The sequence below is a fragment of the Rattus norvegicus genome, chromosome 16 (genome assembly GCF_021556685.1).
Source record: "Rattus norvegicus strain SHRSP/BbbUtx chromosome 16, alternate assembly SHRSP_T2T, whole genome shotgun sequence".
Taxonomy (NCBI): Eukaryota; Metazoa; Chordata; class Mammalia; order Rodentia; family Muridae; genus Rattus; species Rattus norvegicus.
This window is the reverse complement of record NC_141549.1, coordinates 9,373,880-9,512,855: the sequence shown is the minus strand read 5'-3', so window position 1 is coordinate 9,512,855 and position 138,976 is coordinate 9,373,880. Positions and strand designations below refer to the sequence as shown.

At 48.5% G+C, this 138,976-nt stretch overlaps 5 protein-coding genes across 14 annotated transcripts; 2 read left to right on the top strand and 3 right to left on the bottom strand.

The window, feature by feature from the left end:
* Window positions 1-4,362: 4,362 nt before the first annotated feature.
* Anxa8 (annexin A8) lies at window positions 4,363-19,364 on the bottom strand. 3 transcript variants are annotated; one of them, XM_087588228.1, is made up of 13 exons: window positions 19,266-19,364; window positions 18,340-18,832; window positions 15,580-15,670; window positions 14,480-14,574; window positions 13,271-13,384; window positions 12,590-12,680; window positions 11,755-11,834; window positions 11,284-11,343; window positions 10,729-10,822; window positions 10,402-10,497; window positions 8,788-8,846; window positions 7,429-7,551; window positions 4,502-5,256 (listed from the first exon to the last, which is right to left on the bottom strand). In XM_087588228.1, the coding sequence occupies exons 3-13, from the start codon at window positions 15,590-15,592 to the stop codon at window positions 5,197-5,199; spliced, it is 885 nt and encodes a 294-aa protein (XP_087444354.1). In that variant the 5' UTR covers window positions 15,593-15,670; window positions 18,340-18,832; window positions 19,266-19,364; the 3' UTR covers window positions 4,502-5,196.
* Window positions 19,365-29,132: 9,768 nt separating this feature from the next.
* Antxrl1 (ANTXR like 1) lies at window positions 29,133-52,768 on the bottom strand. Of its 2 annotated transcripts, none has more exon segments than NM_001432827.1 (17): window positions 29,133-29,936; window positions 32,504-32,584; window positions 33,935-34,090; window positions 35,039-35,080; window positions 36,278-36,463; window positions 37,452-37,542; window positions 38,072-38,141; window positions 39,551-39,649; window positions 45,839-45,899; window positions 46,017-46,097; window positions 46,414-46,482; window positions 46,559-46,638; window positions 47,991-48,024; window positions 48,158-48,239; window positions 49,711-49,782; window positions 51,339-51,410; window positions 52,333-52,768. In NM_001432827.1, coding segments are annotated over 17 exon segments (1,917 nt in total). In that variant the 5' UTR covers window positions 52,551-52,768; the 3' UTR covers window positions 29,133-29,513.
* Window positions 52,769-58,156: 5,388 nt separating this feature from the next.
* On the bottom strand, window positions 58,157-84,634 carry Antxrl3 (ANTXR like 3). 6 transcript variants are annotated; one of them, NM_001416978.1, is given in 16 exon segments: window positions 58,157-61,593; window positions 63,383-63,541; window positions 64,504-64,542; window positions 65,140-65,448; window positions 66,176-66,254; window positions 66,766-66,835; window positions 68,219-68,317; window positions 71,145-71,199; window positions 71,293-71,373; window positions 71,656-71,724; window positions 71,795-71,874; window positions 72,751-72,784; window positions 72,891-72,972; window positions 75,148-75,219; window positions 76,176-76,244; window positions 83,456-83,918. In NM_001416978.1, coding segments are annotated over 16 exon segments (1,785 nt in total). In that variant the 5' UTR covers window positions 83,698-83,918; the 3' UTR covers window positions 58,157-61,347.
* Window positions 84,055-116,427, top strand: Antxrl2 (ANTXR like 2). 2 transcript variants are annotated; one of them, XM_087589292.1, is made up of 19 exons: window positions 84,055-84,163; window positions 86,004-86,174; window positions 97,578-97,649; window positions 98,797-98,864; window positions 100,715-100,796; window positions 100,877-100,910; window positions 101,713-101,792; window positions 101,925-101,993; window positions 102,259-102,336; window positions 102,428-102,488; window positions 104,320-104,421; window positions 105,681-105,750; window positions 106,281-106,359; window positions 107,545-107,775; window positions 108,265-108,303; window positions 109,030-109,068; window positions 109,987-110,112; window positions 111,735-111,812; window positions 116,124-116,427. In XM_087589292.1, exons 5-19 carry the CDS (start codon window positions 100,743-100,745, stop codon window positions 116,325-116,327), a joined length of 1,344 nt encoding a protein of 447 aa, XP_087445418.1. In that variant the 5' UTR covers window positions 84,055-84,163; window positions 86,004-86,174; window positions 97,578-97,649; window positions 98,797-98,864; window positions 100,715-100,742; the 3' UTR covers window positions 116,328-116,427. The 2 variants fall into 2 exon arrangements, with proteins under 2 accessions (XP_087445418.1, XP_087445417.1); XM_087589291.1 differs by lacking the exon at window positions 84,055-84,163 and having other exon boundaries at window positions 85,721-86,174; window positions 98,793-98,864.
* A 6,390-nt stretch (window positions 116,428-122,817) lies between these two features.
* Zfp488 (zinc finger protein 488) lies at window positions 122,818-133,477 on the top strand. Its single transcript, NM_001399139.1, is given in 2 exon segments — window positions 122,818-122,878; window positions 130,836-133,477. A coding segment is annotated over 1 exon segment (1,017 nt). The 5' UTR covers window positions 122,818-122,878; window positions 130,836-130,946; the 3' UTR covers window positions 131,964-133,477.
* The last annotated feature ends 5,499 nt before the right edge of the window (window positions 133,478-138,976 follow it).

The window sequence follows — 138,976 nt, the reverse complement described above, 5'->3', positions numbered from 1 at the left end:
TTCCGGTCAAAGGAAGCCACTAGAGGGCACTGTGACAGCAGGTTTCCAGGCCAGCAGGCTGTGGCTTTGCTCAGACTTGTAGCTAGCTAGCAGCAGGCCCTTGCTTGCTGTGGACAAAGCGAGACTTGATGGTTATTTCAGTCACATCAGAAGACAGGGGGAGGGTGACCTCAGTGTTTGCAAGGGGCCCTCTCCTTGTTCTCTTAGGACCAACTTATGGTAGAGGATAGGAAAACGTTCAGGATGAGAAGCTTAGTGGCCAGAAGCCAAAGATAGCAGAGCCAAGGGGAACTGTGGGAGGTGACAATTCACTATAGACAAGTAATGCATTCCAGCAGCAAGGAATTCTGGAAGCAGAGGAGGTACTGAATTTTGGAGAGGAAGATGTGGCTGGAAAGTGAGGGCCCTAGGGAGTATTGAAGGGTCTAGGCAGACTGAGTGGGCTGTGTCCACTCAATACTGGGTATCAGAGACCCCAGGCATTCAGGACTGAGAGACAGTGACAGGAGCCACAGCATATCACACAGATGGGCAAGTCCTAAAACCAAGTTGGTGGTCTCGGTATTCCATCAGATGGTAGCTTAGGGTCAGGCCCAGAGCCAGAAATGGTCTGGCAGAGAGGAAAGGGCAAACACAGCCTATTGAGGTATCAGACAGGGCCCACTTTGACCTCACATCGTGAAGAAGCCATGAAAGTGCCTGGAGCCTCAGGCTAGTCTTGGGGCTCACAGATGAATTGCAGATACTTAAGGTCTTGGTAGGAGCATGGCCGTCAGGGCCTGCTCTTCACTAAGGGGACAGAAGTGCACAGGGTTGGGGCACCATAACACATTCTAAACACTTTCTACGATGACAGTGATTAAGACCAGCCCCCTGTGTAATTGACTTGGGTCCCCAAAGTGTTAGGCTGCATGTATGGCTTGTGCTTTAACCGTTCTGCTGCAGGGTTGCCATAAACGTTGCCCATATCTCTCCCAAGCCAGCGTGAAGGTACTCTCTTGAGTATCCTTGCAAGGGTACCCCAACATCCATGAGAGCGCTCTATGCTTCTCAGCCCATAGCGGCTTGAACCTCCGCTAACTTGCTTCTGACACCTCTGTCTTTATCGTTGACTCTCATCTCTCTGGGCTCTAACACATCATTCCTGTAGCCACGGACAAACACCCTTCTGCTGTTTGCATTCCTTTTTCCCAGAATGGAATGTTCTTTCCTGCCCTGTCTACCTGACAAGTACTGAGTCAGCCTTTACTTGTTCAAACTTCATCTTGACACTTTACCTGACCAGCCTCAACCTGGATCCATGTAAAGGTAACCACAGTTCAGGTAACATTGAATTGCTGACCACACAGTCATTTCCCCTCTGTATTTATTGCCAAGATGATCCTGATATTACCCAAGTATTCAATGTCCGGGAAGACGATCCTTCTGTGGCTAAAGAATAAATACCAGATAGGCCAAGCCCAACACTCCAGCCTTACACTTTCCACAGCATGACGCCACTGCCAAGCTCTTGCTCTGGTCGCTGCCCTTATGCCTCCCCTGACATGTGGTACGGTCTTCTCAATCAGTTCCAACAGTGGCAGACTCAGAAATGGTCTGTGGTCAAATGAGTCTTCCCTTAGATCTGCCTCTGAACTACGTTTACTAGGGTTGGCTAAGGACCCACAGAGATGCCTCAGAATCTGAGACCATTAAAAATTGCCCCCTCCTTTTAAATGCCAGTGAATGTGAATGTTCTGTCCTCTAATTCTTTACCCTTACTGGCCTTTCTTTAGAGACCACTCACTGAGTGCCAAATGCATGTTAGACATAGTTGGCTTTGAGTCTAAACTACCCACGAAGGCTCAAGTGCTGAAAGGCTGGTCCTAAACTGGTAGTGAATTTTGGGAGATTCTTGAAAGTTTAGGAGATGGGGTGGAGCTGAAGGACGTAGGTCACAGGGAGAGGGTTCTTTGGTGAGATCTGGACCCTTCTTCTCTCACTCTGCTTGCTACAATGCTAGAACTTCTCTGACATCATGCTTCTGTCACTATGAAAGAAGCCCAAGTTCATGTGGACCAAATAGCCGCGGACTCAACCCTTTGAAACTGTCGACCTAAACACATCTTTCTTGTTTTAAAGTTGCTCCTGTCATGTATTTGGTCATAGCAAATAGAAAGTAACTAATTCAGATACTTGACATTCAAAAACGAATAGGGCAAAGTTCTTACCTGCACAGCACTCAGTTTTTCTGAGAAGGAAGTGGTAGAACAGTGATACTGTGTAGCACGGCAGCCATAGTTGTCTGCTGTGGTTTGCTTAGGCAGAGGAAAATTCCTAAAAGGTTCATGGAAGCCCTCAGAAGCTCTTACAGGAAGAAAACTATGATTCATATCACTGCCATAGAACGAATCGGGGCTCAGTTTCCTGGAACTTGCTCAGCCCTTGTCTGTCAGCTCATGTTGCAAAAGAAGGAAATGAATTATCTCCAAGAGAGTCACACACCTTGATAGGAGGTTAGAGCCTCTGGGATGAGTTATGTCTCTGACAAAGCTAAGGAGCAAGAGAACCAGGACAAACCCTTCTCAGTACCGAGTCCTGGCTAGACCAGAAACAGAGAGTAACCATGGGCACAGAGTAACAGGGCCTGGCAACAACCAAAGTTATAAAACTCTCTTCAGGCTTGCATGATGGAGGAAGAGACCTCACATGTATTCAACTTAGTTCTGTGGCGATAAAGGGGACCTGGAATCAAGGGTCAGAGGAGATACAGAGGCAAAGGGAAATCTGACCAAAGCCACCAAACAGGATTCTTGCTAAAGACAGGCCAGAGTGAGCGGATGGTGCCAGGGTGATGCTGGGAGAGAGGGAGGCTTTCTGCTATAGCTGGAATTGGAGAAGAAGTACGTGGATGGGCCTCAGAGGAGATACAGGAGGCTGACTGTGGGCTTCCCTTCTCCTCATGGACACTGGTCCATGAGCACAGGAGGAGCAGAAGCTGTAAGCAGGGTTTGTACAGCCGAGAGTATGCCTGAAGGATTTCTGGAGACAGTTTCAGGGAGACAGCTCTGCTTCATGCTTCAGAGGTGGGGTGAAGGGTTTGGGGGGTGATGGGTGGAAGAACTGTTTGGCCACGACACAGTACCTACTGGTCGTCTGGTGGGAAGGGCTGAGCAGGACTTACGTGCTGAACCACGCAGCACTTGCAGGAAACTTAGAGCAGGGTCATCCTCTAGATAAGGTCAGGCGTCTGTGCTCAGTGACATTCTCCAGGTAAGATCAGTGTCAAGGAGGAAGCCCTGATGAGAAAGGGAGTCCTCCATTTTGTGCCAAGCTTGGAGAGCTATCTGGACATGGTGGACTGCTACCTTAGTAGCAGGGTCTTCCAACAGACTTTGGCTTAGTTGGAAAGGGACTCTACAGATACAGTGACAGGAAAGAGACGGGAACATCCAAGAAACAAATAAATTCTCATCTTTGGACACTTCCAAGTGTGCCCTACATATCCCAACTTCAGCAAGTGTCACCCCCGCATGCATGAATACCATAGAGGACAGAAAAATTGCAGGTTGCTATTGGACCAGCTAACTTTAATGCCCCATCTATCCCTGAAATATTAGAATTTGGGTCACAAACTAGGAGGGGGATGGAAATAATCATTATTTAGAAGCTCTGACCCCAGGGCAATATTGACACATGTCATTCCAAGTATCCCCTTAGGGAAATGCCCACAGGTTTGCTCCCTAAAAACTCTGTTTCTCAGATAACTGCTAAGAACCCATGGACCAAGCTGGGGCATTGGTTCTGGGGAAGCTCACTGTGCAAGCATGAGGACTTGAGTTGGGATCCCCAGCACCCACATAAGATTTGGGCATGGAGTTCTATGTCCCTCTCCTCATCACTGAGGAATGGGGACAAACATGTCCAAGGCGCTCACCTGTCAGTAAGCCTCAGGGAAATAAACATCCACTGAGAGACGCTGCCTTGAAAATTAGGGTGGAGAGGCAGGCGTGGTGGTTCACCCCCTTAACCCCAGGAGTCAAATCTCTGCTCTTCACAGCTAGTTGCAGGGCAACCAGGACTACACAGAGGAACCATGACTCAAAAAAACAAAGTAAGACAACAAAATTAAGGTTGAGAAGAAATAGAAGACAACCGAATGTCAACGTCTGACCTCCCAGTCAATAAACATGTCCTCCACCCCGGTGCATACACAACTTCACAGGGCACACCCCCAAGTGCACCCCTCCTAGTGCATAAACACCCGCTAGTGCGCGCGCACACACACACACACACACACACACACACACACACACACACACACACCAGTGCCCATACCCCAGTGCACACACATGTACCCCCCCCCCATAAATCCACAGACACTTTTTTTGAAAGTACAAACGTTTATGATTCTGAAAGCCCAATGAATATTAGGGAGAGTTCTGTCATGTTCTTCAGGCTTGGAGACCACGATCGGAGGTTAGGATTCATGCTCAGGGTTGGGGGGCTTCCTAGTCTGCAAGCTTCAGCATGGAGGGAACGAACATCTGATTTGGCCAATGGCTGGACAAGCCTGACGCTCTCGGGCCATGGTGTACTTGGGTCAGGACAGGGATTTGCAATCCAATCTAATTCTTGCTATTAGGATGGCGTAAGAATCTTCCTCCACCTACAGCCTAACAATTTCTGTTAAATGAGTGTCACAGACATCCCACTTGGCACAGCTCTGTGACCCTTTCTCAGTTCCCACGGCTGTGTTCTCTCATAGCCGTGCTCTCCCACTTGCTCACTGGCTGCCTGATAATGATGCTTATCAGCTAAGACGACTGCTAGAAATCCATGGTTGGTTCCTCCTCCAAAGACCCTGATTCAGTGGATGACTCAGAGCCAAGGCAGAGTGTGACCTGTACCCAGGAGCTTTTGTGCAGGGAAGGAATGGCCCACAGGTTCCTGCAAGCTTCTTCATGTTGTTTCTGTTTGCTCAGAGGTAATGCTAGGGTGGGCATTAGAAATGACTCAGGGGAGAGGTGGAAGGGAAACCCAGGCTGGTCTCACCTTCTGGGTCAGAAGCATTGGATGAGAAGCATCAGAAACCGGGAGACAGAAGATTAAAAGCCACATGAGGTGTCCCTTACCCCCACCTCACCCATGGGGTCAGGGCTGAAGCCACAGGGGCTGTGCTGACCCTTCTTGCCCTTGTTTGATTTTTTGACATTTTCAGAGGTCAGTACCCACAAGGTTCAGCAGGGCAGTCTTGTAGTAACCGCTGGTGTCGCCCTGGAGGAAGGAGGCACAAGGGAGGTTAGAAGAGGGTTTGTGATGTTGGCCTCTCTCTTCTGTTTCCGTTACTAGGGGTTGTGCTCCTTGGGTGGGGCCTGACCCTTCAAGGGTTTCTATGCCACAGTTCTATGTGATGCCATCATTCTTTCCTCCTCGTTTCAGACTATTCTTTTGATTCTATTTTGAATTCTCTGTCCAGCTCGATGGAGGATGGTTGTGAAAAATGAGTCATTGACACAGATCCACTCTTTTTTCTTTTTTTTTTTTTTTCAGAGCTGGGGACCGAACCCAGGGCCTTGGCAAGCGCTCTACCACTGAGCTAAATCCCCAACCCCTACAGATCCACTCTTAAGCCCTTAGACAAGGAAGGCTTGTGGGTGGTTTTCTTATGCAGTCAACTGCCCCAGGGTCCTTCCTCATGCATCTCCCAGGGCCCAGGAGTACAGAACCATTCACTTATTCAACACTATCTATCTATCTATCTATCTATCTATCTATCTATCTATCTATCTATCTATCTATCTATCTATCTATCTATTCATCACCAGCTACTGCACTTCAGGGAGCCAAGGCTGACAGTAAGGAGCCCAGAGTCACATCTAGACAAAGAGCAAGGGGCAGGCAGGTCTGGACCATAGCTCTGTCAACATACACAGACTCTCCTTTCACCTCTGCGAGACATGTTCTCTCATCTATAAAATGCTATTGTGATGAGGTCAACCTTGCAGGTGACCTAGTGGCAGCCCAGATTGGTTTGTGCTTAATCTCCCATCCCCTGACCAAGTTGGTTGTGAAATCTAAAACACAACAAACAATTCCAACTCCTCTGTCTTACTGCCTGGCTCCTTGATGCCACCCACCCTGCCTGAACTTTTTTTTTTTGGTAGCTTCCTGTGTGATTTTTTTTTCATCTTTATTAACTTGGGTATTTACATTTTGATTGTTATTCCCTTTCCCGGTTTCTGGGCCAACATCCCCCTAACCCCTCCCCCTCCCCTTCTCTATGGGTGTTCCCCTCCCCATCCTCCCCCCATTACCACCCTCCCCCCAACAATCACGTTCACTGAGGGTTCAGCCTTGGCAGGACCCAGGGCTTCCCCTTCCACTGGTGCTCTTACTAGGCTATTCACTGCTACCTATGAGGTCAGAGTCCAGGGTCAGTCCATGTATAGTCTTTGGGCAGTCTGCCTGAACTTTCTTAAAGTCGTGTTTTAAAGATATATAGTCATCCCTCAGTGCCTATGGGAGAATGGTTCCAAGGCCCTACCGATAGGACACGCTGTTGGTCTGGGATATATCCTATGTACGGCCTCTTAGACTTTAAACAATTGTTAGATTGTTTATAATATAATATTTAATGCAATGCAGATATCAAGTAAATACTCATACCATATTATTCAGGGAATAAATGTGTGTGTGTGTGTGTGTGTGTGTGTGTGTGTGTGTGTGTGTGTTTATTACAGATGCATTTTTCCCCTGAATGTTTTTGGTCTTTGGTTGTCTGAACCAGCAAATGCAGAGGCCCATTGTAAACTCTGAGTTGCCTGTCTAATGCAGTCAACAATCCACTCTGGTGGAAGATCTAGCCTCTTGGCTGAATAGCTAAGGGATATTCTTGCTCTGATTTGACTTCTGGCAATAAAATTGCTAATGAAATGAAATTTTAGACTATTTAGAAATTTAGGCTGTTTGTCTCAGTCCTAGCAGGGTTCCATCCCTCTGCCCTTAATACCCTGGGACTTTCACTAATTGGAATGTAGGTAGGCATTCTGAATGTCCGTTTACAATGGAGCCTAAAATTTCCCTACTTGAACTACTTAGATCTAGGATGGAAAGGCAGTCGTGATTTCTATGATACGACTTTCTCTCTTTGTCCCTTCAGAAATGGTTTCTTTTGTAAGGCATTGGTGTATTCCACGGTTCAAATGCACAGCCACTTTCTGGGACAAGGGCAGCCCTGTGTGCTTCATTAGTCTCTGCTGCTCGCCTGATACACCCATAGTTACACATCTCTCCTTCCTGGTCTCTGTGTGTGCCATTTGCTAACTGGTGTAAGTGTGAGAGGCCCACTGGGAAGGGGTGGTCCCCGGTGACATCAGTCATAGCCTCTTACATCCCAGGAATGTCTGCGTCCGCCGCCGGCCGTAAAGTTGGGACCCCGTGTCTTACCATGATCATGCTGCTGAGAGTCTTGCCGTACATCTTCTGAAACTGACTCTTGATAAGGTTTAAGTCAATCTCACTCCTGGAAACAATGTTCCTGATCAGCGTCCCATCAAGTGTCCCTGCTCCCTGGAGAAGACAGTGGCAGTCAGCCATCCTGTTTCACATTGTCTACCTCTGTAAGGATGGACCAACCTGTAGGGGTTTGTAAAGAACTAGAAGTGCAGGGATGGGCTTCTGATTCAGTGTGGGACTTTGGTGACACAGTTTTTTTTTTCAAAATTCTATTCTTTGGTGGCATTAGGATTGAAACCAAGGGCTTGTGTACACTAGGCAAGTGCTCTAGAAGGGAGTTTGCTCATGACAAAGAACTCCTCTCGTAGTCTCCTCATTTACTGGCTGTGCCTTTTCCTATTAGAAGCCCAATGCCTTGAGTTACGGTATGCATTTGATTTACTGCATCAGACTCTAGTCACAAAACATTGCTCCAGGAAGGCTTCTTCCTTGAGCAGCATCTCCATAATGTTACTCAGGTGGCCATTTCACAAGCAAGACCTTCCAGCTTTCTGTCAGCCCTGCCTGGTCTCGAGTCAGATAGAGCTTCATGACCGAGGAAATAGCACCCTCTCTCCTTCATGGGGCAGATATGTCCAGTGGCCTTGGGGTTCATGGTATGACTCTCACTTGGATGGTGCCAGCATCGTGTACTAGAGAAGCTGGCCACTAGCATTAGTCCCCGAGAATTACTTTAAATGCCTTTCTTCAGTTTAGTTCCAGATACAAACAGTTCTACTTGGCAAGAGCAATATGACCATCTTTTTCTGAGGCCAGGGCAGCCTTGTAGGCAACAGGAAATCTGAAGTTAGCACCTGATCGTGGGTAGGAAAATTGACATGCCAAATGTGACAATGTCCCCAGAGCCTGTCCATGTCTAGGGGGTTGGGGATCCGGCCATGCCTACCTATTGTTCTCGATGAGGAGGTATAGTGTAATAAAATGCACAAGCGGAGGGGCCCGAGATCAATGCATGGATTTAACAAAAGTAGGGGTGTAACCTTGCACAAGCCTTGGTCTCATCACATTCAGATGGCAATGGTGATATGGACCACACAGAGTAGATGTCAAGGTTTCATGAGCCTGCAATAAACACCTGTCAATGCCCCTGCTCAAATGTACCTTCAGGGGGTGTGGTTTCCCTTCCCTAGGCTTAGTTTGTCCTCTAAAGAAAGCAAATCTTCCTGACACACGAGAGATTAGACCAAGAGAGACCCCAGTGTTCAGACGGCAGGGCCTCTGAGTATTCCTGTCGTACATCTGACATTGTATGGGGCTGACTACGAAGGAGGCAGCAGCCGGGACAGTTACCTTCATGGCGTAGTACAGTCTCTCTGCAAAGTAGCTGTGGACGTTCCGGGTGCATTTCACTGGCAAACAGGAAAACTCTATTAGTAGTGGGAGGGAGTAGGCGACATGGAATACACTTGTGTTTGTTTACGTGTTCCTGTGGGTGTCAAGGGTTAGCATTGTGTAAGAGTCGGCATGTTTCTTTGTGTGGCTTCAAAATGAAGGCTTTGTGTGAGGCAGACAGGGCGGGGCACGGAGCGCAGCCTGGGGGAATGGGCATAACTCCAAAAGTCCAGAAGGGTCAGGGAAAAGGGTGAGATGTGAAATGCACTGGGCACCTGTGGGGCTCATCTGATGTCACCAAGTCGGGCCTGCTAGACGACATCTGTAAGCTGTCGCAAGCAGGAAGCATGTCTGTTAACAATTTGGTTACTCAGCTGCATATAGGCTACCACAGGACGGCGGCTATGGGTCTCAGAGTGCCCTGTGAGTGGGAACCCATGTTTTGAATTTTCATGTAACAAAAGAAGCTTAGTTTTGAGGACTAAGGCACCAGGAAGTCCGGTCTGGAGCATGGCCCCACATTTTCTTCTCCATGGATGTATCTTTCATGGACTGCGCTATCTGTGTCGGGAGATGGTATTTTGACCTAAGGCTGCCAGTGTGGGCTTTGTGGGAGGTAGGAATGTGTATAAGGTCTGTCTTTATGATACTGTATGATTTTGTTACTCAACCTTCCGACACACCTTGGACATGAGGGTGACAGAAGCTTTAAGAAGGAAATAAAGAGGAACTGCCCGTCAGAGTGGGGTCCGGCCTGCCTTTGCTGCATTATTGTTTAGGGCTGAGGGCTAGAATTCTAGGTGACAACAGAGGATGTACCTAGCTCTTGCAACATAGAATAAACTTTACCACAGTCATCAAAGTTGGCCTGGAACCCTGAGATGTTGTAGGGATAAAGGGGGAAGGCCTTGGCTACTGGCCTCCACACAGAGGCAAGCCTGGGGTAGAGGTCAGTGCCTGGCCTTGAAGCCCTCGTCTCTGCTTCTTTATGTAATGTGGTATAGGGGTAGTCCTTCTGCCTGGATCAGGTCTCTGCTCGACCATGACTCCTCCCATATGGTTTCAGCTTTCGACCTAAGATGTGCTACGAACAGGATTCAGTCTTCTGTTGCAGGAAAAGTGTTCTATGTTCTTCCTGTTTGGGACTCAAATCACACACTTTCATTTCTTCAGAGAGCAACTAAGGTGGGGGCTTGGTACCTGGATAAGGTCCAGAAAGGTGGCTTTGAGCAGGTCTACAGAAGCAGAAGTGGAATGCTCTCTGAGTAGTATCTGGGGGTAGACCTGGGCCCTGGGCCTGGAGTCATTGAGGCAACACTCACGTGTACACAGACACTCACACACAAACACACACTCATGCCACTTGGGGGATTGGATAGACAGCACAAAGAATAGTTCCTGGCAGGCGACACCAAGACATTTGAGGTGTTGTTGGCCTAGAGATCTAGACCGAAATGTATGGGTTTAGAGCACTGGGAGTGGGGGGACGCTCTTTGAACAGAGATCCAGTCATTTGCTATCACTTTGGTGGGCTGTGGATGTAAATGTGCGGAGAGCCAGGCCCCTTCTTACCCACAGTGAGCATGGCCTCCTCCAGTGAACCATGGGTCTCACTCTTGATGCTATCCTCAATGCTCTTGTTGGCAATCTTTTCATATTCCTCGAACACTACGGCGAGAAGGAGCCACGTAAGGGACACATAGATTACATACCCCAGCTGATTGCCATATGAGCACATCTCTGCCTCTGTCTTGGCACAGGGGGAAGAATCAAGGTCTCCGTGGCTCTCTTCCCAAGTCTAAGCCACATGAGACTACACATCGGACCTTCCACACAAAGGAAGAGGCCACGTGGCCAGGGCAGTCACACAGCCTTGAGCCTCCCATCTCTGCGCCGAACCTCTCATCAGATGAGTGGCACTGCGTGTACACAGGATGGTGATGAACTTCATCTCATCAGTCCCCAGAATCTTCTCACCTGCTGCATGCAGGTCCTGTAGAGTTGGGACATGAAGAGGTGGAGGTGAGGGAGAATTCTAGCACCGCAGAGCTGGGGCTGCAAGTCAGCGTCCATCCACTTGGACAGCCCAACATGGCGGCTCACTGTCCTGAGCCCCTGTTCCTCCAATAGTGTTGGCTTAAGACTCTCTGTCCTGGGCCATCAGCTACTTTAGAAAATTCTCCTTCCCCCATTGCCTCTGGGAGCACTGAGTAACAGGCACTCTGTGCACCAATAGGTACACAGAGGTGTGCACATGAGCGAACTCTTCCTGACAACCTTAGCTCCTCCCTTCCCAGCTTCTCCATTTTCCTTTCTTCTGCTGAATTTCCCAGATATCCTGCTTTCCTCCTTAGTCACCCCATGGTGGAGCCTATAGAGTCGGGTCTATATTAAAGAAAGCTCTCCTTTGCAAAGGGGATCAGAAAGCTCAGAGCTCAGGTGGTCCAGTTTTACCTGTGCATCTTGAAGGGCCAGTCCTGGGTCCACAAAACCACTCACGTCATCTCTGCAGCCCTAGGATCAGAGAGAATCACTCTGTAAGGCAGGCCAGGATGCAGAACACTGGGCCGAGGGGACAGTGGGGCTCAGAGGGCAGGTAGGGAAAGACTTCTTGTTCATGAGACTTGCAAGCCAGTCTTCCTCGCCAAGCCTCCCTGTTGGCATTTATACCATGAAAGTAGATGAGCTACTTCATCAGATTGGTAGATTCAGTGAGCCAAGCTAGTGAGCATAGCCTGGCGTGGGGCCACTCAAAGGCTAAGGAAAGAGAGGCATGAGGCACTTGGGGAGGACCCTTCTATATGCTGAGACATAGACAGTGTCCCCAGACTACTGGGTTTCCCCATAGCCCAGAGTCATGACTATGCTGGGATGGATCTTTTTGTATCTCTAAGCCACAGAGTCCTGGAGCCCTGGTTGTGTTACCTGCAGAAGACACACCAGAATCCGCTCCAGATAGCCACTCGTGTCTCCTTGGATGTCTTCTTCCAGGGTAGATCCGTAGTCTGCAGGAAGACAGAACCAGAGGGAATGGACCATGAGTGACCCGGGGCTTGTTGGGGCCACTCTCCTCCTCCAGATCTGCTTCCCACTCTTCTTCCCATGGGAGGACACATTCTTGGCACAGAAGGTGTGTACACACCATTTAGATGTCCAAATGGCAGAGATCTAGGTAACACTCAGATGTTGACATAAATGTGAAACCGAGCTAGAGGGAGAAATAGACCAGGCCAGAAAGCCAGACCAGAGACTGCAGATTGAGACCATTTTATTGCCAGGTTGAGCAAATCTAGAGCCTTTAGACTCCCCTGGCCAGAAGCACAAAATGGAGGACTGGCTGGCCTTTGCTTGCCTGGCAAGCTATGCATTGTACGGGAGAGCTGGCCAGTGGGGCTCCCTTAGCGTAATGAGGGCCTAGCAGATGACCCTCTCTAGTGCTCTGGGTCAACGCATGTACTAACCAACAATTATTCTCCTGTCCACGGCTGCCTCTGTTCTACAGCACTGCCACAGCATTTAGGACATGATCTCAGCTGGGCATACATCTCTCTCCCCATACCTGAGTCATGCTCAATCACTGTTGGGCACAGGACTTGGCACACATGGGCACTTGTTGAACTCATCTCAAAAGACCTTCCAAAGGAGCTTTTCCACTCTGGCTGAGTTCCCTTGAGAACTGCCTGACTCCTTTTCTCTATCGGGCTGCCAAGATGTAGGTCATTCCTAGGTTTCCACGCCACCATCTTTGCAACCCCCTTACCTTCCTCATAGGCCTTCATTATCTCTCTCAGTTGGTTCTTGGTCCGAGAAGCCAGGATCTCAATGATGACTCCTTCTTTGGTTCCTAAGCCCTGGGGACAGAAACCTCTATGTGCTGGAATGCTCTGCCCTTGGTCTCCTGCTCTGCCTGCACCGTCTTCTCAGAAACCTTGGTCACTGCCTCTTCTGCCCTCTTCTGTTGGAGGGTGATGTTGAATCCCCACCATTGTTTCTTGGGACAGCTGCTGGGGGGATGCTACCTCAGCTCTCCTTCTTCAGCTGGGTGGCTCCACCTTCCTACCGGTAAGCACACTCATGTGCCAATGAGGCAACCCTATCCTGAAGGTGACCTTAGCGGTCGCAGCCGTAAAAGGCATAGATTGCACTGAGAATCCCTTCACTGGAAATGCTTGTGGCATCTGGCTCTCCAGTACCACGGAACCTGTGAAAGTGACAGGAGTGGGTGAAGCAAAGGACCACTGGGGGGCAGTACTTGGACTGCAGAGATGAGCTTCTGATTCTCCTGCACTCCTCCAGCACAACCCTATTCTATGAAGTACTGATCTAGACCTTCCTTGTGACTGGGCAGCCCCACTGCTGGGTGGCTGTTGGAGCAGGCTGCAAGCTCATTAGGTCGGGTGGGGCCCGGGAGGGCATTCTAGTTTATGACAAAGTGGAGTACCTTCATAGCGTCGTGCAGCTCCTTGGCCTCATATCTGTATGGCGGGTACATGAGGGCCACGATGAGCCTCTCGAATTTGCCACTCAGCTCTGACTTTAGGGTCTCAGTGAGGTCCTAAGATGGGCGAAAAGAGAGGTTGAGATGACTTATCCCCTAAGCCCACTGGAGTGCAGGCAGCAGGTGAGGTCTGGCCTGGGGACTCTTCCTTCCTTCCCACATGGACTCTCTGTCACACCTGTTGGTGTGGTGACACAGATGTGTGACAGCTCGGCACACAGTCCAATACTGGGCACATTCTAAACTCGAGAAAACAGGATTGCCACCGCTTTCAGACTGCAAGATCAGAGGGTGACAGCATCATGCTTAACGTATTAAGTGATTTAGTGAGGAGAGGAAAAGAGGGGAGGGGGGAGAGGCGGGGAAAGGAAAGAAGGAAAGAAAGATCCCAAGATTCTGTCTCACACTTGTTTCTTCCTAAGGGCACACTTGTCTACAAGAAGCCACTAGGGCACACCCAGCTGATTGGTATAGGCTGTCAGACCTGTCACTTGAGGGCTCTGGAACCTTAGGAAATTACTTTCTGATGTTGAACACAAAGGATAGTGTGTAGCTTGGAGGGGGAGGGGAAAGGAGTTACATGTGGTCTCACTTGGGGACCCTTAAACTCCATCATTGATGTTTTTCTGTTAAATCTGCGAGCAGAGGGGAGAGACTCCAGGCACCCACATGTCTACACACAAACTTCTGGCATTCGGGGTGTGCCTCCAAATTCCTGGTTCTGTGCTAAGTAAGCACTGTGAGCAGTCAGAGTGCCCCTAGGGTATCCAGAGGCAGGAGAGGAACATGCAAGTAACTGGAGAAGCGTGTGCATGCGCTGTGAAACAGAAGGGAGCCAGGCATGCATTACCAGGGAGCAGGGAAGAGGGAGGTCAGTTCAGGCTGTGGGACAGACCAAGCGGAGAGAGCTTTGGATCCTGAGGGATAACCAAGACTGCAGTGAGAGAGAACAGGGAAGAAATGGGGCTAGACCACACAAGGCCAGTGCCAGGCTAGGGCTTGGGAGCTATAAATGGGTCTTCCAGAAAAACCAGAACAGCCAGGGAAACTTGACCACAGATGAATGGAAGGATTGTTTTAATGCGATGTCCCCTGTGCACACGTTTCCATCCTGGGAGGAGCGGCCCAGGCTTCGTCACCCACCCTGCTTACCTTTCCAAATTGAGCCTTGAAGGACTTGGCAATCTGCTGCCTCTGCACATTGCTCCTCTTGGTGAGCACGTCTATGATGGCCTGCTCGTTGGTTCCTGCAGGGGTGTACAGTGTGAGAAACCCCTCTACCTCTGAGGGCATCAGAAAAGACTGCAGAGGGGACACCTGATGAGCTGCAAAGGCCCAGTTTCCATGGTGTAAACATCCAGAAAGCTCGCCTCATGGTTCCCCATCTCTGACTTACACAGTGTTGGGTGTGGCTCAGGCTTGACTTCATAGCATAGCAACTGAGGGCAGGGGGCTTTTGACACCAGTTGCGGGCCTTTGAGGCATGCCCAAGGGAGATATCCTAAGCCTTTCCCTTGTGTTGGTCACATTGGAGGAATATCACAGAAAGGTCCAGACCTTTGGGTCTGAGATTCTGCTCACAGGTCGTGGACAAATAGGTTCATCTCCTGCAGCCCGTGTTTGCTCATATTGGAAATGGGGGATAATAGTAAAGTTTTCACAGGAAGCAGTGGGTGTGAGAATGCAGTCCAGCCCCCTCTGGGAACAGCAGTGCTCCTTAGTATCTCTACTCACTGGGCAGAGCCAACTGAGAGGTGACTCCTACCTGGAGTGAGACCAAATCCTAGCATAAACCAGACCTTTCCCGCTCACAGTCATGTGATGTGCTGGAAGCAGTTGGCTGTCTGGTCAGCCAGCATGGGGCGGAGGACAAGCTGCAGGATCCAGGTAGCCTATAGCCCTGGCCTCAGCGCCACACCTCAACTCCCATCCCATGCCCACAGCAGGGCCAGTGCCAATCCATCTTCTGATGGTTGGGAAGCGTACGCCTATGCTGTGAGGCAGGAGGGAACTAGCAAGTCCAGAGTCCTGGCAGCCATTCAACAAGTGAGAAATCTCAGACTGATGGCCTTCCCGGTCATTGTCACTTGGGAAGGGACAGCCACCCACCTCAGAGCCAGTGTGATGCTGTAAGTAACCAAGTCACTCAGAGTAAAACGGGGGCACCGTCTATGCCTGACTGTCCCTGGCATCCACTTTCTGAGGGTGTGAACATGTGTGGCCTGATGACCAGGCCTTGGTTAATGACTCACCGATCCCCTTCATGGCTTTGTAGAGGGTCTCTGCATCAGGGTCTGGGTTGAAATGAGAACTACCCTTCACACTGACGCCCTCTTGTTCAACCTGCAAGACAAACAGGCCTGCTCATCATGGAAAATACAGGAAAGGTAGGGGAACCTCCTGGCTTACCATGCAATCCACCCTGTTAGGCTAAGGAATTCCTTGGCCTCTGAGACCAGATGGAGCCTTGCAGACCAATGGCTGAGCACTCCATCCCCCTTTCTAATAGACTGGTGCAGCTGGGACCAGAGCTTGTAAAATGAAACTACCTGTTGGCTGAGAGCAGACAGCAGCGTGCTCTCTTCAGCACCGTGTACAGCAGGATGGGTGGAAATGAATTCATCAGGAATGGCTGTGTCTGGAAATGGCATCTGGACATGGTTTTCTGCTTGTGAGGAAGACTTTAAGCCTATTCTGGCCTTCCCTGTGGTGATGTGGGTATTTCAGAGGTCCAGGGGACAAACTGAGCATCTCCAAATCTCAGGTGGTTTGCAAGACCATGGGATCATATTGGGCAGAGGGTCGAGTTTAGAAAGACCTGCAGCATGTTCTATGGATTATGGAATAAACTTAACAATCAGAGTACTCAGATCCTTGTCTTACAGGCCTCCAATCCAGGGCACGTGCAAGGGCCACTTATATGTGTGTTCTGCACCCTTCTTATGTGCGTGTTTTAGGTGGGGAAGAGTGGAGAGAATTGGGGATAGGAATTGAATAAGGGAGACCTGGGTCCTTTAAATGGAAAGTTTAGCCAAACCCACTCTGGTCGTTAACTTACCTATTCACACAGCTCTTCCGTTGTTCCCCATCTACCCGCCTACTTTCAACTGTTTGAATTCTCCACCCAAGCTACACACCCATCTGCCTGCCCGTCCCCTTCATGCCTGTTTCCTTCTTCTTTCCTTTCCTCTCCTTCCCCCATTCCCTTCCTTCTCTCTTAGTTTCCTTTCAAGTATCTTCCACATATCTTTCCTTTTCTCCCTACATTGATTGTCTATCCATTCTTCCACTCAAGCCTCAGGTTAGATCCTGACCAATACAGAACAGGTCGCCACCAATGGTTTAGCCTTAAGGGTCCTGCTTCTGAGAAAGGAACAAGACATCTTTCTGTATCCTTTGGTTGATTTTCACGGGACCAGGACTAGAGCTTCCCGTCCCATTTATTGCACAATGTCTTATAATAGGAACTGTTAGAAATAATTCCTGGGGAAAGCTTCTTCAGTGGGCCAGATGCTGCCCCACTGTAGACACACACACACACACACACACACACACACACACACACACACACACACACACACACACACACGTTCCTTGCTTCTGAGGTCACATGCTGCTACTACTAGAGGACTATTTGAGCATTCTGTGCAAAGCGCATCAAACACGTTGCTGAGCTTGTCACCTTCTCCAGCAGTTGTATTAGGTGCTGATGCTCCATTCACAGGCTAGGAGCCTGGGCTTGGTGGCATAGCCTGGGCTTGGTGGCATAGCCTGGGTTTGGTGGCACAGTCTGGGCTTGGTGGCACAGCTAGTCATCTGGCACTTCAGCCACAGCCTGACTCAGAACCTAAACGCTGTCTACCTCCTCCACTCTACAGATGATTTACACTTTCCCAGACTCTGGGTTTTATTGGAATGTTTCACTGCAGACAGCCTCGCCCATAGACATGTGGGTCTTCTGGGAGTGTGGGGTAGGAAGCACTTAAGTTCTCCATTCCTAGCTTTGCTGCCTGATCCAAATTGGCCGCAGAAATCTAGTCATTGAGGAGTGTCTCCCATACCATTCAGGAACCCGTACTTGTGAGGAGCTCCAGAGGTGGCTCAGATAGCACCACGTTGAGAAGCCTGTCTCTCTTCCCTTGTAAGCTTCTATAGAAAGAGAGCAACGTTCTGGGTGCTGAAGATGGGATAGTGCCCAGAGTGGAGGTTAGGAGGTGTCCATTCCAGACCTGTACGTCATCCTCAGGCTTCTGATGGAGCTACCCCGAGGCTGGCGAGTCAAGACAGACACGTTCCCAAGCCAAAGGAAGTTCAGGCAGTCCTGGATGCTATTAATCGAACACTTTCTGTTGTGGACATGCAGGAACTGGCATACATGATCCCTTCACTGGCTACCTTCTCAGGAGGACCACAAAGGGAGAAGCTGTTTTGAAGACAGGTACTCTCTGTCGCTCTTCTGCTCTCTCCAGTCCTGTACCCAATCCAGCTTTGTGCTCGGGGGACATTTGTTTCTCAGTGGCAGCCTGGATAGACACAGAGGCTTTGCTGCCCAGAATCAGCTCTCCCAAGGGTCAACGATCCTGGACGACTGAGCGTGTCTGGACTCAGGCTACCCAGACCCTTATAAGCACTTAACAGTGTGGCAACTGTGGTGCCTGTCTAGTGTACTCCAGTCGAGCTTCCTCCTTTGTGTGTAAAGCCACCCATCTTACAGACTTGCCGTGAGGCTCCAGTGACACAAATGAGAGATGCCTGTAGGAGTGTCCCTATACAGGTTCTGAGAGTATCAGCATCGTCTTGCCAATCTAATCAGGTCCCCAAGAGGATGGCCCTTATCCCTGTCCTATGGAGTGCAGGGCCTAGAATCGGGATATTTTGACCTGACTTTAGGACCCGCCCAGCTCCCTGCTGTGCGCACCTGCACAAGGCATCCTGCCAGCAGCCGCTGTGAGACTGTACATGGCCACCGCTCTGGCTGCTTTCTCTGAGGGTCAGGATGATAGATAGCTCACCTCTCCCTGACTTCTAGTCCGTCACATCTGTCCAGAGTCCCCGGGGCGTCTTCCCTACGGCTTCTCTCTGGGTGATGTCACAGCAACAAACATTTTCCTGAAACTAGATCAATTTGAATCTTCTGCCTTCAAAGAGCCTGGGGGCTACTCCAGAGACTTTGGGCTTTCTCTTGTCTAACTCGTCCAAGGGACTGAGCGAGCTACCTGGTGTCCCAGAACCTCAGCTTTCACTCTGGAAGCACCCCAGCTTGAGACGAGGAAGGTGCCCAGCACGCGTTTGCGCTCGGTGCTCTACTGGTATGAGTCTATTCCCTTCCGCACTCGGAGCTGTTGGTATTGCTGGGCTCCTTCAGTGGCTGTGTTCCCCCAGAGTATTCTCTAGTGTAGAGGAAGCTCCCTATGGTTCAAAAGTCGAACTTCAACCCTTTAGTCTGTTATTCCAGTCTCTTGAGGCCCCTTTCATCCTGGTTCCTTCTCCAGATCTCCATCCGACCTGCTTAGAACATTGAAATGCTCAAACAGAGTGATTTTTTTTTCCAAAACCAACCTCCTAGGCTCTCAAACACCTTTCACATACCTGTGCAAGGAGCGGCCTGCTGGAGTCCCTGTAAGCACAGACTCACACACCGCACACATCTACAGACGCACGTAAGTGGCTCCTTCCCTACAGAAATCTCCCTCAGGGTTCTAGAATCTTTTAGCTTTCTCTTTGCACTAAAAAAAAATTAAGTGTTTTTGTTCTGTTTTATTTTCAACTGTCTTACTTTTCAAACCTTAACTTTTCTAAGCATGGGCAGGTTTTATTTTCCCTCCCAGCTTCCTCACCCTGACTTGACCTAGCAGGTTCAGTCCTGCCCCCACCAAATCCCGGACCCAACATGTAGTAGAAAACCGTCTCCCCATCTCCTCAGATCATTCCAACTCACCCAGGCTTTCCACCAGGCCATCCTGTGTGCCTCACAGATGCTTTTCCCAGAGAGACGAAGAAACACTCAGTGGCCTCTACTCAGTGACTGGACACATCTACTCCCGGCTAGTAGGTGTGGTTGTGTACACAGGTCCAGCCCCACCCAGCATTCCCTCCCTGCCACCCCAGGCTTCACTTGGCTCTGGGCCCCTCCTGTGGCTCCCAGGCCCCACCCAGGCACTGCCCAGGCCTGCCCTGAGGATCACACCACTAGCTGCAAATGTTTGGGCTGTGGCTGTCACACGGCTTGGAAACTCTGAGGTAGAGTTTGAAAGTAAGCACAGCTGTGGCTTCTTACAGGTTGGCTAGACCTCAGTCACACAAAGAAGGAGCCCGCCACACAGCCCTTCTGCTTACTGTCATCTTTAATTAGAGGAGGAATGAGCTCAGCAAAGGACATGGGAGTAGCCACCCCCCCCCCATTCCCTGGGGTGCACTGTGCCTCAGTCTCTCTTTAACCACCTTGGAACACTGGGCCCTTGGGTCACCGTCACAGTCCCGGGAGGCATGTATGAGTTCCCTGTGCTAGAGGGAAACGTTCCAGCCACCTAGATAATTTGCTTAAATGACGGTTGTGATAACAGAGTGACTGGCTACCAACTCTCATGGGGTGAGAGGCTACTGTCTCCCATGAGGTGGGTGGGGTAGGGGATGCTAGTTGCCAAGGGGCAGGGGGACTATTCCCAACCAGCTTCCAAGAATTGGGAATTTCCTACTCTTCTTCAAATGTCCCTCGGCACAGCACCTCTTACATTACCTTTAACTGAGATAGCTCCTAGCTCCCTTTCAGTGTGAGGCTATTGCCTCTGGGAGCACCACCCAGTTCCAGGAAGGCTCCTATCGCTCTCAGCCCTCATGAAAACAGTTCCTCGGTGACACTCCAAATCCAAGGAAACCTTGCGTAATGTTTCTTTTTTTCTTTCTGAAGGGACAGGTTTTAATGTCCCAGTCTTCAGGCCCAGCCAGTCCCGACAGCCCTCCTTCATCTGGGCCTTCTGTCCTGGCTGCCTCATCGTCCTCACGCACCAATTCCGTGTCCAGTTCCAACTGGTCCTTGTAGAGGCCTTCAGTTCAAGGCCAGAGCAAACTGGCAGCCAATTCTGCCCACACACCAGTGCCAGGACCTGCAAGCCACAGTTGCCTGGGTCCCTGGCAGTCTGCATAGGAGGTCCGCCCCACACCATGCACAGGCCACCCAGCAAGGAGAAGCCATAGGCAGCTTCCCAGTCTATGTCACTCTGCATGAAGGAGGTGACCCCAGTGCCTGATGCCAGAAGTCCGTTTCAGGACGAGGAGAGGAAAGCTGTCTCATGTGCCTTGCAGAGGAGCTAAACGTCCTCGTGATCCAGCTCAGAGTGCCGTGGGGCCACTGAGGTCACAGGATGGCCTTTACAGAATAGTTCCATGATGTGAAATGTTCAAAGTTCCCACCCCTGGCTACAGTGTTCTTTGTTCTCCCAACAGAGCGGTCATCTCTCTTTCTTGTGGCATGGGCAGGGATGGGTCTGGGCTGGCAAGCAAAGAGGAGGAAGGTAGCCTGGGAAGCAGCCGCTGGGAGGACTGGAGAATCATTGAGCAGCAGTGCTGTGGAAAGGAAGGAGGCCCAGCGGCCTCTGCACACAGTGGTGAGGGCACATTCCAGGCCTCTGGAAGCTTGGGGTCCCCGAATTTCTAGGTTGGTGTATACCCATGCTCGTTTGCACTGAGACGTTTCCATACAGGGACAGGTATGTGAGTTTCTAGAGCCAGTGATTCTGGAACCAGAAGGCTCTAGCCCAAGACTGGCAGTACAGGTGACTGAGATGGGTCTCCTGAAGGAGCAGCAGTGTTGAGGGTCCATGGACAACCCAGGAAAAGTGCCGGCCTCCGTAGGGATTTCTGGGTTCAACCGTTCCATCCATGGCACCGTGTGCCCCTGGCGTGACATAGCACCCCCTTATCTACCCGATGTGTGTCCGCATTCTTCCTTCACTGAGCAGTGGAGTTGCACAGAGCTTGGGGTATTACGTGCACTGAGTGGGGTTCCTCAGAGGAATTCACTGTGTCCTGTGTTTCCCACCATTTAGCTGATGACCCTGGGAGGGTCAGACAAGAAAATGAGGATGGCAGAAATTTGCTTAGGATTTGGGGGTGCTCGACAACCAGACCTTAATCCAGCGGAGTGCTGTGGGTCCTCAGATCCTACTGTGCGTGCCCTCCACATCTCAACGTTCAGGGTGACGCTTTGGGTTACATTCTAGACCCTGAGCAGAGCACGTGGTCCGTCACTTAGCAACAGATAGAGCCGAGCATTAGAAAGCACAGGATTTAGTCTGAATGGAGGGCAGGAAGTCTGTTCCTGGGATCCGAGGTACGAGGCTGTTCAGAAAAAGGGATTTTTCCATCACCTCATGCAGTGTCACAAGAGCTAGTTAAGTGGAAGGGGGCCAAAGGAGGCCTTGGCGTGGTATCTTTATACAGACGAAGCTTGCGTGAGATGGGTCAGAACATGTGTGAGTCAAGAGACGGAGCCTGTGCCTGGCGGCTCGTTGTCACTCACACAAACGTTACACGGAGGAGGGAGAGGCATGCACAAGCCCGTAGTTATAAAGGGAGTGGCCCGATGAGGTTGAAGATGACTGGAGAGTTGGGAGGAAACAGGCAGGTGGCGTTTGGGACTGGGTGAGGCTCACAGACTATCAGAGGATATCCGGGATGCTGGGCACACAGGGGACGGTACAACAAGGGTTCCACCCAGCTCTCCTCGCAGGTCCCACCCGACCGTTGGGAAGTGCTGGGTTCTGCTAGGAAGCATGGTGCAGTGTGTTCTCCAGTGAGGGTCTGGTAAGGGCTCAGGGCGCTTGGATGGGAAGAGGTAGGAAGATCAGGTCAAAGAGAGGTAGATGTCAGAGGTTAGAATAGTCACGTGGTGACAATGAAACTGACCAGCCCTGGTGTTAGCCAGAAATAAGTGACCCAGCATATTAGATTTGAGGGAACACCGATGTGGTCCCAGAGCGTAGACCCACATAGAGGCCCAGCAGCGGCATCTGCCTCCTGAGTCGGGTGATTCTCTCTGCCTCTGCCTTTCAGTATCCACCGCCCCGCAGGCCTTCTGGGGTCTAAACCCTCTGGGTCTCCCCATCACAGCAGGCTCCACCGTGGTCTTTCCCACTGTTTGCTCTGCCCGGAAAGGCAGTGCTCCCAGCTCGTGGGTTTGTGTGCTTTGCTCTGTCATCTTCCTGTCACCTTTGACCACTGAGAGTGGAGACCAGCCACGCACTGACGCTTCTCCTCTGGTCCTCAGATGCCGCTGCCTTCCACAGCCAAAGTCAGTTTTCTGGGCCGCGCCCTGGAAAGTCAGTTCTTTTTAGCTCCATCTGGCCATGCTAAGTTTTGAAGTCCGTTTGCTCTCAAAGCATCGCTTTCGCTCTTTTCAAACTCTGCTGTTGGCAGACTGTTCTACTTCTAACTCCATTCTTGGCTTCTGGTCTCACCATTTAAAAAAATCATCTTAAATTTTGCTTATTGGAGCAAGCATACTTCTGTAATCAGTGTACGTAGCTGTAAATTGAACACCACACTAACGTTTGCCGGGCACGAGATTTGAATCTCTCTGTTTCTTGTATCTTTTCTGGACTCTCCTTTTTTAGACGCTGAGGATTTCCCTCCTCCTGGAACCTCTGCAAAAAAAAAAAAGTTTCCCAGAGGGCCCAAGTACTATGGGTGGGAAAGGGGACTCTAGGAAGGGCTTTGTTGAAACCTGTCAAACTCTATCAGCTGCAATGGACTGTCGTGTTTTCTTTAAAATCCCTCTTCAGGCTCAGAATAGTGATTTCCCACAGTGTCCACAATAGGAGGTCCTCTGAGGTATGTCCTGGGTGCAGATGAGTGTTTTGGTTCTGTTTTAGGAAGTTGGGACTGGGGTAGGGTCAGCCCTCCCTAGCTCTGGCTTGTAGGGGTGCAGGTTCCAATTCTAAAGTCTGGCATTTTATCCCTTTAGGCAAAATCCATGTCCTTATTTATTTTTATTTTGTGAGACGGTGTCTCTCTACAGCCCTGGCTGGCCAGGAACTCACTCACCCTGCAGGCTAGGCTGGCCTGGAACTCACAGAGAGCCTGATGCCCCTGCCTCCTGAGTTCCTAGGATCAAAGGCGTCTATCACCACTCCTGGTCTGGCCCGAGTTCTCTAAGCAATCATCCAATAATTTGGCTTCAAGTTTCTTTGACTATGATATTCCTTACAGATTTTCTGACACTTGGACAATGGATCACTCGATTTTAGCTGGATTCGGCATTGATGAGTTATACTCAGCATGGGGTGGGGTGGGGGGAGTTTGACCAAGTTGGCAAGTGTCAGCCTGTGTGAGCGGTTGGTAGACAAGCAACTGTGGTGTGGTAGCCTTCAGTAGTCTTGGTCAGGCATGGGAAAGGCCAACACTTGCCTCCGTCCATCCAGATCTGAAGTTTTGACCTGATCATGAACACAAGCAAAGGAGACGAAGACAGGCGTGGTGCCTCAGACCTATAAACTCCTGGGAAGCTGAGACACTAGGGTTATCGTGGGATTGAGGTAGCTTGGGCTATAGAGTGAGTTCTAGGTCAACCTAGGCTACAGAGTGAGACTCTTTTAAAATAAGACGAGGAAGGGATTTTGGGGAGGGAGGAGGGCAGAGACACTTAGCTCTTGGAATACGAGTAGGCCGCAAGCCTGGCTCAGGGGTGGTACTTGAGAGAGAATGAATGTGGTTGAACTGAAGGTTAAAATAAGAAATTATGGGATGGGAATATCATTTACACATTGTATAACTTGGAAGGTTTCGAGGAGTGGATCAAAGGATATCTGAGTTGTACGTTTAGCAGATGGCCAGGTTCAAGATCTGGCTATGGGTCGGGGAGGAAGATAACTCAAGGGATAGTTCAAAATCACCACACCTGATGGAATATCAGCGGTGTCGTGGTACTGAAAGAGTGTAAACGGGGAGCCGCGTCTCTCACTCCAATCGTGGGATGGGGTGCCCCCAGGAATCACGAGTAGCCATCTTGATGTAACAGCAGGAGGTAGCTTTTATTAACAAGATCCCGGGTCTTAGCGGGATCCCGGGTCGACATGTATCCCACACAGGAGACAGAGGAATCGACCCCGAGCTTCCAAACTTGGGGGTTTATATAGGGGCATTCGCGCGGTTACACATGATTGGTCAATTCAAATGGTGCAAAGTTACTTTCGGCGCGAAATTACATCAGCAAGGTATACGTGCTCTCTAGCAGCTCGGCAGGCAGGTAGGGTGGCTCATCTCACTCAGGGGGGTAAAGGAAAGGGAGGGGGTGGCTACAGATGGTCAATGTCCTTGGGGCTGATAGCTGGTTTGGCAAGTCCTATCTCTAACACCCTCTCAGGCACGTCCGGCCCTGCACATCCGGACTCTGACAATGAGTAACCTTTTTAAAACTCTAGTTCTACAGTACCCTGAATGCCACCCATCCTTGGGATGCAGCGTGTGTGAGCCAAGTCTCCAAGCCTCCTGGAATGAGAACGGGATGGGGGTATTGGGAGAAAGGGAGGATCAGGCCTCTTTGATGGGCGCTTAATGTGAAGAATCTAGAACTCCAATTTGTGAACCCTTTACGGTGGATGGAGCTGCTCAGGGCTGGGGGTTCCTGGCACCTCTCCTCTCTGCTGTTCAGGACAGGAAGTGGCTCTCTGTTTGGGGGCTGTGTGGTTTTGGGGACTTAGGGTGATGCAGGGTGCTGCTTCCAGGCATTGCCAGACTCTTGACACTTTAAAATATCATCTTCAGAAACGGAAACGTATTTCTAGCCATTAGGAATGGACAGACTTGGCTGAAAGATGAGGCAAAGGTCTGCGTTGTATTTGGCTTATCCAGGGGAACTTGGAGTGGTTTAGTGGACAAATGTAAGCTCTGGGCGCCACCTTGTGGAAGAGTGCAGCATTAACACCAACTTCCTCACCCTCATTCCCCACATCTCAGGATGACAGCCTAGGCGGAGAATGCAGAAGGCAGGAGGTTACCAAGGCAGAATGGCCTAAGCAGGGGTGTGGGGCATACAGGACATCCTCTCAGTCCCCTCTATCCCCAGGGCACAGCTCCTACAGATGTTTTGCAGGTGTGACTTGTGACCACCGCATAAACTGAGCCCTGGCCTCCTTACCTGTCTAGTCCCATTAAGTCCATAGCTCTCTGGGTTCCGTTCCTGAGAGGCTCAACCCACCCCAGAAAACAGGGAAGAAAGTTGCAGGAATTTTGGTCACAGGGAATTTCATCTCTGGATTTGAGACTCCTGAGTTAAATCCAGGCTCCTGAGCTGAACCTTGCTTACTTGGCCTCTACCCATGGTGTGGCTGTCATGCCCAAACTGCCATAGGGATCCTGAGCCAAGATCCCTGCCCAGGATCCCTACTCCTTCACTTGTCCAAGGAGATGGTATGTCTTCTCTCACAACCTTGCAGCCTGGTCTGAGGTGCTCGATCAAGGCGGCTCGGGACAGCCAATGTGACAACGCACACCCATCATCCATCTTTTTATTTTTTTTTAAATTGAAAACATGTCATACAATATATTTTATCATATTTTCTCCTCTGTGTTCTTACCAGACCTTCCCCTTCTCCACATTTCCCCCACCTGTCCAACTTCATGCTTTTCTCTCTCCCTTTAAACAGACAAATAAGCAAAGAAAACCAAAACAAAACCCCGAGAGACACACCACCAGAGGTAAAAGTGAACAAGCAAAAGGCCAGTAAGATAAGAAAAAATCCCAAACAAAGCAAAACGAGATAAAATATCTACAAAAACATCACTGAGTTTGTTTTGTGCTTGCCAAGCACTCCCATGTGTGGCTTGCCATGTGTCAATACATCTAGTGAAACTCCGTTGGAGAAACGTGATTTCCGCATTGCCAGTGGGTATCACTCACAGTTAGCTTCTCAGAAGTGGGAGCCTGTGTCTACTTCCCCCTTGCGATGCTGGCACCCATCTGGCTTGGACTCGTCACTGTATGTACTACTGCGGTCTCTGTGAGGTGAGTCCACACACAAGCCCCTGGTTCTTGAACGTGGGAATGTCTCCCCACTGCCTGGGCTCAGCCCTAGCACGTGTATGAGACCCTGTTTGTAGGACAGAGGCCTGAGGCCGGTCTGCCATGGGGGTGCTATGCGTGGCGAGTACATGGTGATGGCCTCTTTTCTGCCGGTACAGTTCTCAGCTTCCTAGGGATGTCCTGAAAGGTGGGTAGGAGAGGACAGGAAAGAAGGATGTGTCATGGCAGTCACCCATGGGGACCCTGCTGGGTCCCATTCCTCACCATGATGAAGAGTGCTTTGGGGACACCAGTTGACAAGGGGGATATGCCCTGCGGCCTGGGGGGTGCACCCCTGTGGGCTGGGGGTTGCATTCTGATGTGGCCTGGGGAGTGACAGCAAGCTTTCAGTTTTACCTAAGAGATTCAAGAAAGGATTAGAGTTCTTTACAGTTGGGGATGCTTTTCATCCAGGGACCCTCCTCCTCCAGAGGGCTGTAAAAAAGTCTTAGGGGTAAGAAGGCACCAGCCAGCCATCCCATGGCTGCTGTCATGTCACCCAGTGTCCAACCTGTGTGGATATTTCAGTTCGGGTAGCTATAGCGGGGCTGGGTGTCTGGGCCTGGTCATATTTAGCTACCCCATGGTATTTGTTGAAATGTTAGTGACTTCTCTATAACCCCCAACATCCGCCTGCCTTCCCTCCCCCTTACGACCCCATTATTCAGAGGCACAGTCACCTTTTAGAAGCACCAGTGCTGCAAGATGGAGGGAGGTCACCCCAGGTCCATGGCTTTCACTGGGTCTGGTCAACCCAGCCACGAAAACAAACTACCATACACGGTATAGCTTACGAATAATAGGAATGCACGGCTCAGAGCTCTGGAGCTCTCGACAGGGTACCTACACTCAAGTATTCTAGGGGCATCGGACACAGGAAACTGGCTGGGCTTGCTGTTTTCTCTCTCCTCCCCAGGACACGCAGGACTTCCCTCTCTTACTAACTTTATGAGCCGGGTGTATTAGCGCGAGTGCTTTCTTCTACACCGCACGCCGATCCATTTCTGCTTCTCTGGGGAATCCCATCCAATAAACGTGAGCAACAGATCGTTTCTCACAGGCGTGGGATGTGAACGGCAGAGCAGAATGAGGGGTGGGACTAAAGGGACGGAGGGAAATAGGAATGAAGGAGGCAGAGAGAGAGGGAGAGAGGGAGGGAGGAGGGGAGAGGGGGCTTTTGAGGGATTGGCTTATTTGCCACCCAGACTTCTACATCCTGGGCCAGTCCTGGTGCAGAGACAAAGAGATGGGGCAAGGGCACCACGGCCTCTGCTTTGTGTGAACAAGAGTTCCTGTGGACTGTGAGGGTTTGCTTGCTGTGCGTGTGAGCCTGTAGAGGGACACCACACGGTCACTGCTAGAGGTGTGAGGGACTCTCCCAGCTTCAAGGAGCCCAAACAGGGTCTAGGATGAGAGATTATGAAAAGAAGAAGGAAGTTCTGAACAATACAGCCCAGGAAGAATCCTCTACCCTGGGGACAAGAAGAAGCCTTGAGGAAGGGCATCCTATAAATCAAAGCCACGTATCCCCTGTGGATGTTCTAGCTGTCTCACCAGAAGTGACCAGCCTTAGGCTGAAGAGATGGCTGAGAGACTGAGAGGCCTGGCTGCTCTTCCACTGTTCAATTCTCAGCAACCACGTGATGGCTCATAATCATCTATAATGAAATTTGGTGCCCTCTTCTGGCATGTGTGCAGAATACTTTATACATAATCAATCAACCAATCTTTAAAAAAAAAGTAACCAGCCTCTGATTGCTAAGGGCAAGGCCCCACAGGATAGTAATAGAGTCCTGGACTGCAGTCAGAAGGTCTGGTCACTAAGACCTAAGCCAGATTGATGTGCTCTGACCGTACCTGTCACGGTCTTGCTGCAGTGCATGTCTTTGGCAATAGGAGATGGGTAGGGTATCCGAGTTCATACCTTGCCATCAGTAACCTCTGTTCCAATTTGCCCTTGCTCCTCCCATAGGAGATGTTTGATGGACAGTAGAAAACAGCTGCCAGAAACAGGAAGGGACTGGTAGGGTGAGAGAGGCTTAGATCCCATCCAGGTAAAAGCTATGTAGCCCAAGCTGGGACAGTTAAGGGCAGGACAAGATAGGGAGGTTGGGGTAGAGATAAGGAACAGAAACCCCTTGAGTGGACGCTTTGAAGGTCAAAGTTTTACAATGAAGAGAAAAAGCCCACGTAAAACCCCTGACACAGCATCAGGTATCCAGCGTAGCTTTCATTTTGGAAGCATGGGGTGATGGTGGTGGTGGTGGTGGTGGTGGTGGTGGTGGTGGTGGTGGTGGTGATGGTGGTGGTGTTGTTGTTGTTGTTGGTGGTGATACACACATAATTATCCACAGATTCAATCCATACCACTTACAAGTCAGGGTGTGGCATACTTCTGCCTGTATTTGCCTTAGAGAAATTCAAGTACACTGTCTGGGTATAATGGGGAGTGTAGAAGGCTGCCATTTAATTAACTATCAAGATTTGGTACAACTGATAACCTGTGTCATGACCTTTCTGCAGAGTCTTCAGAAGATCCTGTGGCCCCTTGTTATGCCCTCACCCTGGTGTATCTGGTCCCTGTGAGATCACACAGCCATGGTGTACGCGTGCTGTTTGCCTGAACACTGTGGCCTGTGGAAGCCTGATTTAAAGGACACACAGGTGAGGTTTGCCTGATCCAGTCAAGTTCAGAGGCTCTCACGGGCATGGGGAAGCACATGACATATCTAGAAAGAGGAGTCTTGCTTCCAGAAGAGGTTTTATTTCCTCCCAGAAAACATTCAAAATTCAAGAATCTAAGAAACGGAAAGCAGGAGTGTGCAATCCAGATGAAAACTTGAACTCTTCTTGTCTTTGAAAGAACTTAGGGAGAGGGATTCAGGAGAGTCTTTAGAGAGCAGGAAGGGCTGTGCCACAAGGACCTTTGTGAAAGATCAGGCTTGTCTCAGCCTTTGCAGAGAGATGAAAACACACTGGCAGGAAGTGGGACCAGGGAGCTTACCTCAGATTGTGAGCATCTCCCTAGGCGTGGGACTCTCTGATCAGCAACACACCAGAGCTTTCTCACTAAGATCTAAGTAAGACCTGATACGTGTGTCCAATGCAATAGACAAAAGCCTCTTAAACTTAGAATTTTGGTCCTTTAGAGATTGGGGGGTAAGGATAGGTGTGACTAAAGGAGTCTACAGATTGTCGGGTATAGGGAGAGAGCAGAGGTAACATCCTGGAGAGAGACTTGGTATACCTGGTTGGGCGTGGGGGCTGTGGGGACTTGAAAGCGTAGCCCTCCTGTTTGGGAGGTGGGCACATCTTTGAGTACATAGACTGTGTAGCCGGGGGACTTTCTTGGTTGGTTTGAAAGCGGATCTTTGAGCTGTAGCGTGCCCGTGGGCCATTGAAATACTCCTCTTTGGGTTGAAGGACAATCCTTGTAGGGTAAGATGGTTCTTCGAGGTGAAAACAATCCCTACTGGAGCAAAGGCAGAACTTTTGACTGCAGGAGGCCTGTGAGCAGTTGGGTTTCATGACAGTGAAGCTGGGATAGCCTCCCTGGAGGAAGGACAAAAAAAAAAAAAAAAAGAAAGAAAAAATAAAAACACAGAGATGTCACTGGAATTGGGCCAGAAGGCTGAAGTTACCTGACTTAAGGCAGTGAAGTCAGGACCCATCAAGACCCGACTGACAGGGCCAGCCTTGTGGATGCTCCTTTGAATCAAATCAAATCATAATCAACATGGAGTTGCTTACGTCAAGTCTTAGTATGAACCAAAGTTATAAGAGGGAGATCTGAGTGTTTACGAAGGTGGAAGTTTCATTCAGGTGGAAAAGCTACCACAAAACACTGCTAGGGCCACAAGGACCAATGACCACCACAGAGACACCATCAATGGCTGTACATTCACAGCAACTCCGTGGCAACCCAGAGGCCTAAAGGTACATTGCTTTTTAAATTCCTTTCACAAAAGTATGTCTTCAAGGACACCTACCGATTAATAGTCTGTTCAAAGGTGAGCTGGTGCCATTGCTGACTGTCCTCTAGACCCTTTAATATTCTTTTATGATTCCTTGGGACCAAAGTTTACTGCCCCAAAGTAATTTGTGTGAACCTTCTGATCTCGCCTCTAAAGTTTCCCCTTTTTCTTTATATGTACACAGCTTGCTAGGGGACGTGGGATCCTCATTACAGGGGCCCGGAACTCACGAGTAAATCAGGATTTTCAGAGAATTTCTCTGACTGTTGATTAAGCTGGAAGCAGTCAAGTCCCCTTTGACATGAGTGTTTAAAGAATCTGGCATCTGGGGGCTGGGGATTTAGCTCAGTGGTAAAGCGCTTGCCTAGGAAGCGCAAGGCCCTGGGTTCGGTCCCCAGCTCCGAAAAAAAGAACCAAAAAAAAAAAAAAAAAAAGAATCTGGCATCTGCCTTAGGACTATGAAAGATTTTCTACAAGCTATTTTTAGTATCATCCCAACTGTCTTTCTGTGAACTTACGACATGTCGACAAAGACCTCAAAGGACCCCATGATTGCTTGTTTGTGATGGATTCACTCTTGGCTGTACAGGCCTAATTATTTCGTTTCTCTTCCATGGTTAAGAAATTCTTATTTCCACTTGGTTTGTTTACATAGGTCTGTAATAATTGGACTCTCTCCTATTTCCGAACTTCAAAAACAAAGAACATCCTAAATGTTGGGCATTAAGTGATTACTTTAAGGCCCGCACAATATGAATATTAATAAATACTTTGCATATATCAATGGTTTGTACTATAAGGTGCAGTGTCCAAATGTTTCTGTTCATCATTCTGACACTACGAGACCTGGGACAGGGTCTGTAATGGCTGTACCCCTCAGTGACCTTGCCACGCTGAGCCCCAAACTAAATACCAGTGCCTCAGTTTCCCCAACTGTGAAGAGAGCAGGACAGAGAAGGTGGCACACACACAATAAGAATCCTGGAGCCATGCAGGAGGGTGCTGGCCTGGTTGGTTCCTGACCGTGACTGTGGAAAAGTTTCTTGATTCTGCAGGGTCTCTAGTTTTCTTCCAACAACACAATTGTTGGTTCAGTTAATCATTAGCTTGTGGGAAGTCCTTAGAACAGGTCTATCTAACTGGAAGTTATAGTTTCTCTGAGGCATTTGCGAGGATGAAATGAGGTCCAGGCTCCAAGCAGCTCCAGCAGGGGTGAACAAAACTACTTATGTCTTCTATAAAAATGCCCAGACTTGCGCTAAACTTAAAACTTCTAAAGAGTTTCTTAGGTTAACGATTTGTTGAGATACAAAGAGCATGCGAATTAACCAGAACAAAGAAGCAACTAGATGACGTTCTAGGAAGCGGTCTCTCTAAATTCAAGGTCAGGTTCTCACTGTGCAGGTTTAGTAACTTCCTGAGACCCTGTCAAGTCTTCACGTGTGTGTGCCAGTCCCAGCCAGGAAGAGGAGCTTAGATACAGCCTTCCCCTGAGGGAAGGAGAGGCACCCTCAGTCCCACCAGGGACTTATCCCTATTGCTTTTGTTGCCTGACAGAAAGAGGGTCTGGGTGAGGCTCTGCCTGGAGGGGCCTTCAGGAAGAGTGGCATGCCCTGTAGCGGAACCCTGGGTGCCGCTCCAACTCCTTGCTGCTCGGCTGGGCTCAAGGCTGTTCTTATGTGGGTTCCCACTTAGGTGGTTCTCCCTTGCATAGGCAGAAAACCAGCCAGGTGAAACTTCCCAGACTGTCTTCACTCAGGGAGCTGGCTGAGCTTGCCAAAAGCTGGGCTAGTGGTCTACATGTGTAAGCCTGGTGCTATGGGCTGCCTGTCCTGCAGGAAGCTTTAGGTCCCGATGCCTTGGTGAGTCCTTGCCCTAACAGTCCCCAGCTGACACCTTTATTTGTCCTAGTCATGAGTACAGCAGGTGACAGCTTCCATCGTGCTTTGAAGAACTACAGGTCCCAGCTGACACTTAACTTTGTACTCTACAGGGAACTTCAGGTTCCACTTATGTCACACTGCCTCCCTGAAGGGACCTAGAAATCCCGGCTAACACCCAACACACAGCTCACATTAAACTGCAAAACCATAAAACTTAAAAGTGGTCATTCTGTGCCTTAGGGCTTCCCTCTGTCTGGCTTACCTGTGCTTTGGGATGACACCATACCAATGGCATCTGGTGGCAGCTTGGGTGGAAGTAGTTACAGCATGTGTCCAGGTTTTCCTGAGAAGCAGATGTGACCATGAGAGCAGGGTGTCATGGGAGATGCCCCCAAGGGACATTGGATCCAATTACCTAGAACTCTGTCAACATAGTCCCAAGAACACAAAACACATCCTCTCCCAAGAGAGACTTGGGTGTCTGGAGTGGTCGCGGTAGAACACAGAGAATTCAGGACAAATGGGGACAAGACAGTGTTTGGAGTGGTAAGATGTGTCAGATGCTGGCTTTGGAGAAGTTCAGAAGCTCCAGGGGTGTGTGGTGGCAAGCAGAGGGAGCTATGTGTTTCGTGAAGGCTTGGGAAAAGGAAACAAGTCGTAACTTGTGCCATATTAGTCAAGTAGGCCAGAGGCCCATGTCTCAATAAGGATCAGGAACCATGTGCCAGGCCCTGTATGGAAGGGGGAGAGGCCAGAACAACTCAGGCCTAACTGTAGAGAACCTCAGGGCTTCAGCCTTGTAGGCCCCTTGGGCACTATAGAGAAAGTAGGGCAAGTCACTGGCAGTGGCCATTTTCCTCTGAGGAGACCCACATTGGTTTCTCTGTTGCTCACAGGCAGGGGTGGGCAGATAGGGCTCTCAGGAGAAATCCATGGGCTTACCACAGACAGAGACAGAGAAAATAGAAAGACTACAAGGCCAGGAGGGAAGCAGGGCTCTTTCTCCTTTCTCTCGATCCTTGTAGGGGCTACATATTGGGGTATGGGACTGCTATGTGCCTTCCCTCTTTCTTGGGGTGGCCTGGACCTCCTAGGAGGGAGGCTTCCTATAAATGGTTGTTTGACTCCTTGGGCTCAACTACATACAAGAAGCTCGTGATGCCCTTTAAGACCTCCATGTCAACTTCCTTCATCCTGTTACTCAGTGGGCATCAGGACCACTACATAAACTCTTTTACTTGCAGATGAGAAGCCTTGATCTAGGCTGGCCAGGGCCACTGACCTTTGACCAGTTTTCACGGATAGAGGGTAGCTCAGGACTGGTCTTTTCTGCTTTTATTGTACCTGACCTTGCACGATATACCCAATCCATCTAGACTCATTCATTCTCAGACTAAGGGTAGCATCAACGACATTGTTGGGGCCGAATCAATGACATGGGAACTAGAGACTGGCAAGATGTGGCACAGTGGCCATGTCTAGAACTAGACACTGCAAAAGAGGGGGACACGTGATTGTGGAGCACTCTGTGTGTGCTCTCCTCTAGTTACTGGAGAGAAACAGGGATACAGGTCCTATAAAGCAATACATGTCCTATATCCCTCCCACACTCAGACATTTGTTGTGAAGATTGGCTGTGCCTGCCCTCCCCAGCCAAGCCTAGACGGTCACAGCCTGTCCACCCCCCAGTCACCTGCACCCCTCTGTTTCCACAGCCACAGCAGGCCACGATCACAGTAGGGTTTGTGTTGACAGGCAACGGGACTGGAGAAGGAGCAGAAGTAGAAGGAGCAGGAACAGGATCAGGAGCAGGAGGTGATGTAGGAGGAGGGCTCTCTTCTTCTGGCTCCTAGAATTGAAAAGAACTGGTCTGTGTCTTATTGCAGAACATCTGCAGGGTGGGGTCAGTCAGCTAAGGTTGTGCAGTGAATGGAAGGCCTCCCTGCTGGGGAGATCCATCATGAGATGAATAATCAAAGCCCTTATGGTTTGTAGACATTAAGTTTCCCGAAGTGCCAACATCCACTTCAGTGTTCTTGGTTCTCCTGAGGCCACTCTTGCTGGCAGAAGCCTAGGCTGGAGGTTGTGCAGAGGGTAGGTGATGTCCAGTGACCATCTCCTCGCCCTGGCTCTGGCCTTCCTAGGCTACCCTGCAGCTAACACTGTCTCACATAGACGGAGAATCTGTTCCAACCCCAGCAAGGCTCAGGAGTAGGTTCTGTCTGCCCCACCTTTCATTACCTCTTCTGGCCCTCACCCCGAAGAAGGCACAGCATATGGTCCCTGTGTTCAAAGGGGACATCCCTCACAGCTCCAGGTCAGTTAGGATATCCCTATCTTCCCCAGCCCTGGATCATCTAGGCTGCTCTTAGGGAAGCCCTTGGCCCTCCAGCAGATGACGAAGACAAGTATAAAAGAAGTGAAGGGCCTCTGAGCCTGGAGATGGAGACCTGGATCTGACACATGCCTTCCCTGTACTAAGAACCCATTCTTGACCTCTGTCTTCTACATAGAGTCCTACGGGATCCACTGAAAGATAACAGTTTAGTAACAGATGACTGCATATGCTGGAGCGGTTTGCCAATGTGATGATTGTGCTACCAAAACCCTGGGAAAATGTTGAGCCTGGCAGTGGTGTTGTCTGGGTAACATTATTTTGAATCCCATAGCTTTCCCATATAATCTTTGATCTGCGTCCCCCCTATTTACCCCCAAAGTAGTGAGATAGCCTGGGCTCAGCCTTCATGACACCTCTTGAAAGTCAGGATACAGTGTCACCCCCTGCCCCCTAACTCACCTTCTCTGACTGTTGGGGAGGTAATGGTGGCTTCTCCTTAGGCTGGAACATGAAACAGACAGAGGTGAGCTGGAGTGGACTCTGCCTTGGCCCTGAAGACAGAGGAGCTCCTCCCTGGCTTGGAGCAGGGACATGGGCTGGGAGTGCATGCCTGGGTGGGTGCCCAGTGCCTGTGGTGCTACATCCTTTAGGCTCTACCTGATCCAAGGCAACCACATCCATGTCTGGTACAAGGGATCTGAACCAAGGTGTGGTCCCTGGAGAGGCCGATGGCTGAAATGCTGTACACCTGTGCCAGCCCCAACTGAGGCAGGGCTCATCTCATCCTTTTCCTTGGTGGAAGCTCAGTCTTTCCACCTCCCCATCCCTCCTGCAACCTCCTCACCTTCTCTCTAGCTTAGTCCTCAGTTTCTCTGTTCACTGTGACCCTGGGAGGAGATGGGTCCTGACAGCTCTGTGCTGCACACTGTCTCCAGGGCCACTATCCTGTCCCTTCTCTGGCTCTCTGGAGGGCTCCTTCCATCCTAGGTCACCATCTCCTCTGTCTTTCCTCACCCCGTCCTCAGGATGCTAGAGTGTCACCCTTGGATCCTGTTCTGCTTTAGCCAAGCCCTGGTCCCATCTCTTGGTGACTGGCACCAATCAATCAATCCTGAACACTGAAGTCCCTGGTGGGTGATAGTGGCTTTGCTTTGTCTCCCTACTCCTGCAGTCCAGTGTGGAGGTCTTCATGATATATGGGGGTCAGGAATGGAGCTGGCATTAAGGGTAGGTCTGCCCCAGGAGTTCCTAATATTGCCTGATAGGTATCACTCTGCACATGGGGTCACTGGCCCTGCGTGAGGGGTCCTGTCCTGACACACACAGGCACCTTGACACACACAGGCACCTATGAGATTTGGTCCACACCCTGTGGATGTGTAGCTGATCCTTGATTGTCCTGGTCTAAGGGTGCTGGGATGGCCTCTTTCTGGAGCCAACCTTAGCTTCCAGGCCAAGCATCCCAGACTGAATTTCTGTGTCAGCTAAGCCGGAGGCTTCTGAGAATGCAGGCTGGTCTAGAGTTTGGGTATTTAATATTAAGAGTTTGTGCCTCCCCTGGATGATGTGGGGACGGTGGAACAGATGGGAGCTTGCCAGCAGGTTGAATCATAGTATGGCATATGGCACTGTTCCTTGGAGGGAGGGCATGCGTGTACGTGCCAGGACAGGGGGTAGGTTGGGGCGGCAGAGGCTTACCTTTATGCAAAGCTTCCAGGTGCAGCACAGTAAGAGCAGGGTCACCAGCAAGGCTGGCAGGAATAGCAGCCAGGACCATTTGAACGCAGGGCGGCTTTGTGCTTTCTGCTTGGAAGTAGTGCTGACTTGGTCTGGGTCTTTTATCCGTGGCTCGATGATTGTATCTTTGGTTGTACCTCCCTGTGGCTGATAGCACCAGTGACTTCTTTCCCTGTGCCCACCCCTTGCTTCCTATTTGTACACATGCTCTCTTCACCTAGCTTGCCTAGAATAAGAGGGGGGGGGCAGTCTTCCTTTCCTCTGTCTCCAGCTCAGAATCTGAGAGATCTGAACCCGAGATCTTTATGGCCTGAGGATGGTGGTTCTCGCTGTGGCCTTGGCCACAGTATACTAGGCTATAGGTGATCAGATCTCTGGGAAAGGGCCAGGCGGTTGAGCTAATAAAGAGGTAGGGCCAGGAGATGTGGGTCCACCTTCCAAGGCATCGAGATCTCTGTGTCTCCCAGCTCTGCACGAGAAGCTAACATCTCCCCATGAAACTTGAGAGGAACTCAAGAATAGTCACAAGTGGACACAAAGCTCCTTCTCCTGGGCATACTCCTCCCTCCTCCCTCCTCCCTTCTCCTTCCTCCCTCCTCCCACCACACAGAGCTGGACTCAGGCGCTTGGAAGACAGACGTGGAACTAGAGAGGTAGTACTTGAAGGACAGCATTTTCCTCTTCAGGGACCCTGGCTGAACTGACATCACCCTCCCTCCCCCCACAGTGGGAGAGGATGCCCTGCTGGTGGTAGTAAGCCCAGGGAGGGGCAGCCAGGGAGAGGGGATACAGGGAGTGAGGACACTGTAAATGACAGGGGTCATGGAGAAGGTTGGGGTGGAGGTGAGGCCTGAGTGGATTTGCTGGGGATCTGATCCCCTGACTTATCTTCGGCTATTGCTGGTGGAAACATTGCATTCTTGGGCCTGGAACATCTGTGTGCAGGTGCTGTGTACCCTACACGTCCTACACAGTCTCTGGCAGAGAGACGTATACTTGTTCCAGGTGGCTCTTCTAGAAACTGCAGCAGACTGCATCGCACAGTCGTCGCTGCTGCTTTTGGGTCCCCCCCCCCCACTCCTTTTAGATTATCTTTTAATCTCCACGTGGACCTGCATCATCTTTGGGAGCTTACCCTAGGGCTCCAGCAGTTGGTATTGGTTATAATGATTTTTTTCCCAATGAAGGAGGTGCCACCGTTCAGACTGACTTGAAGAGAAATGTCCCTAATGCACAGAAAAGAGATTGGATGATGGGAAGGGCCCCAGAGATTCAGTTTGTTCAAACCGTTGCACCTATCATTCCTCTGTAATGACACCGAAATTCTAGTGCGGGGGGGGGGGCTCCTCAAGAGAGGGAGAAACTGTTCCCCAAAGCATAAAGAGTCAACCTCTGCCGTGATGGCGACAGTTGCATACTGGGCCATCATAAGAGGTCTGCATGTCGTATAGCCATAGTGGCCAGGAGCTAAAGAATCAGGGAGATATTCAGATGCAGGTTTGAACCCTCCAACACACTGTGCTCTGCATCCTGCCCTCAGCAGAGCCTGAATACTACCAGAGTCACTAACGGGGCATATGGAACCCACGTATGGAAGGCAGGTGTTCTACAGCAGAGGGGACACCGCAGACTCTCCACAAGCTCGCAAACACAAACCACTAAACTCCCCACTAAGGTCTCCAGCAAAGGACACTTCCTTACTCTGATAAACGCTGGCCACTGGACTCCCTTAAGGCCTCAGCCAGGGGCACTTACTCTCCCTCGTGTTGTATGCTTGGTCCGGGACAGGTTATACTGTTTTCACTCACATCGCTGGGAGTTTCATCTAAGTGAAAATAACACAGGAGTATCAATATGACTGTCCTTTCTCCACCATCAGCCCTGCCTGAGAGCTGACCCTGGCTGAGGACTGCCTACCCCCCCCTGGCACTTTTTTGTTCAAGGAAACCTGTTGAGCCCCAAGTCAGCACTCCCACGTGTAGCTAGGGTTCTTGGACCCTGTTGGGGATTGAGAGGAGGAGAGCAAAACTAGAAATGCGGGACCACATAAAAGGCAGAGTGCTTTGAGCAGAGAGAGTGGTGGGCGGGGCATGCTGTGGACGCTCAGGTGACTTGCCCCTTCTTTTAGAAAGATGACATCTTATTTAAAGAAACAGAAGTATTTACACACGAAATGATGCCTTGCCTGGAATTTAATTAAAGATGCCCAGTGATGAGAGTGTTAGGGGGCTAGCCTCTGCAGGTTGTGAACTACTAAGATGGGTGCCTCAAGAGCAAGGCAGGAGACACGGTGCTTGTGTTTGGTGTACCACATCGACTGAAACTGATTCTGACTGAGCTGCTGCTATTTGGGCTAGGAGTGGCAGGCTATGATCTGAGGGTGGGAGAAGTGAAAGGCAAATGGTGAGGTCCCAAGGCCGGAATACTGGGCTGCGGAAGGGAGTGAGTGAGGGGTTGTGGGCCCTGGGGAGAAACCTGGGCTTTAACTGCCAGTGCGATAGGTCTGCCAGGGGCTAGGAAGGCTCCAGATACAGCTTGGACACGGAGGTAACAGTGACCTGCTGGCAAGCTGGGTCCAGGGAGAGGATGAAAACATCAAAAGTGACATCCGAGGTTAGACCCAGGAAGTCGGTGGATACTTGTTTACTGAGCTGGAGAAGGCTCAAATGGGAATAGATATTTTTCTTTCACCACTTTGGAAGCCTGAGAGGCATTTTTAACTGTGACAGAAGACTCACTCTTTGAGACACATTAACTTCCTGGTCCACTGAGCTGGGGGGAAAAAGCCAAGAGCCGAGCTGTATACCCCACTGGCTAGGCTTCCAATTTCTCAATCCCTTGTTTCCTCTCTGTGATGTAATTCTGGCCTTCTTAGAAAGGCCTTTTCAGCACCTTCTAGACAGTCAGGGGCTGCTGCTCTGTTCTACCTGTGGACTCTAGGTTCTGGTATTCGACTCTCAAGAAGGCAGGCTAAATGGATGCTGTAGGGGGGATAGGCCAGTGTCATGCCAGCCTCCCGATGCCTTTGGGAGCTGAAGGGTTTCTTTTTTCCCATGTTTGAATAAAGGGAGACAATGGCCAGGCAAGGTGATTAGTCCTCGTCCATCAGCGCATGCTGCCTTTAGCTCTCCAGCGTCCACTGGGCGTGGTCAGGAAAGCAGAAAGCTTGGCTGACTTAGAGAAATGGTGCCGTGTGGGAACAGTGTACCCCAGGGGTACCAAGGGGCGACTTACCGACGACTTTGGAGTCACTGAACGTGAATCTACACGTAACCTGCTTCACATTGCTTATGCTGTCAAACTCATGTCCGCTAATGTTTACTTGATAAGCGTCTGCAAGAACAACACATACTCGTTGGGGCAAGGAAGAGCACACGCCATGCTCTCTCTGGTCTCACCTTTCATGGAGGGCTACCCTGAAGATGGAACTCTCAGGTGTCCTTAGGAGACAGCATCTGTGTCTGAACCATCATCTTGTGGGGGAGGTAAATCCTCATCTGACGTCACTGAGCCTCCGTGCTAACGTAGCCGGGGGCAGGAAAGGATGCTTGCTGTGATCCCTGACCCAACGAGTTCAAAGTCCATGAGAGAGTCCCAGCGTGTCCCAAGCTAGACCCACTCAGCCGAAACCTCCCTCCCTGCTCTGAGACCTCATGCACTCCTTAATCAACATGGGCACTGTAGCGCAGCTAGGGCCTTCTTTGCACTGGGGAGGGGCTAGCTCCCTACCTGATACCTGTGGTACCACTGAGAAGGAAGAATATCAGTTCTTTCCCAAGATTCCTCAGGAGCAAGGACAGGGACATAGAGAATAGATCCAGTCCCTGACCCACCTGAGAGTCCCTCACAGGAGCTGGGCCACCTCAGATACAGGGCCAGAGGCCAGCACCTCCTTCTTCATCCTCACTCCCTCGTCTTCCCTGTTACTCTGGGGCTTAGCAAGATCTTCTGACATCAGAGGAGCAGCTCCCTGACACTGACTCCAATATAGAAAGGACACAGAGAGGACAGTTGGGCAGGATCCCTCTACCTTTTTCTCATTTGCTTGCATAGCTGTCTAGGGGCCCTGGTCTCACTCATTCCTGTTCGCCATGCATTTCAGATGCCTCAGGGTAGTTGATCAAGGCTCCTCCTCAAGCTCCATAGCACACAGGTTGACTTTGATGTCATTTCAAGCAAACAGCAAATTCTGCTTCATTTGGGGTACAGGCAGCCTTGGGCTTCCCTGGAAGGAAGTGACAGGCCACCTCCTCCTCCTCCTCTTCCTTCCCTCCTCCTCCTCCTCCTCTTCCTCCTCCCCTCCTTCTCCTTCTCTTCCTCCTCCTCCTCCCCTCCTCTTTCTCTTCTTCTTCTCCTTCTTCTTCTTCTCCTTCTTCTTCTTCTTCTTCTTCTTCTTCTTCTTCTTCTTCTTCTTCTTCTTCTTCTTCTTCTTCTTCTTCTTCTTCCTCCTCCTCCTCCTCCTCCTCCTCCTCCTCCTCCTCCTCCTCCTCCTTCCACAGTAGGTACAATTTAAAAGTTTGATTTTGTGATTGTTTTTAACTAATTAATTAAACTCCCAACTGCATTTTCCTATCCTTCCTCTCCTCTCAGTCCTTCCCCCTGCCCCATCTATTCCTTCTCCATTTCTCTTCAGAAGAAGGGAGGCCTCCCATGGATATCAAGCAGCCTTGGCATATCAAGTTGCAGTAAGACCTGGCTCACCTTCTCCTATTGTAGCTAAGGCAGTCCAGTTAAGGGAAAGGGATCCAAAGGCAGGCAGCAGAGTCACCGACAGCCCCTGCTCCTGCTTTAGGAGTACCTAAAGATCCAGCTGCCCAATGTAAGATGTGTGTGGGAGGCCTAGGTTTGTCCCACGCATGCGTCCTGGTTGGCAGTTCAGTCTCTGTGAGTCCCTCTGAGCCCAGGTTAGTTGATTCTGTAGGTTTTCTTGTGAGTGACAGGCCTGGTTAGTACTTGGATGGGTGATAGGTATTCTTACGTGGCAGTTTTGCACAAGACGGCCCACAGTTTAACAGGTCAGTGGCTAAGCTGATGCCTGGAGGCACTTGTCACCTTGGTTCAGCCGCAGCAAGGGAAGAGTGACAATTGATGTTTTTCCCTGGGATTTGTCACAGTTGTCCAGACACCAAGGCCTGTGTGCTCCAAGACAGAGAGAAGCAGGTGGGCTGCACAACTGGGTGTTTTTGCTTTTGTTTTTAATGCAGAAGCACTCCTCCCTTCATCCCTCAGCACAGCCGTCCTCAGACTCTTCTACAACTTGGGGAGAAGCAAGAGTAGCCCAAACCAATGACTAGGACGCAAATATCAGGACAAATTTCTGCCTGCAACGTCTTTAAGCCTCTAGATGCTATGCCTGCTACCACACTACCCCTGCTTATTTCTGTGCACCGGAGAATACACTGCTGCTACCACGTACATGGTGGCACTTTGCCTCACATAGGTGCTGAGGGGAGCACAGCTCAGTGTGAGCACAGTCCTGTCTTCTCAAGCCTGGAGCCGTGGGCTCCCACTGAAGACTATGGAGGTCAGGACGTTGCTGCCAGAGCTGGCAGGCAGAGGAAGACCTAGCTGTTCACAGTGGGAGAAAGAGGCTCAAGGCTTCCTCTGTCTCCTTCTTCTGCAGGGTACAGGTTCCAGCTACCTGTACGGGACAAGTCTACGTGCAGGTGCTGACAAAGAAAGATATCTTTCCTTCAGAAACTCACTAACCAATGCCACAGTATGATGGAGACTCTAAGGAAAGTGTCACAGTGATGCAGGGACCTTGTGATGGACAGAGGCCATCCTTGTCAGTTCTGGTCCTGGCGGTCAGGTGTTAGCCGTGACAATGCTGGGTGAAATAAGCACGGCTGTCTTTGTGGCTATCTTGGCGAGGCATGGATGTTTCCAGGAGCCACACGGATGCCTGCTATGCTCAATGGTTCATTGTCACCTGCAGACACGACCCCCCACTTTTCCACAGATATTTCTACCTCTGCTGCTCTCTTGTTCTTTCTAGCAAAGTCAAGGTGAGCTGGATGTACTGGTGGCTCAATACCACTTTGTAGGGGTTCCTTGAGAGTTTTAAAAATACCTTCTTCCCAGCCTTATAATGACACCTTTAGTTTTGAGATAAATAGGTGGGAACTGCACATGCATCCCAGTGCTATCTCAGCATGTTCCTTCCATGTGCACATGATACTATACCTAAAGCCTAGTCACTCCATACGTGCTCATTCCCCACATACACACACACACCTTCATACACACACATAGATAATGCAATACTGTATGTACTGTGTACCACACACATACTAACTATAATACATATTATAAACTACACATGCATGCATGCTGCCTATGGAATATGTATCCATAAAATATAAACACACAAACACCATGCTTCATCATATATATCATGTGTAGCACACACACACACACACACACACACAAACACGCACACACACCAAGTTTTTTACTCCCACACATATACTCACACATGGACACATTCTATGCCCTACACAAAGCAACACACTTGATTTACTCCATACTCACAGTTGTAAAAATACCACAGATATCACATAGGCTGCTCCGATATATCAGACAACATAAATGCGTACCATTAATCCCATACATATATACTAGATGCCACATGCCACATTAAAACTCACACATGTAGCACATGTCATATAAACACACCATGTGGTACATATGCATTATCTACCCTCCACACCATAACACATCGCACCTCAGAACTCCACACCAACATACAAAGCACAATTACATATCAGGTTTTCTCCTCCCATGCCTATTGGAGCCGTTCCCTCTACAGCCTTCCCAGAGTCCTATCATATCACATATGTTACACATTTACACACTGCTCACATAATACACAAAAGCTCACTTACCACACACAAGACATCTCTGTCAGGCAGTCCGCAAACATCGCCTATAGCACAGATACTCACTTCCCCACATTAAACCACACATGTATCCCCCTTCCCATAATACTCTCCCAAGACACATTGCACACATATAAGCCTTACCACAAAGTATTGCATTTAGATTTTCTACCTACTGTCAGGTCTCAAACCCAGGACAAAAGGCTGAGGTGCCTATGTAACGTCAAAGTGGATCTGACCTCAGGGTTCTCCCAGCATCCCTCAGACGGGATATGGCCCACACACTCTGCCCCTTACCCTAAACCTCTCCAGCCCAGAGGCTAGCTGCCCTCCCCCCAGATGCCCTTCCCTATATAATCCAGCCATTTGGGTTACATGGCCCTTTCTCTACTCCTTTACCTTTCCTGGCCTCTTGGTCCATCCCTCTCCTCTTCCCTCACATAGCTCAGCTCAGTCTGGGCATGTTTGCTTTGGGCTCTCCCAGATGTCCCTGCCTCTGACTATGGTCTCCCTTTTATCTACAATAAACGTTCTCCTCCATCATACCTAGGAACAGTCATCTCCTTTCTTTATCCACTTACAAGACATACACAGCACACACAGGGCATATACTTAACACAGATGACTCCAACTCAACTTCCCATATTTACACTGTATAAAAAATACCACCCATATACATCTATCCATCATATACATGCATACCATCCCTGTCACCAACACATCACATACACACACAATCCAAATTTCCTACGCACACACATTTCCACATAGAAAGAGCATGTGCACAGCCCACCCTCAAGTATAAATGTATCGATTACTTTCTCATTACTGTAATAAAGTATCTCAAACAAGCAACTTAGGAAAGAAGGGGTTCCTTTGACTCACAGTTCAAGGGTATAAGCCATCATGGAAATCCAGCATGTGTCAGCTCCTACTGGAACCATAAGGTGCAAAGGGCTTGGGTAGCCCTGCCTTTCAGCAGGCAGCCTCTGACTCCCTCAGCACACACAGCATCTCTTTGGCCAGCTCCACAATATTCCTGCAGCATTCTTCGATGGTTCTAGCATCTCTAACGTGCTGGGGTCTCCATTGCAACTTTGCACAGCTTTCAACAATGGTCTGTTAGGGTCTCTTCTCTCTGGTACTCTGATCTTGCTACAAGTTGGGTAGCCTAGGGAGCTCTCAAAAGACTCCATTATCTCCTCAATCTTGCATCTTGTGTGTCCACAAGACCAGTACCACATAAATGATACTGTCTAGTCCTGCTGTCAGCTCGGGATGAAGTTGGGCCTCTTTGGGACAAAGCTGTAGTGGCATCTCCATATCTTGGTTGCTGAATCTGAGAAAATATTTTCCTAGAAAGTTCTTTTTGAACTGGTAACCCTTCTGAGTTCAGGCTTTTTTTAATTTTATTTTATTTTTATAAAAATTTCATTTCAAAAGGTAGACTGGGGGCTGGGGATTTAGCTCAGTGGTAGAGCGCTTACCTAGGAAGCGCAAGGCCCTGGGTTCGGTCCCCAGCTCCGGAAAAAAAAGAACCAAAAAAAAAAAAAAAGGTAGACCAGTGTATAGGTGGTGTTGGTGTTGGGGTCCTCTTGCCCTCAGGGTCCTTTCCTATTGTCCTAGTTCTGATTGGATTTCTCTTTAACATCACTAAGGACTTTAAACAATTACAGGTGCTTTCTCAGTACTAGCATTTTTACAACCTTAAAATTCCTTCCTTTCTCTTGTCAAATAGCACATTTTTCCATATCCCTTTTGCTCTATTCTTCATCTAGACCCAGAGAGAAATTACCGTGACACACCCTGTGTGCTATTTTACATCTTGAGATTTCTTCTGTAATAAATTGGTCCGTGAAGTTTGAACACAGCTCACTCAAGCGCTCAGGACATATATAGCCACATTTCTTACTCTACCCAGGTTCCTGATAGGCTCCTTAAAGGCTTCCAACTGTCAGTGTTTCCCTTGGCATACTGATTTTCCAAACTTCTGTTAGAACAACCTATTAAGCTTTGCTTAGAGCATTTTCGGGCTTTTCTGTCTCAAAGTTCCAAACCTTTGTGCGTTTTTTCTTTCCTGCCAACTATTTTCAAAGGCTTAAGAATGACACAATTTTGTAACAATCTTACTCCTGAAACCAGTGTTCTCTATTACTTTTCTTGTTGCCAGACAAAATAAACGCAAAGGAAGGGCTTATTTTAGTTCGCAGTTTTAAGAGTTCAGTTCATCATGTTCGGGAAGAAGTCATGTTGACAGGAACTTGAGGCATTTGGTTATTTTACTCCATAGTCATGAGGAACAGAGAGATGGATGTTGGTGCACAGCTCGCTTTTTTTTTTTTTTTAAATTACTCAGCTGTTGAATTAGGCTGCCTCTATTTAGAGAGGCTTTTCCCACTTCAGAGAACACAGTCTAGAAACTTGCTCGTGATCACTCTAAGAGGTTTGCTTTCTAGGTAATTTTAGACTTTGTCAAGTTGATGATCGATATTCATTGTCAAAACACACAGGCCATGTCTGCCACACACATCATGAAAGTGTCGCACACAAGTTGTGCACCCCATGCAAACCTTGTACATGTATGTGGTTGTGCACAAAGCTTTTCAGGGATTCCATCTGCCCACCACCTCTCCGCCCTTACCTTTCGCACACATGTAGGTAGGCTGCCTGGCTACTACTTCAGCACAGGACTTGGACACAAGCTGAGAGAGGGAGGGAGGGAGGGAGGGAGGGAGGGAGAGAAGCGGGGGTGAGCTGGATAGTAGACCTCAGGGAATGCAGACAGTATTTCCACAGTCTTCCACATGCCACATACTCACTGGGTCAATGACACTATCCAGGGCAGCAAAGCCTCCGTCGACCCCAAAATTATTATTTGGGTTGTTTGCAATATTCACCAACTAGGATAGGAAAAATAATTTCTTTGAACCTCAGAGCCAGGAATGAGAAGCATGATGTAACAGGTTCCCAGAACCCGTGACAGGAACTGGGGCCATGGTGATGTGAGGGCACTCAGTGGCTTTCATTTAAAGCCCCGAGTTAAGGAATGGGAAAGTCTCCTCCGGCCCACTCGGCATAAGGGTTTGGCTTACTTAATTCTGGCCCTTGGGTGGGTGAACAGTCCACCCTCTTGGTATTGTGAGAACAGATGCCTTTGCAATCTTGCTCAGATAGGCTATTCAGGGGCACTGCCCTTGGTCACTTGGTCTGAAGTACCTGCTGTTTGCTGTACATAAAAACACCCACGGTATAGATGATCGCTCCCAATTTCCGGGCTTTTTTGGCCTAAAAAAGAAGGAAGGTGCTGAAAATAAATCCCCAAATAGCAGAGGCAGAGCCGGTACCTGTGGACTGGACTCACCTCTTCCATAGTGTCAAGATATGGCTTTAGCAGCAATAGCCCATCAGTTAGAGCAACAATCACGCTGACTGCCCTGTGGCCTACAGAAGAAACCAGAAGTAAGTACATGGGGCTGGGTGGGAAAGCCTCTAGGGAGTGCTTAGGGGGCGAGGCTGCAGATTCAGCACGTCCTCTGCGGTAACCTCTGCCCTTGGTCTCGCAGTGAAGGGAAGGCTTTCTTTACTACCTGGTCTACAGATTAGGAGCCAGAAGAGTTTGGAACCCTACCAGCAGACCTGGCCTCTCCTCCCCTTGCTATGGAACCTCTGTCCTAAGGGCAGTCTGGTTATTGAGCCTTAAGCCTAGCCTCTCTCCAGGCAGGTAGGGGAGCAAAGAAGGCCTTCCTTGCTAAGAATGCCCTAGTAAGACAGGTGGAGTCTGGGGCCAGCTTTAGGCACATCCTTGGGAACAACTTATTAGGAGCAGGAAGCCCAGCGAGTCAGGACCTGTAGTGAGTACAGTAAAAACAATGCCTTTTAGTCACATACAAACTACCTGAGTCAGGATCCTACCACACCCTGCACAGCTGCAGCTGATAACCAGAATGCAGCGACATCACTCATCCAAGACAGTCAGACACAGTCCTAGAGCCCCATGACACCCATTGGAGAGTAGATAATCAGGGACCAAGAGCAACGCACATCGGCACATCTGGAGAGATATGCCACCTTGGTCTGCCCTGTGACTGGAGAGTCTCCTCCAGGATCCTAACCCTCAGATCAGAGACTTCTGTTAGAGACTGGACCTGACCTTCAGCTAAGATATAACCACACAGGTGAGCAGCCGTGGGGAGATAGGCATAGGACCGATGTTAGGAATTCAGTGTGTGGACCTTATGTGATGACCCTCAGCATAATAACATATGACTTCCGCTATATTAACGATGCATATCTTCTTCCTCACCGCAAGACCACAAGTCAGAAAGCCTTAGGCAAGGGACTCAATGGCATCTCACCAATTTCCCCACTGGACTCTACACATTCCAGACATGTACTAAGGCCTGTGGTCCACAGGGACATAGGTCTTGACTGGGCATCTTTGATTCACGGGCTTAGGAAATTGACAAAGTAAGAGGTAGAAGAGAAGACTTGAGAGCCAGAGAGAAACCAAGCCCTGGCTTCTATGCACAGGGTCCTCAGTCTGCTCGTCCCTTGTGCTTTCTTGTTTCTATTCACCGGCATCTGTAGGCCAAGGACCAGGGAGAACCCCATGCAGCTTCCGGTCATCTCAGAAGCATCCCAAGTAGGGTGCTGTGTTCAGAGGGGTCTGCTGTGCAGGGAGAGGAGCACTGGCTTCAAGAGTCAGACTTGAAGAGGTCCAAGATCTGCACACAGACCACAGTAGGGGGCTCAGCTCTGTGGGCTCTGCTTCGCTGAAGGTGCAGACTGCTCACCTCTTGCGGCGGATTTTTGGATCTGTTCGTTTGCCTGGCAAAAAATGGAAACAAACAAACAAACAAACAAACGAACACAAAAGACAAAACAACAAGAGAAACCAGTGGTGACATAGCGAAATGACCCCAGTGGTACTCTATCCTGAGGCAGCTGTAGGTGTCTGTACCTTTATAAGTCCTTTCTGCATGTGTGTGAGTCCTTGAGGCTCTATGTTCTTAAGCAGGAGAAGGCTCTTGTGGATTTCATTTCTAGAGAGAATAGAAAGGAAAGGTGGTGTGGGGGCGATTGACAGTGGCAAGAGGTCTGAGGTTCAGGAAAATCCAGGGTGAGAAGGCTAAGCAGGCATAGCAAGGTGATCCACAATAGACTCAAAGGTGGCTTCCCTTGGGGAACAGAGAAGACTTATTACGGGTTGAGGTCTGAGAGCCCCATGCCTGGCTCAGGCATACCCCACTATGAAAGAAGATGATAACGTTCAGCATGCCCAATGGTGGTCAAACCAGGGGTTTCCAACTCCAGTTCTGTCCTCCTCTGTTTGCCAGAACAGCCTAGCCCAGTTCTCCCCCTTGTACAGCCTGGCCCAGCTCCTTCTCTCTGCCCTACCCCTGCCTTCTCTCATCTCAGCACCTACCCCTCTGCCTGGCCCTAGAGTCTATCCTTCTGCCTGGTCTAGTCAACTGTCTTACAATGCCTATCCCAACCCTCCACCCAGCCCAGACTCAATTCCTCCCCTCAGCCCAGCACAACCCTTTGCCCTGCCCAGCCTCTCCCAGGCCCCACTGGCACTCTGTGCTCCCTGCCAGAGTCACCCTCAGGAATTCTTTCTGCCACTCGATTCTAATCAAGTCTTCCTAAAACCAAGCCACAAGAGTACACTATACCAGGCCTTGCCTGGACCCTTGAGAGCCAGTCTCTTCCTGCCCCGCCTCCCAGATGGACCTGGGGCAATATGTCCATAAATTTAGAGACTCTTGTCTTTTCTCTGTGGCTGGCTGGTCTACCTCACTCCCTGCTCCTGTATTTTCTCTAGGACGGAGGACAGAGGTTTTTCACACGCCCAGACACCCCAATCCTAAATGTACCATACCTCTTTCCATTTCTCTAACCCTGGATGAGGTCTCTGGAAGAGCACCCAAAGTTGACCTTCCCTCCCAGTCAGTCAAAAGCCCCAGCTTCATGCCTCCGGGATTCCAAGCCCAGCTGAACACACCTCTCTTTGTGGCTACCCACTCTCATACCTTCCTGTATGGTGATTCAGCACAGGCGACTCATGACCCATCGTGAGGCTTCCTTACGTATGATCACAGGGGCCCAATGCGTCCTCCCCGTACTCCACTGCTTCCCTCAGGATTTTCCAGCTGTTTCCCTGCTCCACTTTTCTAAGCAGAGAACTGCTTGTTCCCAGCAGGCTGCACACAGGCTGTTGTTTCTAAAGGCACTAACATACATACCTCACCAGCACCCTGGGTCCCATCTGTTATTATAGGCAGGGCGTAGGTAAGATTCAGAAGTGGAGAACTTCTAGAAGCATCAGGTCCATTCTGCTTAAGTACAGGCTCAAGGGTGCTAGTAAACTAAGGCTGGAAGTCATTAGGGCACATAAGCCTCCTAGCAAGGCCAATGCTAGGAGACCCCAGAGGTCTCTACAAACCTTCAGTTTCCTCAAGATCCCTGTATCCTGGCCACTAGACTAGCCTCAGGATTCAGAGCAGCACCTACCTGTCTGAGGTGAGTGGCAGGACAACGTCAGCCTCTGTTGAGTAGGTAATGATGGAGAGTCGCATGTTAGGGCTGGGGACAAAAGCATAAACCACTGAGAAGCCAACACAAGATCACCAACCTGTCAGCGAGCAGACAGGCACCAAGTCCCTGCTCCCACCCCATCTCGTTTGCACTGAGGACATTAAGGTAAAATTGGCAAAGGATCCTATGGAGATATACAGGTCCACAGAAGAGTGTCAGGATAACCTGATCCATCCCATGCTCTCTCTCTCTCTCTCTCTCTCTCTCTCTCTCTCTCTCTCTCTCTCTCTCTCTCTCTCTCTCTCCCTTCTACCCCTTTCTCTTTCACATGTACATACACTTACATCTGAATAGGCAAAGAGGTTCCCACACTCGCCAGTGGGGGGTATTCTCGTCCCTGAACCCTGATATCAAATTCTTTGCATTTGTAGCCACTGTCTTTGCTGGGGTTTTACTGCTGTGAACAGACACCGTGACCAAGGCAACTCTTAGAAGGACAACATTTAATTGGGGCTGGCTTACAGGTTTAGAGGTTCAGTCCACTATCATCAAGGTGAGAGCATGGCAGCATCCAGGCAGGCAGAGCTGAGAGTTTTACATCTTCATCTGAAGGCTGCTAGTGGGAAGACTGACTTCCAGACAGTTAGGGCAAGGGTCTTAAGCCCACGCCCACAGCTCCACACCTACTCCAACAAGACACACCTCTTAATAGTGCCATTCTCTGGGTCAAGCATATTCAAACTACCACAGACACCTTTCTTCACCCTCCAACTCAAGATCTCTCTCTCTCTCTCTCTCTCTCTCTCTCTCTCTCTCTCTCTGAGAAACCCTTCACATATACACCGCCCCTCCCCTTCCTCTCTCTCACTGTGGCTCATATCTCCTTGGCTTAGCAGGAGGTCTACTATGGCTTTGTCTCCAAGCTACCCACAGTCCTCTTCTCCTAGCCTTTTCTGAATTACCTTGACTCCCTAGCCTAAGGGATCACCCACTTATTGAAGCTAACTATAGTTTGAATTGGAAACATCCCTTACAGTCTCATGCTTTGCGCATTTGTTCTCCATCTGGTGACACTGTTTCAGGTGTCTGTAGCCTACTTAGATGGTTTCTAGCTGCTTGAAGAAGGTCATCAAGTGTAGACCATTAATAGTTGCAGCCTGGTCCCTGTACCTGCCGCTTACTTTCTTCGTGGTGTGCCATGGTGGGAATAGCCTTGGCCACATGCTTCTCTTGCCATGCCTGTTGCCTGTGAAGGATGGACTGAAACCCTCTGAACCTGTGAGCCTGGGCACCTCTCTTAAGTTGTGTCTGATAAGACTCGTGGTCAGTAATGTTACGCCCGGCCCTGTTCACTTTCCAGCCTTGAGGACTCAGTTCACAGCACGGTTTCTCAAAGACCCTGAACCTTTTTTCTGAGAGTGTCTCCCCTTTCCTTTGTCTTTCCCTGGCAAGCTCCCCAATCCACTCCTCTGACTCTGTTAGCACACCATCCTGGATCTATGCTCTATGAGGGAATCTCATGTCCATCAAATCTGAGATAGGCTCTCTGTCAGAGAGACACTCCCTTGAAGCCCAGAGGAGACTACAGTCAGAAGAAGCCATACTTCGTGAATTTCTTCACCAAACCCTCTGCGAATGAATAAATGTAGATCCAGTTCTTGGCCACACTGCCTGATCTGAAGACAAAGGAGACATATGTCAAGGTGTGACACAGCTTTGTCAGGTAGGGAGGTAGTGTCAGCCAGCCCCCTCCCCTAGTCTTTCAGTCTTTTGTCAGGTTTTTTTTTTTAAGCAACTTGCCCCCTTGTCCTTGCTGCAGACCATGTTGGACCATCAGCGAAGGTGACTCTCCTCAGGGCCAGTAGTGAACAGCAGATAGCTAAATAGTTTCATTTGCTGTGACTATGAGGTCCCGAGGAGGACTCACTGGGTCATTAGGAAACAAACACACAGACGTGAACGTGGAAAGGGAGATTAGCTGAGAAGGGAATTGATAGGGGTGGAAGCTAGCAAGCAATGACATGATAAGAAAAATGCACATCACACGAGCATAAAAATGAGAGAAAAATACAGACGGGTCAAATGGCTAAAGTCAGGGGCAGTGACAGAAGCTCTGAGGCCCTCTGAGGTTCAGGTCTAGTCCCCATTCCCTCCCTTGACAGCTAGGAAGGGTCTAAAGACCAGCCAAGTTTGTCTACCACACTGAGGAAAAGGAGGATCACCCTAGGGTTCTTCTAGAGTTAGGAGTAAGACGCTGAACCCTCATGGCCATAAACAAAGCCCACTCAGGACAGCAAAGCTGGGAGAGTGACCCAGTGTCAGGGGTGACCTCTGTAAAGTCACTCTGAGGGTGGTTCACAGGAGCGAAAAGGTACTTCCCAGTAGCCCCTGGGCCCGAGGGGCTACTGATCAGAGCCAAAGCAGTGGGGACAGAGCCATCCGAAAGGACTGCTGGTCTCCCTGCATTCAGGAAGTAAGTCATTGACAGAAGCCTACTTCCTGAGGTCTGATCACAATGACCTTGTCTGTCTGCTGTCTGCAGAGTATGATCTACTACTGATGCCCAGGGGGCTACCTAGGGACAGTAAGGCAACTCACTTGTCCAGGATAAGGTAGAGGTCGAAAGAACTCTGACAATCATCTCCCAATTGGTCCTGGGGCAAGTTTTGCCTCATATGTTCTTGGTAAGGATTTCTAAAGCCCTTGCCCAGGCGGTGCAATAGTTTCCAGCCAGGACCATGGTATCGGAGGCTCCCAGTTTTAAAAGTGGGAGGAAGCGACAGGAGCAGGAGCAGAATGAGTGCGAAGCAAGCCATGCAGGGACTGTGGCTCCTCACGATCTTGACTGGCCCTGGGACTTTGCTAGCTCTTGGGATGCTGTGGAAGGTCACGTGGAATCTTTCTCCACCACCTCTGCCTGAACTTAGGGGCAAGGATTACTGCCTCTAACCTACCACCAGGTAGTACTCAATCTGGCGTACTCAGGGCACAGGGACCGGGGAGGCAGCTGCTGTGGGGTGTCCTTCCCTCAACTACCTGAGAAGTCCTTCCCCCACCTTGGGACAAAACACTGTAGGGTTATGATGGGACAGGAAGGTTGACATGGTGACTTTGTGACCTGCCCCTGTGCTCAGTGCCTTCATGGTGACAGTGCCAAGAGACAGTCACAGGACCTCTGCAGAAGTTTTAGATGAGGACTCCTTTTCCACATTGCGGCCCTTCATAGGGCACCCTTAGGGACCACCTCAAGGAACCAATATATTTGCTAACTTAGGTAACTGAGCTCACCAGTCTGTGGGTGAAGAGGCCAAAGCCCCAAGGGGTGGGTGTGTGGAAGGTGGGGGGCTAAATGTGGGTCCTGAAAGCAACAGGCAATGTCTGACTTCAGAAAGACATGAAGGTTGTGTATGACGGTCAGGGTCCCCTGTGGGTGGGAGTAGTCCATTCATCCACTGTCAGTGACAGGCTGCCCAACCTTGATGACTTAACACAACCATTTTATTGTGATCTCAGGTTAAGTGAGTCAGATCCTCAGTTAAGGTGGAGTGGGGAGGTCCCCCCCTGGAAAGGGAAACCTGGAAAACCCCAGGACTAGGAAAGAGTAGAATCGTTTGGAAGCTTCTCCGTCCGCTGTGGCACCAGAGCTGAGGAACGTCAGCGTGGCTCAACTGGAATGGTCATAAAGTCCTAACCGGTGGTCTCTCCCTGTGACTTGGGCCTCTTCACAGCACTAGTGGCATGGGCTTCCTTCGTAGAGGCCCAGAGCTTGAGGAGACAGTGTCTGCAGTGAGGAGCTTGAGGCTGTGGAACCCTTTGTGACATCACTCACCGGATGTCATTTATGCCGTTCTCTGGCCAGAGCTTTGCCAGCGTGTCAAGGTTCAGAGAGAAGTGTGGGTGGGCTCTTCCTGTGCCTTCACCCTTCTTCATCAACTACCTAGAGTGGCAGAGGGGGGCACGGGGTGGAGAGACAGTGCCACACGACTGCATTCAAAAGGAATTCAAGCCACCCAAACTGTAAGGGAGACCACTTTCCTTTTTATGTCTGTATGCCCATAAAAGTCATTTAGAATCACAACCTCCCCTCTTATTAATGTTAGAATAGAGCTACAAGATAAATTTTAAAAGGGATAGCACTGAGTCTCCAGAAATCTTATTTTTTATTGTTTTTAAAATGACAGTCTCAAATAAGGAATTGAAATTGATCAAATGTAGGGTACTGGCTTTTCAACATTAGATTCCTTATCCCATCTTTCATGATAGTTCTTATTGTCATAGTTTTGTGGGTTTTCCCACGGAATAGATAGCTTAGACAGTGGTCTTTTTTTTTTTAATTAACTTGAGTATTTCTTATATACATTTTGAGTGTTATTCCCTTTCCCGGTATCCGGGCAAACATCCCCCTCCCCCCTCCCCTTCCTTATGGGTGTTCCCCTCCCAACCCTCCCCCCATTGCCGCCCTCCCCCCACCAGTCTAGTTCACTGGGGGTTCAGTCTTAGCAGGACCCAGGGCTTCTCCTTCCACTGGTGATCTTACTAGGATATTCATTGCTACCTATGAGGTCAGAGTCCAGGGTCAGTCCATGTATAGTCTTTAGGTAGTGGCTTAATCCCTGGAAGCTCTGGTTGCTTGGCATTATTGTACATATGGGGTTTCGAGCCCCTTCAAGCTCTTCCAGTTCTTTCTCTGATTCCTTCAACGGGGGTCCTATTCTCAGTTCAGTGGTTTGCTGCTGGCATTCGCCTCTGTATTTGCTGTATTCTGGCTGTGTCTCTCAGGAGCGATCTACATCCGGCTCCTGTCGGTCTGCACTTCTTTGCTTCATCCATCTTGTCTAATTGGGTGGCTATATATGTATGGGCCACATGTGGGGCAGACTCTGAATGGGTGTTCCTTCAGTCTCTGTTTTAATCTTTGCCTCTCTCTTCCCTGCCAAGGGTATTCTTGTTCCCCTTTTAAAGAAGGAGTGAAGCATTCACATTTTGATCATCCGTCTTGAGTTTCATTTGTTCTAGGCATCTAGGGTAATTCAAGCATTTGGGCTAATAGCCACTTATCAATGAGTGCATACCATGTATGTCTTTCTGTGATTGGGTTAGCTCACTCAGGATGATGTTTTCCAGTTCCAACCATTTGCCTACGAATTTCATAAAGTCGTTGTTTTTGATAGCTGAGTAATATTCCATTGTGTAGATGTACCACATTTTCTGTATCCATTCCTCTGTTGAAGGGCATCTGGGTTCTTTCCAGCTTCTGGCTATTATAAATACGGCTGCAATGAACATAGTGGAGCACGTGTCTTTTTTATATGTTGGGGCATCTTTTGGGTATATGCCCAAGAGAGGTATAGCTGGATCCTCAGGCAGTTCAATGTCCAATTTTCTGAGGATTCTCCAGACTGATTTCCAGAATGGTTGTACCAGTTTGCAATCCCACCAACAATGGAGGAGTGTTCCTCTTCCTCCACATCCTCGCCAGCATCTGTTGTCCCCTGAGTTTTTGATCTTAGCCATTCTCACTGGTGTGAGGTGAAATCTCAGGGTTGTTTTGATTTGCATTTCCCTTATGACTAAAGATGTTGAACATTTCTTTAGGTGTTTCTCAGCCATTCGGCATTCCTCAGCTGTGAATTCTTTGTTTAGCTAGAACCCCATTTTTTAATAGGGTTATTTGTTTCCCTGCGGTCTAACTTCTTGAGTTCTTTGTATATTTTGGATATAAGGCCTCTATCTGTTGTAGGATTGGTAAAGATCTTTTCCCAATCTGTTGGTTGCCGTTTTGTCCTAACCACAGTGTCCTTTGCCTTACAGAAGCTTTGCAGTTTTATGAGATCCCATTTGTCGATTCTTGATCTTAGAGCGTAAGCCATTGGTGTTTTGTTTAGGAAATTTTTTTCCAGTGCCCATGTGTTCCAGATGCTTCCCTAGTTTTTCTTCTATTAGTTTGAGTGTGTCTGGTTTGATGTGGAGGTCCTTGATCTACTTGGACTTAAGCTTTGTACAGGGTGATAAGCATGGATCGATCTGCATTCTTCTACATGTTGACCTCCAGTTGAACCAGCACCATTTGCTGAAAATGCTATCTTTTTTCCATTTGATGGTTTTGGCTCGTTTGTCAAAAATCAAGTGACCATAGGTGTGTGGGTTCATTTCTGGGTCTTCAATTCTATTCCATTGGTCTATCTGTCTGTCTCTGTACCAATACCATGCAGTTTTTATCACTATTGCTCTGTAATACTGCTTGAGTTCAGGGATAGTGATTCTCCCTGAAGTCCTTTTATTGTTGAGGATAGCTTTAGCTATCCTGGGTTTTTTGTTATTCCAGATGATTTTGCAAATTGCTCTGTCTAACTCTTTGAAGAATTGGATTGGTATTTTGATGGGGATTGCATTGAATCTGTAGATTGGTTTTGGTAAAATGGCCATTTTTACTATATTAATCCTGCCAATCCATGAGCATGGGAGATCTTTCCATCTTCTGAGGTCTTCTTCAATTTCCTTCTTCAGTGTCTTGAAGTTCTTATTGTACAGATCTTTTACTTGCTTGGTTAAATAGACAGTGGTCTTAATCTGCCTTTTATTCGCTCCTAAGTGGACTGGCCATCTGGTCACATGACCTGGGCTTTTGTCTCCTCCTCTGAGGAGCCTGTGTGTGTGTGTTTGTTCGTCACCAGGGCTGTTGATCTTTTCGTATTTGCTCAGTTTGAACACCAGGCTTCTACCAGGTGTGGCAATACCATCCAGTGTGTGGCTTGGTTTTTCACTTAATTTTGAAGAAAAGAAAAAAAAAAAAAAACCACCAGCGCCCATGTTCTTAGATGTTATGCAGATTGTCGTGGGTTATATGAAAGGCAGCTAGGTACTATAACCGAATGGAAAATCTGTAACCCCTGGGACAGATCCTTCCAGGGCAGGTGAGACCTCCATTTCTTCTACTAGCTCCTAGGTACCCCATCCACACCAGATGCTGACCCGAAGTATGGTCTTTCCAAAGTCCCAAAGAAGCAGGACCGCCTGATCTTTGACAGGACTCTTCAGAACTGTAGCCAAATCTTGGACTGGGCAAATGCTGAAGAAGCCCTGCTCCCACTGAGTACTATCGGCAGCTGCAGGCGGCTGGAGGGAGGAATGTTTTCTTGAGAGCTGCCCACACTTGGGTGCTGGCCCTACACCAATGCTCGTACCTGAAGCTCTATTTAGACTCAATGGGTTAAAAAGGAAAAAAAAAATCTTAATTACAGTTTGAAAATTTTATATTTAGTTTTAGTGATCAAAAATTTTTATTGGATTTTTTTATTTACATTTCAAATGCTATTCCCTGTCCCTGTTTCCTGTCCATAAGTCCCCTCCCCCCCTTCTTCTATAAGGGTGCTCCCCTCCCCATCTACCCCTCTTCCTGACATTCCCTTACACTGGGGGATCCAACGTTGACAGGACCAAGTGCTTTCCCTTCCTCTGGTGCCCCAAAGCTATTCTCTGCTACATATGCTGTTGGAGCCCAGGGTCAGTCCATGTATAGTCTTTGGGTAGTGGATTAGTTCCTGAGAGCTCTGGTTGGTTGGCATCATTGTTCTTATGGGGTCTCGAGCCCCTTCAGCTCTTTCAATCCTTCCTCTAATTCCCCCAAAGGGGGTCCTGTTCTCAGTTCAGTGGTTTGCTGCTACAAATTTTTTAAAAAAAATGTGATTTAAATCATTATAACTATGTGAATATGTAATATTTTTATCTATATTACTTGTTTACAGCAGAACGATTATGTTCTAAAACGAAATAAACCCATCTTTTAAAATAGCTAACTGCTTCACGTGTTGTGCTGTGGCGCCTCAAGGCTAACACACAAATTAACCGTCGTTTCCGTCCTTTTATTACTCTCAAGGCATCTGTGTCCTGGACACCTCCAGACTCTCCAGTGTCTCCTAACCTGGGACAAGACTGCCATTCTACAAATGGGGACTGTGGTAGGGGTGGGGGCTCCCAGACAGGCAGAGAGGCAATGGGAAGCCTCACTTCCCAGGAGAGGTTCTAGGCCCTGAGAAGAGACAGATTTGGGTGGCTGCTCTGCTGAGTCCATCCATGAGGGTCTTGAACAGGAGGGATTTCAGAGAGTCTTGGGTAGAACAGGCAGGAAACCAGGAAAGCAGAGGTCAGAGCGGCAGTAAGGGAGGGGACGGTGTGATTGCCCTGGGGTGTTGGGTGGGAGTTAAGGTGGGATGGAATGGAGGGGTGGAGAGTGGAGGGTGGTGAGCGACAGCTACAATGAACCAGACAAGAACCCCACCCTTACACAGGCACCGAGCCTGACTTTCAGATAGAGGCAGCTGGCTTTATTTTTTTAGTGTTTATGACATGTATATCTTATTACATATGCCCATGTGCTGAAACACAAAATACCAAAGTCGTTTAATGGCTAATTAAAATCATAGTTTATTAACAGCTTTCAGTCAGCTGAGGCTTTCATCTGATGCTGCCCAGAAAACGCACACAAACATGGACAGCAACCAAGTCTGATGGAGGGAATTGCAGTGTGTTCAGTGAAATAATTTGCCATGTCATATCGAAGAATGCTGGGTAGCTTCTGGGTGTGTACAGGGTTTCAATTTGAGAGGCTATAGGCAAGGGTTTCGTAAGCTGCAAAGGCAGATTACTTATAAAAGCTACTCTTATGTGTAAAATTATAACTTCATATTATATTCCCATAATCTTAACACTATGGGTGAGAGACCAGCCCAAAGCACAAAGTGAGACCTTATCTCAAAACAAAAATAATATGCCACAGATTAATGTTATAAAAATTTTAAGGAAAGTACTTTATTTAAAACGGCATAATGCCCAGGTAATGGTGGCTCACGCCTTTAATCCCAGCACTCGGGAAGCAGAGGCAGAGGCAGGCAGATCTGAGCTTTGAGGCCACCCTGGTCTGCAGAGTGAGTTCTAAGAGAGCCAGGGCTATACAGAGAAATCCTGTCTCAAAAACCAAAACTGAAACAAAATACGAATAAAACAAAAAGACACGCTGTAGAAAGGAAATAAAGGAATAAAACTATCTGTAGTAGTAGATAGAGGGATGTGCTCTAGCGGTCTCAAATAAACCATGATACATTCGAATTAACTGCAACAGGATGGGGAACGATGCTCAAGTGGGATGAAGAAACATAGTATAACGTACACGACCCCATATTAGGATGCGTTCGTTCCTTTCTGCAGCCCAGACATAGAAAGGGCACACCAGAGACACTGGTGAGGAAGGAATATGACTGACCACTTTGCTAATACTGATTTATGGGTCCTACAATCCAAGTGTCTGGTCAGCTATACCTGTGACCCTTGTCTTGTGAAAAATCACAGAGCATTTGAAATAAATGGGGAAACTGCTGTCCTCAGCGTTATAGAGAACCTGGTACCCAGTTCTGCACCAGAGAGATGTCTTCTGGGAGTATCTCTGGCACAATAGGCATGTTCTCTGCTGGAGAGGGCAGAGCCTCCTCCTTGTCTTCTGACTTGGCTGAGGTCACAAGTGCTCAAAGTCACCCTTGACCAGGGACAGAGTTGCACTTCTGGCCTCTGGGAAGGGGAATTGGAGACTGTCAGGTTTTCTTCCTTACAGTACATACAGCAAGACCCCTGGGTCCTCTCATTCTATGTCAGAGAGGTGGCCCGGGACCAGGGAAGCACCTGGTAGCACCAGGGAAGCTGGGCCCAGACAGACAGAAGGCTGAGGGTCTTGTAACTGGGAATACAGCTGTGCTTCTGTCTCTCGCTCACTAGGCTCGCTAGACTAGGCTCGCAGACATCTTTACCAGCCAGGCTGCTGTCAGTAGGTGTCAATGAAAACCTTCCATCCCTACTGAATCCCTGAGGGACCTCGCACATTTGAGAGGATCCCCGGAAGGCTCAGCCCGTCAGCTGTTTTTGATGCTGCTTGGCATGCAAGCTGTCCCCAGAGAGATCGGTATGGAAGGTGGCACAAGCTACTGTCCATCCGGTCATGTGCCACCATTTGTAGGAAGAATGCCGGGCAGTTTGTCAGGGCCACTCATCACTTCGGCCATCTTGACTCATTTTGACTCTTCTAAGAGGTCACCACAGGCTTTGAATGATGTTCACTCATGGAGTCTCTACCACCGTGGTCTAGGCTAAGCATCAATTCTATTTCAGCTTGGTGATGCTCCAAAGTGAGACTTACCTGAAAATATCCTGCTTCTCCCTAAGACACAGGGGCTGAGGCTCAACGGGTAGTGGAGCTAAACACACTCTCTTTGCGAGTCAGGTAAGTGGGGGCCATACCCCATCTTCCTTTTCATGAGGGACTGAAAGTGACGAGGGGGACTTGGTGATGTTGCTCTTTCCCTCTTGCTGTCTCTGACACTGATCACTGCAGAGAGTCTGGTGAGGGTCCCTGTGGATGGCCAGAGTGGAGGAAGCTTTTCCCCCTAAGTCCTATGGCTCCTAAGCAGGGGCAAGACTCTAATTCATGAAGGCCAGGGCACAAAGGCTCCCACTGTGTTCATGAACTGGCCTTTCACGGTCAGTGAATCAGCAAACTGGATCGGCACATGCTAGGTGGGGTCCCAGATTAGAGAAGGGTAGGATACGTATGAAATGCACATAGAGAGCCCAGGGCAGGGAAATGTGGACTGAGCCTTATTCCCCAAACCAGGTAGAGACAGCCGTAAAACATATTGCTTCTAGGGAATAGATGCCATTTCTCTTGCATGCCTACATTTTTCTTGGCTACATTTATTCTCTGGGTTTCCAGGGATCTAGTGTCCTGATACCCTTTGAGAGCTTGCCTGCCATGGCTGGTCTGGACACATCTACAAGTCATCTTGGGTGATGTGCTCAGGGTAAATACACTCCAGGGATATCTGTGTCCCTTCTCTCTGGACCCTGCCCCACGCCATGGACTGTACGTGGGTCCTGCCATCTGATGCCTTTGTCCGATATACTTCTTCCTGACAGTGGAGTAGTAACACTCGGACTTTAGTTAAAAAATCTCTGTATATGCATGACTTGAAACTTCTTTGCAAAACAAAACCCATAACAAAGAAAAAGGTTGACCAAGGCACTAGAACGGGGCCGTAGAGCTTCTCTCCTAATGCTGAGACCCTTTAATACAGTTCCTCATGTTGTGGTGACCCCCAAACATCAAGTATAAAGCATCATGTTGCTACTTTATAATTGTAATTTTGCCACTTTTATGAATCATAATGTAAATAAATGTCTGATATGCCAGATACCTGATATGCGACCCCCAAATTGGTCATGCCCCATAGGTTGAGAACCACTGGACTAAAAGGTGGCTCAGGTAGTTAAGTATTTGACATGCAATGGTATACGCCTGTAGCCCCAGGCATGCTTCCACGGCTGTGAAGTTTACTCTCAGGATGAATTTGGGACTGCTCTTCATATAGAGCTTGACTTAAGAACCTGTGGCCGTAGAACTCATTGGTGCCCAGCCATGTGACACCACTAAGTTTTGTCGTTTTGGGTGCCCCAGAAACACATCTGCGGCTTACCTTTGGATGACAAACTTCCTAATAAAAAAAAATCCAACTCTTTTAACATTGAAATCCAAGAACAGATACATGGGTCCCAATTAGCAGCCAAGTACTCTCAATCTTGTCTTTGTGGCTTCTGAGAGGTCTGCTGCGCGGGAAGGAGCGACAATGGGGCTTTGGGAGACACCCGGGCAGGGGGAGGGAGCAAAGGAAATAGCCTGGGACAACGGTGTGGGAGATGGTGGCACTTGGAACAGGAGGCCAGGGACAGGTACTCCTCCAATGAGAGGAAGCCGGCCTTCGAGGTGCTGGGAGCTTGAGAACAGAGGTCCGCCAGGAGGTCAAGGTTGATGTACGGCCCCTGCAGGGAGAGAGAAAAGATGAAGGCACAGAAATGTGGTTGAAACTTGCTCAGGAGCCTGCAGTGCCAGCTCGAGGGGGCGGGGTCAGCACCAGCATCCTCACAGGGTAGTCCTGGATAAATCGTCTTCTCCTCCCTCGGAGCTGTCTCCAGGCTCCACTCCCCTGCTAGACTCAGTGCTAGAGGGCCTCTGTGGCTCAGCTGAAGACTGGGGGATGGAAAGACATGTTGGAGACTGGGTGAGGGACCCTATGCAACCCAAGGGGCTACATGAGAGGAACACAAGGAGAAGAAGCCAAGAGCTTCCCTGCGAGGATTCAGGCTGAATGGCTCTGTCCTGCTCACTTTGTAGGAAGAGGAGGAGTTGTATACCGAAAAGGGCTTAGGCTTCAGTTCTAGAAACCTAAGTGATTTCTACTCCAGACTTCCAAATGTGAAATCTCAGGACAGGCTCAGCGGTTGAAGGCTGCATATACTCTGAGACAAGAACTGGGGGTAAGTGCAAAGTTAAGCCATAGCTGAGGTTTTCTATGATAATAATCTCTATTATCTGGCAAGCATATCAGGGATGGCAGTCCAGCACCATTAATCATGCCTGCCAGCCAATCCTCCTGGGCCAGTGATCAACCCTGGCTTGCACAAGGACTACATCCAAACACCACCTGGGAGGCTCTTTAGTATCAGGCCTTGCATTTTTGGGCTTTTCTCAGCTTATGAAGGGCAGAGAGAAGAGGATGGCAGAGGCCTGAAGATCCATGGTTGTTATGGTTGTTACTGTATGGCCTAGCTTCTACAGCTAGATGCCCTGAGTGGGCCCTGAGTGGGTAGGTCCAGGCCCTTCAGGCTAGGGCATGTAACCGGCAAGGCATCCTTCCTCTCTGTGTCTAGCCTTAAGCATGGGAAAGACAAGGCAGGATCTTGGCTGGCCTGGAAGACTATGGGGAACCCATGGTTCTCAAAATGGAATGATAGGTCCCTTGCAGACAGTGAACAGTGAGAGAGAGAACAAAGCCTGAACAAAAGCTGGGGATCCTTCTTCCTAAGTGCTGACCTCATGGGTCCTCTCTGCCTATGGCCCAGGATTGCTGTTCCGCTGGTTTCCCCTTTCCCAAGATGGACTTAGATCTTCTGGGAAAGAAAGGGACCTCAGGGTAAATGACAGGTTTCCAGGGCTTGACTGTACACATAGAGTTTACAATGCCTTTGTCAGGTCTCTGTGTCGGCTCCCTTCTACTCTTTCTGGCTGGCCCATCTCAGCAGAAAGCACAATTGTGCCTGCCAGTTCTTTCTCTCCTTGTGTATAAAGAGGTCTGAGGCACAGGGTCACTGGCTTTTTACCAATTTTCAGTGGGCTGGGGTTTTTGCAAGGCTGGTCCTTTCTTTTTTTTATTGTCTCTGGAATGAGCCTCTGTCGTTCAGTGTGTCTTGACCTACCCACACTTACCTATGCCAGAGACACTTACTTATGAATAGAACATTGTCCAAAGACATAGGCTGGAACAGTGGCTCTGAGGACCAGGGGCTGGCCAGTTAGAGCACTCAGTGGCTACTGCCCTAACACCTAAATAGTGCCAAAGGGAGACTCAATTATCTGGAGAGTTCAGGTAGTGTGTGGGAGGCCTGTGTATCTTTTCCACAGGCATTGGATGTTCCTTGTGAACACATCAATCCAGACCTGACCCAAGAAAGAGGCCATATTCTCTCCTACACCCAGACCTCTGCTGTCAGACCTAGGTGTGCTTGGGCCCCTGAACCCAGCCTGGAGTCCCAGCCCTCACAGGGCTCTTACCTCTTCACCTCTTCTCACACATACATCGTAGCAGGTACTGCAGCAAATGATCACGATGGGGGGTGCTTTCACTGGTGGTGGTGGTGGTGGTGGTGGTGGTGGTGGTGGTGGTGGTGGTGGTGGAGTTGGGGGAGGCACTGGAGGAGGGGGCTTTTCTTTCTTTTTGGGATGATAAAAGGGAGAAAAACCTGTCTGAGCTTTGTCTGCCACTTCTGGAACAGGGGCACTGTGTGCCCTGCACAACACCTGGCACTGTGAGGCCTTTTGGTTTGGAGGTGAAAGGAAGGATGCATCACACACCATGGGGAGGTCTTCCACAGGAAGAAAAGCAGAGAGCACCCCTCGCCTCCAGTTTTCAGATATGGGGCTTCACGAACTAGCAACAGCCCTTCTGAGAGCCCTGGGCCCTCTCACATCAGCCCTGCTGGCAGAAGTCTGGCCTGGTTGCTGCACGGTGGGCCAGCACTAGCAGGTAACTGTCCCTTCCACCTGTCTCTGGCTTTTGCATGGACATCCTCACCCAGGCCACTCTGCAACCAGCACAGTCCAAACAAGACAGCGAGGCTGCTCCTATCTGAGTCCAAATCGAGGCTCCACCTGCCCCAGCCTCTCTACATCTGGTCCTTACATGATGGGAGCTGCAGATGCGAACCCACCTTGTCCTTGTGTTTCCCTGGGGACATCCTTCGCAGAGCAGGGTCCCGAGACTTTCACCCTCCTTATCCCTCAGTCCCTAGGCTGATCCCAGCCAACCCTTCTACCCTGACAGGAGACGGAGATAAAGACATGCATAGGAGCCAGAAGATCCCTATCTAGAGATGAGAATCAGGACTCCTTTCAGAAGGCTCTGTTCTCAGCGGCCTCAGCATCAATCGGAGTTCACAGGAATCCCCTCAAAGCCTCCAAAGCGGTAAGCGCAGCTGTTCATACTGGTTGTTTGACCAAGGTCTAGATCGGAAGGTTCTGGGAATGTTCCTTATCTGGTGATATTGAGAGCCCCCAGTCTTTGCTGACCCTTCACCTCACTGTATTTGCTGAAGTAGCGGTAGGCTCTGGGTACAGGATGAACAATGGCCTATTTCGTGACATGTGACCTTCTCAGGATACAGAGAATGACTCACCTTTGGTTGTGGTGCAGGTGCTGGCCGTGCCTTGACAGGCTAGAGGGTGAAACAGACAGAATGAGACGTACTGTTATGGTTTGGACAACTGTTCTCGAGATGCTTTGTGTTAAAGTCTTGATCCCAGCCTATGGAGGAGTTGCAGCCTAGGGTAGATACCAGAGGGTCCTCTGGAGGAAGGTAATCCTTAGCAGTGTGTCTTAGAATAGTTCTTCCACTTTCAGAACTGGAGATGAGGTGTGGCTTTCCTTGTCCCCCAGTCTCATCACAATATGCTGCTCTCCCATAGTCTCAGAGGAATGGGACGCTACCAACTAAAACCTCCAAAATCTGTGAGTTGGGAATAGAACTTTCTTCTTTCGAAGTTGATTATTTCATGCGTTTCGTTGTAGTACATGAGGCCGACTAATACCATTCTATTGTAACTGTGTTATAACACATGGCCCTCATCTGTGGGAGAGGACAGATAGTGGTCCCTGGGGAACATGTGTGAGCACGACACACCCTGCTGCTATGCTGGAGTGCTCCACCTGACCCCAAGGCAGCGCCTCGAGAATCCAACATCTGCATCAGCAGGCTGTACGTGTCACGGTGCTGTCCCAGATTCGTGCCCTTGGGTGGGCAGAGAGTACTCACCGACCTGCAGCACAGCCACCAGACCCACCACAGCAACACGGGGACCAGCATCAGGAGCAGGACCACTGTGCTGAGCAAAACTTCCTTGCTTGGCTCAGCTGGTGGACGAACAATGGCTGGAGGTGGAGGTGGCCGCGGCGGCGGCGGCGGAGGAGGAGGAGGAGGAGGAGGTGCAGGAGGTGGGACAGGACGGGGTGGAGGAGGAGGGAGTGGAGGGGGAGGAGGAGGGAGTGGAGTTGTTGGGACAGGGCTTGTTGAAGTTGTGAGAGTTGTTGGGAGGGTAGAGGTGGTAGTCACTGGCGGAGGTACCTGTGGGAAAGACGATCGCCACCCTTAGCAGATGGCCTAGCCTTAATGTGGAATGCCAAGAAGCCCCCTTCCTGGATACCCCAGTGCTTGCCATCTCTCTGCCTCTTCTCCATTCTCCTGAGTTACCTGGTGTCAAGGTGCCACAGAAGGGCTGGAGAGTAGGCCTCTGGCCTAGCTCTCGCTTTGCTCGAAGGCTATGCTCTGAAGCCAGGCGAGGACAGCCCTGGCTCCTCAGCACTCTTTGAATCTCAGCTGTCACTGTGGTCTCCGCTTACAATATGCTGGACTACAGGTGATCAGATCTCTGAGAGAAGGCCAGGCTGGTCCTTGCCCCCAAGATATAGGACCCTTGTTCCCTCCACCTCTACAGCGTGAAACTTGCCTCAGCTTATGTGGCCCTTCCTTAAAGGGCCACAGTTTAACTTAGAGCAAGGACTGCAGATAGCACTGGTGTGAGGTCCCTGTGACTTAGAAATACCTCGGCTGAAAACAGAGGTCACATGGAGTGTTGGCAGTGTTAGTGACAGCTGTTACCAGGGGTGGCGCCTGCCCACCCCCCTATCCCTGTCCTTCTAGAAACTAGGATGGGCCACCCAAAGTGCCTATGTTGCATAAGCTACTCCTGGGTCTCACCTAGCCCCCTTCTCATCTTTGATTTTCCAGGAGAATCTGTATCCTCCAAGGGCCTTTACCTAGCCAGGGCTATCAAACCCACTGGGATACTCACACAGTTAGAAGTATTCACAGGGATGGTGTGGGCAAGGAACTCTCTTCCTCTGTTCAGGCTTACTTCAACTAAGATGGTTCTAATGCACAAAAAGGCAGACCTCAAGAAGCAGCCTAGAGATCAGTGCCTGCATAGGGGCTTTCTTCGTGGTAACAACCCTGGACTTCTAGCACTTGGGCTTCTCAGAGTGGACAGGTGAGCTATGAAAGATTATTGCCCAAAGTACAAGGAGTCAACTTGACAAGTTCAGGACATGAGGGGCCCTCATGGCCTTTGGTGTCATTATAACAGTAGGCTATAAACAAGGGAGTGTTGCTTCATGCCCTGTAAAATTCTGGACTTATAAAGTTTGCTGTCTTAGCTTGGGAAGGTGGCCTGAAACACCAGGTATTGATGACACTCCCAGCTCTGATCAGAACCTGGGCACTGGGCAATCCCATGAGCATCACCAAAAAGGCCAGGTGGTAGAGCATCCAGAGCTCACCTGTAGACAAACATATGCTCTACAACAGAGGGGAAACCAAATGCTGTATACTATGAGGACTACACTGTCTCTTGATTTATAGGGTCAAGAGTTAATGGGCACTTACTGTCCAGGTTGCTTCAGTTTTGGTGCAGGACAAAATATGACAGTGGAGTTCTTATCGATCGGACTTTCATCTAAAGAAAGTGACATGAGAGGAATGTCAATTGTCTGGTTCATCTTAACTATGTCACCTCAAGCTATGCATGACAAAAAGAGCTAACATCTTAGCATTTCGGTAATGAATGAAAATAGATTGGCTGGTGCTTCAAAGTCATATACAGTTCTTGGTACTTTTGCGTACTGTGGACCATGGCCATCCTCTCTGAGTTGGTGTTTAAAGTGAGACCAATGAGGAGAGGCCAAGGACTGAAATGAGTTTTAGCAGATCTGCCAAGGTTGGGGAGGAGGAAGGGACAAGCGTGGGTGGGTGGGCTGAGCTGTGGGAAGTGATCTCGCATTGTTTCAAGTTTTCTGACTCTCTTTGAGCTACACAGGTACAGGGATGGTGTGGGTAAAGAACTCTCATAGAGGCCACAGAGCTTGCTGGTGGGTCTGGGGGGTTGGATTAAGAGAAGACAAGGATGACACTGGGATTAATGACCGGTGAGATTGTATAAATGCCACCTACTAAGCTAGGGAAGCCATTGGAGAAGTTTTTGATGACTATTTCTGTGGGAACCTGGGAAGGGCACTGTAACTGTGACATTCTCAGCCCGCCTTCTAAGCTTGGTCCAGAGGAGAGGGCTGAGTGGAATCTCTGCTGGCCAGGAGTCCAGCTTTCCCGTCTGTCTGGCCCCACCTTCCTAGGTGGTTGTTTTCTCCTCTGTGCACTGGACTGCATGGTTCAGAGAGCCCTGGTGGTCCTGCTATCTGTGTTTCATGGAGGACAGTCTCTTCCATGTCATGACCTCCATTTCCCGAAACCCTTTGGAGTTTTTCCTTCCCCAAGATCAGAACCACAGTCTGTACCTGCTGACCTCTGATCACCAACCGAGACAGGAAAGTTCCTCGATGACCTCCGCCCTAAGACTAGGTCAGAGGGTCGAGAGACCACTCTGCTATCTCTAGTAATGGTCATGCCTATCTTCCAGAGACACCAGCAAACATTTCCCTATCGTTAGAACTAAGTTTCTAGGTCATTCTTAAATGTTGGTACAGACTCCTCACCTGTTTCGAATGTTCTGTGACAGTTATAGATGTGGCTGCTTGGATGTGTTAATTGTGAAGTCTATGTACTGATCAGTGATCTTAACAGAAAGACACCAGCTATGTCCCAGACCTCTCAGTAACTGCTGGGGGGAGCACATCTCTCACACCATCAATTTCACTGTCTCACCGGAGTTGTTTTAACTACATGGACACTCTTTGTACGGCTTCACAGTACCCCCTGGAAATGGGTTAGCAAGAGTGGGAAGTTTGCCTGGCCAGGGTTAGCAAGAGTGGGACGCTTGCCTGGCCAAGAGGAAGGGTTTGTGCAGACGATATGTGTCTCTGAGGCTCCGAGAGGGTTTGCTTACCGATGATCGTGGAGTTGGTGAACTTGAATCTGCAAATGACTTCACTGGAATTCTTTGGGTTGTGGAAGCCGTATCCTCTTAAGATCACTGGGCGATTTTCTGCAGGCAAAACATGAGGTAGCGGTGGTGTGGCCCCAGACAGGATTTTCACAGCCCCATGAGAGGCAACAGCTATGTCTGGGCCAACATCTATGGTTTCTGCAGCCCAACTCCTTCTATGTCACCCAGGGTCCATGCCAATGTAGCATAGTGGAGCCTTGTACATGCTGATTACCCTTCTCTACCATTCCCCGTTTAATAAGCCTGCAAAACCTACCAAGCACACAGAGACCAATCCTAAACTCCCACGGCTCCAGACGGGAGACCCTAGAAATAAAGCTAAAACACGGAGTGCAGGGGAGGCCCCTGACCCCTCCAAGAGGTTTTCTTATAGGAGACATTTTGTTTCAGCTACAAAGCCAGAAACCAACATATCTGTTCTCAACTTAGTCCTTCTTCCTTACCCACTGAAGACCGCGCTTCATGAGCAAGTTCATAAACAGCAGAGGGTCTGCTCCCTGGCTTTGAGTTCAATACACAGGGGGCACAAAGAGGGTATCTTGGCAACTCTTCCCACAAGAGGCAAGCAGGTTTCTCTACCATTTATCTGGACAGATGCCATGGGATAGTCTTGGCTCATTCCTGGCCTCCATGAACTTCAGATGCTCCATGTACTTGACCCTCCTGAGTCTCTGTGGCATACAGGTTGACCCAGAAACAGCTCAAAGAAGCAGTCCATACTGCTTCATTTGGGGTACAGGCCTTTGGATTTTCCCCAAAGTGAAAAATTCCCTGTATGTACCAGCTTTGCACAAGATAACCAGTGGCTGAGCTGCTGTTGGGAGGCACCTGTCACTGTGATTCAGTTGCAAGGAGGAGAAGGACAACCTGAATTTTCACTGGGAATTTGTCACAGCTACCCAGACGCCACGCCCCATGTGTTTAGGGATAGTCAGAGAGACTGCAGCAGTTGGGCAGGGTTGCGAGGCTGCGCTTCTTTACCCAGAAGCAGGAGGGAGCTTGTAGGAGACGGCTCCTCTCCGCCTTCACTGCTCAGTCAGCAAACGCCCTACTCCGTAGGGGGAAGATTAGTGGCAGCCAGAGCCAAGGACTCAAATGACCTTGGCATGTATCAAGCTCTCGAACCTGGAGTCTAAGATGCTCATCTGTTGTCAGACTATCTACTGTTTCACATCTCCCAACCGTCCTGGCACAGTGTTCCCATCCTTTGGGGGGAAACACTTCAGCCTCCCCGACATGTGACCCTTTACCCCAGCATGGGGACTATGGGTAGCAGAACTTAGATGCGTGCTTAGTCCTATCTTCTCAAACCTGGAACCAGAGCTCCTACAGAGGAACACAAAGGCCAGGACCTAGCTCTCTGGGTTGGAAGCAGCCCAGCAGCCAAGCCGTCTCCACAGAAGGAGATATGGGGTTTCCTCTCTCTCTTTTTTTTATCAGTATCTAAGTATATTCTGTCCACATGAAGCCCAACCCTGTGTACACAAAGCACCTGACAAAGAGAGGTGGCCTTCTAAGACTACACACTGACAGGGCCACCCTAGGCTGGAGAGAGGTACCTTTGTCAGGTTCTGTGAGTGTGGCTGTCTTGGTGGATATTCCTGCCAAGCATGCAGGCTTCCCCCTGCTCCCTGTAGTCCAGTGGATGTCCATGCGGGGCCTGATTTCTTATTTTCATCAATTGTTGTGACCGCATGGCTGCTGTCCCTGTTTTATGGATGTGGAAACCTTCTCTGTCCACTCCTGGCTGCACCTCAGCTTTCTCAGAGGGGCCAACTGACCTTGGCACAGTTTAAACGTCCTTCGTCTGAGCACGTGGAGTGAGAACTGCTCCACAGTCTAAAACTGGAAAACTGTTTTAAGGCTCCACAGGTCTCTACGAGTGGAAATACTCTTAGAATTTACATTTAACCTCCTGGTGAGTCAGAGTTGAAATGCGGTTGCACCAGAAATAATGTTCGATGTCACCTTCAAGCTGTATGAGCCCAATATATGACGGAACTTGAGTCCCATAGCCAAGATATCCTATTATGTTTGTGTATTACAAAACTGGAAATTTGCACAGCATCTAAAGTGTCTGTAACAGCGAGGGCTGTGGCTATGGCTGTTTAGCACGTGGTGGCTTTCTGACTGTGCTCTTCCTACTTTAAAACTGAAATATTTGTTCTGAGACAGAAAACGTGACAATTGCACACACACATGGCCACCACTGACACATACTACTTAACACTTGCCATAAAGATAACACGTCTGCCTGCCCCCTTTAAACCATAAACCCACCACACACTCAGCTCATATGAGTACACACCACACATGCACTGGGTGTCCTATGTGTAGTGGCTTCAATACTGTTTAGAAACATCACACATCATATTTCTTAAAGGTACACATCTAACACACCACAAACACACATACAACAATCACCACGTACCCCGTGTACTCACCATATACACCCACCACACATGGCATACCCAAATTACACAAAACGCTCACATGCAACCTGCGGGCAACTCACAGAGCTTATGTATGTAGAATAACACAGCACGCATCCCACAGACAGAGTACACACATAATGTACATGTACAAATGCATGTAACACAAACGCCAAACACCAATGTGCTACACAAGGCACACATGCCACGTAGACGGGTTGCACAAAAGTACACATCACATATCCTCCACCCCTCTCCCCCTGCACACATTCTCATATCACAAGTAGGGACATAGGAAACAAATACGGACCATGCAAGCATGCTCTGCCACCCAGCCATATGTCACATAGATCCCCTGCACCACATCCACCCATATCTGCACTCACACATCTATCACTAACACACATGACAAGCAGCTGCTCCTCAGATCTCACCTCCTATGCATGGAAACTCAACAGTTCGGAGTTCAAGGCAGGCCATTGTGCCAATCTGATGGAGAAAGGGAAGAATGCATAAGCAGGGAGGACCCTGGGGGCCCAGGGAGATGCTATCATTCACACTGTTTGTGTTAAGCCTGCTCACCTCGTCTACTATGGAATGGAACCGATTCGACTGGCCATCCAAAATGAACACATTTTCCTCATTGTCTGTGATCTCATTCAACTACAAAAGAGAGGGTATCTTGAAACCCAAGCCAGGGACAGGGGACACAGGGAGGGGGTGTCCCTAGATGTGAGCCATAGCCACTTGCTCTCAGGTGATGATGACTATGAAGTGTTGAGGTCAGAGATCAGCTTACTCAACCATTAAGTCTGTTTCTGCAGTGGAACCTGTTGTTTGTGTCCCCTGGGACAGATACAGACCATCCCCTGGGAGGTCTGGTCTATACTAGAGAATTTTCACTAGTAGGCTTCAGAGGGCCCCTGCTTACCTGGGCCAAGTTACCTTTTGTCTCTCAGAGGAGTTTAGACCGACACAGTAAACATAGGCTCCCATGCTCCGAGCTTTATCAGCCTAGGAGAAAGAGGGCATTGGTTAAAGAGGAGAAACGTACAAAATGTTTAGGAGGATGGGTCAGACTCACCTCGTCCTTAGACTCCTTCAATACTTGTGGTGTCAATTCCCCCCAAACGGCAGCAATGATCAGACTAGACCTCTTAGTGGCTGACAAAGAAATGGAGAGTGGTTTGTTGGAGGGTGCTGCAGGCCCAGGATTGTTTGCAACAGGCAGATTGGGTGAGGCTCACTCTTCAGGCTCCTGAGACAGGAGGCCGGACACAGAGAGAGCATCCACTATCAAACAGAAGCCCTGGACAGTCAGGGTCTTCTGCCAGGTGGTTGGGGCTCTCCGTGCTCTTGCCTTACAGAATCTGTGCCTCAAGGGTGGGCTAAAAACACAGCACAAGTCCAGCTTGTCCCCAGATAGCAGGGGAAAGCATAGCTCTTGTGCGGGTCGTGCCCAGTGAGGTTTGTTTGTGCCAACTCTAGGATCGTTCCCAGGGCTGTCCTTCTGGCAATGGTGGGCTCAGTGAGTCAGAATCACAAATCAGTGTCTTGGACAAAAGGTCCCCAATCCCCTTAGCATCTTTTTCTACATGGTCCACCTATTCCAGACAAGTACCTCAGACCTACACTCTGGAGGGACATGGGCCCTTACTTTGTGTGGCAGTTGTGCTGAGTCTATGATGAGGCAGGGCAAACAAAGGAAGAGGTGGAAGACACCCGATAGCCTATGAGCAAATTAAGCCCCGGTTTCTACCCACAGGGCCCTCAGTTTGCTCGCCCATTTGTGCTTTCTTGTTTCCATTCACCAGCATCTGTAGGCCAAGGACCAGGGAGAACAAAGTCTACACGTGACCCCATGCAGCTTCCGGTCATCTCAGAAGCACCCGGAGTGTGTGCTGTGCCCAAGGAGGCCTGCTGTGCAGGGAAGGGGAACACTGCCTTTAAGAGACTCTAAGAGATCCAGGATCTGCAGACAGGTTCCGTAGGGAGCTCAGCTCTGTGGGTCCCACTCCACTGAAGGGGTGGGCAGCTCACCTCCCGAGTTGACATTTTGGATCTGTTCGTTAGCCTGGCAAGAAATGAAAAAACTTGGTGACTCTGGAGTAAGATGCCCCCTCCCCCCCATGGTAGTCTACATGGAGCCAGTACCCGTATGTGGTTCTAGCCTTCCGAACCTTTTCCAGTCCTTTCTGTAGATTTGTCGCTCCTTCTAACACCTGGCTGTCAAGTTTGGTGAGCTCTTGGCGGATCTTCCACCTGAAGTGGAAGGAGCGTGAGGTGAGGCACGTTGAAAGTGACAAACTAACTTCAAGTTCTTGCACAGATTTTTGTCCACTGTGTAGACTGCGAGTGTGGGGAGGGCACCAGGTCCCGGTACCCGCATTCTGTCCCGAGTCTTTCTCTGGCCCTGATCCCATTAGCACTGAGAAAGTTCAGAAGGTAACAGTGCGTTCGTTGCTCAGTGAGCCCCATAGGAATGTCTGAGTTTCTCTGAGATTCTAGCTGCCCTGAAGCATTCAGACTTTGGGTACCTTGATAGAGACTCTGTGCACCCCCGAGGCATATGGCGGCATCCTGGGGCATATGTGTGTCTCAGCCAGGGTCTCTCAGAGGTACTGCACTCCTAATGGGGAACTAAGGCTGTGGTTATTCTTCTTTTGAACAGCCTATTCTTCATTGGGTGGGGCTGAGAGGACAATGCCATTCTGCCGAGCTTCTATCTCACTGTCACAGAGCCCTGTCTGCTTCTCCTCCTTCTGCCCTGCTAACGGCAGCATTCGATGTACTTAGACCTGGGCCCTGACGCAGACTCCATATCCAAACACTTGAGTCTGGAAGTCAGATCTAGGGGCTGTCTGAGAGGGTTGTGTTCCCAAGGCTAGGGAGGAACACGGCCTGTCAGGTGCTATTAAAGTGGCAAGACACATGGGTAGGCAGAATGAGCTCTTGTGACTGTTCTAGGACAGGAAGGATATGTGTGTGCGGGATTTAGAATAATCCAACATGACAAGGCTGAGCAGGCTCAGCAAGTGACCTAGAATGAACTGAGTGGCTTTGTGCTGGGACAGTGGGAGCCTGCTGTGGACTAAGCTCTAAGGATCCCATGCCTGGCCCAGCTAAACTCTGCCTAGAAATAGAGGACATCATCCCACAATCCCCAGTGAGTGTCAAACCAGAGGCTTGCCCATCCCACCTCAGTCCTCATCCAGCCCAGCCCCTTCTCTCAAGTCCACCTTAGCCCATTTCCCTGTCCAGCCTAGTCTTATATCCTCTCCCTAGGTTAACTGCCTCCCTTCTGCTCAGGTTAGCCTTTTTCTCTGTCTAGCCCAGCCCCTGATGGCCCTCTAGGTTTCTTGCAAGACTCTACTGTAAATGTCCTTACCGCTCTCTCAAACCCAGCCAGGTCTTTCCAATCCCAAGCCATTTGGATGCATCAGGCTAGGCCTTCCTTGGACCTTGGAGATAACCCTTACCTCTCCTTCTGAAGAACCATCTCCATAAGCCTGGGGCTTGTCTCACTTTTCCTTTTGCTTCTGGTTTTTTTTTTCCAGGGCCTTGGACAGAGAGACCAGGGCCTAGGACTCCAGACACGTTTAGTCCTAAATATTATTCCTCCTTCTCTGCTTCCCTTGCTCTGTAGGAGTCCCAGACAGGGCATCCAAAATTCTCCCTCACAGACAGACTTGCCTCCCTCACGGTTTCTTGCCTCTGGGACTATGGGCACAGAAGAGCCCCGAGTTGCTCACTGTATGCCTGGGCCAGTAGGGTGTGTGTGTGTGTGTGTGTGTGTGTGTGTGTGTGTGTACTTGTGAATATATATATATATATACACACACACACACATATATATACATATATATAATGGCTGTATGCATGTATACGGTTATGCACATATATGTATATATGAATGTATAGGTATGTGTAGGTATAGATGTGGATGTGTATATATATATGTGATATATATATGTGATATATATATGTGATATATATGTGATATATATATGTGATACATATATGTGTGTGTATGTATATGTATGTATGTATGTATATATATATATATATATATATATATATATATATATATATATATATGCCCTGCTGGCCTGGGCAGACAGTGAGAAACTCTCAGAATGTGACACACACAGGTAAGACTTTGAAGGGCTACATATCTGCCCAGCCATCTCCTTAGTTCCTAAGTGTTTTCACAGCCAGGACCAAGGGAAGATCCAGAAGTGATAGAGGAAATTGCTGGGTCTGTGAGCTTGAGTGAAGCGGGTTCTTAAGGTGATCTGAGGCTGGAAGCCAGTGTGAGTACTGGTCAGCTATCGTGGAGGGGGGGGACAATGGAAGCCACGTGGGAAGTCTTCCAGAAGCTAGAAACTCCGTGTGTCCAGCCCACCAGGCAAGCCTAGGTGTTTAGACGGTACCTACCTTTCTGAGATGAGTGGCGTTTTGATTGAAGCTCTGGTATCAAACAGAATGAAGCTCATATGCTGTTTGGGGCTGAGGACAAAGCACAGCCCATGAGAACCGGATGCAACAGCCCCGTAGCCTGATAGGCAGCATCCAGAAAGGGGACATCTGCCAAATCTCTGCTCCCACCCCATCTCTTGTGCACTTGAGACATTTCATAGATGGGGTCTTCAGACAAACTTGACGAAAGATTCTGAAGCCTATGGAGATATAAGGTTCCTGGGAAGAAAGATTACTAAAATGACCACTGATCCCTTCCTGTGCTACAAACCCAACACATACACACACACACACACACACACACACGTGTGTACAAGTACATACGTGGGATCCTAGTTTCTGTTCTGTTGCTGTGACAGAATGCCCTGATAGAAGGCAAGTTAGGATGTGAAAGGGCACCTTTGACTTACACCTTGGGTTATAGATCATAATATCAGAAAAGTCACACGTGCTTGAGGCAGCTGCTCAAAGTGTTCCCACAGTCAAGAGCAAAGAGAATTGAACGTACTCATGCTTAAACGGTTCAGGACACTACGAGCTGGATCTTCTTCACCTTCAATTAATGATCAGACCAAACCCCCAGAGACATGACCACAGATCAATTTGGCTAGATAATTCCTCAATTGAGACTCTTTTCAAGTGATTCTAGGTGGCGGTAGTTGACATCTAAAACCAACCAGCACCATGCTGAACAGGCGAGTCCTCAATGACACTCCTTTATGGGGTCCGCCCTCCACCTCACACTTCTTCTACTGTCATGGTTTTTCCCTTGTTCAACTCCCCTCTTTTCTGACTCTAATTCCTCATTTCTGAGTCAGGATTAGCCAATGCTGAAAAGATCCATGAGTCCAGTATATCCTGTTCCCTAGTCTGCCTAGCATTTGAGCTTTGATCTCTGCTTCCTACACAAGGCATTCCCATGCTCCCAAACCTAGTCTGCCTGCCAGTGAACCACTGCTGACAGGAGCTGTAGTGTGCAGGCATACTTCACGTATTTCTCCACCAAATCTTCCCAGGATGTGTACAAGTCATTCCACGAAGTTACGGCTTTGGACCTACAAGGAAAGGAATCTTGAGTTATAAGAGGGAAGTGGGTCATGGGAGAGAGAGCTAGGTCATGGGAGAAGAATTGCCTTTTGCCTTCCCTTCCTCCAACAGACTTCTAAAAGGTCTCTTTCCTCCCACCATGTGCTGACGACCACGGCTATCACCCTAGGAGTCTCCCATTTCCTCCCTCAAGCAGAGATCCTTCTGGAGGCCTGGGTTCACCCTTTCTTATAACACTTCAACTTCCTCTCATTATTCTAAATTTCCCAGTACAAAAGGTAGGTGAAGACAATTTCTCCAGGAGGCCGGGCCTCAGTCATGGAAAGTAAGTGATTATATATATATATATATATATATATATATATATATATATTTTTTTTTTTTAGCAAATGTACAGAGCAATGGGTTTCTTTATGACGTTTTCATATGTGTACACCATTGTGCTTTTTTTTAAATATTGTCCTCACACCAATTTCTTTGATCTTCCCTCTTTCCATTGGTTCTCTTTCTCTACTTCTTTTTCCTCCTCTTTCTCCTTAAAGGTTCTCCTTTGACATCACACACACACACACACACACACACACACACACACACACACACACTACTCACGTGCACACTACACACACACACTCACACACACACATACACACACACTTTTCACATGTTAAAGTATTCCAGCTTTCTTAGCAGCCTGTAAAACCAAGGCATCCTGCTTGGGAAGTCTGATTCACTCAGGCACCTCCAGGTGCGGGTGAGAGCACAGGTCTGTGCCACACTGGCATCACAATTCTCAACAGGCCACATGAGCACAGGCACTTCCAATCCTGGCTGCTAGATCTCTTTATGGCCTCTGTAGTGAGACCCACATGTCTGCTTCTCCAGGACCACATTCTTTGGAATGATGGAGAGGTGAGGAAAACCATTCTAAGAATGCGCCAGCAGTAAGAGGGTATAGAACTGTTTATTTTTTAAACAATATTTTTATTGTCTATTTGGAAATTACACATAATGTGCCCTGATCCCATTCTCTTCCTAGGTCCACTTCCCCCTCTTAGAACCTCCCCAAAAACAAAAGGAAAAGAAAGATAAAATAGTGAGTCTAATTTGTGTTGCTCATAAACTCACTAGAACAGTCAAACTACCAGTGGCTAGCCCCTTAAAGATATCTGATTTCTTCCCCCTACCCGATCCCTGCCAAAGACATCAGCCAAAAAGAACTACATTTCAGAGTCCTTATCACAATTTTTAAGCATTCTCTTCAATGGCTTCCTGACTAGTTTTTTTTTCTGTTTTTCTTTTCTTTTCTTTTCTTTTTTTTTGGGGGGGTGGGGCAGAAGTGGGAGTCAGGGAGAGAGGCTGTCACAGAACCCTTCTATGTCTCTCATTCTCAAATCTGAGTCCTCAGTCCTCCATGCAAAAAGAAGCTTCCTTGCCCTTTGTAGTCAGTGGCAGCACAGATCCTGGACACCCACATGGTTTCTGGCTATCGCCTGGACTATGGTGTCATTTCTGTAGTTTCTCCACTCTCTCTCAAGCATCTGGCTCTGCTCCGCTATCTTTTCTTCCAGTTTTGTGAGTCCAATTTCTAAAAGCCTCTTCCCAGGAAGATGTTTCCCTTCTCCAGTTTTTCTGGGGACACTTAGAGCTGCGTCGACTCCTCCACCTTTGCCTCTTCTGCCTCCCCTCAGAGCTGCTTCTCGGAGCTGCTTCCCAGTGGCAGGTGCCAGCTTCGATCATAGCCATGCTTCCGGTTTCCACCTTCAAGGGCGATGACCTTTTCCTGGATCTGAATCTGCGGCACCTGCTCCTCCATCCATGCCAGCAGCGTGTAGGTGAAGTAGACATTGGGGTGGACTGACTCGAAGAGCTGCACTCTGGGCCCAGATGACACCTGAGTCGGTCGGCCTGCACACGGGGTGGGTCCTCTGTGCAGATGTCCCATTATTTATTTTCAAAATGTGTGTTATTCTTTTTTTTTTTTAAATCTTGGACCTGGAGACAGTATGAGGTGAACTGAGGCTGGGCCTGACTTGGGCTCTTTTCTCGTGTTGTGTTGGAGTAGACCTTTTTTTTTTTTTTTTTTTTTTTTTTTTTTTTTAGAACATTAAAACACAGCATGGATCTGAACAGATCACTCTCCAAACCCCACACACAATTCATGAACTTGACATAATTGGTCAAACAACAGTGTCTGACGGTTGTTGGGTGACTAAGCCCCAGACTGCAAACCCATCCCCGACACCCGCTTTCCTAGCTCTTAGGCTGATGTGTGAGATAGTCTTTTTAACCAATTAGCATCAACACTGCTTTCCTTCTCATTATCTTTTTGTCTCTCCACCTCTACCAAGTGAAGAATATTTTCCCATAATGACTCCTAGGGAGCCATGATCACCACCCCATTCCCATTAAAGTAGGGGAGTTTTCAGCTTTCAGCTCCTGAAGAAGGATCTAGATTCTAGAACACAAGAGAAAGAGAGGGTTTGAAGCCAAAGGAAAGGGTCATGGGGCAAGGCAGGCAGGTGTTGTCTAGGAAGCGGGCAGTACCTTTCAGCACACTGGGCTACACAGTATGAGTACAGTGATCGGCAGACAGGAGAGTGCCCAGTGTCAACATTTGACACCAAAACATCAGAATGATGTTGCCATGTTGGAAGGCTGGTAGAAGGTGGGGAGGAATAACGTAGAGGAGTAGAAATTGAGGAAACGGAATTCTTGTTGCCGTTAATGGAGGTTGACAGAGCATCCATGAACCATACAGCGGATGGCATTACGGATGCCCCTGGTAGAAATGAATGCATAAGAACCGAAAGAAAGCCAGGTTGCAATGGTGTCTGGAGAGGGGGTTAGACTTAGGGAAGAGGTGGGAAGGAAGGACAACAAGATTCTTGCTGGAGTTTAGGAGAGTCAAAGGAGGACATTCTATCTCTATGTGTCGAGCTATAAGCAGATGAAACCATTATAAGCAGATGCACCAACAGTCAAACCGACCACTGACAGAGTGTGTCAGAGCAACAGATGGAGCTACATAGCAGTTGTATCATCAGTGTGATGCTTGGAATTATGGGTAGAGCCAGGCAGAATACGTGGAACTGGAGAAATAAGAAAACAGAAAAATCAACAAGTACCCAGGCTTGGAGCCAAGGTAGTTCCTCCCAAGATGGGTCACGTTAAACACGTAAAAAAAGTGCAAAAATTTCAATAATTTTAAATATTCTTTTCAACTACAGGCACACTTACTTGACAGATCAGTACTGCGACAGGATTAACAACTTATCGAAATGAAAAGACACGACGTTGGGGTGGGCAGAGTGTTTGTGGGGGACAGGGTGGGGGGATTGGAGGCGAGAGAAGGTTTATACCATCGTAACTTGTTGTATCTGTGCGTGAAATTCTCAAAAATAAAGAAAAATAATTTTTAAAGTTTGGACAAAAGGCGGGGGGAGATGCGCAGCTCTTGTGCGGATTTTACATCAGGAAAAGGTAAGTGCTATGCTGTCAGAGTGAAGCAACGTGGAGAGTAGGAAATTTAAGAACCGTGAGTGAATCGTGACCTAACTCTTTGTCAGGATCATCAAGACTGACCAACCTTAATCTCAAACTATCAAGACTGGAAAAAAAAAAAAAAACCCATGACTAGAAAGGTCTAAAATCAGAAGGAGGCAAGATGTGACTGCAAATCTAACAGGAGAAGAAACAGCATCAACACTGATACTTGGGCAACGGGAGGAACATTGATCACAGACGGAACAGAATAATTGCTAAAACAAAACAAAACAAACAAACAAACAACAACAACAACAACAACAACAACAACAACAACATTCGGGCTTCCAAAACTAGATGCTGAAGAGAGAGTATGAACAGATTTGTTAGTTATAAGCAGACGAAAATCAGTGTTGAAAACCTTCTCATCAAAGAAAAACTCAAGAACTGCGGATTCACGCGCATGCATATGTGTGTGTATAAAATGTATGGTTTTTTTTTTCTAAAGACCACAATCAAAGCCAAAAGTCATGCCATTCATGGACTGGGGAGTTGAATGTTTATTCTGTGTCTAGGGCATGCTGTGTAACTTTTGTGAGACCATTGCCTCCTCTGCCTAGTTAGGGTCACGTAAGACACACACCCTGTATGCAGTGTCCGGGTAACACAGAACTTTGGTAGACAAGTAGGGAGTAATCATGGAGGTCTCAGGAGGAGGAGGGCCAAGCTAGAGAAGCAGGAGCTAGGCAGCACCACAAAAAAGCAAAACAAAGTACCACAGAAAAACTTTAGACATCATCAAAGGGAGGGCAGAGTCTATTTTTACCATGGTCTCTGCAAAGAAATGTTCAATTCAAAGCCTCGTTCCCATCTTTCCGCCATTGCACCAACTCTGTTCAGGCTGTGAGAGCTCCTGGGGCTACCGTGCACCAAGAGGAGAGTCCAGTGAAGTCTGGACACAAATTGTTTGGAATCTCTGGGTAGGAGCCAGTACCTGTTACCACTGTGGGAAGCCAAGGATGAAAAGGTGACAGGACTCAGTACGAGCTAGGTTTCATCCTTCTACCTAATATATAAACCACTGCCTGAAGGGATGAGCGGTTCTGAGACCAGGACACAAAATAAACATTAAAATGGAGAAAAACCATTTGCTTTTGTTTCCCCACCCTGGGAGTGAGAGTTAGGCTCCAAGCACCCTAGACTGGGGTCCTTCCCATTTGTTTCCCTCCAGATCCCCATGGCTGCACAATTGCTGTCCTCATTCATTCCAAGTGATGTCCCATTTCACAATGCAGGTTGGCAGTGATCTGTGTGGCTTAAGGAGGGACAAACTTGAGAGCACCCTTCAGCTCCCAAACTCCCACAAGTCAGTTGAGGTCATCGTGGCTGTGTACAAGTGCCCTCAACACTTATTCCTGTTCATTTCCTGGCGTGGCTTTTACCCCTGTAGTAGGTGTCTTGCCCACTGACTTCTGCCCCTGGTTCACCAGGAAAAGCCTGCCTGCTCTGGCTCTGCCCTTCCTGTGGCCTGCTGCCTGAATATAAGACACATCCTCTAGATGAAATGTAGGGGAGGGAGCAGGTAGACTCCTTGCAGGACCTTGGGCAGTCAGTCTGGTTACCCTGGTGACACCCTAGTTAGCCAAGAATGATGCGTAAAGGACAGTTCTTCATACAGTGCTGAAGCCAGGTCTAGTCAGACTCAGGGATAACAGATCTTGGAACTATGTGACCTGAAGGGCCTGGGTTGAGTCTCCCTCAGTCAGCTGTATGGCTTCCAAGGAAAGGACAAAAAGTGCCTCACAGGCCAAAGGTGCCTGGGAGAGCCCACAGGTACCCTGAGGAGTAAATTTCTTCTGACTGGAGCCAGGCCCTTCCTTTTTCCCACGGGAAGCAGGGGTCTTCTCTCAAACTTGCTGCTCAATCATCTGTCCTGAGGTCGAAAGATGTATGACACTCTCAGACCCTAAGTTCCCTTTAAGCAATAGAGTCCACAGGGTGTTGGCTATAGAGGGAAACAGTGGGCAGGCAGAGCAAGGGCAGAGGAGGCTTTCAGCAGAGGATCAGGGAGTAATTCCAAAGCCCAACATCCATGCAACTGAGTCCTAAGAGCAAGAGCTTTAGGTCCCTCAGAGGCAGGCCAGCACCTTGTCCCTTTCACATAGCTACTACAGAGGCATAGCCTTGGCAGAGAGAAACCTGGGAAAGAACTGTGGACTATGCAGGGATTGGGATTAGAGGCCATTTGCACAGGAGAGGCAGACAGCAGAGGACAGGGAACAAAGACCTAGAAAGCCTCATGTCCCGGGTCCCACCCATTCCACCCGGTGTTTCCTCTTCTGTTTTAGGACTGTCTGAAGCAGATCACCCTCTTCTTACTTAAACTCCCTGATGACATGCTGCAAAGAAGGAGGGAAGCCAGGGCCCCTGATTCTATATAGCTCAGTGATTCTGATTGGCTTCATCCAGCAGCTTCCACAATCACCATACCCAAAAACAGGGAGAGGTAGAGCTAGGGAAGTCAGGGACCAGGCATGGAGTCTGTCTTAGTTCGCTTTCTACTGCTGTGACAAACACCACAATCACAAGCCACTTGGGAGAGGAAAGGGTTTATTTCATTTTGAAGCTTACAGTCCACCCTATACAGAGGCCAGGAGACGAACTCAAGCAGGAACCACAAGGCAGGAACTGAGTCAGAGACCATGGGGGGGATGCTGCTTATTGGCTTGCTCCCCATGGCTTCCCCATGGGGAATGCTTCCCCTGCATTCGTATACAACCCAAGACCACCTGCCTAGAAGTGGCATTGCCTACAGCAGGTTGCTCCCTCCAACATCAGTCATTACTCAGGAAAACACTTTACAGGCTTACCCACAGGCGATCTGATAGAGGCATCGTCTCAACTTGGGCTCCCCCTTCTCCCAAATGACTTTAGTTGGTGTGAAGTTGACAAAGCCCAGCACAGAATCAGTGAGTATCTCTTCTCTTCAGTGTACCAGGGCTGCACCATTATAAGCCTGGCTCTCAGAGTAGACAGCCACCAGCTCGACCTCTCTCCTGTCCACATTCTTCCATTCATTTCAGGCTTGTGGGTGTTAGTCTGGGTTCTATTTCCCTGCTCCCTTGACTGTGCATAGCTGCCACAGGGTTTGCAATCTACTGTTTCTCAGCAACTCTGTGTGGGCTTCTGAAGAGCACTCCACTGCAGCCCCAAATCCATCCCTCATCCTTTCAGGGAGACAAAGTGCTCCTTCGGAAATAAGGACCCCTCTTCCTTTCATAAAAACCCCTTTTCCTCATGATGCCCAGTTAGGTCTGATCCCCAGACCTCACCTTCCCTTCTCATCTTCCTCCCTGTACCTTCTCCTTAAACTAGGATCCTACTGCAATCCTTAGATGGTTGAATCTCAGAGTCTCCTTCCAGGTGGCTCTCCCCCAACCCCTGTCCTTGTAAGCTACTTGGACCAGAAAGCAGATGAATACTCATTTTCTTCAAATTCATCGAAGAAAACAACGAGCGATGACTAATGAATAAACCAGACCAAACTGCCCAAAGGACTTCCTGATTTTTCCCCCTTTCTAGGCGTATAGGAAATCAGGTCCAATTCTCTGGTCTCATTCACAGACAGCGCCTACTTCTCTCCTGGCAGAAGCTGGTACCCCTTGGGCCATGTTCTGCCAGGGGATAGAAACCCTGCCGAAGGTTATCTAGAGCCAGGGCAGCTAGGGCCACTCACTTGTCAAAGACGAAGTAAATGTCAAAGTCACCTTCACAATACTGCAGGGGATCTTCCTCATCTACCCCAATCTTGGTTGACTTACTGAATTGATAATTGAAGAACCTAGCAGTTTCCTCAGGATAGGGTTTTTGGATAGATTGAGGGTACAGGAAGCTCTGGACTGCAATAAATGGCATAGACAATAGTGGTAGCAGCAGCAGGTACACCGAACAGGAAGCCTGGGGACCATAGTCCTGCATTTTCTTGGCTGGTCCTGTGAGTCTGCTAGAATTTGGGAGCTTGTGCCAGGGTCTAGGTAGGCTAAGTTCTAGCCACCCCTCATTTTGTTCTCTGGTGCCTCTGTCTGCACTTAGGGACAATAGCCCTTGTGTCCTCTCACCAATTCTTACTGCTGCTTTCCACTCGGTGGCCTCAGAGCATAGGAACTGGGGACATAGCTGTTCTGGGGTATCCTGCCTCTAACTGCCTGCATAGCCCTTCCCCCAACACTCTGGGGTTATGACAGACAGCAGGGTTGACATGGTGACTTTGTGACCTGCCCCTCTGCTCAGTGCACTGCATGCTGACAGTGCCAAGTGGCAGTCATAGGAGCTTTGCAGAGGTTTCAGAGAATGCCCCCTGTCCTTCATCGCAGCTCTTTACAGAGGTCCTTAAAGGCCACCTGAAGGAACCCAGGCATTCTTTTTCCCTAAGAAGGTAGCAGAGGTAGGAAAACTACCAGGTCACTGAGCATGAGGTCAAAAGATCAGGAAACCTATGTAGGAAGTAAAAGGCCAATTGTGAGCCTTCGAGTCAGCCATGCAGTAGCAGGGGCTAGAGAGGGACAGAGGTTGTGTGCTGCTAACAGCATCCTCTGTGAATGGGAACAGTCAAGTCTGCCCAATCTTGGTGACTTAACACAGAACTGTAATTATGCTCACAAATTCGACGGCTTAGACCCTTGGCAAGGATGGGACGAGAGGGTCCCTATGACAGGACTTCAGGACAAGCTCATGTGGTGGAGATTGAAATGATCTGGAAGCTTCTTCACTGTTGCCTGTGGTGCCTGGGCTGGACGGCTCTGAACACTCATCTGGAACTCTTGCACACGTGATATCTAATGACTTGGGCCTTCTCACTGTGTGGTGGCATCAAGATGTGTTGGCTTTTCTGATGGAGGCTCAGAGCTTTGAGAGTATCTACAGGGAGAAAAGTCAAAATGTGGAGCCCTTTATGACATCACCCATGCCTGTGGGTCAGAGCTCCTGCAGCAGAGAAAGTTTAGAAGCAAGGACACAGCCCCTGGCTCTCAAATGATTGCCAGTGTACTTGGACCACAATTACCTGGCTATATCATATCACATCATTTTCGATGTCAGAGGGGATGTAGTGTGGGGAGACACTTGTATTTAAGAGGGTTTCAGAGCCTTCCAACTGAGTGCAAACAGACTTAGAATACCCTGACATTTTGTTTTGTTTTATGTGCACGAAAGCAAATCTGACAAACTTGTTCTTGATGAATCTAAAATAGATCTTTTAATTCATTTAACGTGCAAATGCCTTACAGTACATAGCATCGGATTGGTGGGCTTTTGTTTCTGTTTTAGGAATTATTTGAAATGATAGAGTATGTTGAACAGGTGATGCTTTCAAATCTGGTGTATTTCCCATTGGTATACATGATGGTTCTCCTGACTTGCAACTAAGAAACGCAGCAGGGTCCAAACAGGAGATGAACGTTAGCCCAGGTGCCTCTGAGAAAGCCTCTAGGAGATTCTGAGTTCCACCTCCCCGTTCAGGCCTTCCCAAGGAGCCCCATCTTGAAAGCTCTCCTGCCCTATTCTTTCGTAGGGTCCATCTGTTCAAATATAGTAAAATGGTTATGTCACCAAGGTTGGATGGCTTGCCACACAGCAGTGGATGACTGGACTGTCATGTTCACAGAAGATAGTGGCAGGAACCTGTCCTCTCCACCCCTTTCTACACTTTGTCATCACCTGGCTGTCTTGAGGACCCACAAACAGCTTCCAATTTCCCACATGGACTTCCTTATTCATGATGCCTGTGATCTTGACCACTTTAAAATGCCATCTCAGTGAACAAAATATCTGGATTTAGTGGCAAGGTAAGGGACAAGAAAGGCCTTATCTGACACCAATGGGACTGTAACTGCTACTCGTCATTGTCAACATGCAGGACATTGAGCAGAGGGGCAGGTCATAAAGTCACCACGCCAACCTTTCTGCCCATCATAACCCCAAGGTGTTGAGGGAAGGGCTATGCAGGCAGTGAGAGATAAGATACCTCGGAGCAGTTAACTATACCCCCAGTCCCTATGCTCTAAGTGGAAAGCAGCAGTGGGCGTTTGTCAGAGGATCCGAGGGCTGTTGCTAAGTGCAGGCAGGAGTACCAGAAGAAGGAGATCAGAGGTGGCCTAGAATCAGCTAGTCTGGGACTTTACAGCAAGAGGGGTCACAAAGACCACCAACAAAATGCCGAGCTGCCATCCCCGGGTCCCTCACTCTGTGATTTTTTTCGTGCTGATATTACTTCCATCTCTGCTTAGCACAGAGAACTTCCTGTACCAGCATGTTGACTGGAAAAACAACCATGAACTTGGCTTGGACCCCAGAACTGTCTACCGCGAAGACCAGAACCCAAGGCTTATGTGGCCCCGAAAGAACTCGAAATTTGAACCATGCCAGGCCACCCCTGACATCTACTTCATTATGGATAAGTGAGTCATTTTTACTTATGGGGACACCGAAGGCCCAGCCTCTGTAGGGGCCATTGTGGTCAGAACCCAGCCCCTGTGATTATCTTATTTCCTGAAGTCAAGGAGTTCCCGACAGGGCTTCTTGATAGCTTTGTTCATAGCATCTTGCCCCCATGTGGGTTTTCACTGTCCTCCAGCCCACTGGCTGTTAAGATATGACCCCTCAGCCCTGTGAGCAGCCCTCTCAGGGACTCTGTAGAGATTATTGTTACCAAGTGGCCTGGCTGGGCTACCCTAGTCAGTCAACTTCTTTTTCCTACAGGAAGGTCCAGAGACAGTCCCTATGCTGAGTTTGCCTCAGTGTGCCTCCGGGTAGCCTGGGCTAGCTCTTAAGCCCTTCTTGGCTGTTAAGGAGGATGCTGTGGATCTGGGCTGGGAGAGATAACCTGGACCCCTTTCCCTACACTTCCTGGTAGGCTAGGGCTAGATTTTCTGTCCATTCAACCAGAGCAGAAGACTGGGAAGTCCTGTCTGGACTCCCCGAAGTGCTTGCTTCTTCAAATATCTTGGGCCACAGAGAAGCTTGGTGCTTCTCCATTGGAGGGCACTCTTAGGTTGCCAAGGTGAGCAGGGCATTTGCTGGTGACAAGACCAGGATTCCTAGACTGGCTCTGTTCATCGTTTCAAGCTCGAGTCTTCTCATTTTTCTCATTCTTCTTCTTTTTTAAAAATTGTTTTAAACCATTCTTTTTTTTTAAAGATTTATTTATTTATTATATATTGAGTACACTGTAGCTGTCTTCAGACACACCAGAAGAGGGCATCAGATCTCTTTACAGATGGTTGTGAGCCACCATGTGGTTGCTGGGATTTGAACTCAGGACCTCTGGAAGAGCAGGCAGTGCTGTTAACCACTGAGCCATCTCTCCAGCCCTTTCTCATTCTTCTTGAACACTGGTAAGTGAAGGGATGTGAGTCTAGTCTCTAACTTCTAAGACAGGCCAGCAATTTAGGGAGCCTCCTTAGCCATTCAAAGAGAAAGCTTTTCTCTGTCCAGCCCGGGAACCTCTGAAAACTTGGCACATCTCGTCACACTTATCACTGCTGAGGTTGGCATTCTCCCTTGGGGATCAGGCCAGGTGGGGGTGGGCCCTTGTAGGGCTATGGGGTTGACAGTCTGTTGGCCCAGCTCTTCTATAGAGTGATCCTTTCATCTGCCATCCTGTCACATTGTGTCCCCCCTACTTTCCTAGCACCCACTGTGGGGTAGAGGGGTAGAGTAGGGAATAAGCTCTTCTTTGTGATGGATGGAAAGGGTTATGGGCATTGGTAGGGGGTGTGAAATATCATTAATTATGTAGCCTAGTAACGTGCCACCACCTGCACTTGCACAGCCTGCTGCTTTACAAGTGAACGAGAGTAAATTTAATGTCTGACAGTATAATGAGTATCACAACTCGAGGTGCCTGTCAAATTCTTTACTTCTGAGTCCACTCCCTCAAGTCAGTCGCATGCCAGTCTGCTAGATTTTCCCTGTTGATATTATGGCCTTGCTTATACTAACAGGACCACACTGAGTATCTTCTGTTTCTGTTTGAGGTTTATAGATCATCTATTGTCTTAGTTAGGGTCTTACTGCTGTGAGCAGACAGCATGACCGAAGTAAGTTTTATAAAGGACAGCATTTAATTGGGGCTGGTTTAGAGGTTCAGAGGTTCAGCCCATCGTCATCAAGGCAGGAGCATGGCAGCATCACAGCATCCAGGCAGGCATGGTGCAGGAGGAGCTGAGTTCTACATCTTCCACCCGAAGGAAGCCAAGAACTGACTGAACATCCCCAGGCAGCTAGGAGGAGGGTCTCCAAGCCACCCCACAGTGACACACTTCCTCCAACAAGGCCACACCTTCTAATAGTGCCACTTCCTGGGCCAAGCATATGCAAACCATCACGCTTACTTATCAACTGCTAACTAGGGGAAAAGAGCACTCTCAGCCTTCTCATAGCTTGCTGCTTTTCCTGAAAGACTTTCTCACTCCCTTCCCTCCATCATGGTTCTATCATTGGTCTCGGACACCTTTAGTTGCCTGGTGACCACATTCTGTTTAAGGATCAGCACTAGTCCACACATAGATAAGACGATGTTTGGGAAGCTCGTTGTACGCTATGCTATGTAGGCCTCTGTATGTCACATGGTCTTTTTTTTTTTTTTTTTTTTTTTTTTTGTCCTTAACCCTCATTTTGTCTTGAGTTCTGGAATCCAGATCCTCCTTCAATATAATCTCAAGTTGAAAACTTTGAGTTTGAGAGTAGGTGAATCTAGGGTTGGGGATTTGGCTCAGCGGTAGAGCGCTTGCCTAGCAAGCGCAAGGCCCTGGGTTCGGTCCCCAGCTCCAAAAAAAAAAAAAAAAAAAAAAAAAAAGAAAAAAAAAGAAAAGAGAGTAGATGAATGTTCGGGGTCTCCGTGAACCTTTGTGGGAAGGCACTCTTCCTGGAAGGACAAAATTGGAAAGCCTTGTCACCTCCTGTTAGGGAACAGGAGCTGTCTGGCACATCAGTCTGGGAGCTTCCCAGAGCAAAGTCTGCATTGTGTTGTTTCCAGAGTCAAAGCCTAGTTACTAAACAATTGAGATGGGGTGTGCAAGAGCAGCACACGGGGTTTGGAGAAAGTTCTAGATTCGCCCACACTTGGTTAGAATACTGTAAAAGCTGGTGCTTCCTTTCGAAGCTTTATCTTTTTTCCGTTGTAGAGTGACGATTAGATGATATGAGCTATCTGTAGGTTCGTGGGTGCTGTGAGAATGACAGCCTTGCTAGAGTTAAGATCATCTAGCAGTGAGGTTTCCTATCTTCTCTATGCAGATTTCAGCTGGGCAGAGGCAGCAGGAGGCTATAAAGGTAGGGGGCACTCTTGGGTGTGAAACTGTGATAATAGTGACTGTAAGTTGACAGGACCTAGGGTTACCCAGGAGACATACATCTCAGGGCACGTTCATGAGGGAATGTCTAGATTGTAGACGCTTCTTAAAAGTAGACAGCACATCCCAAAGGTTCTGAGACTGGATAAAGAAAGAAAAAGGAAGCCGATAGCCCACATTAATTTCTCTCTACTTCAGGACTGCAGATACATTGTGATCAGGTGATTCATGCAGCCCTGTCTTTCCTATCACCACGATGGACTGTTCCCTCGAACGTGAGACAAAATAAACCCTTTGGTCACTTTTGTCAGTGACTGTGTCACAGCTACTGAGAAGTGGGATAGTTCCTGTGATAAACCAAACCACATGATTTAAAAAAAAAATCCTGACCACAGTTTCCCCTTCCTCTTCTCCTCCCAGTCCCCACCAGCACCCCGTGTCTATCCACTCCTCCTCAGTTTCTCTTGAGAAAAGGGCAATGCCTTCCATGGACATCAACCAGCCACAGTATATCAAGCTACAGTAAGACTAGGCAACTTCTGTCCTTTTTAAGGCTGGATGAGGCAACTCAGTAGGAGGAAATGGTCCCAAAGGCAAGCAACAGGGTCAGAGACAGTCCCTGCTCCAACTGATTGGAGTCCCACAAGAAGACCAAGCTACACAACTGTAGTGCATGTGCTGAGGGCCCAGGCCAGTCCCATGCAGGCTCCTTGGTTGGCGGTTCAGTCTCTGTGGACCCATAGGGGCCCAGATACGTTGATTCCATGGGTTTTCTTGTGACCTTGATCTCTCTAGCTCCTACAATCTTTTATCCATCTTCCACAGGATCCCAAAGATTTGTGTCCTAATTAAGGTCTACTGCTGTGAATTGACACCATGACCAAGGCAAGTCCTATAAAGGCCAATATTTAATCGGAATTGGCTTACAGGTTCAGAGTTTCGGTCCATTGTCATAAAGGCAGAAACATGGCCACATTCAGACAGACATGGTACAGAAAGAACTGAGAGTAGTTCTACATCTCCACCCGAAGGCTAGCAGAATACTGACTACCAGGCAGCTAGGAGGGTCTTAAAGCCCACACCCACAGTGACACACCTACTCCAACGGGGCCACACCTTCTAATAGTGCCACTCCCTGGGTTGAGCATCTACAAACCATCAATGCTTAATGTTTGTGAGTCTCTTCATCTGTTTCCATCAGTTCTGGGTGAAGCTCTCTGATGACAGCTGGGCTAGGCATCAGTCTATGAGTAGAGCGGAATCATTTCACTGACTTATTTTTATGTTTGCCAGTGATGTTTGGTTCTATCTTAGGTCTCTGGGCTACCCATCTTCTGGATCCTGACCCTCCAGGAAGTGTCAGAGTTGGGTCCTGATTCTTCCTGTTCCCATCCCCACCCTGCCTCCAGATCCCTCTCCCTGTCCACTCTTGATGCACATTTTCTTTCCTCTTCACAATGAGACTCCTGTTGTCCCCCTTGAGCCTCCTTTGTTTACTTGGCTTCTCTAGATCTGTAGGTGGTAGCTTGGTTATCCTTTATGGCTATTATCCACTTATAAGTGAGTACATAACACGTTTGTCTTTCTGGGTTTGGGTTACTTCACTCAGGATGATGTTTTTTAGTTCCACCCATTTGATAACCACATTTTTAACAGCTGAGTAATGCGCCATTGTGTACATCCACCACATTTTCTTTATCCATTCTTTGGTTAAGGGGCATCTTGGTTGTTTCCAGTTCCTGGCTGTTATGAATAAAGCTGATATGAACATAGTTAAGCACATGTCCTTGTGGTATTGTGGAGCTTCTTTTGGGTATGTGCCTAGGAGTGGAATAGCTGGGTCTTAAGGTAGATCTATTCCCAATTTTCTGAGAAACCACCATTTTGATTTCCAAAAACCTGTACAAGTTTGCGCTACGATACGACCAGCAATGGAGGAGCGTTCACAATGCTACACATCTTCATCCGCATGAGCTGGAATCTTTGTGTTTTTGATCTTAGTTATTCTGACAGGTATAAGATAGAATCTTGGAGTTGTTCTGTTTTCCCTAGTGACTATGGATGTTGAATATTTCTGTAAGTGCTTCTCAACTATTTGAAATTCTTCTGTCAAGAATTCTGTTTATTCTCCCATTTTTGAATTGCATTATTTGGCTTGCCAATATCTAGTTTCTTGAGATCTTTATAAATTTTGGCTATCATCCCTCGGTCAGATGTGGAGTTGGGTGAAAATCCTTTCCAATTCTCTAGCCTGCAGTTTTGTCCTATTGGCAGTGTGCTTGCCTTACAGAAGCTTTTTAGTTTCATGAGGTCCCATTTATTATTGATCTTAGTTTCCGAGATGCTGGTGTTCTCTTCAGGAAGTTGTGTCCTGTGCCAATTCATTCAAGGTTGTTTCTCACTTTCTTTTCTATCAGATTTGGTCTTTGAGCTACTTGGACTTGAGTTTTGTGCAGAGTGATAGATATGGAAACTATTTCCATTCTTTTACATGCAGACATCCAGTTAGACCAGTACCATTTGTTGAAGATTCTTTTTTCCATTGTATAATTTTGGCTTCTTTGTCAAAAATCAAGTGTCCATAGGTGTGTGGATTTACTTCTGAGTCTTTGATTCCATTGAACAACCTATCTGTTTTTATACCAATACCATGAGGTTTTTTTTATTATTATTGCTCTGAAGTACAGCTTGAAATCAGGAATGGTGACACCTCCACAAGTTCTTTTATTGTACAGGATAGTTTTAGATATCCTGGGTATTTTGTTTTCTATATGAAGTTGAGTATTGTTTTTTCAAGGTCTGTAAGGAATTGTGTTGGGATTTGGATGGAACTGTGTTGATTCTGTAGATTATTTTCAGTAAGATGGTCATTTTTACTATGTTAATCCTACCGATTGACTCACATGCAAGATCTTTTCATCTTCTGATTTCTTTTCTGAATTCTTTTTTCAAAGCCTTGAAGTTCTTGTTATATATGTTTTTCACTTGTTTGGTTAGAGTTACACCAAAATATTTTGTAGTGCTTGTGGCTTGTAAAGGGTGTAATTTCCCTAATTGATTTCTTTGTCATTTATCATTTGTAAGACAGTTATTGATTTCTTTGGAGTTAGTTTTGTAGCCACTTTACTGAAGGTGTTTGTCAGCTGTAGGGGTTCCTTGATAGAAATTTTGGGGTTGCTTATGTATGCTATCATATCATCTTCAAACAGGAATACTTTGACTTATTATTTTCCAATTTTATCAGCCTTGCATCCCCAATCTCTCCAAGACTTTTAACATGAAAGGGAGATGGATTTTGTCAAAGCGTTTTTCAGCATCTAATGAGATGATTGTATGTTTTTCCTTTTGGTTTCTTTATATGATAGATTTCACTGCCAGATTTTTGTATGTTGAGCCATCCCTGCATCTGTGGGATGAAGCCTACTTGATGACTGTGGATGGTCTTTTTGATGTGTTATATTGGATTCGGTTTGTGTTTTGTTGAGTATTTTTGTATCGGTGTTCATGAAAAATATTGGTCTGTAATTCTCTTTGTTGAGTCTTTCTGTGGTTGGGTATCAGTGACTGTGACCTCATAAAATTAATTTGACAATGTTTTCTCTATTTCTATTTTGTGGAATAATTTGAGGAGTATTGGTATTATTTTTCCTTGAAAGTCTGGTACAATTCTGAACCAAAACCAACTGGCCCTGGCCTTTTGGGGAGGGGGTTTTGGGAGACTTTTAGTGACTGCTTCTATTTCCTTAAGGGTTATAGGTCTATTTAAATTGTTTATCTGATCTTGATTTAACTTTGGTAAGTGATATCTATCGAGAAAAATTTCCATTTCTTCCAGATTTTCAAATTTTGTGGAGTAAGGTTTTTGAAGTAAGACCCAATGAATACTTGAATTTCCTCAGTGTCTGTTGTTATGTCCCCCTTTTCAGTTATAATTTTGTTAATTTGAATATTCTCTCTCTGCCTCTCGCTAAGGGTTTGTCTGTCTGGTTGATTTTCTCAAAGAACCATTTCTTTGTTTTATTGATTCTTTGTATGGTTCTCTTTGTTTCCATTTTATTGATTTCAGTCGAGAGTTTGTTTTTTGCCATCTATTTCTTTTGGGTGTGTTTGCTTCTTTTTGTTCTAGAGCTTTCAGATGTGCTAAGTATGAGATCTCCCTAACATCTTTATGAAGGTACTTAGTGCTATGAAGTTTTCACTCTTAGTATAGCTTTCATCGTGTCCCATAAGTTTGGTTAGATTGTGCATTAATTTTTATAGAATTCTAGAAAGCTTTTAATTCTTTTATTTCTTCCTTGACCTAGTGGTCATTCAGTAGAGAATTGTTCAGTTTTCATGAATTTGTAGGCTTTCTGTTGTTTCTGTCATTGGTGAAGTTGAACTTTAATCTATAGTAGTCTTATAAGACACAGGGTCTTATTTCAACTTTGTTGAATTTGTTGAGACTTACTTTGTGACTGAGTAAAGGTCAATTTTGGAGAAGGTTCCATGAGGTGCTGAAAGGAAGATGTATTCTTTTATGTTTGGGTGAAATGTTCTGTAGATGTCTGTTAGGTCCATTTGAATCATAACGTTGGTTAGTTTCATCATTTCTCTGATTAGTTTCTGTCTCAACGACCTGTATATTTGTGAAAGTGGAGTGTTGAAATCCCCCACTATTAATGCATAGGGTTCAACGTGTGATTTAAACTTTAACAATGTTTCTTCTAAAAATGTGAATGGCCTTACATTTGGGGCATAGATGTTCAGAATTGTGAAATTATCTTGGTGGATTTTTCCTTTGATGAGTACAAAATCTTCCCCATCTCTTTTGATTAATTTTGGTTGAAAATTTTATTTGGCTAATTATTAGAAGCTTGCTTCTTGGGTCCAGCCCTTTACTCTGAGATAATATCTGCTTTTGTTGTTGGGGTTTGTTTTTTGTAGGCAGCAGAATGATGGAGCTGTTTTCTCCTCCATTGTGTTAGCCTGTGCCTCTTTTTATTGGGGAATTGAATTCATTGATGCTGATAAATATTAATGAGCAATGATTGATAATTCCTGTTACTTTGATGTTGATGATGGTTGTGCGTGTGTGTGTGTGTGTGTGTGTGTGTGTGTGTGTGTGTGAATGTGCATGCAGTTTGGAGTTTTTGGGTGGGCTTTAAGGAGTGTTAGATATTGGGGGCAGTGGTTGGTGTCTTTCCTGGGGTCCTCAGGACTGGTGTAGTCTCTTGGAAAGTAACTGGAGGTGTGGGCCAGAAGAGGGGGTGCAGTTTAAGACCATATGGGTTTTTAAGGTTTTTAGAATTGACGTGCAATCGAAATGTGAAAGAATTTGGAAATTTAGGCCAGAAAATCCATACAATGCTGTAAATAGTTAGCATCATGGTCATTTCAGTGGTTACTGGGAGACAAGAACGCAAATTTGAATCCAGGAAAATGGATGATTTGCTCCCGAGCTTTCAGAAAGGGAGGAGGATTCTGCAATCTGGCTAGATATCATTCAGGGCATATTCTGGAAAAGAATATGATTGCATTGTGCTTATTTTCTGAGTATTTGAGTGAGAAAAATTGTTTAGCTGACTGGGAATGTAGCTCGCTCAGTAGAGTTCTTGACTTGCCCAGAACTGCATAAACTGGGCATGGTGGTGCATACCTATGACCCTGACACTTAGGAAATACAGGTAAGAAGATTTCACTTTTGAGGTCATTCTCAGTTATATAACAAGTTAGATGACAGCCTAGGAGACATGAGACCTTGCTCCCCCTGCCCCAAAAAAGGAAAGAACTAATTTGTTTGGTGGAAGAAATTTCAAGATAAGATAGTGTAGCGTGTAGGCTGTACCACACTGCATGCTGCTCTTACCCAGGTCTCCAGTGAGCGGCAGAGGAAACAAACAAACCAGCAAGATATATTTTTAAAACATGTGGCTTGTGGGAAAGGAGAAAGTCTGAAGTTGCAGACTAGATGTGCGCTGAGGAAGCAGTTGCAATCATTATACATACTGGCATCTTTAAATAAAAAGTCTTCTGCTCTGTACTGAAACAATAGGAAGGATGCCCAAGGGCAAGACCCAATCCAGCCAAGCTCGGTCCTCTGAAAATACAAATCTGTTAAAAAGAGAGAGTTTGGACTGCCACTGCCACTGAAGTAGCTCCCTGCTGGAAAACAACCACAGAGTAGAGCATTTCCCTAGGAGCAGCACACAAAGACTATGGTCTAAAGAAGCACGCGTTCATCACAAGCAACAGAACTAGGCTGCACCATTTGTGTGGTACCGTTTTGTAGGCACAAAAGATGCAAGATTTGGGGGGAGGGGCCGTTACAGGCCATGGCTCCTTAGTTCTAGAAAGCCACTGAGTCTAGACAATATGTGGCTGGATCAGAGGACACGAAGCTGAGGAGGCGAAGTCTACGTTTCAGTGAAGACCCCAGGGTGCTGGCAATGCCAGAACCAAGGGACATATGCTGAGGAAAGCTGCAGACATGGATTAGACCCCAAAGAGAGGCTATGTGTTTTGCAAGGGGTGGAGCTGGTAGGGCAGGGCTACCCAAGAGAGATGATCCAAGACTCTAAGACCCCAGCTGATGGAAATGATGCTCGTCCTGCTTGGGTTTGCTTTTGCTTTAATCTGATTGTTTTCTTTGGTGTCCCCATTCCTCCTTTATGCAAGAGCAAATCCTTACTGTGTTAGAAACACGTGATTTGCTTTTAAATGTGATTGGCGTTCATTGCCTTAGTCTCTGAAAAGATCACACACCTGTTCTTTTGAGTAGTGTTGGAACTGTTAAAAGACTATCAGAGTTTTGAAGTTAGACTGAACACATTTTGCATTCTGGGATAGTCATGAGCTGGCAAGGAAAGGGCGGGGGGCGTTGAAGTTACAGATTAAGAGTAATGTGTTTGGGTGACAAGGGGTGGACCTATGATGATTAACATTATCAGTTTGATAGGATCTAGGGGTGCTTGGGAGACACATTTCTGGATACATACATGAGAGAGTTTCTATATTGGCTTAATTGAGGTGGGAAGACCCACCTAACTATGGATGGCACCATTCCATGGGCTGGAGTCTTGGGCTGGATACAGCAGAGATAGCAAGCTGACCTCTGTATCTATCTCTTTGTTCATCAACTACGATTGCAATGCTTCCAACTGCCTCAAGTCCCTGCTTCTGTGATTTGCCCACTGTGGTATGCTGTACTCTCAGGCTGAGCCAAAATAAACTTTTCTTCTTGTAAGTTATTTTTCTTTTTGCCAGATATTTTGTCACAGCAGCAAGAAAAGTGACGACAATTACACATATGAGCATGACCTCCAGGAAGGTCACATTCACGGGCACAATGTTCATACTGGGGGTGAACATTAGGACCTATCTGTAGGTGCTCCTGACTCACACAGCATCCAAAATACACAAGCCAACCAAACCCAAATGCCACCCTCAAATTCCCTCCATACCATTATTCAGATTTCAGAATGAGTAGATAACTGTTGAATAATAATCCTTCTCCCTCCACACCTGAAGTGCTTCTCCTCTCTTCCTTGATGTGAAGACCAAGAAAGGTGTGTGCAACTGCAAAGGTCATTATTTCTGGGATGTGGGTCAGATATGAGTTCTTCTTTGTGAGTTGGAAGTTTCCAACTTCCTTCCTCTGCTTGCTTTCCATCTGGGGACTGACTGAGAGGGGGAAACAAACCTAGGCGCAGGGATTTGAGAGTCAGAACCGAAAGATCCCACAGCTCATGTGGGGATTGGGTGCTATGATGTTATGACAGAGTGGCTGGGCCTCCGTCTGACCTCTTTTGGCAGCATCAGGTAGAGGAACCCTTCTTGGCTCAAGATGGCTGACTTCTGTAGGCTAGTCAGAAGGCTGGGGTCCAAAATAGCCTTCATGCCCACCAACCGGACCTAAGGCCTATCTCCTAGAGAAAATGCCTCCTTTTGTGGATCCTAGGAAATGTGAGGGAATTTAGAAATGGGCAAATGTCATGATAAAAGAGTGCAGGTGACAGGCTGGTATGAGAAAGCACCCACATATGTTGGGGCCAATCTGATGTTCACAAACTCAAGAATACAATGAAGATAATATGGCTCAGGCCTGGATTATGGGTCACAAGGACATCTTACAATGGTAGTATTAAGTGAGAAGTGTGGCTGGAAATGGAAAACCAAGGGCAAGTGGGGAACCCAGAGAGGCTCCATAGAAGTACCCAGGTTTTTCCAAATGAGATCCTTCCCTATTTCAAGACTCCACAGACCCTACCTTGGTACAGTCAGCCAGATACACTAATGAGCTTCTAAGTGTCTTTTCATGGGGTCCTTTCATTTCCAGCAAATGGGGCTGTTTAGCCATCCTCTGCCCATTGCTGGCCCTGAAGAAAGCCTTTCACACTGTTCTAGTATGCTCAGCACTATTGGTGCAAAGGGCCTTGTTAAGGAAGCTGATGGAAGGCTGGTAAGGTAGAAAGTGGGCAGGTCTATTGGAACCCCATATCTACTGAGGGATATCTTCTTTGCTTTCAGGTCTCGTCGCATGCTGCACGGCTGGCCACATGTTCCCAAGTTTGTGCTGGATATGGTGACAAGGTTATCAAAGTACGACTTGATACCGAAGGCTCCTTTGTGATACAGGGGGCCCTGTCCTGTCATGCAGAGGACTTATGTCTTGGATTTGGTAGGCTCAAGAATTCCTCATAGAGGGAACACAGACCCAGGCTGGCGTGCTGTGCAGAACAGAGGACACAGCACACCTGTTTCATGGAGATGTCTACAGCATTGGCTGCTCCTGCCTGGGAGTTAGGTGTAGTACAGAGACAGAATCCATCTTCCAGGACCGCCTCCCCACCTCCCCAGGCTTGAAGGCCTGGAGGCTAGGGGGACCAGTAACTCAGAACTAGCACTTAGTTACAGAGTGCTTGAGATCAAAAGAAAAGGACAGGCAACAAGCCATGGAAGGATGCAGGAAAGGAAGGATGGGGTCAGGGGAGTTTCAATGGGTTGTACAAATGAGATAACTTCAATACCAGAGAAGCTAGAGACAGGCAGACATTAGAGTCATCTCAAGAAGGTGGGTGTTCTCTGAGTCCAGTGAGACAGGGGAGGGCCAGTCAGCTTGGGGACAAGGATTTAGGGACTTACTAAGCCAGGCCAAGGGCCTTAAATTTTTCAATGCGAGCTATGAGAGAGTTATAGAAGTTTTGGGGAGATTAGAGGAACCAGGTCAAGAGTAAGATCCAGCTGAGTCAGGAACTGGAGAGGGATTACTGGGGAGCTCAGTATGGGATACTGGATGGGTTTTCGAGGGTCCTGTGGGAGAGAGCAGTGAATGTGGGGAAGAGGAAACTGGAGGAAGAACAACTCCTCAGAGCTGAGTTGAGATGCTGAGAAATTTACAGTAGACAAGAGATGAGGAGGGGGGTTCATGTGGAGGAGTTTTCTTAGTGTGTGCGTGTGTACACATGTATGACTATAAGGACATGTAGGTGTGTATGTGTTCGAGCACAGGGATGGAGTAGGGGGTTGAATAGGCTGCCTCTCTTTCCCAGGGGCCACATTGCCATAGGGGTACAGAATTTTTCATGACATTTATCTCAAGTCCCTATGCCTACTAAATGAGACCTCAAAGTGGAAGGGCCGAGACTAGGGAAAAAAGGATCTTCTTGTTTGAGTACCCTCCTTGACATTTGGATGACATCATGTTGTAGTGGTGGTGGCTCTCAAACACCTGCTTCCTCCCAGCCAGAATCTGCGGGTATCCATCATCACCTACTCCTGTAAGGGCAACATCTTCCTGCCCATCACTGGGGACAGGTAAGTGTCCACTTGAAAGGTAACTCAGGCCTGGTGTTCCAGGCCTCCATGGAACTGAGGGATTGCAGAGACCTCCATGAGGGCTCCACAGGAGTCCACAGTGACTGGGTGTTCACATGCCTATATACTGATATATACTGCAGTCTACCAAACCCTTGACTTCCTACTTCACTTGAACTCATAACCTTGGGCTTCCAGAAGATTTCTACCTTCTTGCTTGTCTGCCTTCCTTCCACCACTCTTGAATCTTCTCTGGGACCTGGCTATGACCACACACGAGACTGAGGAAGGTGGTTGAGTGGATGTGGATCCTTTATAAAACCCTGGCTTGTGTGGAGTCCATTGGACTAGATCATCCTCTGTTTGGGTCAGTGGACAGGGAGATCCACTGGGAACCAGAAGGTTCTGGGGTCCAGGGAAAAGCAGCAGAGGCTCACTCTGGGAAGAGGGCACCCCAGGGTGGGCACATGAGTCCAAGCCTGGCCTTTATACTACAGGCAGATAAGGGGAGCAGATACACACAGAGGGAGGTGACTCATTTGTCCCCAGAATGCCAGAGAAAGGATATTGGGAACTTCTGACTATCTGGGAGGAAGAACTTTAGATATCTGGCCTGGAGATCCATACAGAGTGAGAGTAAGAGAAAGGCATGAACATTTAGGATTAGTGATGTGCAGAGGTCTAGGAAACCTCTGTCCAGGGCTTAGGAGAAAAGTGTGGAATAGTGAATGAAAGAGAACATACCCAGGCCCATAGGGATGACAGCTGTGGTTCAGCTGGGAAAAGGAACAGGAATGCTAGCTCTGGGATTCCGGGGAAGATCCGATGTGCCATCTGGCTTGTTCAGAGAGACCTGACTAGGTTTGAGGCAGCAGAGATAACATCTATGGGAAAGATTCTGGTAGGAAGCCCAGAGAGGCAGCAGGGGCCAGTAGATGGGTGGGGACTGGGCTGGGTTTGACAGGCTGTGATTTGACCCCACTGGTTATAATGGATATTGCCCTCACACTCCCTAGGCTGGGCTGGGCCGGGCATAATCAGAGCACACCTTATGGCAAGCTCTCCTTGTCCCCAACAGGAATCCTCTTTAGAGTCAATTGTGAGTCATCTTGCTGTGTCTATACAGTTTTACCACATTGGATTATCCTAATATCCCACTTCCTGTCCAAGACCAGCTACTAGACCTACCCATGACCACCTCAGTGTGTTCTGTTTTCAACAGCACCTGACAGGCCATGTTGCCACTAATTTAGGGAGCAACATAGATGCCTCATGGACAGCCCTCAGAGCCGGACTCTCAGGTCCCTGTCAGGAGCTTGTGGAATCCACAGTTGTGCTTACTTCTAAGTAGACTGTCTGCTGCCTTTGCAGACTAGAAGGAAGGGAGTTAGGCCAGGGCTTTGTGGAAGAACAGTGGCTCAAGCAGAAGGACACGGCTCCCTTCAGCACTACCCACTGGGTAAAAGGCTGATCAGAAGAAGGGTAACCTGAACAGAAGGTTCCAGATAGGATTGTGGGTACTCACGAAATTCTTCGGCTTAGACGATGACTGAGAACTTCTCCTGTGCTCCCCCATCTCAAGCTGCCTTTGTCTCATGGGGTGAAAGACTAAGAAAGGCCCAGGGCAGAAACTTTAATGTGGCTTCTTGCCAGGTAGCCTCAGCCTAGGAGTAGATAAGTCATCACCAATAATATCCTAGGGTCTCCATCGAAACTTAGACTTCATTTTCTCAGCTTCATGTACTCTGATAACCATATGGTGTAATATTGATGTACTCTAATATCCAGCCGCATGTTGTCACTGCTCATAGTCCTCATGTCACCTTTTATTTTATTATTTTTTTTCCCAGAGAGGAAATCCTCAAGGGTATCGAAAGAATGAAGTATACCATAACCACAGGACACGAGCACATTTACCAAGGGTTGTGGAAGGTATAAAGGGCTAGAACCACCTCGGGATGAGCACCCTGGGATCATCTCACAGTGTCCCACTTCTCTTTGTTGCCTTACAGGCAACTAAACAGATGATAAAGGCCAACAGAAGAGGTGAGCTGCTCGCACTGTAGTCGGGTGGGTTCCCACAGAGCCAGGCTTCCCTGGAGAGCCTGTGTGCAGACCCTCAGGGCTCCTCTAATTCTTATCAAGTGCTAAAAAAGGATGCGGTGGTCCCTTCTCTGAGCCTGAAGGCTCCTGTGAACACAGTGCTGTGTTTGCGAAGCTTCTGAGAAGGGTAGGAGGCCCCATATGGCTATGCGTGGGTCTTGGTCATGCTGAGGGTCTTTGGCCTACAGATGGGTTTGTGAACAGAAAGGGGGGAAGTACCGTGATGCATGCATGGAAACCAGGGCTTGATGGCGTCCATATCTTTCACTTTTCAATTCTTTCTTTTGTGGAGTCCCTTGCCTAACACATTCTGATCTATAGTCCTGATGTACTAGGTCCACCGTTACCCCCCTCTAGGGCTGTGCCCAGAGTTAGCACCAGGTTCCACCTGCCTCAGCAGAAGGGTTTTCCTGATGTTCAAGGATAGGCTTAGAGGTGACTGTGGCTCCCTGAGAGAACAGACAAATCTACTTTCGTAGGCTGCTCCTGAACCTCTGTCTCCTACAGATTAGTGAATAAAGTCCTTTCTCACTATGGGGATCACTTATGGTGGGTTCTTGTCTGGGCTCACTGTGGGGGTCACTCATGGTGGGTTCTGGGTCTGGGCTCCTGATCCAAGGGCTAAGGAGTTGAAACTACTGGGTCTGTATTGGGTGGTGCCGGGCCAGATAGCATGTTGGGGTTCCGGAGGTTCTTCTGGCATTCCTCAAACCTCAAGTACCAAGTCACTCTTGCTCTCTTGAAGGCGCCGGGAGGCCCAGCATGATCATCTTCTTGCTCAACGGCCCTCTAAGCAATCAGGCCTATGGGTATTCACTGGATGAGGTGAGCCCTGCCATCCTCAGCTGTATCTCTCCCATAGTATAAATGTGATTTGGTGGTTCATCTCTCTCTCTCTCTCTCTCTCTCTCTCTCTCTCTCTCTCTCTCTCTCTCTGTCTCTCGCTCTCCCTCTCAGGCTAATGATGCTCGGAAAATGGGAGCAACCATTTACGGCGTGGGTACAGGCCAGTCTGAGAGAAATCAGGTAACAGTTCAGGTGACCATGTGCTCCTCTGAGTCCTAGTTGAAGGACACCCTCCCAGAGGTGCCATCTCATCTACCCTGGGGATGTGAGCAACAGGTGGCCACTGCAACAGTAAGGCAAACATGACTGAGTTTCTTCCCCCAGGTAGGATGATGAGAGACTCCTGTTTCCAAAGCCTAGGCTGTGAGCAGAAGCCAGTGTCTGAGTCACGGTAAAATCAAATGGCTTCTGGCTGGATGCTCAAGTCATGTCTTCTCTCTTTTAGATAATAGGACTTACGGGTGGTCCAGACTATGCATTTACAAATAAGAGACCTGAAGATCTGAATGACCTCATTAATCCAGTGAGTGAAATGGGCCTAGACAGGGGCAATGCCACCTCACCGGATTCCTGAAGCTAACTCTCCTGACCTCGTTTCTCACTCTGTATTCCAGTTAGCATCCAAGATCTGTCCATCCCTTAAAACTGCAGTTACCCGCATTATATGTATAAAAGGTAAGCGCTGAGACAACCATTATGCTTCAGGCAGATAAATGTGTCATGTGTGTGCATGCATGTGTTCATGGTTGTGCAAGTGATGTGCATACAATGAGTATGTGTGCGTATCAGTTTCTGGATAGTGTGTAAAGTTTTGTGTGCGTGTGGTTTATATGGTTATATAGTCTACGTAGATGTTTTTATGTTGTTACTATATAATGTTTCTCTATATATTGTGTTATACATAGGACACGTATGTTTGCATGTATTATGTGTACACAGACTCTATGTGTTGGAATATAGATAACTTTGATATGTGTCGGGGGATGAGCAAGCATAAGGTGACTATGATTTGGGTGTAATACAATGAACATTTGGAAGGTATGTGCTGTGATGACATAGCAGTATGTAAAATAGTTTATCTCACAGTAAACATGTAATTGTTAAGGGATGAAGGGAAAGAACCAAGAACAGAGGATAGCCACTGAGTCTCTGGAGACACTCAGGGATGTTTGTGACTGTTAAGTGTCTACAAAGGCAGCCATGTTCACCTCAGCCATGGGATATGTACCCTTTTAGTGTACATGCCTGACCCCAAGGACTGCCGCTGATAAGAACAATGTCTGCGTATGCTAATATCCCATGGCAGTGTGCAGCGTGCAGCGTATGGTCTTAGGGGAGAGATGATCACGGTGACCTCAGGCTTGGTCTCCACATGGCTGGCATGTGTGAGCTGTGAAAGAAGGCAGGACAGGGAAGCCTGCGTTGTTCTGTATTCTTCAGCCCAGGCAACTGCAACCTGACATTTTTGTTCTTAGGGAACCCTCCTGCTCTAGGCTTGGGCAGGCAGGACTATGATCACATCTGAGCTCTGTGATCCATGAAACTCAGCCAAGGACAAAGCACTGTGTGTCAGAGGGTCTATAATGCATCCTCCGATGGATAGAAATGGCATATATAGGGTGTCAGTGAGATTTGAGACAGTGGATAGAGTGGGGACAGCTGTAGCACCTAGAAGATGTAGATGCTAAAGACAGAATCCAGCCCTGACTACTCTGCTTCCTGGCTCCGTGCTGCCCCTTGTCCTCCTCCATACTGGGTAAGAGAGAGGAGACTGCTATGTGGAGGAGTAAAGGGAAGAAGAAGCCTTCTTTTCATACAGGCTTTCTTCTACCTCTGGGTAATGGAGTCCTGCTTTGCAGCCATCCTGACTGCTGTGTGATTCTGATGCTCCCAGTGGACATAGAGGCCTTGGTATCTGGGGCATCCGTGACAAACTGCAGATGAAAACATGAGTTGTTTCCAATGAGACATGCACCTCCAAGCAACAGTTCAACCACAAATCTGTTAAACTGTTGGCTGTCTTATGCAAACCTGCCACATACAGGGTGCCTCTTATTTGGAGGGAAGCTCAGGCAGGAGGCTGCACCCCAAATGAAACAGAATAGGCTGTTTTCCTACGCCTAGCATGGAGTCAACCTGTGTTCTAGTTTGAGGAGGGAAGAAAGTCCTTGGTGTCAACTAGTCTTGGGCATCTGAAGAACACAGGGTACAGGGACAAGCTGGATCTGGCCCAGAAGTGGTCGTGCAGGGGCAAGCGCTGAGGAAATTCTACTGTGGCTCCTGTGGGAACAGCCAGCTAGCCGCTTGTGCTGGATCTCCTGTATACTGCTATCAGTGCCAGAGAGTATCCCCACTACGGTAGTCAGCAAGTGGGAGCCGATATAGTTATTGGTTCACACAGACCTTCCCTCGTTGGAGGCCATTTTAGCCAGTGGAGAGTCTTGAAAAGTTAAATCAGAGGACTGCTCACATAGCTCTCCTCAGGGTGTGAACGTCCTCCTCACAGAATCAAACCCAGTGGTACTTGAAGGATACGGCTTTGACTTCGCCATGCGTAAAGAAGATGTTATCTGCAGGTTCTACTTAGGAGGCGTAAAACATCTCAAAGGTAAGTGAGGTTTCTGTTCTCTCAGTCAAGTCTCCCCCACCCACCAACTGTCCTGCTGGACGATGCAGTTAGAGGTCGTGTGTTCAAGGGGGAAAGAGGGGCCCGGCTGAGCTGGTGGGAAACTGCCTCCTTCACTGGCACCTTTTCCAGTGTTCTTTTGAACTTAATATTTTTTAATGGTGTTTTTTATTTTTATTCTCTACCCTACATTCATCTAATTATATATACTTTTATTACTGGACAACCTTTTAATTTATTCTTAATTTAAAATCATTTCCTTTAAATAATTTCCTCTTAAATTCCCGGCCTCGTCTTTTTTTGTTATTATTACATATATATGGGTACAACCTGCTGAATCCATCCAGCATTGCATGTGCATGATTTCAAGACTGAGTATTTCCATGCTGTAATCACTTAGGGAGCTCCTCCACGGCTTCCCTGAGTGGCCTATAGTTTATTTTGTCTCAGGATGGTAGACAGTCTTTTTGTTGTTTTGTTTTTCCTATTACTGTAATGTTAGTAATATTTTAACTTCATTGTTTCATTTTAAACCTCATCACTTACATTTTTAATGATTTAGTTTTTATTTTCCTCCTTACATTTATGTAATTTTGATTTCAAGTCTTCTCATTTTGGGGGATCCTGCTTGTTTTTTTTCTCCTTTTCACTAATCTGATGTTATTTTCTTCTCCATTGTTCATAATTCCCTTCTCTGCTCTTCTATTTGTTCACTTACTTAAACTCCCTTTGTCTCCTTTTCCTGTATGAAATATAAAATGAGGTCCATATCATTTTTCAGTAGAGTGGATAACGGATCACAATATTAAGCAAAATTATCGAACTAGGAAGACAAATGCCACATATTTTCTCTTAAAAGCAGAGTCTCCCTACCCCATGTGCCTGTGCTCATACATGTGTGTGCATCTCTCTCGCCTCTGTGTATATTATATGTATGTATGTGCCCATGTGTGCCTGTGTGTCTGTATGCGCATGTGTGTGTGTGAATGCACATGTGCTCTTACGTTATAAGAATAGAATGGTGATCTCAGCCCCAGTAGGTGAACCCTGAGGTTCAGGGGCTCTTGCTGGGCACCAGGGTGCTGTTTTGTGCTGGGACGCTGAACAGAGTGGGGGCTTACCAGTAGTCTTTGGATTGAAGAGGGTAGAGAGGAGATTGTTGTTTCTTAGTCAGACTATCAGCTCTGCTGGTGGAAGCCAACAATGATACATCCATTGGTAGTTTTGTCGTTTTCTTTCAGATGCCAACCCCATCAATATAACCAAGACGACTATTACTTGTCCTGGACCAATTGTAGATTCTGAAGGAAGGTAAGCAGCCCTTTTGGAGGCCTTGAGGGAAGAGATCAGTGGTCAGTGTTTACCAATATAGAGAGGGATGTAAGGTGTCCCCTCCGCTGTAGAGCACCTATTTGCCTGTAGGTGGGCTCCTGTACCCTCCCATCTGGCCCTGTCCTAGCTTAGTAGTGCACAGCATCCAGGCTCTACTGAGGGCAAGATTCAGGAGATGATGGGGATGAGGGCCAGAACGTGATCTCTAACCATTTCTCTGAAACAAGACAGCAAACTCTGGTGACACCATGCTCACCTCCCTAAGGCTCATTGTCTCAAAGGTCATATGACGTATGTGCCTCTCATGGTCTAATCTGCCCTTCACCATCATTACAGAGGTTCATTTCTCGTTCCTCAGGAAATGAGCTCTCTTTACCCACAGATCTGTTCTCCAGTAGTTCAGAGTGTCTGAATTTTAGTGTAAGAGTGGGAAGAACTGGGGTTATCCCTTGAGTCAAGCCCAAGGTCCTTGTCACCAGGCTATTTCTCAGTGTCTGTCTCTGTGTTAGAGCGATCAATATTCTACTCAGCCTGGACAACGGAAAAAACTTCCTGAATAACGGTTTATACGTTGCCAGTAGGATATGTGTGAGTACCCATGGGACTGTGACCTCATCTGTGCAGATCCTCTGGTTGGGCAGATCTAGCAGGGAAGTCAAAGAGCAGAGGGGTCCTATGCAGACCACAAGAGTGGCTTGTATATACTCTTAACTTCGATGATCCAGCCCAGTTTCCAAAAGGGTCAGTGAGGCATGCACCAAGCTGTCTGCTAGGACATGTCCATGGCGTCTAGGGCAAATGGCCCTTCCACATTGGTGTCCCCAGTCCAAAAATACAGAAGTTTCATCATTGTAGTCATGGTGCAGGTGATAAGAATTGGAGCCCCAGCCACTAATGTGGTCCCCAAAATACTCTGGGCCCTTTGTTCTCAGGTCTGTTTGGTGAGCTCAGTGCAACGTGACAGGAGAGTGTGTCCAGGAAAAAAAGTTTCTCTCAGCTTATACAAACTCCACAGAGTTGAGCGGCATCCCTGGATTTGCCTGGCTCATCTCATATCCAGCTGGGAGGATGGACTCAGATGTCTACCCATTAGGCACTCAGCCTATAACATTCGAGACATAAGCACTGAGGCAGAGAAGCCCTGGCTTCAACCCCCAGCGGTGACATCACTGGCATTTCCCAAGTGCTCACCCCCTGGTACCCCACACCCCTTGCTCTGAGTTGGACCGGCTGCAGCCCAATCTAAGAGGCAGCTGGAAGAACAGTCCTCATCCTGAATTCCGTGGCCTGAGCCTGAGCCAGGATTGTGAACTCTGAGTCTGCCAAGTGTCCATGAAAGGAGGCAGTGCTCAAGTCACAAGCTGTGGTTCAGGGGGAGAAAGGTAGTAACACCAGGGTGTGGAGCTGTGACGGGGGAAGAGAGATCTTACTCTGTATCTGCTCTCTGTAGGCTTGCAGCCTCTCCCAGAGATTTGGTCACCAATAGCTCAGTGCCATGTTAACCGAAGCCCATAGTGAAGGCCAGGATCTTCAGACCATGGACTGTCCTTACCTTCCCCAAAGTCTTGGAGCAGGGCCAGATGTGGGATTGCCTGGTGTTCTATCAGTTTGGAGAAGCCAGGAATAAGGGGAGAAGAGAGATAGGAAGGCAAGTGGCAGACATCTAGGAAGGCCTTGTACAATTGCCTTAGTCTCTGTGGGATGGGACCTGGCAGTTCTTTGTGGGGGCTCTGCTTTTGGGAGCTGGTGGCATATAACCTTTCCTTCTCACAGGGCAAAAGTCCACTAACTACAGTTAAAACCAGCGGAAAAACTACAACCATAACTACAAAAACTACAAGGAGGACTACCACCACAACTCCATCCACTACAACTACTACACCCACCACCATCACAGAGAAACCGAAGCCAAGCATCGATAAATTCATTTTTGTCCCTATACTTCTGGCCCTGCTGCTGTCGATGTTGCTGATTGGTTGTTGCTGGCAGCTGTGCTGTGTTCCGGTGAGTGGCCCTGCCTGCTCAGCCTGGGGCCCCAGGAACATGCTCTCCATCCAAGAGGCAAGGACGCAAGGAAGCATCATGACAACAAAGCACAAAGAACTGTCGGGTCCCATCTCTATCCAGGGAAGCAGTCAGTAGAGAAAGCCAAGACTAGCCTGGAGGTCAAGGGAGACTAAGGCATGAGTTTGTCTCAGAGGAAAGGAAGGGGCGTGGGCTCTGAGGCAGGTGAGACTAGGGCAAGGTATGCAGTGCTACCGCTGCTGGGGTTCTCCTGCATTTGCACCTTAACCTGCTCGTGACTCCCTACCTGCAGAGAAGGATGGGGGCTCCATCAGATCAGGTGGAGTGGATCAGCACAGGCATGGGCACACACATAGATCCCAGGATGTGTGCACCCATCCCTGCTCCACACCAGGGTCCCCTGTCAGCAGAGTGAAGGCAGAGCCCATTCTACACATACCAGCTTCTTTTCTCTGCTTTACCCTCCAGCCTGTAGAGGAGCTGCCCCCACCTCAGCCCCGACCACAGGTAAGTCATGCTTTGGATGCTGACATTGTCACGTGGCCAAGTACAATGACCTTCAAGAGAGGAATCAGAAGACCTGCACTCAGGAAGGAAGAAGGGCAGAGGAGCTCAAGGATCAAGAAAGGGGTTCACAGTGACATCACCCAAAGACAAGGTCCTACCCGATTTTTAGGATCTCCTGCCTTAGCTACACCATCTGCACCCTGGGGAGCTGCGTCAGCATATGCAGCTGTTTCTATGGGCTGTAGCTCTTAGGAGACCTCAGAGGACTCTGGTGCCAGGGTTGCAGCTGCGCTCCTGAGAACTGGATTCCCTGTCAAGCCCTGGTTCCCATCCCTATGTTGGAGGTCTTTAGATCTATCTCCAACCCTGCCTCCTGTAGCTGTGCTCCTGAGAACTGGATTCCCTGTCAAGCCCTGGTTCCCATCCCTATGTTGGAGGTCTTTAGATCTAACTCCAACCCTGCGTCCTGTCGAGGTAGAAGGATTGGCTGGGATCAGCCTAGGGACTGGGGGACAAGGAAAGCCACACCTCATCTCCAGTTCTGAAAGTGGAAGAACTATTCTAAGACACACTGCTAAGGATTACCTTCCTCCAGAGGACCCTCTGGTATCCACCCTAGGCTGCAACTCCTCCATAGGCTGGGATCAAGACTTTAACACAAAGCATCTCGAGAACAGTTGTCCAAACCATAACAGTACGTCTCATTCTGTCTGTTTCACCCTCTAGCCTGTCAAGGCACGGCCAGCACCTGCACCACAACCAAAGGTGAGTCATTCTCTGTATCCTGAGAAGGTCACATGTCACGAAATAGGCCATTGTTCATCCTGTACCCAGAGCCTACCGCTACTTCAGCAAATACAGTGAGGTGAAGGGTCAGCAAAGACTGGGGGCTCTCAATATCACCAGATAAGGAACATTCCCAGAACCTTCCGATCTAGACCTTGGTCAAACAACCAGTATGAACAGCTGCGCTTACCGCTTTGGAGGCTTTGAGGGGATTCCTGTGAACTCCGATTGATGCTGAGGCCGCTGAGAACAGAGCCTTCTGAAAGGAGTCCTGATTCTCATCTCTAGATAGGGATCTTCTGGCTCCTATGCATGTCTTTATCTCCGTCTCCTGTCAGGGTAGAAGGGTTGGCTGGGATCAGCCTAGGGACTGAGGGATAAGGAGGGTGAAAGTCTCGGGACCATGCTCTGCGAAGGATGTCCCCGGGGAAACACAAGGACAAGGTGGGTTCGCATCTGCAGCTCCCATCATGTAAGGACCAGATGTAGAGAGGCTGGGGCAGGTGGAGCCTCGATTTGGACTCAGATAGGAGCAGCCTCGCTGTCTTGTTTGGACTGTGCTGGTTGCAGAGTGGCCTGGGTGAGGATGTCCATGCAAAAGCCAGAGACAGGTGGAAGGGACAGTTACCTGCTAGTGCTGGCCCACCGTGCAGCAACCAGGCCAGACTTCTGCCAGCAGGGCTGACGTGAGAGGGCCCAGGGCTCTCAGAAGGGCTGTTGCTAGTTGGTGAAGCCCCATATCTGAAATGTGTGAGGAGGCTCTCTTTTCTTCCCGTGGAACCCCCCATGCAGTGGGATACATTTTTCTGTTTACCCCCCAATAACAGCAGAGGCCCACAGTGCCAAGGGCTGTACAGGGCACAGACAAGATCCAGACAAGGTTTTCTCTCCCTTCAGCCCAGAGAGAAGGAACAACCTCCTCGGGTGACTCCCCCAGCACCCACAGTACCTGTAAACTCAACCTCCATTGTGATCATCTGCTGTTGCACCTGCCGTGGCCTCTATGTGAGCAGAGATGTGGAGGTGCGAGGACTCCTCAGGACCTGTGACTTCAGACTGCCTGGGTGTGGGAGGGTTCAACTCTACGGAACAGGCTCTGAATTTCTGTATCTGAGGACAACCATATGCAGACCCTCCCTTATCCTAGGGAAGGAGAGCATGCAGGAGGGTCCCTACAGTATCTAGGTTTGGGGACAGTGATGACCTGGCCAGCCCCTGGTATCGCAGGGCCATTTTCTTAGCCCTGACAGTATTTCTAATGTGGGTGGGGAAGTCAGTATATGCTGAATGACAAAGAAGCTTACAAATCTAGGGACAGTTAAAAAAAAAAAAAGACCAGTCTCCAAACGCTTCTGTCTACCGTGAAACCTGGACAAAGTCCAGTGCCCCTGACTGACTACCTCCAAGTTCTTTGAGAACATAGGAAAGAGCTGACTCAGTGGTTCTACTGCCAAGATGGGGCAAAACGTTATGGGAAGGAGATTGTTGACATGGCTACCCTAACAGGCACGGCACCACAAAACCCCTGTAGAGTTGACCTCTGGTGGGCAGGTAGTCCAAGTCTCCTCCTTTCACCTCGGAGGTTCAGGCCTATGGAAGGGAGAGGCCTGCCAGCAGCCAGGTCTCTCATCTCTGGTGTTTACCTGGCTTTGCCCTATTCCTCCTTGGTCCTGCTCTCAGACAGACCCTGTTTCCTCAGGAAGCTTGGACCCTGTTTCCTCAGGAAGCTTGGACCCTGTTTCCTCAGGAAGCTTGGACCCTGTTTCCTCAGGAAGCTTGGACCCTGTTTCCTCAGGAAGCTTGGACCCTGTTTCCTCAGGAAGCTTGGACCCTGTTTCCTCAGGAAGCTTGGACCCTGTTTCCTCAGGAAAGTTGGACCCTGTTTCCTCAGGAAGCTTGGACCCTGTTTCCTCAGGAAGCTTGGACCCTGTTTCCTCAGGATGCTTGGACCCTGTTTCCTCAGGAAGCTTTCAGTCCCTTCACAGCCTCTCAGGCTATCCAAGTCACAGTTCTGCCTATCTCCTGCCTATATCTGAAGAACAGTCAACATAGATTCTCTAGGGAAAGAGGCCACTAGCCGGCCATAGGCCTAGCCTGGCATACTGGTGGCCTGTATGCCTGCATTCTAGCCTGACCCTACTCACTGCACGAGATCCACTGAGTCTGAACTTTAGATCTGAGGTTGAGGAGTTTCCAACTCCTAGACCGAAGGTTCCTCTGTCTTCTGTGCTTTCTGCCTTGGTCTGTGTCACCTGCCACTCAACACGACATAGGCTGCTTACCTGCCTCTCCCCTGTGGCCCTCAGTGCAGGCCTTCTTTGTTCCCAGGAACCCTCTCTAGGGCTGAGCCCACATCATGGCTCCCCTAAAGGCCCCTGCATGCCATTACACACCACTCCGGCCTCTAAACCTCTCCAAAAGCCACATACAGGCTTCTCTCCCCACAGAGACACTGCTGTGTCACTGGGTCCCACAGTGACAATCCCAGGCAGTCAAGGTTGTAAGATCCTTTCTCAGGAGCCCACCTGGGCTCTTTCTCAGAGCTGTTTGGGCACAGAGTCCTAGGACACAAGGATCCTCATGCTTTGGTGGGGGGCAGAGTCCATGCCCTGATTCTTCCTCATGACCATGTTTCTGCTCTTCAGGGCAATGTGACTGTGTGTAACTTCAATCCCCTATGCTGTCCCCAGTTGTCATTGATATGGCCTCAGTATGGTAACCAGGTGAGTGGGACCCAAGGCTACTTCTAAGGGGGACAATGGTCACTACCTTTTACCTGTGATGGTTGCTTTCTGGGTCTGTGGCTCAGAACCATGTCCCAGCATGAGGTGAGGAAGAAAGCCCAAGATGTGAGACCTGGCACTCGTGAGCCTCCCAGACATGGTATCTATGACGTCAATGACTGGTCACTTTGGCCATGGTCGACAGTGCTGTCTGGCCAATAGTGACTCCATTTATTAAATATTAAGGCTCGCTCTCTCTCTCTCTCTCTCTCTCTCTCTCTCTCTCTCTCTCTCCACACACACACACACACACACACATACACACACACACACACGCACACACGTATAAGCAGGTATATTTGCCTGTGTGTGAGTGAATAGAGGTCATAAGTCATCCTCAATCCTTGAAATGGTCTTGTACTAAACCTTTAACTCGCTGTTTCTGCTAGACAGGTTTGCCAGTGATCTCATGGGATCTGCCTATGTCCCACTCAGTATTGAGGTTGAAAACATACACTTCTATGCCCAGCTTTTATGTGGGTTCAGGGGATGTGAATAAGGTCACTCTTACAGGGTTACTTCAGGTCTGGTTCATTTTAATGGTGCTTCCTGGGCTAGCTGGCTGGTTTACGGTCTGCATGACAGCGGTTGGTTGAGTGGGATGTGAAGCCTGTCCTGAGCCTGGAGGAAGGGTGGAAAGAAGCATCCCTACTTCCTTCTCTAGTACAAGGTCTATGGCTGCTCTAATTGCTCTTGAGGTGGGAATATGACATATGGCAGAGTTCAAGGTATTAGGAATCAAATAGAGGCTCCTTGTGTGTGTATGAATAAGAGGGAGGAAGGGAAAGAAGGTAAAAGGGAGGACAGATAAAGACTGTCAGTCAGAGCTTAAGACACACTGCTGTTGGCAGTAACTTTTATTCACCTGATGTAATTGCTGTCTTGGAGGCTCACTGCTTTCGTCTGATAACCTAGGCCCAGTCCTGGAAGCTTCTAGCTTCTGGACAATCTTATCTAGGCCTAGAATGTTTTCAGCCTCTGAGAATTACTGCTGAACAAGCTCACCCTTTCTTGTTCTTTCTGAACTATGGCTGGTTAGTCAAATCAGCTCTTCTGGCTCAAACTCCTCTCCAAGCTGACTGATTCAAACTGACTTCCCTCAGCTTCTGACTGAATTGCTATGCTTGGTCTTATACTGACTTGGGCAATCTGTTCTAGTCTTCTTCTCTGACTCATTCTGTCTTCACCCGTGTCTAGCTTGTTCTGCAACCTATCTCTGTACAACTGTCCTGGTAAAACTGCCTAAAGTGGGAGCCTGACATTGGAAAACCTGGAGGGCCAGGTTGACTATGGGAGCATCCAAGAATGTTTCTGTGAGGAATTGATTCAAGAGTAGATGAAACAAAGGAGAGTGAAAGCTGGGCTTGAATCAGCCTCAGAGGGAGCCCGAGGCCTGAATGGTAACCTACGGCCAGGAGCAGAGCAGACGGTCTTACTCAGGGTTATGTCTGTTGGGCCACAGAAAAGATGCTTTGCTCCAGATAGTGTCCAGCAGGATAGGGGCTGGAGAGAGCATCAGGTTAGAGTTTGAAGGAGAGATGGGGTAAGAGAGGATCTCAGGAATGACACAACAGCCACTCACACATCCATGCTTGGCGATGGCTCCAAGCAAGTCTCTTCTGCACACTCTGTGGAGCTTTTGTGGAAATAGAGAATTATTTGAACAGATAGGAGCATGTGGTATAGGGGATCTAGGCAGAGCAGGAAGCTCAGACTTGAGTGGATGAAGAGCCAACTGGCTTGTAGGCTAAAGAGTCTAGACAAAGGCCCAGTTGGAGTTGCCCATCATGGCTTGTTGGCACGGCAGCCCCTTTCACAGGTTGAACAAAGCCACGTGTGTTGGTTTGAATACGTTTGGCTCCCATAGACTTACATGCTTGAATGCTTGGCACATAGAGAGTGTCACTATTAGTTGGTGTGGCCTTGTTGAAAGAAGTGTGTCACTGGGCTTTGAGGTCTTATAATGCTCAAGGTATGCCCAGTGTGGGATGCAGTCTCTTTCTGCTGCCTTCAGATCAAGATGTAAAGCTCTCAGCTCCTTCTCTAGCACCATGTCTGCCTGTATGATGCCATGCTTCCCACATGATGATAATGGACTAAACCTCTGGATTATAAGCCATCCCCAATGAAATGTTTTCCTTTGTATGGAGGTTATGGAGGTTGGAGAGGTGGGTTAATGGTTAAGAGCCCCGACTGTTCTTCCAGAGGCCCTGAGTTCAATTCCCAGCAACCACATGGTGGCTCACAACCATCTGTAAGGAGATCTAATGTTTTCTAGCAGGCATACATGCAGATAGAGAGCATTCATACATGAATTAAAAAAAAAAGAGGTTCTGAGATCTTGTTGTCTCTGCGCAGCAGTAAACCCTAATTAAGATACTGCATGACCTGATATCCTTGAGGATGGTTTCTGTCCCAACCACAGAGGCTAGCCAGGGCTCCGGTAAGGATGCTGCTGGTTGCATTTAATTTGGGCTGGGTCGCCGTTTCAGAGGCTTAGTGTATTCTTGTCATGGTGGGAAGCACTGGTAGACATGGCGCTGGGGAGGTGTCTGAGAGTTCTATGTCAAGATTAGTAGGCAGCAGGAAGAGAGAATAACACTGGACCTGGCTTGAGTATTTGACGCTTCAAAACTGATCCACAGTGACAAACTTCCCCCAACAAAACCGCACCTCCTCCAACAAGGGCACACCTCTTAATAGTGCCACTCCCTGTGGGATTATGGAGGCCATTTTTATTCAAATCACCACAGCCTCCAACCCGTGTTATAAAGCACATCAAGAATACCAAAGAGAAGGAAATCATGAGAGAAGCCTTATTTTGAAAGTGCCTGGAGAAAGCTTAGTGACTCCGGGAAGTTATTGTCCAAATAGCGTCTTGTAACATCTCTAACCTGGCAGCCACAGGGAAGTCTAACAAACTTTTAACTGCCCAGATGCATGAGTTATTTTCGCCCTTACAAAGTGTCTGCTTCTGCTCCGATAAACACACAATATCTCAGGGAGGAGAAGGGGGAAGAGGGAAGAAGGACGGAAAAGGAAGGGGGTGGGGCTTCTGAAAAGCACCGCCCAAAAGTTCGCGCCTGCATTCTGCTTGCTAGAGCTCACTCACGTGGCTGCCGCAGAACACGTGACTTCGTAGCGGCGCATCCTGCATCCTTGAGCAAACTCCACTTGCTGTGACGAAGAGGGAAAGTGGAGATAGGGTCCCTTAGCTGCATTTGATTTTGAGGACGTAAAGTAAATAGCAGATCAGGGAGAGGTTTAGAATCAGCCCCTCTCATCTGACTTGGAGTGAATGACATGGGAAGCTTTCTTAAAAGGTCCAATAAAGATTCTTCAGATGGTTATCTGGGCACAAGGACATATAGGCAGATGTGGAGTGGATTGAGTCTGTGTGGCTCAGGGCTCCCAGGCTGGTGTGTGATGGGGCAATCCTAGGACTGTATAGAGTGGGGTTGTGGCCCAGAGTGAAGTAGAGACCTCTGGGTTGAGAGGCAGGTGTATTGAGAACCAGTTTTTCTTCCCACTCTGGCTTCTTTTGTCTGACACAAAACACTTCTTGCATCTGCTGTGTGAGAGAATGGCATCCTTCCCTTTTTCATGGCTGTGGTTCAGTCTACCTGTTGATAATCACCTGTCCCAGAGCACGTGTGGTACCCTGTGCTCATCAGAGACTTTGCACACCAAAGTGTGAAGTGACTTAAGTGAGCTAAAAATCAAGACACCCAAACTTGCTGAAGTTGTGGGAGAGCCCGCTTTCTCGCCCTTTCTGACCTCTAGAGCCTCAGCCTCAGCCTTCCATAATGCCTGGCTCTTTCTCTACCTCCAAAGCCAGCAAGGCAGAGCCTTCTGGGAGCTCCAGCTCGTGTCATCCCTGGCGTTGTCTCCTGATGGGGTTTGCATATGCTTCCCCCCCCCCCCCACATCTCGAGCGTGTCTTCCCACCTCAAATCTTTAGTTGCACTCCCAGATATCCTTTCTGTTGAGCAAGCCACAAGAGACAAACTTTCTCAAAATCGAAACTCGCAGATCTTCCAGGTCTTTGCACCTCTCAGACTTCGGTTACCTGGACCACATCTGGAAGGAGAGTGCAGTGGGGAGGGTGGGGTGGGGGAGTGTGGGAGAAGAAGGGCTACTCAAGCTTGCACTGTGATGCTACTACAGGGCTCCCCACCACCCAGACAAGCAACTTGGCTTCAGAGTCTGGTTGCAGTAGCATCTCATTGTTTTCTCTCCTCTTTCCTATAGGGGTGGTTTACCAACGTGACACTCGCGAAGGAACCCTGTGTTCCCAAGTTCAGCCTGCCACCCAGCCCGGAGTCTCTGCGTCTAGCTTCCTGCTCTCAGTGCCACCGTCTCCCAGATAGGCGTCCCAGGCGTCCCTTGGGGTTGTGGCGGCTTGCTCTTCATTCCTGGGTTCCCAGAGTGCCTCGGTCACTCCCACCTACCTAGTGGATATCTCAGGTGCCACCAAGCTAAGGCTAAGAGGTCTTTGCTGCTATATTCTGTGTATTGGGTTTAGGATTTTAATAAAGGAAGTAATAGATTGAAACTTGTGGCTGTTTATTAGCAAGTGTGTCATGAGATCCTCTCCCTGACGTGAATTTCTGCTGTGCCTGCCAGAACAGGACTCTCTAGTGTCATGTGACTAGACAGGGCCCACTAGTATTTCTGACAACCCTATCTTTGTCTGTCCCAAAGGGACGGGGTGTACGTTCATGTGAAAACATTTCTGCAAAACTCCCTTTCTACTAATTTTTGAGTTACAAAGACTATTTTAGCCTCCTTCCTTTGGTTTTTTTGAAATTTATTTTTCATGGATATTTTGTGTGTTTACTTTTCAAATGTTATCCCCTTTCCTCCGTCTCCCATACCCCTCCCCCTACTTCTATGAGGATGCTCCTACTCTCACCACCCCCCTCCCACCTCAACGCCATGGCATTATCCTACACTGGGGCATTGAGCCCTCGCAGGACCAAGGGCTCTTCCTCCCATTGATGCTGGACAATGCCATCCTCCGCCACACATGTGGCTGGAGTCATGGGTCCTTCCATGTGTACTCATTGGTTGGTGGTTTAGTCCCTGGGAGCTCTGGTGGGGTTTGATTGGTTGATATTGTTGTTCTTCCTATGGTGTTGCAAACCCTTCATCTCCTTCAGTCCTTTCTCTAACTCCTCCATTGGGGTCTCCTTGTTCAGACCAATGGTAGAAAAGCATTTGGATTCTTTTCATCTATTGGACCCTATGGCCCTGGCCTCTAGTTTAAGACTACTTCTGTCTTAGATGTGTTCTAGACAGAGGCAAGGCCACTGCAGAACCAAGACTTCTCTTTCCAGCTCAGTCATGCCACCCCCCCCAAGTCCAGCAGATTTCAGGGGTGCTCTGGACATCTCTGGAAGAGATAAACATTCGTCGTGACTTTGTCTCTGTCCTCCTCTGCTCCATGACAGCTGTGCCTTGGGTGAGGTGCTCAGCCATCCGGCCTGCCTAGCTGTGTCCACACGACTACCCAGTCGCTAGCCACACAGGGGTGGATGGGAGAGGCTGGCAAACTGCTATCCTATGGATCCTGCATCTGAGCGCCAAGCCTCAGAGGTTTACCGTGGCTCAACTTTCAGACACACTCCTGGAGTGTCTGTGAGAAGCTCTGCTGGGTAGATTTTTGAGCAACTTGATGTGAACTAGAATCACCTGGAAAGAGAGAACCTCCGTGAAGGGATTGTCTCCCTCAGATTGGCTTGTAGCCATGTCTTACCGGCACTTCCTGGCTTTAGGACACCTTTGCCTAGCAGCATGTCACCTAAAGTGTGCCCAGAGCAGCTGCATGTAGCTGGAAGATATTTCACCTCTTTGTTCAGGTCAAGAGCCTTTCTACCCATCCTAGCATGTGGCTTAACCCCACTGAACCTTACAGCAGGTTTCCACGGGAGAAAGTAAGACACAGGTAACAGAATGACCATTGAGAGCTTCTTTGGAGTTCACAGCCATTCTCTGGAAGGTTTGGCCCAATGTCACTGTCAATTCCAAAGTCCCCCTCCCCGGCCCCCCAACCTGTGCTAGTCATCAATGAGTCAAGACCTGTTCAGTCCTCTCAGATGTTTGTCAGACTAAGCTAAGCAAAGGATGGAATTCTCTTGCAGAGCGCAGATTGTTGGCCTGGCTTAGGAGCTAAAGCCTAAGACCATGCAGCCTCAAATATCGTTTCTAAAGAGAGATAGTGAACCAGGGATATCAGAAGGAGCCAGACCTGGGGGAGAGGGAGAGAGAGAGGGAGAGGAAGGAGAGAGGGGGAAGGGGGGAGGGGGATAGGGAAGGAGGAAGAGGAGGAGAGGGAGAGGAAGGGGAGAGGGGGAGGGGGGAGGAGGAGAGGAAGAGAGAGGGAGAAAGGAGAGGGGAGGGGAGGAGGAGAAGGGGGAGGGGGAGAGAGAGGAAGGGGAGGGGAGAGAGAGAGGGGTAGGAGGAGAGGGAGAAGGAGCCTCTGTTTTGTCACCAATAGATGCCTTGGGCAGCTCAGCGATCCTGAGTGCACTCTGCCCAGGACACCAATAGCCCAGGATATTTTGAGGATGCTGACAGAGGTGCTTGGAGGCCAGCCAGGACTTTCTTAACCTTCTGCTGGCTGTGTCACTGCAGTGGCAGAAGGAATCCAGACCCCCTCTTTCAGTTTTAGTCTCCATTCTCTCTCTCGATAGCCAGGAGGGCCCAAGGGTCAGCCTATCTGGGTCTGCACCAAGACAGATGAGACTCCCGATAAGACAGGAAGCAACCAAATTCATAGCAACAAAGCAAAGGACGTTCCCTCTGAGCAGCAGGGTTGAATGAGAGGCCACAGTGGCGACAGCAACCTCTGCTAGGCCCTGCATAAACTGCCCAGATGGCAGAGAAGGTGGTCCCTGGTAGCCAGTGGGCTAAAGGGTATCAAAGCTCCACTTGGGGGACGAAGATGCTGGTACAGCACCCAGAAGCCCTACAGTGGCCTCCTTGTCTTTAGGATGTAAGTCAGATACAGAGGGCTGTGAGCTGGGGTCTGATCATAATGATCCTGCTGTCCTCCTGCAGAGACTGGGGGAGGGGGGTCCATTAGCTTCTGTGGTAGTACATTGACTAGGAAAGCAAGGGCCACTTGAGGCGGGACTAGACAGGCATTTGCTTTTCCAGGACAAAATGGAGGTCTTGGTGATCTGACATGGCTTCTGTATTGTGTTTATTTGTGTCAGTTCTGCCTTGGTTGCAATGATAGAAACTTCTGGAACCCAGGCTGTAGACCCACTGTTCTTCTGTTTTTATTTAACATATGCATTTCTTTTAAAATCACTTCTCCTTTTGAGTCTTTTGAGATTGATTTTGCTATTCATTTTCTAATGTTTTTGGTTAGATATCTATCTCATTTATTTTTCCTTTTTTTTCTGTTAACATAAACTTTCTTGGGTTACAAACTTTCTCATTTCTCCTTTGATGCAATATTTAAAAATTTGATTTGTGTTGTTTTGAGTGATTTCTCCTTTGACACATAATTATATGTCTGGATTAAAGCTTTCAATTATGTGTGCATATGTGTCTGTGTGTGCATGCGTGTGTGTGTTTAACATTCTGTTTGGCGATGATTTCCACATTAACTGCCCTGTGATCAGATAACTTGACTTGCACAGTACTATTTCTTTTAAGTATTTTGGGGGAGAGGAAATTTACCTTGACACATGATTAAGGGAAGCCCCATTGAATAGACTTAGTAATGGAATCGCTCTTTCAATCTTCTAAATTTTGGCATGTGTTGTATTTAGTTTCTAGGTTTAACACAGAAGTTGGCAAAATACCCCTTTCTAGGTATCGTTTGTTTTATTTATCGATGCGTTCATGCTTAGAATGTTTGTCGTTTTCTTGGAGAATGAAGCCCTTCCACTAGGAACTTGTTCTCTCTAACCCTAAGAACAGTTCCAGTTTCCACTCTTGCTTCTTTCCATCTGCCCACCATCCTGGCCCTTGCTACCATTCAGGACCCTTTCTTGTTTTAGTTTTGCATATTTTTATAGGGCTTATCTCTTCCGAATGAGCTGACAAGTTTTCCCTGCCATTCTAAGTGCATCTGTCACTGTCACCATCCAGATTGACTCCTGTGTAGGGTCATTCAGTGTCACTATTCAGATTCCCCTTTGTGGGGTGTATGTGTGTGTGTCTGTCTGTCTCCCTCTCTGTGTGTGTCTGTCTCTCTCTCTCTGTGTGTCTGTCTGTCTCTCTCTGTGTGTGTCTGTCTGTCTGTCTGTCTGTCTCTCTCTCTCTCTCTCTGTGTGTGTGTGTGTGTGTGTGTGTGTGTGAGATTCAGTGTCACTATTCAGATCTCCTTTTGTATGTGCATGCATCATGGTATATATAAGTGTGTGTGTGTGTGTGTGTGTGTGTGTATGTGTATGTGTGTGTGTGTGAGAGAGAGGGGGGGGAGGGAGAGAGAGAAAGATTCAGTGTTACCATTCAGATACCCCTTTGTGTGTGTGTGTGTGTGTGTGTGTGTGTGTGTGTGTGTGTGTGTGTGATTCAGTGTTACCATTCAGATGCCCCTCTGTGTGTATCGTGTGTATCATTCAATGTCACTATTCAGGGCTCTCTCTCTCTCTCTCTCTCTCTCTGTATGTGTGTGTGATTCAGTGTTACCATCCAGATCCCCCTCTGTGTGTGTAGTGTGTATTGTTCAACGTCACTATTCAGGTCTGTCTGTCTGTGTCTCTGTCTCTCTGTCTGTCTCTGTGTCTCTGTCTCTGTCTCTCTGTCTCTGTCTCTCTCTCTCTCTGTGTAGTGTGTATTGTTCAACGTCACTATTCAGGTCTGTCTGTCTGTGTCTCTGTCTGTCTGTCTCTCTGTCTGTCTCTGTGTCTCTGTCTCTGTCTGTCTCTGTGTCTCTGTCTCTGTCTCTGTCTCTCTCTCTGTCTCTCTCTCTCTGTGTGTGTGTGTGTGTGTGTGTGTGTGTGTGTGTGTAACTGGGAGGGAGTATTATGAGAATCTGCTCCATCCTCATACCCTGACACATTCCCATCAAGGAGACCACACCCTCCCAGACTGCTCCTAGCCAGTGGCTGGGGCCAGTGACCTGGAGGCAGGCCAGTCCTAGGAACTTTCTGATCCCCTATCTGCACTGGCCAAAACTTTCTTGCAGCCAGTACACTCTGCTTTTCTTTCCCAGTCCTTTCTTCCCTCCTTCCTTTTCGAAGACCTTTCCCAGTTGCTGCCACTGTGTATCATTCTCCCAGCTTAGCATGCTGGCAGCTCTTCTACCCTCCAATGCTCTCCCACCAGCATTGGTAGTGTGCCTTGACCTTGCACCTCTGCGATCTCTTCACTTCGAGGTAACTCCTCAGTTAGCTAACTCCTCAGTGCAAGTGGTTACCTAATTGTAAAGATGTACATTGGGTTTTCCGGGCATCCTGAAGATCTTATAGCCTGATGTCCATTAGCATTGTGAGGCTACTTGACTCTCAGTGTTTCCTCGTAATCCACCTGTTGAGCTTAGGGGCTTTCTAAAATGTGTTTCTCTGACCCTGATAACTGCCTGTGTAGGTGCCTGGAGCTCCAGTCAGGTGCCTAATTTCTAAGCTCCTTTCTATAAACAAAGAGATTTGCTATGGGAACATCACTGGTGGCTTGAATAAGAACACCTCATAGGCTCACATATTTAAATACTAAGTCACCAGGAGTAGCATTATTGGAAAGTAGAAGGATTAGGAGGTGTGGCCTTGTTGGAGGAAATGAGTTACTGGGCATGGTCCTTCAGGTTTCGACAGCCCACCCACGCCAAAGCCCAGAATCTCTTTCTACCGATGGCTCAGGAGCTCTCAGCTACTGCTTCAGCATCTGCCTGCATGCTGCCATGGTAATAATGGACTAAACCTCAGAGACTGTAAGCAAGTCCTCAATTAACTGCTTTTTAAAAATGAGAGTTGCCTCGGTCATGGTGTCCCTTCACAGCAATAGAATATTGACTAAGACACATGATGCTGAGAGATACCCAGGTCCTGCATTGCCCACCACCCCTTCACTTTGGTAACAGATCCCCAACCAAACTCCGAGAAGTCCTCTGAGAGTCCTGTTTGTCTCTGTGCATCCCCAGAATCACGGTTGACCTCAGAACAATTGTGTAAATGAATGAATGAGAGAAAGAACTGGGGAGTTGGGTGGGTTTTCCTTTGCCAACCATGTCAAGATCCTTAGCAATCCAGGTTCAAACATCAGGGTCCACACACAGGAGTGCTGCATCCGCACCAAGCACCACCCCGCCCCGCCCCCGCCCCCCACAACCCGCAACTGTGGAAATTCCTGGACCTACAGGATGCGACATTATGGACATCCATTCTCAGCCACCTCATTCGCAGAAACCCTTTCCGCCTCACTCCACCCCTCCTTCCAGGAAAGTTACCTAGAAGACACTTGGTGATTGTTGGCAGCCTGGGGCCTCTCTGCCATCCACGACTTGCAAAAGCAGGGAGGCAACAGATATTTCATTGAGGCCAAGAGGGCACTGTGAAACCCGCTGCGCAGGCAGCCATTCTAGCAGTTAGAGGAAAATGAGTTGAGAGCAGACGGGGTTCACAGGAACCTTTCCTGCGCCACCAAGCCTTCTTCGCTTCTCTCACCTTGGCCCCCGGAGGGTTTAAGAACCTAGAGGTTGGAGTGCATTGGAGTGCACTGTGCGACAGCTCAGAGGCTACAGAGTCTGTGAGTCACACAGCAGGTCTGAGACTGGAGCTCCTGGCTGTCTGTCAAGCTTCGGAGCCTGGGGGGCGAGGAGAGAGAAGTGGAGCTGAGAGCTCTGATCTCTGCCAGGCTGCTAAGGTCTTAGGACTCTGGTGCCTCGGCCGAAGGAGCCAGGGGTGGAGACCCTCTAAGAACCTGAAGGTCCCGCCCCCGAGGCGGGGCCTGGAATCCCGCGGGCTCTGCAGCCAAGTTCCACAACTCACGCCGGAGGACCCACAGCCGGTACCCTCATCCTGCCTCGCTGATGCTGCGGGAAAGCCCAGGTGAGCTGCGTTCCGCGGTCCTACCCGACAGACTCACCGGGACAACGGCAGAATGCATCTCTTTCCCCTGGTCTCTTCCCAAGTCCCGCCTTAGCTTTGCTGGGCCGGATTTCCCTTTCCTCTTTTCCTCTGTCTCCAGCTTCTAAATTTTTCCCCACTTCACTATCTGCTATTCATCTTCTGCCTTTCTCACCTTGTCTCTTCTTTGGTCTCTTTCCTCTCACTTTTTATTTCCTCGTAGGTTTAATATTTGATGGTGGTTCCTCTTGCAGTCCTTTTTTTTTTTCTTAAAAAAAAAAATCCACAATTCTGTTTTTTTCGTCCTAGACAGACTTTGTGTGTGTGTGTGTGTGTGTGTGTGTGTGTGTGTGTGTGTGTGTGCGCACGCGCGCGCGCGCTGTACTTCTTGATTTCGTGTCTCCACACATGCATCCCTATACTCTATTATCCTCAACAGGGTTTGTGCTGAACGCTATGTAAGAACCACGACCCAATCCCAGATGTATTTTCCAGTAGATATCCACAAACATCTGGAAATGTAATTCAATGCCTGTTATGGGAAAAAAATCCATAAATGATCAAATTGTGTATCTCCGAGTTTTCAGTTTTCAGGGTTAGCAGAAGGTAAATGCCTGGCTTTGATAGGATACTGCGTTTTTTTCTTGACATCATTTTCTTCCCTAATAGGCACAGACAGCGCACCAGGAAAGCCGATCCTTGCAGTAGCATTTAGGGGACAGCTCCAACCATGCGTGCCTTCCACAAGCTGTGCTTGTCAGATTCTGGGGCACAGAGGGGGGTGGTGTTCAGGGCCTGGTTGTAGGAAGACAATGGGAGCCCAGGACTGCTTACCGTTTTGTCTACATTATGAAGGAGGGTAAATGTGAAAATATTTCATGTCACTTTCAAAGATTACCTTAGATCCGTTTTTAAAAGAAGAAACCTAGGAAAGCCAAATTGTCAGGGAGCCAAGTACATCATGTAGATTGAAGCTATTTCTGATGCTTCGTTGAATATTTAGTCTTGGCAAAGACATAATTCTATGTTTAATGGTATTTATATGTCTTTATATCGAAAAGGACATACAAAGCATACACTAAGTTGCTTGTTTTCGAGCATGTTAATTACAAATTAAAGCTTGCAGTCTTGGCTTCTTAGAGAAAAATTTAAATTGGCCTTGTAGTTTATTGTGCTGTTTTATGATAATTTAGCCTGTTTAACTTTTTTATTGATACAGAAAAGGAAGAAGTAAGCCACACAAAACTGAGCAGAAATTGAATCTGGTCAGTGAGGGTCGTAGTGTGATTAATGGAAGAGTTTTTGATGCTATACTAAAGGATTATGGGCAATTAATAAGAACGTGCTGGGACCTTTGACTTGGCAGATCGTGTTCTGCACTGGAGAGTTCAATTGTCTTGTAAGTCATTCAACCACTGACTCCAGTGAGCCTGAACTGGTAACGTCGATGGCAAAGGGGGTGCTTTTCAACTGACTTAGAATTCAGAAATCCAGGACTTGGCTAATTATATTTAAAACAGACAAACCATTAAAAAGGCATACAAAGCAGTGTCTTGAGTTTCGATGTTCTGAATTTCATTTTCCTTCATTATGTCGTGTGTCTGTATGAAAATGTCGATGCCCTTCTCTCTTTAGACAATGTTACTGTTTGAATAGAAAAGGGCCTTGTTGAGCAGCCTGGTAGATAAGCCATGCATTTTATCCTGTGACTGCAACCCTGGCTAGGGTAGGGCATTTGCTTTGCCTTTCTAACAGTACCAGGAACAGGAGTTTCCTTTATTGAGATCTTACACAGACCCCTGTTTAATCCAATTAGAAGCATCCTTAAGTGATATCACTATTCCAGTTTTACTTATAAGGGAATTAACATCCTGAACATTTGTCTTGGGTCATGCACGTAGTGGGGCTAGCTGAGACTGTAACTCAAGCTATGTCTTGGAATCTGAACCCTCAGAGCGAATTCAACCCCATATGTCCTAGCTGAAGGGCCACTCCAGACAGCACTACTTGTTGGCCAGTTGATAATGTCTATTGGAGTGCTTTTCCTTACTCTGTCCTGGCCACCTTTGGCCATGGCTAACTCTGGATGCACCCAGGAGAACCTCTGTGAACACTTGTTTTGTCCTCTGTGACATTGGCTCTGTTTCTGCAGATTCCTGGGGATGGAGGGGGTAATGATGTCATCTACCTCTATGTGGGTCCGCATGGCCAAGCTGGGTTAGCACTAGGTCAGGCCTCACTGTAGTCCTCACTGGGAACTGACTGCGTCCTGGGAACGTAGTCAGCTTTGCTGAACACAAAAGGCATTGCTCTAGATAGAACGCCTTAGCTGGATGTGGGAGCCCCAAGGAAGCCCCCATCTCTGCTTCTCCACGAAGGCCTAGAAAGCTCTTAGGTTTTCATTGTTTCCATATCCCAGAGCTAGGAGAGACCTAGAAACCTGTGCACACTCCGCTCACCATCCCTATACAAAGATGTCAGTATGTGGTTATACTCAGGAATCTTCCAAAAGAATCTGGGAAGACTCCGGAGACTAGAGACATCAGAAGACTGGATGCACTGTTTTTGTTTGTTTGTTTATGCTTTGCTTTGTTTTAACTTGAGAAGCAAATGCAGGGGACAAGCTAGCAGGGTCCATGGTGTCACTGAACAGAACTAGTTTATGAATTGCAGCTCAGATCCATGAATGGAACAAAGGGGGAAGAAATGGCCTGGTTATTTGCTCATTCATTAGCAGGCTGTGTGCTACTTCCCTTGAGTTCTCAAGGAATGGAAGGGGGCCATGAGGTGACTCTGTCCCCTTGTGATGAGAGCAACAACAATTTGTCTACAAACTGGGTGCCGAGCCAGGTTCTTCAGCACTGTAGAGATACCAATCTAACTCACATTTATGACAACACAGTGAGGTGGGGTACCCAAATGTTCCCCTTTTGCAGATGGGAAAACAGAGGTCCTAGTGTGGGTAACAGCAGAGAATGTTGGAATCCAGGCCTTCTGTCCCTCTAGCCCGTGCACTTGACTTTGGTGATGTGAATGTGGGATGCCACAGAAGCTGGGACAACCGGCAAAGGCATAGACAGCAAGATTACATGGGAGAAAGTAGCCAGAGCCTCCCAGACGTTGGGAGGACGAGTGGGTGGTTTATACCCAAGAATGGGTAATAAGACTGGAGAAAAAATTAATTTCCCAGAATATAGTCCTTGCTGTGTTGGCCAATAGCAGCACACTGGTTAGTAGCTCCAATGGCAGAAAAGATGGGCCGTGGTAAGATTTCTACCCTGCTGCTTTGGGGATCCTGGTGTCAGACAGCACTCAAGAGCATGGGATCATCATGTAATCTGAGGTCTGGAAGAATGGTCTGAGGGTGTTGGAGTTTCATCTCTATTTTTCCAGGTAGAAGAACATGGAGTGGTTCTGAGCCATGTTTGTGCGATTCAGAGGTTGTCTTGTGGACACCGTAGTGAAAAGAACCAAGGTTGGCAAGAAAAGCCCTTTAGTGGAACACACACAATGGTGGGTCGATGAGGACCCGTAGAGGCTCAGGACGGAGAGCCCAGGATGAACCGAAGCTATTGAAGGCAGCCGAGGACAACAAAGAGTCTTTTCATAGGATGTTTGGAGCAAGAAACAAGGACTGCACAGACCCATCATTGCCTAGGGCAGCTGGCGTCTGAGGGAGGGGAGAGGGAGGGGCAGTTCCACTCTGCCCACATAACAGCTGGGCAGAGACCGATCCACAGGGAAACAGGGAGGTAGAGGCGCAGGTAAGAAGCACCGAGCACCGTGTGGGGTCAGACTTCTGTGTCTGGGATGTGGAACCATTTGGAGATGAGCTCCCGAGAGTGCAGTGGCCCTCTGAGAGGCGTAGGGATCAGGGAGACACAGATGCTGCTGAAGATGGATGAGGTTTAGACGTCTGACTCTGACCTTGGGCAAGATGCTAGCATCCAAGGAAGGGTTGAGCGTCCATTCGGGGGAGATAAGCACATGGAGGCAGCGAGGTTTCTGCAGGACTAAGTTTTATGAGTCTCACGTTAGATTCCATTTTGAAGGAGGGGCTTCCATCGGGGCAGTTTTCCTGGAGGGTAAAGGTGGGAACTGGGGCTGAGGGGGACTTTCAAGGGAACCCTGTGCACTTGCACGATTAATCCCAAGAAAGGCTGATGAATAGCCAAGTGCACACAATCACACTTACACACAAATCACACACAGCAAACGTACGTGCTAACACGTGCACACACTCACATAAACATATGCAGAAGTCTCACACGCATGTATACAAGCTCCTCTTCCTGTCTTCCTCGACTTAGTCACTAGTTTGCCTTTGTCTGCTCCTTTTCTCCTTATTTCATTTCAGTTCCCCCTTTCCTTCTTTCTCTTCTCCCCGCTTTAAGAACTGGGATGATGGCATGGATGGGGCCCGACGTTACATAGGTCGTCTAACTCTTTATTTGGGATTCTCCAGATTCACAGTGGTGTCAAGGCCATGTGGGGTTGAGCAAGATGGATTGGGGACAGATTGACAATGAATGTAGTTGGGCGGAGAGGCATGATGCACCTCCTGGCTTCTGTGACACTTATGTGAAGTCAAGCGCATGGACTTGTTGGCCTGTATGCACTTAGACCGAAGATTATCATGGCTGGTATGAAGCAGCTTGGTGAGCAGCTTTCTGTCCCACATGTCCCTGAGAAGAGGGTGGCCACATCTGCTTGCAAGCCACGGAAAGTTCTGGTTTCTGAGATTAGCTGTCTATGGTTGGAAGTGCTGCGTGAGCTGTGAAGGTAACCCCATGGGGGTCTCTGCAAAGGTGTAGTAAAGGCTGTGAACTCATGGAGTTTCAAGGCAGGATCAATGCAAGACAGGCATCACACTGTCTGAATCCAGCCGACTGGAGACGTATCTGAGATGAGAGCGAGAGGCAGAAGATGTGTTTTACTGTGCCACAGGAGTGTTTGTATATTTGTATATATGTTTGCACATGTATGTCTATATAGGTCAGTTCCCATGAATGAGTGTGTGTTTGTGTGAAAGTATATGTGTGTGTATGCGTGTTCTATGTGCATATGCATGTGTGTGTGTGCATGCATGTGTGTAAAAACATGGCCATGCGAATGTATGTGTATGTCTGTGTGAGCTCATGGAATAGAAACTTAGTGGTGGGGATTCAAACAGACATTCTATTACTTGAAAATTGGAGGAGTATTTAACTTCCTCAAAAAGCTGATGCTGGTTTAAGTTCTCTGGGGACTTCTGAAAGAAATGGGTTGGTGGGGGTGTTTGTGCTGTGTGCTTCCTGCACAGGGAGGCAGAAAGCAGCAAGATGATGTGGTTGCCCCGTAAGCCCCAGAGTGCCAGTAAGGAGCCTAGCCACTTCCGGGTCACTCTGGCGTAGGGTGGGTCACTCCGGCATAGGGTAAGCTTTTCTAGCGATGAAAACTGTAGAATGCAGCTCCAGTCAGCATTGTGGCTCTGCCAGTATTCTGCAAGGAGATGGCTAGGTTCCCTTTCTTAGTTTTAAATCCAGATGACTAGGCCAATGATCAGGCAGTGTTCAAGCCTTGCTCCACCATCCCCTCAGAGAGCTTCATCTTCAATGTGCCTCCCTCACAGAATGTTGTTCCTTCTAGACCATGGCCCCTCCAGGGCATGGACAGAAGCCAGTTCACATGTAGATGCTCAGGGGTTTGATACAAGTAGACAGTTGACATGGGTAGAGGAGGAATGAGTGGGTTTAGTTGTGGAGCGAGTGGGTCTGGTGAGTGGAGACCAGGGAGACTGGAGCTCTAGACAGAAACAAGGCCAGGAGGAGAGTGGACTGTGCTCAATGTGATGTAAAGGCCCGAGAGCCCACATCCACCCTGCCAAGTGTTCCTCCAGCCCTCTGGCCACTTGTGCCTATAGAAGTTCCTGTCCCTCAGTACCTGAAGTGGCCTAGCATACCTGACAACAAGAATTAAAATCAGCACGCCAATCAGCGGGGGAAACTCAGCCCGGGTGAAAACATGTTAGGATGACCCAAGAAGGCAAGCTGGCAGGTGGTGCCGTTTACCCTGCTAATACAGAAGTGGCCACCCAATGCTCACACATGTGGGGATGGCGCCGAGCCACTGGTGCCACTGGATGGAAGCCTCCGTATGTGTGTTTGCTCCCACGTGTGCACACGTGAGCGTGTGTTGTGTTGACATTCTCCCTGAAAGAGTTCTGGAGGCACAGTCCCCAAGAGCTGGGTGAGGCTATCAGTTCTAGAACAGTCACAGTACTTAGGGTACAAGCAGCAAACATCAGCTGTGGCCAACACAGCAGAGAAGGAACTTATTAGATTATGGGGCAGGGAGGGTCCCGCCATCAGAGGGGCTGGCTGGAGACATGAACTGGAGAAAGACAGGAACTAAGTAGAAGTGTAGAACCCCAGTAACAGAAGCATATTAGACTTGGCTGTGAGGCAAGATGCTGGATTGCAGGCTGTCAAACATCGGCTCTATTGTCTGGCTTAGGAACCTTTTGGTCCTCACAGCACTTCCCGAGGGCTTGCCGTATGCCTCACCTGGGTGCCCTCTAGGGGCTATGGATTGCAGACACTGGCACAGGCCCTGTCTCCTGGGCCTGAGAGATCAGCAGGCTAGGAGAAGTGACATTCATCCAGCCCAGGGAAACCTGTACCCAGAGTCACAGCTGGACAATATTTTTGACTAAGGTAGAGGAGGGCAGATGCTGACAGAAGCCATTCCTTTGCTTGATGAACAATCTCCTGAGGGATCCTCAGGTCTGCACACTAGGGGACATCTGCAGTTTTCAAAGAAAATGGCGGTGAGTTATAGTTTCCACTGGGAGCCGAAGCCACTTCCAAGTCCCAGTTTAGTGATGAGCTCCCATAGTGTGGGAAGAACATCCATAGGATCCTGCAGTAGGATCGATCCCTCAGGAGTCTAGAGCTTTTGTCTTGTGCTTCTGCACCCCGCTGTGGCTGCCTGGTTACTGTAGGCACTTGTAACTGTGATCCTTCTGAAGCTTTCCTTTTGTGAATCAGAGAGTAGCCAGATCCAGGCGAGGTCAAAGCAGGGCCTCTCGGAAAAAGCCCTGAAGCTTCCCCACAACAAAGAGCTACCCTTCTTTCCTCTACCCCTGGCGTGGATGTCAAACCCCTAACTCCTAGGGGGGACTTGGGAAATGCTCCCTAGTGGGGGACCAGAGTGGGAGAAAAGTGCATGAAACTCAGCAGCTGAGGCCACTGCGTGGTGTCAGCCAGTGCAGGGTCTACAGTGAAAAGCAGATCATGTATGCAGGCTTGGAAGGGAGTAGGGAAAATCTGGGACAAGGAATCTAAGATTGGTGCAGAGGGATCACGTGGAAGCAGGCAGGAGATGTGGAGAAATGTTAGTTTAGGAGACAGGGAAGAGAGAGAATGCTATAAGGAGCTGAGCTCACGAACGCACGAACCTTCCACACCATCACCGCCTGGTGCTGTGGCTCCCTAGTCTTTGAACACCGAGTCAGAGCCGGACGGAGATGCTGGAGACTGTGCACAGCTTCCTCCCCGCAGGGCCAGCTTGTTGCTGGGTGTCCAGGATCTCCTGTTTTCTGCCTCAGATCAGATCAGGCTCCCTTTCCTGTTCCTCCAGCCTCTGCGGTTTTGAGCCAGGCCTGGTTAATCACAGTAGCTGTTTTCTGTGGCTTCCCTGCCTTTTCCTGAACGGGGTCGTGACATATTATTCTTGTGCCATCGCTCCAAGGGTCTTTCTGGCAGGTACTGGTCTCTACCTGCTACTGGGGTCTATCTGAGCCACTCATCTTTTCTCTCCTTCTCTTTGGGACGACACCGTTCGCACTTCACAAACATCAATGTAAGGCTAGAGAAAGTGGGCTTCTCTGGTGTTGGTCTATATGGGATACTGAATGACCAGTGCCTGCCTCACTGTCTGTTATTTTTTCTTCCTGCAGAGATCAGCGGTCAAGTGCATCCAGTCCAGGCTTCACTGGGGACTTTCCTATCTCATAGCTCCTCCTGGGGGTAGGGACCAGCTCGTTGGAACCCCAAAGCCCTGTAGACAAATGGCTGCTGGAACATCCACCTTGCTTAGCCTGTCAGGCCCTACTGATCACATGGCTGAGGGCAAACGAGCTTCTCTGAGGCCTTCAGTTGAAAAGCGATGGAAGCTCATGGAACCCAAGCAGACCCAGCCGGGGATGCTCGAGAAAATGACCCTTGTGGACTCTGATGCTGCTGCTGCAGGAAAGGAGGGTCAAGATGCAGCCTACACGGACCTGAGCCTGTCAGCAGCACCAGACAAGCTCCAACCGGACAGGCCTCTGGCCTGCAAGGCGTGCACAGAGCAAAGGCAGAATACCTTCACAGAGCTGTCATGCCTCCAGGAGAGGCCAGGGGACATCCGGGCCCAGACAAGGAAGTCAGAGAACCCAGAAGGCCAGCTTGGCACTCAGCAGCTGCCCGTGAGTCTCCTCAGAGCCTCAGGTGATGGCACAGTGTGCCCGGTATGGCCAGGCGCAGCCCGGAGCGAGCAGAAAAGTGCTTTCAGAAAGCCAGCCAAGCGCCCAGCGGAGAAATCTAAGTGCTCCCCCATGCTTCTGGCTGGTGGAAGTGCAGACGACTCGTGGGAGCTCTCAGGACTCATCACCACTGTGGACATCCCATATTGGGCGCATCTGTCAACTTTCAAATTCATGGGTGATTTCTGGAAATTGCACACGTTGTCACAGAACATTCTACTCTGCAATGCGTTCCAGGGGGCTCCTACGCCATGGCTGGAGCACACCCAGGTGCAAGCACTCACATCCTCGGCATCTTCTGCCACAGCCTCTCGGGCTCTCTTGCCGCCCACGCTCTCCTCCCTGGGCTTGTCTACTCAGAACTGGTGTGCCAAGTGCAACCTGGCCTTTCGTCTGACAGCTGACCTGGTCTTCCACATGCGGTCCCATCACAAAAGGGAGCATGTGGGCCCCGATCCACATTCTAAGAAACGAAGAGAGGAAGTTCTCACTTGCCCTGTTTGCCATGAGGACTTCCGGGAGCGTCACCATCTTTCCAGGCATATGACTTCACATAGTTAGCATGTGGCAACGGAGAAAACTGATGTCCATAGTTTCCAGTAGGAAGTGGTAAGGCACAGGTGACTCCTGGCCTGTGCTAAGAAGGTTGTCATAGACGTCTCCGAGACATTCCTTTTGCTTCCCAGAGATGAACAACTCAGTTATAATTCGTCACATGTCCCAGTCCTTGTGTTTTCCTGGAAAAATCAGGCATTAAAATGATAAGCTTCACTCACGGGATGGTAGGACCCATGGCTCAGGGAACAGGGCTGCTCCTGACTCTGTCCCTGGTACTCTGCAAGGAAGCACACAAGCATGACACCCTCGGCTTTGCTGGCAAGCAGGCCTGCATTCAACTTGGGCTTCCACTGTGAGCCCTGACCTTGGACATGCTCCTTCAACTCGGTGACCCTCCGTTTTCTTGTTTTGAAAGTGGTGTGATCGCAGGATGTCATCAGAGTACTGAGGAAGGTGTTGTTTGGATAGTGGCCGGCTTGCTCCCCAGTGCAATGTGAGCAGAAATCGTACGGATCATTGCTTGCACTAGCCAGCTACTTTATTCCTGAAATCTCAGGGGTGAACAAACATCATGTTTCTCTGCAATAAGACTGGAGGTAGCGTGGCTTGGTGGACTCGGCTCAGGCTGCGTTGAAATCTAGGCCCTTTTGCTGCTGGATCATTATGCTGGATATGGCAAAGTCAGAGTGCAAAATGCCCAGAAAATGGGTCACAAGCCCAAGTTTCCCTGGGCCAACACAAATCCAGGCCTAAAGTGGCTGAGTGGACAAGTGGTCTGGCTTAAACCATAACGAAGGAGTGGGGGCTAGTAACTCCACTCCCTGTTCTCTGGGTCTTCACACCGTGAATGCGTGAGAAGAGAGAAACAGACACTTATTCTGCATGACCTCCAGGTGCCACCCTTCCTTGAGGTTCTGAGTAGGGCAGGAAAGAGCAACTGGAGAACACTCAGAATGAGGTACCCAGGAAGTACTTCATACCCTATCATCTACCCCCCAAAACGCTGCAGAACATAGACAGTGAATTGTCATCCTACTGCAGAGGAATTTAAACTTGGAAATGTTAATGACTTTCCCAGTGCCACTTAGTCAGGAGCACTGGCAGAAGAACAAAATCCCATGAACCCCCAGATCTGAGCTCATGTCTTGTTCAGCCTCTGCATGTCTGCTTAGCTAGCATGGTCACGGAGCATACTGAGGAACTTAGAGGCTGGTCTCCTTACGTTCAGTTTCAACTTAACCTTGCTACTTTGCATGATGCACACATGCTCATGCATGTGCATGTGCTTGCACACACACACACACACACACACACACACACACACACACACACACCACTCTTCTCTTGAGCACTTTCCTCCATCCTGTATACTAAATAGCCTATCAATCTATTCTGTTCACTGTAGCTCTCCTCACAGGAATGAAAGGGAGTTTTTGGCATAGTTCCGTCATCTAGAACAACGCAGACATACAATATCTGTTGAAAGAAAGAATAAACGTATAAGTTAATGAATGAATGATCTGCCTGACTCTGGCTTTGCTCCTGCCAACTCTTGAGTTGGCTTTGGGGAACAGGAGGTGGCCATCTGTGAAAAGCACATGCACGCTTACCTCGGGCTCATGCATTGGCCTGCGAGTTCTAGGCCGTCTCTTTGAAAGGGGACCAGTCCCGTCGCAGCATACAGGAGATGCTTAGAATTGATGTTGACACAACTTGGCTTGCAGCCGGATTTGCAAGTTCAAATGTTTAAGAGCTCGAGACTTAGAACTTGCTAGTGACACACTCCCTCAGAGTAAGCATGCTGGGCTGCCAGGCATCCCCTGGAAGTCCCGCCCCCTCTCATGTCTTCCTGCTTTGTGTCACTTGCTCCTCCTGGAGAGAAGCCATGAAGCCACGACTTCCCAAGTTATCTCTTTCATAAAGAAATAGTCTAGATATCTTCAGTTCTCAAAATTCATGGGAAAACTCTAAAGTGGGCCTTTGGGAGGCTGGTTTAATGTCTTTATGGGTTCCAGACGGCCAGCTCCCCACTTTCTCTCTGAGGACACAGTTAAAAGGAGCAAACTCTGAACTAGAAAATGGCCCTCACGAAAGATTACATCTGCTGACACATGTTCTCTTTGCAATCCAGAACCGTGAGCAATAAATTCCTGTCATTTGTAAGTCACCTGGTCTAGGGTATTGTGTTATAGCACCTGTGTGGTCAGGCAGCTACCCACCACAACTCAGTTACGGCTTCTAGGGGTGTAGGATGACTCAGTAGTTAACAGTGTTTGCCGATCTTCCAGAGGACCCACCTCGGGTTACCACAACTGCCTGTAATTCCAGCTCCAGGGAGTCAATGCCCTGCCCTCTTGTGGCCTCAGGGAGCACCTGCAGACACGTGACACAACCATTCCCACTACACATACACAAAAATAATTCTTGGGAAAATTAGGGCATCTAAGAAGTCCTCAGGGCAGGGGCTACGGCTTAGTAGTAGAGCATTTGCCTGGCATGCCTGAGACCCAAGGTTCAATCTCCAGAATTATGCAAAAGGAAAGAGAATTTGAAAACGAGGCTGAAGGAAAGCATTCTGAGATCAGAGCAACTTACTAGACAAGGTCTTTACCAACAACTCACACCCCGAGCACGCAGTGCTAAACCCAGACCGTCCTTGAAGTTTTCTTTTTAGTATTGTCTTTAGCTTGGAAACAATTAAAAACCATGCAGTGCCAGGTCCTAATTCTGAACTTGTTACAGATTCCTGGAGCTTTAGGTGAGGGGTCCTAAATGTAAACGACTGTATAATTAGAAAAACAAAGGCAGGTGAAGGAGCCAGGGCACAGACATGGTGGTGGCACACGTTGGCCGCAGGCTTGTCATGAACTTGGGCAGGTCACCTGGGGAAAGCCGTGTAGAATACAGACTATGAGGGGGTGCAGAAGGCCAGGAATTAGTGTCATTGTCAACTAACTCAGCTGCTGTTTAAACACAGACAGGCAGACAGGTGCAGGCTTTGAGCTGCTGCATTGGCCAGGGGTCAGGCCTGGCCCTCGGAACCTCACTCGTGGCCTCTGTCCCCATGGGTTCTGGAAGAGAACTGCTACTCAGGACGAAAGTGTGAGAAGGAAGCCCAACTCAGGCCAGGGCCTCCTTTCATCCCCTTGGGAGGGATGGCGCCCCCTAGAGGCATCTGTAAGCCATTTATCCAGACAGATTTCACACATCCTCACCATGTTCACAGTTTTTATTTTTTTTGTTTTTGTTTTTGTTGTTTTTTTGTAAGTCACGGGATAGGTCTAAAGGTCATGGAGTATAAAAGTTATGAGTCCAGTAGGCCACTCCCCCTCTTAGGAGAGAGTGTTTGGAGATCAGTTTTGTATGCGGGATGGGAAGGAAAGGATTTAAATTTTAGCTTTACCTCTTAGATACATCTGTGTTTCTCAGGGCTGGAGGCAGGGGAGCTCTGGTGTCTGTCTGGTCCTCTTCTTATGCTACACTCTCAGATTAGTGGATCAGCGTCAAAGCCTAGCCAAGGTCTGTAGGTCAGCAGACAGCAGCTAAATCCCCTAGGAACCAGCTAGGGGTAGACAAAATGCCCTCCTGTGGGGACTTGAGGGAGAGCTTCCAGGCCCAGGATTTAATACGCCTCATTTCCTTTTGTTGTAGTCTGGCAATGTGGGTGGCCCTGAGCATAGAAGGGTGAGTGAGACAGGAGATGGATCAGGAGTGTCTCTCCGGTTTTGGCCTATCCTCAAGACAGGGGCTCTGTGGGGACCCCCATTTTCTCTCTTCACCTTCCTTGTTTAATGGGGAGGTGATCCCTGATGTCTCCTGCTGGAGGGAGTCAGTCCATACTCCAGCACCTGGGCACAGAACCCCAGCCTACACTGCCAGGTCTAACATGGCCTTGTTAGGGATGGAATGACATGGTTCCTGTCCCTGGAACAGGGCCAGCAGGCATGGGCCTCCACAAATGTCATAGGTGTTAGGTTTGTTTGTATAATATGGTACATACTTTTGAGTTCCTACTTAAAGGAATGTCCTCCCTGTTAATGTTAATGCTCCCTGAGAATCAGAGACAGCACGAGTCATAGAGACGAAGGTGTGGCTAATGTCTCAGCAAAACGGTAAATGCTGGGACCTTAAGGCTGTGGGAAAAACTCTAAAATCATGGGTATAAAAGTAAATAATTCCTCAACTATGCAAAAATAAAGGATGCAATATGAACTGTATGGGGAGCTCACCAATCTAAAGGAACAGAAGAAACTATACTAGGAGACAGCTTGTCAGAAAGATGCTAAGGAAGGAGAGGGAGAGATTTAGGGAGTGGTGATTGAAGGAGATCCCACCCAGCTAAGTTCGTTGGTTTGTTCATTTGTTTATGCTTACAAAGGCAGACAGATTCCTGAGTTCATGGTTGGCCTGGGGCAGAGCAAGGTTAGACCCAGGTGTGGTAGAAATGGTAATTTCAGGGCAGGGTCCCATCTGGCCAGCGTATCATCTGTGCTAACAGAGTCAGGAAGATTTCTGAATTCTTTTGCAGTGTGTGTGTGTGTGTGTGTGTGTATGCTTGCTGTGTCCTAAGAATCAAAGGACTGGTTCACCAGATGCCAATCCACAAGATAATCAAAATGAAACCTGGAGTAAATGACTGGATTGATCTGTGAAATAAAAGACTGGGCTTATGATCTGCAGGAGATGAGTTACCCAGAGACATTTTTAGAATAGCAAGGGAGAACTGTCTCAAGCAGAATGAGAGAGAGAGAGAGAGAGAGAGAGAGAGAGAGAGAGAGAGAGAGAGAGAGAGAGCAATCTGGAAAGCTGTCTTGAGCAGAACACAGGCCTCCACCCTGACCCATGATCTGACTTTGAGTTGATTGTTTTTGCCGCTCCCAGGCTCCCCACGCAGAACCCCTAAGCTGAGGCTGGTCCTTGACGATACACATCCTCTATCTTGCCCACCCTGGACCTGTGGGACAGCCTCTGGCCAAGGCAGACCGTGCCATCTCCCTAACCCTGCTCTTCATATCACTGGGGCCTCTCTGAAGCTCCTTGTTCTGCATCATTCCTTGCACGGTGTCTGGCCTGGCACCTGCCCCAGGAAGAGAGACAAATACACAGAAGGTGGTGGGCATAGCAGGCTCTGCATTCTGTGTTTGTAGCCAAAGCCCTCCAATTTGGCTGCCCAAAGTGTAGTCTGGGCTTTGATAGAAAGTAACAGGAGTCTCTTAGCCATGCCTTGCCCCAGAGTCAGTTTGCTGTCCTTCCAGGGCTCTTATAATCCACTAACTGTGCAGGTGATGGGAGACCTGGATCATTAGAATCATCTGAGCCCTCAGGGGGCGTTTCAGCACCCTGGACAAAGGTCAAGGGAGTTGTCCCAACCTTTTCTGTTTAGTCTTAGGACCCAGGAGTGGGGTAGGTAAGTCTGTCTCATGAGAGGAATGTTATTAGAGAACAGTGCTTTCAGTGATGATCATTCTCTTACAGCCCATAGATGAGCAAAAGGCTGGAGAGAATGTGCAGGCACCAAGCTGGGGCCTCTAGCCAAGGGCAAGCATGATAGATGCTGTCAATAGTGGTAATGTTAAATATTAACTCAACAGATTCTGATGTCTGTGTGGCAGAGGGGCCCGGGCAAGAGAGGGTGCTATCTTGGGTGTCTTCAAGTAATATATAGGTGAGTCCAAGATGATAAGTTGGGGACAGGAGCTGCCTTGGGTCAGGTAGGGCCTTAGAGTATAGTGGTAACAACTTGAGTCATGGACACAGAGTTTCTAGGACGGTGTGTGTGCGTGTGTGTGTGTGTTGCTTCCTTTTGTCTCTTTTATTCATTCTAGTCTTGTCTCCAAGCAGGTCCTGTCAGAAGCTCACGTGCAGGAAGGCTGGCTTGTTTTGCTATGCAGAGAATATTAATCACTTTCAAGTTCAATTTCCCTTCCCAGGCCCAGGCCGAGACCCAGGGGATGCTACTGACTGCAGTGGAAACATTGGGATTTTCAGGCAGACAGATTTGGGTTCAGGTCCCACCTCGCCCCTCACCAGTGGCTCCAGGCTGCACTATTCTCTGACAGAAAACAGTCTGGCTGATGGGGCAGGAAGGGGTTTCTGAGAAGAGCCTGGGCTGCTCCTCAGAAGAGTGACCCAAGGGATCTGGCTGGATACTTGGGAGAAAAAAATAGTGTCTTAGTCAGGACCAGGGCTGAAGTCATCCTGGAGCTGTCTCCTGAGGATGCTGCTGGCAGTCTGTGACCACCCACCCTGGATCTGAAAGGACGCTGATGTGTAGGCTCTCTGGTCACTTGGTCCAGATTGAATCTTTACCTAGGGTTCCTCTAACCAACTAAAGTATAATGTCTCCCCACGACCAGGAAGTTGGGTTTCTAAGACATCAGTTTTGAAGTAAAAAAAGAATGACAACGCATGTTGGCTGGACCTAGGATTAACTGTGTTTTTTCACAGATGTCATATCTACCTTCCTCAGGGAGACTGAGGCCCAGAGAGTGAAGTATGTTGCCTGGAACCTCACAGATAAAAGGAGGCTGTACTGTCTTCCTACTCAGGCAGGCTGACTCTAGAGCTAGGCTCACTGTTTCTTAGGAACTCTCTCCCATAAGCAACCCAGCTGGGAGTGAATCTCCACAGAGCACAGGTGCTGGGTGTGTGGCCCCAGGCAGGTTTCCAAGCTCCCTGCACCTCAGTGGCCTCCCGCATGAAGAAGGGTAACGGTGGCTTGTGCGAGAACACAGAATTTGCCAAACACCCATGGGATCTCTGCCATCTGCTGTCCCCAGAGCTCTTGGTTGCAGGACATAAGCTCAGGTTTCCATCCACAAACACCAGAAGTGTCAGACAAGGGGAGAAAAGACGTACAGATGCTATGACTGCACATGCAGTGCTGTATTTTAGGATAGTAACTGCTACATCTGAAAATAGGGCTATATGCTTATCATGAGGACCTAGGGAAAGAGCAGAGTATTAAAAAAAAGAAAGAAATACCCCTTAAAAGTCTATTACTAAGGATTTAATTT

Bases quoted from the DNA above. Each gene is read 5' to 3' on its own strand.
- Antxrl2 (XM_087589291.1), top strand. From the start codon at position 85,930: ATGCCGAGCTGCCATCCCCGGGTCCCTCACTCTGTGATTTTTTTCGTG. The intron at 100,797-100,876 runs GTATAAAGGGCT...GTTGCCTTACAG, and splicing joins TTTACCAAGGGTTGTGGAAG to GCAACTAAACAGATGATAAA. The intron at 100,911-101,712 runs GTGAGCTGCTCG...GCTCTCTTGAAG, and splicing joins GATAAAGGCCAACAGAAGAG to GCGCCGGGAGGCCCAGCATG.
- Antxrl3 (XM_087589105.1), bottom strand. From the start codon at position 75,206: ATGAGCTTCATTCTGTTTGATACCAGAGCTTCAATCAAAACGCCACTC. The intron at 64,543-65,139 runs GTGAGTACTCTC...TTCACCCTCTAG, and splicing joins GGTGGCTGTGCTGCAGGTCG to CCTGTCAAGGCACGGCCAGC. The intron at 61,594-63,382 runs GTAAGAGCCCTG...CTCTCCCTGCAG, and splicing joins GTGTGAGAAGAGGTGAAGAG to GGGCCGTACATCAACCTTGA.
- Anxa8 (XM_087588228.1), bottom strand. The intron at 12,681-13,270 runs GTACTCCACTTT...TTCTGTCCCCAG, and splicing joins AGCTGCACGACGCTATGAAG to GGCTTAGGAACCAAAGAAGG. The intron at 11,835-12,589 runs GTAAGGGGGTTG...GTCTTCCTGCAG, and splicing joins AATGAAGGCCTATGAGGAAG to ACTACGGATCTACCCTGGAA.
- Antxrl1 (XM_087588760.1), bottom strand. From the start codon at position 49,775: ATGCGACTCTCCATCATTACCTACTCAACAGAGGCTGACGTTGTCCTG. The intron at 46,483-46,558 runs GTGAGTCCAGTC...CTTCTTTTTTAG, and splicing joins ATCTTGACACTATGGAAGAG to GCCAAAAAAGCCCGGAAATT. The intron at 32,585-33,934 runs GTGACTGGGGGG...TCTGCTTCTCAG, and splicing joins GTGGAAACAGAGGGGTGCAG to GAAAACCTGGACACATGCTG.